The sequence below is a fragment of the Uranotaenia lowii genome, chromosome 3 (genome assembly GCF_029784155.1).
Source record: "Uranotaenia lowii strain MFRU-FL chromosome 3, ASM2978415v1, whole genome shotgun sequence".
NCBI classification, from domain to species: domain Eukaryota; kingdom Metazoa; phylum Arthropoda; class Insecta; order Diptera; family Culicidae; genus Uranotaenia; species Uranotaenia lowii.
In genome coordinates this window covers 312102686-312224596 of record NC_073693.1, presented here as the reverse complement: position 1 = coordinate 312224596, position 121911 = coordinate 312102686, and the positions used below count along the sequence as shown (strand labels likewise).

Sequence of the window (121911 nt, the reverse complement as noted above, 5' to 3'; positions counted from 1 at the left end):
GAGAGGCTTCCATACAAAATTTGTAGTTTTTCGAAACAATTTAAAGTCATGACATCCATTTTCTTGAGATTTTTTTTTTCCTTTGGGCGGTTTGTTTTTCGTCTCTATGGTCGAGGCGTCGCGAAAGGAAAGTAACCCAGGCATAGCATACTGATCAGTAGGAATATTTTGGCGCGTATTTCTCAACCTGTAGTTTGTTTTTCGTCTCCATGGGCGAGCAAACGTCGTCGCAAGAGGATAGTAACCAAAGCACACTGTTCATTGATTGCTGGAAAATTTAACAATAAGGCGCCTGTTTCTCAAACACGTGGGCGATATGCAACCTAGATGTGTTTTTTCTTGCTTATTTGATTTGTACACAGCACGTGGTAATAAATGACGCCTAGATGTGACACGGATTGGTATTTTATCAATCGAATCAAAACCAATTGAAAGATTTGCAAAAACACTTCCATATTTAGTTCGTGTTAATGAAGGTAGCATTCGACTTTTCATTCAAGGAACATTAGAACATGTTCAAACGATCAACTTTTTCTGTTAAAAAAAAATTAAAAATTAGGTTTTCTTCTAGAAATTGTTACTTCGGCCCAAATACACAACTGAAACGAATTTAGAAATGAAAATGGGAGCTTTTTATTTTAAATAATACTGAAAAAAACATCGTACTTTGTGCTTACATACCAATTCAAGTACGTACTTAACATGAAAAGTGTTTTTGTGTTACATGGCTGCATAAAAGAGACTTTTGATCCGCTTCGTTTTTGAAAAGCGAGACTTTAGAACTGATATTCAACTGGACGCAAAATTTTTTAGAGAAATTTGAAGTTTACCCTTAAGGTGTTAAAAACAATATTCCCTCCTGTCAACTTACACGGTGCGGCAAGGGCAAACGTCGAACTTTTTAGAAATTCATCTTCAAAAGGATTCAATATGTTGGAAAGACCAGAAGGCGTATTCCGAATGTTGAAACTGCAGCGGATATCGAAAATTCTTAAATGTCTTTGTAAATGAAGGTCATTCCCTTTGAACAGCATTCGTTAAAAGTGGAGTAACAAACATAAATTTATATTGCAGGAATACTGCAGATCTATCAGTACTTGATAGAACAAAAAACAGGAATTCGTATTAAATCCATTTTAAAGCCATTACTCTGACGCATCTGTTAATAAGCTTTGCATTGACACTTGCCCCAATATACAGGACAAATGTAAACTTAGAAATTTGTTTTTGCCTACATTTTTGAATATTTGACTTTCAAAGAGAAAATTAAAAAAACGCTGAGAACTTATTTAGTGATGCAACTGATATTTTTTTTAAATATTTATATGTTTATCTTAGAAAATTATATTTAAAAAAAAAATTTGCACTGTATTTAATACATAACTAATTTAATATATTTTTCATTACCATGATAAGTACTGTTTGGGTATCGAGCCGGTTAAATTTGCCTACCTTCTTCAAGCAGTGGGGGACAAAATTGAAAAGATGGGAGAGCTCCCATGTAAATTTAAGATTAAGAGCTTTTCAAAGAAGGAACCATATTTAAAAGGTTTTTTTTTGGGTACAGAGTACAAATTTCAGATCTTGAAAAACGAGTTTAGAGATCAAGTTTCAGTAAATAATATATACCATCTTTGAATAGCAATTCAGAACTGCAGCTGGAGCTCTCATTTCAAAGTTGTCGGTTCTGAAGTATGATGAGGTTTGATTAAAAAAAAATGCTCTCTAAAATCCAAATTTGAATAAATTTTTACAAATTACATTTATTTCCGGAAGGTGTAGCAAAGCACAACGGGTCAGCTAGTTACATATAAATATTCTTACAACTACAATTACAAAACTATAAACTTTACTAACATTTTTATAATTTTTTTGTCAAACCACTTGTTTTAATAAAATTTAATAATTTTTCTTCTGCTTCTTCAGTATACGCCAAAATATCTCCTATTGTTGATCCAATTTCACATTCCTTCCTTTCCAGTTCGTATATTCTGCAATCCATCAGAAGATGTTTCACAGTTTTCCTTTCTCCACAAACCTCACAATCCCCGCTACTTTTGTCAATAAGGAAGTGATGAGTTTCCCATGTGTGCCCAATTTTTAATCGTCGCAATGCCACTTCTTCTCGTCTAGATTTGGTAAAGTATTTCCAGTTTGTATTTCTTATCTCCCGTAATTTGTTTTGCGTTGTTCTAACCCATTCATCATTCCAAATTTCCCAGATTCTTCTTTGAATCTCTCTTAAGATATCTTGTTTAGGGGTAGACATAGGGCGGACATCGAGATTCAAACCATTTTTAGCTGCGAGATCGGCCTGTTCATTCCCTTAAATACCTCTGTGACTAGGGACCCAACACAATTCGATAAGTGGATTTTCCCTGACAATTTTTTTTATGATTTGGATCCACGGATGTCGAGAGTCACGTGATTCTAAGGCTAGCAAGACGCTAGCTGAATCAGTGAAGATGACATGCGGTAAGGTTGTTTTTTCTATCCTTTTAGATTCCAACATTATAGCGTACGCCTCAGCAGAAAAGATACTAAGGTAATTTGGGAGTGAAAATGATTGGGAGATAGTATTGTTGGGATGAAAAATTCCTGCAGAAACCGAAGAGTCGTTTTTAGAACCATCAGTAAAGCATTTTATGTGATCTTTAAACTTGTGATTGGAAAGATTCTGGAAATGTTGTTGTACTATGAAATTTGATAAGTTTTTCTTTCGAAATTCTAACATCTCCCAATTGATTCTCGCTGGTGACAAATTCCATTTTACGGGGTATTTCATACAGATTTGTGATGTTGGTAGAACCCAGTTTAATTTATTTTCAACGTCTTGTATTTTTGTCATTTTTGTCATTTTTGTCATTTTTGTCATTTTTGTCATTTTTGTCATTTATGTCATTTTTGTCATTTTTGTCATTTTTGTCATTTTTGTCATTTTTGTCATTTTTGTCATTTTTGTCATTTTTGTCATTTTTGTCATTTTTGTCATTTTTGTCATTTTTGTCATTTTTGTCATTTTTGTCATTTTTGTCATTTTTGTCATTTTTGTCAGTTTTGTCATTTTTGTCAGTTTTGTCATTTTTGTCATTTTTGTCATTTTTGTCATTTTTGTCATTTTTGTCATTTTTGTCATTTTTGTCATTTTTGTCATTTTTGTCATTTTTGTCATTTTTGTCATTTTTGTCATTTTTGTCATTTTTGTCATTTTTGTCATTTTTGTCATTTTTGTCATTTTTGTCATTTTTGCCATTTTTGTCATTTTTGTCATTTTTGTCATTTTTGTCATTTTTGTCATTTTTGTCATTTTTGTCATTTTTGTCATTTTTGTCATTTTTGTCATTTTTGTAATTTTTGTTATTTTGTCATTTTGGTCATTTCTGTCATTTTTGTCATTTTTTTCAATTTTGATTGAAATAAAAATGAAAATCTTAAAAAAAAATATCTAAATTCTTGCATTTTGTGTCTGAAATTCCTTATTTTGATTTTATATGGCTTTCGACCCTTTATTATTGAAATTTTCTTTGAAAATTCTTGATAAAATTTGTGAACCGCTGCGAATACTGTCATCAGAACGTTGAACTGAAAAATTAAAATGTAGAACAATTTTCTGAAAGGTTTCCGAGAACTATAAACTAAGGTTGCAAGAATTTTTTCAGCACGTATGTATACGGGCCTGATAAATCCTGGCAATTTTATTTAAAAACCTAGCAAAATCCGCGCATTTGATTCGAAATTATCGACCAAAAATCCTGGCAATATCTGGTTAAAGTTGTTGAAAATCCAGGAATTACTTCACAAAAATAAAAAACCAAATTTTTCATTGGAACTCATCAGTTTATTTAAAATCGCATTTTAGGCTTCTAAAAAAACTTTCAATATTATATTAAAAAAAAATGCTCGGAAAATTTAGATTTCGGCGCATAAATTAGAGAAATTGGCAACACAATTGTTTTTTTTGTTTGATTTTGGCAAATTAAGCGAATAAATCCGGGCAAAATCCAGCCTGTTTTCAATGAAACCCGGGCAACCGGGCCGGACCGAACTTTTCTCAAAAATAATATTGAATATCCGGTCTAACCCGGATAAAACCGAGCAATCTGGCATCCTTATATAAACTTAAACTCCAGAACTAAGAACTTAGAACTCAAAACTCCATAAACAATAAATCAAAACTCAGAAATCACTACTTGAGACTCAATAAATTGAACTCAAAATTTGAAACTTGATGTAAAGAGCTCTTTTCTTGTTATCTGCAAATAATTATCTTTTAAATCGGGGCTGAGAATATCCAACTTTGAAAACTTTTTACGGAAAACAAAATTGCATGCTCATAATTTGAGCTCTGAAACCGTGTGATGAAGCTCAGAACTCAAAATTTAAAACTCATAACATTAAAGCGGAAAATAAGATTTCGAAAAAAAATCAATGATTTATATGCGAGAAACAAAAACACCTCTTACTGGTTAGTAAAGAAGCCGAGAACGAACACTTGGAAAAAATTAAGCTGTTATGCTGTTGCAACTAACATTTCTGTATTTTATTTATGAACTAAATAATTTCACAAACTGTTTTTTCTTCTAAAATTTTATACAAAAAATTGCTTTTCTCAACAATCTCCTTCAAATCATCTCAAGAGTTCTTGAGTCAACAATTCTATCAGCTGGTCTCATTCCAGTAGTGGAGCAAAACAAAACTTTATCCTGAATCTGGTGCCAGTGGAATGGAAAGCGAAAAATTCCAGCTGGGCAAGATTGTGGCTTTTCAAGCATTTGCGGCTGGTTGCTTCCAGGCAGCTTCCTGGTTCCTAGCACTGTTGGAACTCCGCAAAGAAAAACCCGAAAGAAAACCGTAAGTTTCCTCTACACACCGGTGATGTTGTTGCTGTGCGGTTCAGGAGGATTTTATCAGGTGCTTCACAAGATGGGAAAAACCCGGGACTGGGGAATGGCAATTTTCTTCAACACCTGCCATGGCAATCGGCTTGAGAATATTAGCCTAGAATATGAGCCCTGTTTGCCAAAACAAACAAACGAACAAACAAATGAACAAATGGTGGGAATGGTTCCGGTTTATTTTATTTTTTGGGAAAAAGTTTTCCCTTCTGCTCATTTTTTTTCTTTGGCTTAGAGATTCTTGCGACTCGGTGATGGCAAGCTTTTAAATTTATCACTCCCGCTGGTTTGATCCGAAAAGTTTCAAATTCGCTGGAAAAATGTTGCCATGAACATTTGTCGAAAAAAGTTTGCTAAAAGATCTTCAAATGTTTACCGTTCATTCAATCTCATCGGAATTTTTACGTAAAAACATCTTAAAATCTTCTAATTCCATACCATGAAATGCTTCGCTGGCCCACTGTCTTACACTCCGCATGACTCTAGGCAATGCGGAAATACTTAAACAAGATGTTGGAAAAAGTTTTCGTTCTATGGTTTTACAGAAACCGACCAACTTCCTGTCACGGTAGCTGAAGAAAAGGCTCCCCACTTTTGGTGTTTGTTTTGCAGGTGTTTGTTTGAAAAGTTTCTACACTGTTGATTGCCATATATTGGGCGTTACAGTTTGGGGCCTACAGAAGCAATCTGCTTTTTTTTAATGTGTCTTAAAAATTTCAATTTTTCAACTGATACCATTGAAAAGCTTTAAACTTCCACACGCAACCTCGAGGAGATTGAAATCATTAGATATCTTCGTTCATTCATCCTTTAAATTTGAGAGAAACCGGTCTTCTTGAAAAAAAAAATCAATCTTTCCCAAACGGGATAATTAATCCGGGTCAACTTAAGATCGGGCGCAATAAAACCAACTCTCTTTTCAACAAAAAGTGGTCTTTAGTGTGAAAAAATTTTGTCCATCCGTAAATCAACGCCAGGTTTCTGAAAAAAGACTCACACCCTTCCGACAGGTGAATGAAATTCTCCGAGACACTCATAAATTTTGCTAATTGTCGACGAATTCTCTCCACGCTTGGCTGAAGCTATTTTTGTTTCGTTTTTTTTTCTACCCCTTCCACGAAACTGTAATTTGTATACTTTTTTTTCTTAACCGGTCGGCAAGCGATCAAATAAAAATTTAATTACATTTTGGGAAAAGGGTTATAAATCCGGCAATTATATCACAGTTATTTCCCGGGGCATGCCGATTCGGGGGTGCTAAAGTAAAATGACTTCATTAAACGACTCTTCTGGATTGGAAGGGAAAAGACTTCTGCAGACTGGCTCTTTCCATCAGATAAGGTGAGTGATTTCAGTTTTAGGTTTTATGGATTGTGCCGTAAAATTATATCAGCTCTCGATTGAGTGAGGCGATATACTGAAACTGACGATGTTCGTTGCAGATACTTTAATGTGATAGTTATACTTTTTGCAATTCGAGTTTTAGCGTCAACAATTCTGGCTGCTATCAAAAGAAAATTTTGCCTCTAGTATAAACAATTATTTTTCTTTACAGGTCTCTTTCGCGAGGTTTAGGGGTGAAGTTTATTTAAACCTGGTAAAAGTATGATTTTTTATGTTTTGGAAACACTGAAAACACTCCATTTGAAGTTTGTTATTAAAGCATCTCGCATCAGGCTATACACTGCCGGCCAAAAGTTCGGGATCACCCGCAAAAAAACATGCAAATTTTGATCGTTCATATCTCAGCCGTCTTAGGACATATTGCAAATCTTCTGATCTCATTTGAAAGATAATGAGCAATAGCTATTTCGGAGGTATTTTGCCCATAAATAATGTTTTAGTTTTGCACCTAAAACTTAACCTAAAATTAGAGCATTTTCAAAAAAACGCACTCAATATTCAAAGCCGATCATCTCGCGATAGGGTGGACCAAAATTCAAAATTTGAGTTGCATTAGAATCCTTAATCTATACTTCTCAAAACACAATCAAAAAATTTTGTGCAAAAATTTAAGAATGTACTTTTAATTAATAAAATAGACACTTAAGTTAGCGTTCAAAAGTTTGGGATCACCCCTCAGTATGGTGTATCGGCCAAAAACATGCAAATTTATCTCATTTATATCTTTCTCATCTAACATCGTATTGCAGATCTGAAGGCTGCATTTGAAAGCTTAGGAATTGTTGTTTTTTCATAAATTCATACAAAAATTATATTTTAAAGTGATAACCATAAACAATTTACTTGAAATTAATTGTTTTTTTGAAAATTCACACTTATGATTGTGAATTTTTTATGGTTATGGATTTAAAATATAATTTTTTAATGAATTTATGAAAAAATAACAATTCCTAAGCTTTCAAATGCACACTTCAGATCTGCAATACGATGTTAGATGAGTAAGATATTAATGAGATAAATTTGCATGTTTTTTGAAAAAATGATCCCAAACTTTTGGTCGATACAACATACTAGGCGTGATCCCAAACTTTTGGACGATAACTTAAGTGTCTATTTTATTAATTAATAGTACATTCTTAAATTTTTGCACAAATTTTTTTGATTGTGTTTTAAGAAAAATAGAATAAGGATTCTAGTGCAACTCAAATTTTGAATTTTGGTCCACCCTATCGCGAGATGATCGGCTTTGAATATTGAGTGCGTTTTTTTGAAAATGCTCTAACTTTAGGTTAAGTTTTAGGTGCAAAACTAAAACATTATTTCTGGGCAAAATAACTCCGAAATAGCTATTGCTCATTATCTTTCAAATGAGTTCAGAAGATTTGCAATATGTCCTAAGACGGCTGAGATATGCACGATCAAAATTTGCATGTTTTTTAGCGGGTGATCCCAAACTTTTGGCCGGCAGTGTATGCCTTGAAACGTTCATCAATTTTTTTTTTTTCGTATCCGATAGAAAATAAAAATAATGTAGTTGAATAATTGAAAACTCTAGTAAATCTTTGAATTTTTTAAGATGTATAAACAATTTCAGCTACCAACGGAAATGTTCAATAATTTTAAATCGTTCTTATCATTAAAGTTTTCCAGTGATGCTTTACATGTTCATAAAATAAATAGAATAAATTTTGAAAACTTTTATTCAGGTAACACTTTAATCTGTTTTTACGACAAAGGTTAAAAAATTGATCGATTTAAAATGAACTTTTTCCCCATACACTCAGGCAAATTCTTATTATAATTTTCATAAGATGCACCTTGTGAACCGCGTTTTAGAGTGTAGAATTGTTTCACATAAAAGTCTTACGAAATTCTGTCAGTTTTTTTAAGAACATTTTATGAAAAATAGGAGAAAAGGCCTCTCATTGGAGAAGGTGTTCATTTGAAAGTTCATTCGCTTCATAAGACATTCTTATGAATTTGAATGGTTTTTTTCATTTGGCGCCAGCTCTTGATACAATCTCATGGTAACTATAATAGTATTTTTCTGAGTGTAGATTAGATTGAATCGAAATCGAAAACGCTCACTGAAGAAGATGGTAAGTTGCTATCGAAATACCGGTATCTGAACCTTTCTTTTACCGTGGTTGAATTGAAAGGAATCTTTCGATTGCTTTGATTCAATAAATTCTCATTTGAAATAAAGTTTTCTGACTTTAATTTCGACCAATAAGGGAGGGTAGCTGTAAAAGACTTAAACCCTCTTTGAATAAACATTTAACAACATCACCAAGTGAGAAAATTTTGAAAACCTATGACAGAATTCTTAACTTGGGATTAATTTTCTACATTTTGGTTAAAGGTTTTGAATCAATATTGATACTCTTGAATAACTTTTCTCATAAAAAATTTGATAAGGATTTTAAATTTTGAGTGTAGAGTAGAATACATCACTAGCTTTTTCTGGATTCTAAAGGAGGAGTTTAACCCCCAACCTCCTCTTCCCCCTCTTCGTTCTTACGGCCATTTATTCAGGCATGTGGATAAATTTATTGAGACACAATCACTCGATGTGTTCACTTTCGATCTCAACTACATTTCAAGAGTTCATAAGGAAATAAGGAATATCTTCGAAAATTTGCAAAATCTTTTTACGCGAACTACCATCATGTCACCATCTAGCGTCCAGTTAAGCGGTTTTTCAACTTCAAACATGTGTAATAAAAAAACGACGGCAGATTTTTATTCGCTTTCTTTTCCAATACATCTCAAAACTGATCTTATTTCAATAAAAAAATTAGTGGAATGCGAAAAATGCACGCCTTTCAAAATAATTAACTAAACTTTGGGGTGTCCAACTGGCCCTATCACCGCCCACTCGACTTTTTTGGATATCGATAATATTTTCTTAAGGAAAAAACTTTCTTACAACCCGGAAATTGTTCTTTCTAGTATTTTCCATGTAACAAGCTGTCAAAACCGTATTTTGGATCTGGAGAGAATACATTTCGTGAAATTTTTCCCGCAAATTTAGTACAAATTTTAACAAAGTGCATTGACTGACAAAATGATGATTCCCGGCAAACAGACTCAAATAACCAGTTACTTTCAGCGATAAAACATCATTTTCTAACATAATCCAACTAAATGCTTCATACAATTTACACATTTCACACAATACATGCGTTGAAAACAAAAAAATTCTGCGTAACCGGTCATTAGGAACCCAAACTTTTTTTATACACCAATTACCGCCCATCACTAAACGCTTCAAAAAACAACAATTATTGAAAAAATCGAATATTTTCCGATGCAAATCTATTCTACGAAAATAAAACTATCATTTCAAGTCGATTTTAGGTCAAATAGGCAATAACTAGTGAACGAAAACCCTTTTTACCCTAAGAGTACAGTAATGCCTAGTTCGCTAACAGGCGTCGAATTCAACAATTTGACCGGAAACCAAGAACCAAACATTTTATTTCTGGCTGTAGTTAGCATAATTAAGTGATGTTTTTTCAGTGAAATGGTCGAACAATGATGCCGACACAGAACACAGGTCTTATTTGTGTCTGGGCGGTGAATGGTGACTTGATGGTAAAAAGTTCGAAGGAAATTTTTTCTCTACCAGTGTGGAGAAATATTGGAATAACGGCTGAAAATTTAGTGAAAATGCAGAAATCGTGTGCAAAACGGGGGTTCGGCTAGAAATGTAATAAATTTGAAACATTTTAATGAAAATTTATTTCCAATGTGCCATTCGAACAACTCCAAGCAGCGATGCCACATTAAAATCGGTATTTTCAAGGCCGAAAAAATCTGTATTCGGTATGAAAATTTTAAAAATCAATATTAATACCGATTTTTTTTAACTTTTAAAGCCATTTCTATTGAAATAATATTTAAAAAAAATGTTTTATTGCTGATATCGCGATTTAAAACATGATATTTCCTGTTAAAAAAACAGTCCACTGAGACTTTATTGTGTTACTCACTCTAAACTTTTTTATCGATTAGCATTTTCATACTTACATACACAGGGGAACAGAATTTTTGGTGCTGATTTTGAACCAGATTATTATTCTACATAATGGACCCAAATCTTGCCTGGATGTTCTTGTTTCAGAAATGCAACGTTGATGAAAAAATAATTCCTACAATTTTTTAAAATTGGATAATTGGCTATTTCTCACATCATTCAAGAAAGGTTTTGAGTATTTGATATTATAGATCATAAATCATTTAACAACTTTGTTGAAGACTGCGAAACGATTTGACTAATTGATTTTTTTAAATATCAAAAATTTACTTCTGATTAAAATTTCTTCAAAACTTCGTCAATATTCTCGTTTTTTGTGGTGTAGAAAAAAAATAACGATATAAAAACTTCCATAACTATTTCCTTTGAAATCAAAATTACTCGTGGTCTCCGGGATTGTTGAGTGAAACTTTTTATTTTCAAAATATTTGTAATGTTTTAGAACTTTGCTAAAACAGCACACAAATTTTAAAACATTTTTTATCAGTTTTCAAAAGTTATATAAAAACAACGGAGTTTTTTTTAAATTTTGTGCACCTATGCTATTTATCAAGAGCGTACACTTTTCCTAAATTCCTAATTTTATTTATCCCATGTTATCTGATAATCGAAATTCGATCTCAAGAGAGTTGACAAAGAAGACAATGATACTTTCGATTTTTCGAATACTCTGAGACTTGCTAGTTAAATAGGCACTAGAGTTCTATTGAAATTTAAAAAAAAAGCAAAACGAAAGTTAGAGTTATAGTACAAAAAAAACTGTCAGAACGAAATTTTCAAAAATCGAATATACCGATTCTTGGATAAAAATTTGCCTAAAAATCGTTATGAATATCAAAAAATCGGTAGGTGTGGCATCTAGGACTCCAAGCATGATTTCAACAGACCTACGTCTCTAAGTTTGAAGAGTGACACGTACGCAACCGGGTTGCCTGTGCAGCATGCGACGAAGTCAAAGAAAATCAGGGCTTGCTAAGATGATTTTTTTGTTGTAATTCCTAATATTCGAGCTGCTGGTAGAGGATATGAAAATAAAAAAAAATATAAGGAGATAAAACCGCAAGTTGGCAGAAAGTGTAGTAGGTTTAGATAATGTGATACATGTGATATGATTCTACAGTAGGGAGTCCCAAAATTGCATAATGTCTGGCAATCTGGGTACTCATCCTCCAAATGGTAGATCAGGATGTAGAGAACGAACTTTTTAATGGGGTCGACTGAAAAAAAATCGTGTTTAAAGGTTCCGCCAACGCGATCTTTAAAAAAAGACCATTTTCAAAATATTAAATTTTAAATAAATTCTGGGCTCAAAAATTTTCACAAAGTTTATATATTTTATACATTTTTTTAATTTTGTTTAAATCAAATACAAATCGTTCAAAATGAAAAATGAATAAAATTTTTACTAAAATGGAAAATAAGCAAGCTATTTTCATGAACAAAATTTTGAATATTTTTGATACCAATGCCATCAAAAGATGCGAATTTTTGTGCACTCAAACTTTGTTCAATAAAGCATGTTGTTTGTATCATCGTGTAAAGAGCTATTCGCGATTTAATCGTTTATAAAAATCACAATTTAGGATATTTTTCATTTAACTTATCAAATTTGTCTTAATAAATACCTACTTTAAAATCAAAATACTAGCAAAAAAGACTTGGATGGTTTAAGTTAATCACCAAAAGGCCTTATGCCAAATTTGAGCGGAATCGAACAACAGGAAGAGGTTGCACTGAATCTCAAATGTGAAAGGGATTCTGAGCCAGAGTGTTCTAAAGAAGCATAAAAAACTGGTTTTTCTTCAAATATTTTTTCTTCTTAACCATTCGATTGCTTAGTTATGTGAATTTTATTAAAATTTCAATAAAGACTAACATTTCACCTGCAAACTGCAACTCGATTGGATTTAAAACGAAAAAGTTATGGCTGTTCAAAGATTGTATTCTGGTGGCAAATTGTCGTTTAACACACAATGAGTACATTTTACTCATTGCGTTTTACAGGACAATTTGCGACCAAAATTCAATCTTTGATCAGCCATAACTTTTTTGTTTTCAGTCCAATCGAGTTGCAGTCTTCAAGTGAAATGTTAGTCTTTGTTGAAATTATAATGAAATCTACTTAATTAGGCAATCGAATGGTAAAGAAAAAATTATTTGAAGATAACCCAGTTTTTATGCTTCTTTAGAACACTATGTCTCAGAATCCCTTTCACACTTGAGATTCAGTGCAACGTTTTCATGTTGTCCGATTCCGCACAAATTTGGCATAGACCTTCTGATAATTAACTTAAACCATCCAAGTCTTTTTTGCTAGTATTTTAATTTTAAAGTAGGTATTTATTAAGACAAATTTGATAAATAAATTAAAAAATAATCCTAAATTGTGATTTTTATCAAGGATTAAACCGTGAATAGCTCTCCACTCGATAATGAAAACAACATGTTTTGTTGAGTTAGGTGTAAGTGCACAAAAATTCGCATCTTTTGATAACATAAGTATCAAATATATTTATGCTTGGTACACATTTTGTTCAGTTGAATGCAAAATTTTTGGTCAAAAAAACCTCTAAACATGATTTTTTCAGTCGACCCCATACAAAAGTTTGTTCTCCACGTCCTGATCTACCATTTGGAGAGTGCGTACCCAGATTCCCAGAAGTTATGCAATTTTGGGACACCCTATTCTACAGCCGTAAAGAGCGAGAGAGAGTAGGCGGGGTGATAGATGATGGCTTTCGTGATAATTATAATTTTTTGCGATTCAAATAAGCAATGAAATTTGAAGTCAACAAATCAGGTATTATGATTGCAAATCTCCTCGTGTACAGCTTGAGCTTGAAGAAGAGAGAGCTTCCAAATCTTGGAGTTGGTTGTGAAAAATATGGTGTTTATTGCGGCCTACCTATAATCAGTGGGAAAATTGTATGCCAATATTTGATAACTTCTGTTGAGTCATCAGAGTAACTCAATAAGTGTTGACATTTGATCTACGTTTTTTTTTTCTCACAACACATTTGAAATATACGTGAAATCTGCTTCCTTCGCGAGCTCTATTTCAGCTTACTGAATTTCACGTAGATTCCACGTGATTTTCACGTTGAAATAAGTCCGTGTACATTTTCACGTAGTGTTCATGTGAAAAGTTCTTTCAGTGTAGTTCTAAGTCCTGAATACTGGATTCTCAGTACAACGTTTGTGTCATAAATTCTGAGGCTTTTGTCTGGGGTTAAAGTTTTGATTGTTGAGTTTTGAAATCAACGTCATTTGCTATAGTTTGTGAGCTCTGAATTTAATGTTTTGGGTTCTGCTTCTGAGAACCTAAGTTGACAAGTTTTGATTTTCATGTGTAGATTTTGATTTCAGAATAATAATTTGTCATCTTGAAGATTAGTATTTCAAGTGTCAGGTTTTGGTCTGAGAATTCAGTAGAGTTCAGTTTGGAGTCAGTAATTCAGATAGGCAGGGAGTTAAAAAATGGAAAATTGGTAGACAATCCAGAAAGTTATTTTGTTATTGAGTTAGCAATAAGTAACCACGTTGAAGTTTTCCCATTTTCATGTAATGTCATCAAAATAACACTTGAGAAGCTTATTCTTTTATACTTCTTTATTTCAGCAAATTGTCTTAGATATAATAATCTTATATCGGCTCTTACAACAGATTTTTCCCTAGCGCTTTTCTGTTTGAAGATTTATCTTTGTTCTTCTTATATTTATAGTAGTTTAAGATTACCCATTCTTGTTTTTGCTTGAATTTTTTTTTCAGCAAATCAGATTTTGGTTTTGTTTGTTTCATTCTGCTAATACCCACCATGTGTGTGTGTCATTTTTGTTTTCCCATCTTTTTTTTAATGTTTGTCTTATCTTGAGTGTGATTTGTTTTTTTTTACTTCTTTTGTTCTTATATCCATAATTAGTGCATCGGATAAGAAATGTTGAGTTCATTTTACTTTTTTATCTGTTTCTTAAGTTTGTCTTATCAAAAAATATACATCGACATTTGGATGTTGCTAAGATGAGTTTTCTTCTTTCCTTTCTTTTTCGGATTTGCATCTTTTTTTTTTTTGTCAAATGCTGATACTAATCGCGCTTTGTAAATACCACAGATTTGAAATTCAGGATTTAGACTGGGCCAAATGATAAACAGTTATGCTGATAGTGTTTGGTTTTTTGTTGTTTGAGCAAAATTTAAAAATAAATTTTTGATTGTTTTTACACAGTAGGAAATGTACATTATTTTATTGTTTTTTTAAAGACTGCCTTTATTTATATCAACCTAAATGACAAGATTCTGTAACGGATGAAAATGTTGTGTTCTAGCAGAATTTTCTCTTAAAAGTAAGCGTGTGCAAATTTTGCATTATCGGTTCTGATTTGTGAGTGAAATATTACACAGTTTTTGCAAAGAATTCATATATTTTTTGTGTTTTCTGAAGTAAATTTTTATCATTATGAATACAGCTTTTCGCAAGATTTTCGTTTGTGTATGTGGGTGGTTGCATTCTATGTACAAAAGTGCGTCTAAGATGTATGTTTTTTTTCGTATTTTAGTCTTTACTGTTTGTTTACTTTTACTCTAGAATTTATCATTTTATAAGGTCATAAAAAGAGTTCAATTTTTAAAAAGATTTTACCGTTTTTCTACATCTTTAAACTGAACGATTTTACTGCTCATTACTGTTCCATGAATTTAAAACAGATTTTGGTTTTTGCAATGTTCTTCCATTATTGGTTTGCAATAGCTCACATCCACTTATAAATACACTAAGTTTTTTTTATATTAGACTATTCTTGTGTTTATGTGGTTCATGAAAATTTGATCCTAGCTGAAATGATTTGGTTTACCGGGTTTTGTAGATTGTTTGATATCAGAGAAAAATATTTTTTTTCTTTAATGATTTTGCTATTTTCGGACCTATCTTTCCTTCAGGTGATGTTTCGGATGTCGCTGATAGAAAGTGTTAAATAAAAATTCAATTTGTTCAACTGGTAACTTTCTCTCTTTCCTCTAAAATTTCCTAACAACACATAATATCGTTACGGTACATTTTTTTTCATTTTCTTTTTGTTTGTCGAGAAAAATAGCTAATCCCAACGGTTGTCACTCCACGCTTACATTGCTATCTTTGCACAGTCACATGATTTGATTCGGGAAAAAAAATTGTAAATAATCGGCAATAAAATAACTTTCCATATTTTTGAGGACACTGCTGCTGCTGCACCGGAAGAAGCAGACCGCGTTAAGTGGGGATAACAATATTTAACTCACATTTCATAACACGTTAATTTTTTGCTCTAGGGTTAGGATTCGTCTAATATACTAACAGTTTGTAGAGGTTCTTTCTCAAATTATCGCTTCCTTTCCTTCTGTTACCATATTTGCTTCTGAATTCCGGACGAACACTTGACGATGTTTACTTTTTGTTTTACGAATAGCGAGGATTTACACGAGCAAAAACTCAAAGTCAGCCTTAAATTATTGCAAAAGCGGGCGGCGTTTTTATGTGATAATCAAAAATCTATTCCTAAGAATTGTTTAAAATTTCTTTCACTCTGTGGATAAGCAATAAACTTTTCAAGTCTTGTTCAGTATTTCCGAACCTTTAAGAAAAAAAATTACTTACCTTCATCATCCAGATTGGGTTTTGTAGTAAGTTGCTATCGAAATACTGGTATATGAACTTTTCATTTACCGTGGTTGAATTAAATGAAATTTTTGGATTGCTTTGATTCAGTTGAATCATTCAACCAAGTAGGCTCACAAACACAACAAAGTCGAAAATGTGGATTTTCAAGTTTAAGTTTCAAGCTTGGAATTTTGTTTTGAAATAATTGATTTGTTAAATCACGAATATAATTGATAACCATGTTTTTCGAATGAAATTTTCCAAAAGTTTTTTTACATGTTCATCCCTTTATTAAAATTCTATTGAAGTCTCATCAACTTTTACATAAAAAAAGAATAAATTGAATCAAAGCAATCGAAAGATTCCTTCTAATTCAACGACGGTATAAGAAAATTTAAGATCTCGGTATTTCGATAGAAAATTACAATGTTTTCCAACATTTAGTCGCATTAAAATCCAACATAGCGTCTGGAATCTATTGCATTACTGCTGAGAAACTCGAAGTCTTTGGGATATTGCAACATTTAATCAAAGCTTTTTGAGGTTTCTACACGGTGAGATGTTTACTTTCTGTGAGCTAGTTTGCTTGCGCGATTTTCGTTGATTCTCGTCCCGAAATTAGTCCTGGTGCCATCCGAACCAACGTTTATTAGTTTGCGGAGTCGTGAAAAGTGAAGGATCTCCCGGCAAACGATCTTCCGTACCGAAAACACCCGGTTAAGTTTCCGTGCACCGACACCTGTGTTTATAACGGATTGTTTTTGTTTTGGTTGTGTGCTTTGCGTGGTTCTCAGAAGCGGTGAATTTTGGACCAGGTTAATCTATGCGCTTTCGTTATTTATTACAAATCAACGGAACACATATTGGTCGAAATAATGATTTAAAATTAATATAAAAGTACTAAGTCTAATTACAGGGTTCTTAAATCACTTAAAACTTTACTACGGAAACCGTCAAAGTCGTAGTGCTCAGAAAAGTGGTTGAATGTTTTCATAACACCGATGATAGCGCTATTGTTAGGTCCAATCGAATGGAAACATACAATCGAAGATCTTGGTTTCTTAGTCCACGGGGTCGCACACTTAGACCAGGCCCACCAATGGTTGCTAAACCTCGATTCGAGTACATTCAGCAACATATTTATCAACCTATCATCGCACCAACAGTTGCTAACTTGATTCGAGAAATTGCATTCGAGCAGTAGGTTGTTACAGGATGCGGTTATGTAGCAACCCGATAGCAACGCAGCCAGTAATCGCTATCAGAAAATAAACAAACACAAATACCAACCTGAATCGCAACAATGGGTGCTAAAGTAGATAAAAACGCTACCAATCAAAACATCTAAAATACCGACCGAAATAGCAACTTGCGGTGGGCTTGGTCTTAGAGGAATGGCTTCTAGAAGCGTGGGGCAGTCAATTCGCGATGTCAAGAGATTGGCGACGAAGGAAGCTCGTGTTGCGTTTCTGCGGCATCGATGTTCATAACTTGGCAAGTGAAACGGGTCTTGCCAAGGCAGGTGTCTAAGTAGTAGGGACACCAAACAGCTGATGCATATTCAAGGATAGAGCGAACAATACTGCAATACAAATTTTTCAGGCAATACACATCCTTGCAGTCCTTGGGCACTCGAAATAAGAATCAAAGACTTCTCGAGGCTCTGCCAACAACGTAGTTTGTGTGTGTCCTGAATTCCAGCTTCCAGTCTAGATCATTGATGTGTTCTACGCGTGCAAATGGCTCATCTCCGAGGAAGTTCTCAGCGGAAAAAGGCTGCCGCCTTCTTGAAACGCTGACGACTGCACATTTACTGCAATTCAAAGGCAGGCAAATTTATATCACACCAGTTTGCGAAGAGGTTAAAAAATATTTAGTAGGAAATCAATATCATCCTGGCCTTTGATGTTGTAAAATAGTTGTAGGTCGTCAGCAAAGCATAGCTTTGGGCGGTCGAGGAGTGAGCGTGCATCGTTGAAGTAGATTGAGAAGCTAATCGGCCCTAAATGGCTTCCCTGAGGCACACCAGAAAAAGCAGAGAATTGTCTGGAGAAAGAGTCCGCCGTCCTGACTGCACTATCCAAACGTTCGGGGGATGTCGACGCTGTATTATGGATGACTTGATCGACCTTCCGCTCAAAATACCGAATATCCCGATATTGTTTTGGACAAGCTAATATAACAGCTCGACTTTTTGTCTAAAAAAGTCGATGATATGGCTTTGAAGCAATGCCATCACTGAACGGACATCAAAAGCATATCCGTCACCAAATAACAAGCGTCGTCGTGATAATGATGGACTATCGCTAGTCTCTTCGACAATGACTGGAACTTAGTCTATTAATCTTAGTGATGTTTCAGTCCCGTTTGATGTTCCTCCACCTCCGGCATCTAAGTTGTGGCTGTACCTAGCCGGACTTCAACCGCAAATTACCGATGAAAACGTCTACAAAATAGTTTCTCGTTGTTTGGATACAACTTCACTGGTGAAATGGTTGCTCCCGAAAGGAGTAGATGGCTCCACTAGAAGATTTGTTTCTAATAAAATCAGATTTGATACACGTTGAGCACAACGACCTGGCCTACGAGGATACAGTTCCGTGAACTCGTGGATCAGCCAAAAAATTTCAACCGTCAGCCTCAGACTCCTGCCCCATTGGTACAAACTACAACTCTTCCAGTCAACTGTTGAAGCTACCAAACCGATAGTTTTTGACACGGGTCGGTCCACAACTTAACCAGTATCCTTAAAGTCGACGCTTGAAGGTTTGAAGGTTGATGTCACATGGTTCCCATTCCAACTGACAACGACGATGAGACCCCACCTCTCTGCACAATTATTTCTTGACGGTTTTTCTGCTATTGGAGGATCATCCAACGCTTCTGAGGTATCTCCACTGGGACGCACCGAACTTGGTACTTGGGTGGGAGGCCTCAAAGCCTCTCGACTCAGTCACGCTGTTTCCTGCCAGCGCACATAGGAGTACTCTATGGAAAAGTTGGCCGAAACCTGTTTTTCTCTTTAATGATTAAAAATCTTTTTTTCGTTGTTTTCAAGTATACACAAGTTATTTTCAACCAAAATTTCAAATTTCTTAATTTTGGTCTTTTTGGGTCACTTGCTGCACCCTTATCAAAACCAAACCAGCCGATCAATTATCAGAAATGATTAAAAATACCATTTTTTAAACAAACAAATCAAACGCAATAAAAAACGTTTGTATAACACAAAGAAAACGCACGGCATGCTCGCTATCTGAAACAAAATTTGGGACAAAAAACGTTCAAATTTTTAGATTTTAAAATTGAAAATAGCTCGAGTTCGCAAGTATGCGCACGATTTTTCTTTTAGACATGTTTAAGGAAGTTAGAAGCATTCGTGTGTTATGTGAAATGTTTCCCGGTGGAGCCCAGAAGATGAACTTCAACACTTATTTGTAAAAAACAATGTAGGTTTGTTAAAAAACATTGCTCTATTTTGTTTTGCTTCTCTACTACATGTGTTTATCAAGAAATGAACGCAATATCAACCACAATTCATTGGTCATATTAAAACTGAAGATTTGTAGAAGAAATTTTGTTATTAGTCACATTATTCTGCGTGTTACGCAGTCTGTAATTGTACGTGTTTACACCAAATTTTGTAAGCCAAAATTCATAATTTTGATACATTAATGTTTCGAGTTATGTCATTACGAACTCACTATACCGATGGTTTAAAATCGACAATACTCATATACAACAACTATCTAACAGTCAAAAAACGTTAAAAAAATATTTTTTCTCAAATTTTAATTTCGAGGTTTTGGCCAGGATTTGGGGTAAAATACGCCTGTGTGCAGCGTCAACTATCGTCCCGGCCTTTCGTTCGTGACGACGTGACGAAGGGGTCCTCCAACCTACTCATCAAGGTAAGTTTTCATTTTCCCCCAGAACATTCTCGTTGTGTGATGAATTTTCACCTAACCGCTGATCCTACGAAGACTACCAACACATCTCGTCTACAAGTGAAGTGCCCTCACCGCTTCTCGGGTTTCGACACCAGGACTCATCTACCTGAGCCCTTGGGTGACTTTGGAGCCCTTCGTCATCAGTCCTGGTCCTGAGTTCGTTGGAGGTGATGGGGTTCTCCAGATTATCTGTTACGACGAGAACATTTTTCGACAGATGCATCCAGCTAAACACTCCTAACCTCGCAAATTCGGCGTTTTCTACTGGTCCCCTGGCACCAGGACGCAGTGAAGTAGGAACTACAGAGACCCCGGATCTCTTCGACTCAGTTGCGCTGTTTCCTGCTAGCGTCAACAATCTTCCGGGTCCTGGGTTCGTCTGTGGCGAAAGGGGTTTCCAGCTTGCACTATCAGCGATCTTCGTTCCGGTACTGCATTTGAATCGGCCAGCTCTATCAGCATTTTCTACCAGAACATCGGTGGTGTCAATTCCTGCCTAATCGATTATCTGCTCGTTACTCGTACTTCTGCTACAATATCATTGCCTTTACCGAGACATGGCTTAATGACCGTACCCTCTCCAGTCAGATTGTTGGCCCAGTTTATGCAGTGTTTCGATGCGGTTACTGGTGGTGGAGTGTTAATTGCCATTAGATCTGTACTCCCAGCTTTGCTCAACAAAAACGTTTCCTGGGACGATCTGGAGCTTCATTGGACCCGCATTGTTCTCGGTAATTGGAAACTCTATCTATGCGTAGTATACGTGTCTTCTGATCGTTCTGGGGATCTAGTTTTTACAGCATTTTCTACCAGAACATCGCTGGTGTCAATTTCTGCCTGATCGATCATCTGCTTGCTACTTAGTGCTCCTGCTACGATATGATTGCCTATACCGACACATAGCTTAATGACCGTACCCTCTCCAGATAATGTATTGTATCGTTGCGGTCGTAGTCCCTTTTACAGCGAAAAATCTACTGCTGGTGGAGTGTTACTCGCCGTTGAATCTGAACTCCCAGCTTTGCTTATCGAAGACGTTTCTTGGAACGATCTGGAGCGTCTTTGGCGACTGCAACATATCCGGTTTCAGGAGAAGATTGACGCTACCCTCAGATGGCTAGAAGCTGGATTCCAATCCGAAATAACATGTGTGGACCACATTACAACGCAACGAATAATACTAAAACAAATTAAAGAATTCCAGGACTCTCTTCTGCTGTTGTTCTTTGATTTCGCAAAAACATTCGACGAGGAGTCCCTGAGGAACTTCCGATGGGGTATGTGCTAGCATGTTTGTCTTTAAGATTGAACTGTAAGGAATGTTCTTCGAGCATTCAGGGGTCCAGAGTCCTTTTTTCTGAGACATTAGTGCATCCAATTAGTGCTCCAAGTTCCACTTTTGCCCCTGTCATCCCAAGGTGTCTTCAAAGCAAAGACTCAATGTCGTGCATGGGGTCGAAATTTGATTCCACCGTATTAACAGTGAGCAAGTGCGACATGGAAGATGAAGTTAATCCTAAAGTTCAGTCGTATTCTGTTCCTGAACAGCGTTTCCGCGAACGTAGGGTAAACACCATGTTTCTGAAATTGGCTGATACGGTTATCTCGAGAATCTGGTCTTTCACTAAAGACTTAGTAGCAGCGGGTTGATATTCAAGCTTTTCGTTCTGTTTACCATTTTGCAGTGCGTTTGAAGTAGTCCAACTTTACTTCCTGTATTTATCTGAAACTGGGTTCCAAAATTTAGGTGATCTGGTTGACCGTGCATTAAAGTGATTTGATATCATTGGTGTCCAAGAGAGATTTTCAATTCTGCTTTTCGTGAAACTGATCGTAGGTATATATGTAAAAAATGAGAAATCGTTAAAAGTAGCCGGTCTGTTTATCAAGCCTTCACCTTGCAGAATTCCTGAGGTTACCTTTCAGACCCACTCCTTATTTTTATTTATTTGGTGTTCCGTCTCACGTCATAACCTGATTAACATATTTCTCACTCAATTCACTCGGTTCATGGCAACCGTTCTCCAACTTCTCGAGCATCCCACATTCGCCAGATCACGCTCCACTTGGTCTAACCACCTCGCTCGTTGCGCCTCTACTCGTCGTGTTCCTACCGGATTGGCATCGAACACCTGTTTTGGAGGACAGTCTTCCGGCATTACTGTGACATGTCCTGCCTAGCGTATCCGCCCAGCCTTCACCATCTCCTGGATACTGGGTTCGCCGTAGAGTCGCGCGAGCTCGTGATTCATCATTCGCCTCTACAGTCCGTTCTCCTGCACGTCGTCAAAGGTGGTTCATAACGCTCGTCACTTAAATACTCCGAGTGTGCGCAGGTCCTCCTCGACCAATATCCACGTCTCGTGCCCGTAGAGGACAATCGGTTTAATGAGCGTTGTATACAGGTTACATTTTGTGCGGGGGCTAAGTTTTCTCGACCGCAGTTGCTTGTGGAGTCCATAGTAGGCATGACTTCCGCTGATAATTCGCCTCCGGATCTCACGGCTGATGACATTGTCTGCGGTCACCAGTGAGCCGAGATGGACAAAGTCTTCGACTATCTCCAGCTCGTCGCCGTCGATCGTGACCTTGTTATTACTGGACAAGCTGGCTCGGTTTATCTTCAATCCAATCCTTCCTGCTTTGCGTTTCAGTTTGTGTTATATCTCTTCAACCGCTGCAAATGATCTGGCGACTATGTCAATTTCGTCGGCAAAGCAGATAAGTTGACTGAATCTGTTGAAAATCGTGCCCCGCATTTCGTCCACCACTCGTCGAATAACACCTTCTAGCGCCACGTTGAACATCATGCAGGATAGACCATCACCTTGTCGAAGCCCCTTGCGATTTTCGAATGAACTCGACAATTCACCCGAAATCCGCACACAGCACTGCGTTCCATCCATCGTCGCCTTGATCAGTCTTATGAGCTTCCCGGAAGATTCGTTCTCGTTCAAGGTTCTCCATAACTTGCTTCGATCGATCGTGTCGTATGAGGCTTTGAAGTCGATGAGTGCGCAGGGACTTGGTATTCACGGCATTTTTGGAGGATTTGCCGAAGTATGAAGATCTGGTCCGTCGTGAATCGTCTCTCCATGAAGCCACCCTGATGACTTCTGAAGAATCTGTTTGCTTGTGGCGCTTGGCAGCCGAGTAGGATTCGTAACAACACTTTGTAGGCGGCATCGAGGACAGTGATCGCTCGGTAGTTCTCACAGTCCAATTTGTCGCCCTTCTTGTAGATGGGGCATATTACCCCCTCCTTCCACTTCTCCGGTAGCTGTTCTGTGTCCCAGATCCGCACCATCCACCGGTTTAGGCACCGGTTGTTCGGGCACATTTTGATAAGTTCAGCTGCGATGCCTTCCTCATCGTTGGGAGTGGATCCTCTTCGTCGTTGGCTACGCCGGCGATATAGCTTCCCCCACCGTTTTGATCTCCTTCATGTGCGCCGTTCAGGTGTTCATCGAAGGGCTGCTTCCACCTTTTTATAACCTCACGATTGTCCGTCAGGATGTCTCCGTCCTTATCCCGGCACATTTCGGCTTGCGGCACGAAGCCTTTGCGGGGTGCGTTAAGTTTGTGATAGAACTTTCGTGTTTCTTGAGCACGATGCAGCTGCTCCAGCTCCTCGAGCTCCTCCTCCTCCAGGTGGCGCTTTTTCTCCCAGAAAATTTGGACTCGCTATTTTTTCCGCTGTCAGTGGTTTTCCACGTTCCGACGGGTGCCTCATTGCACTACTGCGCGGCGATTTCTTCACTCCTCGTCGATGACGTTCTTCGCAGCGCTGTTGATGGCTGTCCCAACAGTCCTCAAGAGGGGCTTCGTCCAGCTCGCCCTCTACCGGCAGCGCAGCTTCGGGCGATTGCGCGTAGTCTACTGCGACCTCAGGTTGCTTCAGTCATGCGATATTTAAACGAGGCGGGCGTCTATTTCGTATGTTGTTCACTACGGAGAGTTTTGAGTGCATCTTCACATCAGAGGCACTACTATGAGTAGAAAATTGTTTGGCTGAATACTTTGAAACTCTTAGATTTACCCCAAATAAGATTTTGTTGAGGAGAAGAAAATAGCCGACTCAGCCATGAAAAAATTAACGAACAGATTAACCAACTCCACATGTTAGGAATTCGGTAAAATAACAACCGAAATCGGTAATTTCCGATTACTGTGTACATTTATAACATTACACTCATCCGAAAAGAAAACGTTAAATCCACCTGGATTTTCACGTAGCCACTCATTACGTGAATTTTTGCTTGAGTTACATGAAGCACTTAGAAGGTAATAAAAAAACACTTGATTCTTACGTGAAATTCACATAGCTGAATGCTGTCAAAACAAAGACACATTCGATTTACGTGAAAATCCAATGATCCGCCAAGTACAGAGGGATTTGGTACATTCTATGTGATGTTCACGTAACTCTGGAGTGGTTTTTTCACGTAAAATCTATGTGAAGGGAAACAATTCTCAATATGGCGTGGATCCAAGTGCTGAGGGAACTTTTTAGGAGATGGAGAAACTGTTTTATTTGTAAGTAGTGAATATTTTTAAATATTTTTGTTGTTTTTTAAATGTTTTGCTATTCCAACAGAATCTGGAACTCGAACAGCTGGTCAGTCAAGTAACTGCAATGGAGGCGCAACTGTTCTGGACAGTCGTCGTAAAGTGAAATTAATTGTGAAGTGAAGTGGAATATTTATAAATAGTATTAGTGTAAATGAAAAGCTATCGTGTTATGTGATTTCATCGGCTAAATAAAATTCCTTTTCGAAATCAAATTCTTCTTATTTCAAGTGGGCGAAACAAAACACAAAACGTTAACCTACGTTAATAATATGTTCTTGAAATCTACGTGAATCCCCATGTAGCGAACAAATCCCCCCACGTACGCTTCAGATGGATTTCACTTACAACTCATATGAAAATTACGTGAATTCTACTTGCTACGCAAGCTCTGTTTGCTACCTGAAATTCACGTAGGTTCCACATGATTTTCAGGGTGGCAAAAATCTATGTACATTTTCACGTAGCGCTAATGTGAATAGTTTTTTCGGTGTACCATTCAAATCTTTTTTTTAGTTTTCAAGTCATAAATCTGAGACTCAACAATTCCTTGGAAAAAAAATCAATTTAATCTCAATTGAATTCGCTTCAACCAAACTGTTTCGATATCTGTAATCAACAATCAACAACTGCACTTCAACCCGACATCCGGTGAATACCTATCAGAGCTCAAAAACTCTAGCAATAATGAATTGGTTGCCCGGCTCAAATGTTTTCGCGCCGCCGCCGCCGCCTGTTGATCGGTGGGTGTCTCACTCGATTATTGAAAATTTCCATAAATTCATAGTCCATTTATAATTGGTTTGCACTTTCGCCGAAATTGGACACGTCTAATTACAGTTCCATAAATGGCCATTCGATTTAATCGATGCACACACGCAGCGCAGCGACCGCGCCGTGGCGTACTGAATGAATGTGGGAGGTTTATTTATGAACGGCACGAGATGCACTCTTGAAAGTTATGTGCCGATATGGGTCGGTCAGTCAGAAGGCAGTTGATGGGTCGCCCATTTTCCGGTTGTGATAATGTGGTGTCCGGATTGTCGTCGTAAATGCAAACCATTAACAGGTACCGCACACATCCCTTAACGGTTGGAAATCGATCTGATTTAGTGTTTTTTTTACTTTCGAATTTTTTCCGATATGAAAGACACACCCTTTTGGAGTTGGTAAAGGTTATTGCATCATTTCACGAAACATTAAATTAATCATCGAAAATGAATAAATACCGCAAATTGAGGAACCCACTCTTTTCGGTGAGGGAAACGATTTTCACGCACCAGTTCGGCAATTTCGATTTAATTAAAAAATAAGTGATGCTTATCAACGGAAAACGCCACCCGCTTCACACATACTCGTACGCGCACAAATATATCGAATGTATAATACATGCATTTAAGTTTTTCTTGTTTTAATTTAATTTACCACGTTCGCTTTCGCCCCCGGGTTGTTTGTATTAAATCAATATTTTTCCCATCACCATCATATCAAAAATAGTCTTTTTGGTTGCTTAACGTTTTCTTTCCCACCATTTAGTAGCGTTTCAAATTTTCTCCTGCTTTATCTCATTCTGTCCCTTCAGGTTGGAATTTATTTTCCCTTCAACTCTATTGGCTACAAACTGAATACATCTCACACTAAGGTGTGTCAACTTTACACTGTTTTCGAATTTCAAAACGCTTGCTTGAAGCATAGAAAGTTTTCTGTTTGGAAAAAAATGTTTAATTTTTTTTATCTGAAAAATAAATGTAGAATTTTGTTCGGAGGAAATTGATTTTCAGTTTTTTTTTACAATGCGGTCTTTTCATGCTGAAATTGCAATTTATCAAGCTAATTGGAAAACTCTCTGACTACAACTTTTCTCCAAACCGCAAAGCAATTGGAATTTAAAAAAAACTGTTGCGACGAAAACAGAGAAGATTTTATCCATCGAAAGAATCTAGCAACACTGTCAAAAAACTAGTACAATGCCAGAGGTGCCAGGTGTTCGGATAAATCAGGATTTGTCCTGATTTTCGAAATGCCATCCTGATTTTTAAAATCGGCCTGATTAGTCCTGATTTTTAGAAAAAGGTTTTTCAATGTACTGAATTGTCCTGATTCTCAAAAAATATCTTAACTGTAATCGAATTTACAGTTAAATTAACAGGATATCGAACGAATCTATAACAGAATAGTTAAACAGATAATATTGTTCGGTTCAGATGATATTGAAATGGTGATGCCGGCAACACAAGATTCTGCTCGCCTCAGTATATAAATTAAGGCGTTTCAGTATCAGTATTTCGCCTTTATGCATGCAATTTAAACAGAGCTTGTGGTGTCCTGAAAACCCTGTTGTTTTCCTCATGCTGTCCCGATTTTTGACAAAACGACATGGCATCCCGGCACAATGGTATCATTTTTCTGACGATAATGTTATTGACTTTAGAGCAGAGGCGCCAGGTGTCCCCTGATGAATCAGAATTTGTCCTGATTTTTGAAAGACCGTCTTGATTTTTAAAATTGTCCTGATTTGTCCTGATTGCTTGAAAAAACTTTTTCAATATACTAAATTGTCCTTATTTTCAAAAAATATCCTAAATGCTATTAAATTTATAGTTAATTTATCAGGATATCGCACTATTCTGTAAAACAATAGTTAAACCGATATTAATCTTCGGTTCAGATTATATTGAAATGGTGATTTTTTAGTACCAGTATTTCGCCTTTATGTATGCAATTTAAGCAGAATTTGTGCTTCTCATATTGTCCTGATTTTTGACAAAACGACTTGGAATCTCTGCTTTAGAGGCTTGATATGTTAAAACACACTGATTTTTTTTTTATGTCTTTTGCATACGATTTCATATGGTAAATAAAAATTTTCAGTCACGAGATGCATTGGATTTGGAAAAAATAACTTAAAAAACTGTTTTTAACCAGTGCTTCAGGAGCAGAGGTGCCAAGCGTTCTGGTTTTCAAGGATTTGTCCTGATTTCGAGAGACCGCCCTGATTTTTAAAAATGGTTTTCAAAATGACCTGAATTGCACTGGTTCTCAAAAAAGGATCAAAACTACCAAATTCGTAGATGATTGATCAGAACATCGAATAAATTTGTTATAAAATAAACGGAGTATCAGATTAAAAGTGCAGACCAGTCAAAGAGCTGCTCAATTCTGTTACATAAAATAAAGCGTTTACAGTAAACAGTGAATTTGCCTTTATTTATGCAATTTAAGCAGATTATTTCCATCATTCAAAAAGTGTCTTTAGAAATTCTGATTTTTTTCTTCTCGGTGTCCTGATTTTTGACAAGTCCACCTGGCACCCCTAATCTGGAGACCCCACTCTAGAGGCGCCATGTGCCCTGATAAATCAAGATTTGACCTTTTTTTCGAAAGACTGTCGTGAATTTTTATATTGTCCTTATTTGTCCTGATTTTTTTTTAAAAAAAGCTCTTTAAATGAAGTGAATTGAACACATTTTCAAAAAATATCTAAACTAAGATTGCCAGATTGCCCGGTTTCATCCGGTTTTGCCCGGATATTTAATATAAAATTTTGGAAAATTTCTGTTCGGCCCGGTTTTCCGGATTTCATTGAAAATCTTGCTCGGAATTATTCTCATTCTAATTGTCGAATTAAACGTAAAAAAAAACAAATTGTTTTGAATTTTTCTTTATTTATGCGGCCAAAACGAAACCTCTTGAACAAGTTTCAAAAAAATAGTCATGAAAGGTGTTTGAGAGCCTAAAAATAAAACCTGCTGATAAATTTTGAAAAACATATTTTTTCCCCCTTTTTTCCTTAATTTTTGATGAGTATTTCCTATGTGTTGACCAAATTTGTCCGGATGTTGCCAGGATTTTAGTCGACAATTTTGAAATCAAATGCCCGGATTTTTCTAGGTTTTTTGATAAAATAGCCAGGATTGTCTGGCCAGGATACGTTCTTCAAAAAATTTTGGAATCTTGATCTAAACTGTAATTTTATATGTAATAAAATTATCGGAATATCGAAGAAATCTGTACTAAAATAGTTAAACCGCTAATAATGTTCAGTTCAGACGATATCGAGATGATGTTTTTCCTTATAAACTGCAGGCCGATTCAGGCGAGGCGAGCAGAATCTAGCGCCTCAGTGCAAAAATTAATACGTCTTGAGTATCTGTTTTTCACCTTTATTAATGCAATTTAAGCACGATTTGAGTTGCCCTGAAAATCCTGATTTTTTCATCATGCTGCTCTTGACAAATCAACCTGGCATCGCTGCTCTACACAATGATAGATAAACATTCTTTTTCTAAAAATTGAAAATTTAACGAAAACCAGTTTGTCTGAACATCTTTATACTCTAAAGTAAGCAATTTTTATAAAAAACATTTTTAAAATATTTTTGATCAGTTTTCGGATTTTTAACAGTGTTGCTAGATTATTTTATAAGAAGAAACGTTCTTGTTTGGGAAGTTGAAACTTTTTTCATTCTAATCTAATCACTTCGCGATCTTGAGCGGAGTTAAAGCCAGGGTACTTTTTTATAGACTGCAAGTATCGAAAATGAATTTTGATAGCTTGGAAAGAAAATATTGAGAAAAAAACCAAAGAAAATAATATTTTAAATTTTAGCACAAAATTTTTACACGAAAAATTAGAAAAAAAAATCACACGTTGATTTTTGCCTAATACGATTATTTCATATTACAAGTAGTCGTTTTGGAATTCGAAAACAGTGTGTATTCGACACATCCTACTCTCTCACGACTGAAATAAAACTCACAAAAATAAACCGCAAAAATGCACTTTAAATTTCGCAAGGCGTCAAAATCAATCAACCGATTGGGACGCGCCGGGTTATTTTGCAATTAACCCAAACATACGCAAGTATGTGTATGTGTGCCGCTTTTATCTACCTGCCTGTCTGTGTATGTCTGTCTATGTGCGCGCGTCTGTGCCATTTTTAAGAGGTTCGTGTGAATGATTTAATCGAATCCGGAACAAACAGACTACGGAATGAGGGGACACACCAAATGCAATTAAAGCTTAATCAACACGGGTTTCGGACAGCCTGGGATTTCGAATGTTCTCTTGTCTCGCTCACATCGCTCTCTCTCGCTCTTTCATTTGTTTGCCTTTGACCCAGCAAGCAGCAAGCAACCCGCAGTGCCGTTTGGATTTGTGTGATTTTTTTTTTCAACATCATTTCACTACCGGTGGCAATGTTTTTTTTTTTAATTTTTTCCCTCCATTTTTAGTTTTGTTCATACCCGGGTCAGTCCCCCCACCTGCTCAGTTGTTTATATCACCGGATTCAATCACCTTCAAAAGGTGCGCCTCAGGATCGATAGGGTTACCAGGAGGGATACCACCGACAGGGTGACGCTCCAGTGGTGCTGCCGGGCCAGGGTGGGCCCAGAGTTGGAATTACCACCCCGGTGGGTCACGCTCAGGTCCCGGATCTCGGTATCTAGAAAGGGAAGATAGAGGATAGAAAAAGAGTTTTAAAATAAGGAGATTTAAAAGTAAAAGAAAAATAGCATGAAAACTTATGGAGGGTTATTTTCAGATGATGAAGGTGATTTCGTTTGAGATCTCATGAAACTGGAATGTTTAATTTGAAATTAAATATATCATATGTCTTAAAATTTTGTGATACAAAATAAAAAAATCAATCCCCAAACCTATTATTTGAATGTTATTTGAATAGTCTAAAATTAACGTATGTATTAAAAACAGATTTTTTTTCGTATGGTGAAACTTAGAAAGATAAACGAGTTCTGTAAATTACTACAGAAGGTAGTCACATAGGTTAACTTGCAAAAAAAATTGCGCAAACAGGCAAATTTTTCCCATGACCCACGATTCCCCACTTTCCCCTATTCATGATAAGGTGATTTTTTTTATGTATTCAAAATAGAAATTCATAATTTGGTAGAAGAAAGAGTTCACGCAAAAAAAAACCTCAGGGCTGAACTTCAAAAATTTTCATTTCAATACTAATACATGTCAAATTTTTCAATCACAGATTCTTGATCATCAAACTTTTCTTCGACAAAATTGAAGGTTTTCTCAACATTGACGAATTATGGCAGCTCAACTAAGTCCTTACTTTTTTATCTAACCAGTTATTTATTTGATGCAACACAACATCTATGGTATTTTTTTTTATTTAAAAAATACATTGCCGGGAACAAGCAATAGTAACGTAAAAATTAAGTTTTGCTAAGATTTTTTTGCTCGTTATATAATGATATTGAAGTCAATCTAATAAGACAAAAAAGAAATTGTTTAACACTATTCTTTTGTTTTTTTTTACAAAAAAAAAAAAATTAAACAAATTTTGATTTTCGGATGCTTTCGGACTTTCGGATGTTAAAATTAAGCAGTCTTTGATACATCATTTATAAACAATCATCATATAACAAAGATTTTCGTGGATTGAAACGGCTGCGACAATCAATTGTGGTAAAGTACGAGACATTTTTAAAATTTTCAAAATTAATAATAAAAAATAATTCATTTTTAATCTCACAATTGACTAACGAAGCAGTATACCACTTATTTAGTTTGGTAAAAAAAATCAAAGATTTTCAACATTCTTATTTTTGGTTTGAAAAGATTCTTACATTGGATTGAGATGTTAGTTTGCACAGGGGAGATGGAAAATTGATTTTATAAATAAAATTTTGGGTCAGGGTTCGGCGGAAGGGTCTTCCATATCAACTGTTTGATGTTTTTACGATATTGACGTTTTTATATATGGATTTAGATGAAAATTTCCACATAGTAGTTTCCAGGGACGCTCTATTGCTTTCTGGAGTCAAATTTTGGAGTCAGCAAAAGGGGTCGTCAATATTATCTTTTCATTATTTATACTATTTTGCCTTGATGGTGCCTCAGATTGTAATGAAAATTTGCACGTGGGATATTTACAGCATGTGTGACTGATTTCAGATGTCAAGTTTTGACAAGGGCTCGGGAAAAGGGGTCGGCAAAGAGGTCGTCAATAATTTTTTAGCAATAAAAAAGGTGATATAGCATCACATCAAGATAAAACTTCTAACCCGAAAGTTTTACTGGACGAGAAATCGATTTCTGATTTCATACTTTCTATCAGACGAAAAAAAGGGTTATTCACATTAATGTTTGTATGTTATAGGAATAATTTCGTTATCATGCATCCGAAAAAGACAAAAATTCGTACACGGATGATCTTTTTGACGGTCAATCAATTTCTTATTTAGTATTTTGTATGCTAGACATGCAAGTCGGTCGCTCATAAATACTGCTAAAAACGAAACGGATTTTCGTACGAGATCAGCTAGTACAGGGGTGAGCAACTCGCGGCCCGCGGGCCGCATTCGGCCCTCGAGACATGTTTGTGCGGCCCGCGAAACAAGTTTCAAATTATTTTTTTTTCTGTTTTTGTTAATTATCATAAAGTAGTAACAACTAAGCAAAAAAAAATGCAAAAGTAAACAAAGAAAAAAAAAACAAAAACTCCAGTTGCATCTGCCCCATTGTTATTCAGATAGTAGACTTTTTTGTAGGATTTAAGCTATTCATTGAGCTCTTATGAAGGCATGGATGCAATATTATTTATTGGAAAAAACGTAATATTAGTTAAGTCTTTCAAGCAAAGTTAAAGTTGTATGAAAAAGTGAAATATTTTTGTTCTTGATTATTGACGGAAAAAAGGAAAGTTTTATAATGACGACTGGGTGAACGGTTATAGATTTCTTAGCGACTTATAGAAATTCTGATTTCTTGACTACAATTATATCTGTAATTATGTGATTCAACCAAAAAAGTTTGTTACAATTACACAGGAGGGCTGCATTTTGGTGCCTATGATTCAATAACTGATTTTATAAGATTTTGATGTCCTGAATTCAAAACATGTAACATATATTGTCTATCACTTGCGTCTGGAAGTTTTTAAATTGATCAGTTATAAGTATAATCGATGTCTGATAAATGACATACCAATAAACTTCCATAAAAATCAAATGCTAACTTTCAGTAATTTACTACCCTTAATTTAATCAAGGATTCAGATAATGCCCAGATATTCTTGTTTCCAAGATATAATGCTTTCAAAAATTTTATTCTACTTACAATTTATAGAACGAATATGAGACGGAATACTTTGTAAATAAATAAAATAATTACAATTAATAGAAATTCAAAAAAAATAGATAAAACTTCTTCTCACATCACTAAATAAAGTCATTGAATATTGGATATTAAAATTTTAATTCATTCAACAACATAATTTTTCTCTCTCGAGGGATTTTAAGCGTCTTTATGGCTTATTCATCCGGAAGTTAGTTGAAGACTGCAAATTGATTAGACTTACAGTTTTGAAAATATAAAAGATTGAATTTGGTTTAATTTTTCTATAAGACTTCTTCAAAATTCCTTTTTTGCAGGATTGAAAAAAAAAAACAAAATAAAAACTTCCATAACTTTTTTCTCAGGTCTAAATTACTCGCGGTCTCTGAGAAAGTTGATCATTGAGTACATTAGTATTTGTATTTTAAAGTTTTGTCAAAAGAGTACGCAAATTAAATAACTAATTTTTTAACCTAGTTTTAAAAGTTATCTCAAAATCTAGTGCTGACAAAAAAAATTGATATTTGGACTCAGCAACTCCGAATAAGTAAAAATCAGTTTTGAGATTCCTTACACCTCGGAAAATGAGATTTTGTTGTCTGGTGTAATGCTATTTTCAGAAATTCCATGGGCAAATCAAGCCAAACATTCACTAAATTAAATTGATTAAATTGAACCAAAAAATTTCTAGAATCAAAAATGTAAACTGTAACATTGATAAATCTGGTTTAAAATCTGTGAAATTATGAATTTTCCATGGATTTGAAACCATGCTCACCATCTCAATGCAATGATTTCATACGGAACTTCCAATTATAAAAAAAAACCGTTGATAGAAAAAGGAGGCTTAAGGAAAAATATTAAATAAATTGTAAAGAAAAATTGTTCGAAAATGGGCACCGAAAAAAATCGCTATGGTCAAGCTCCATGAACTTTTTCAATGGAAGTGATGACAAAAAATACCTTCGCATCGGTTCGAATAAAAAACGGTTTTTTTTTTCAAAAAACGGTTCAGATCTTTTTAAGAACCTTCGAAAGACTTTCGAAAATTTTCGTTTTTAACAAGTTCGTCGCCACGCTCATTTTGACAGTTTTACTAGCTAGCTCCTAAAATTTTTCGGAACGAGGAAGTAAAGAGGAGAACTCCAAAATTTGAAACGTGTTGCTAAACTGAGCGGGTATAGCGAATAGCGTTTTTTTTAATAAATGAAAGGAAAGCAAATGATGTAAAAATAGAATCTTCGCTACACATTTCAAATTTTTAAAAACATTCAAATTATGGAAAAATGATCCGGTTTTAGTGATGCAACTAAAAAATACGTTAAATTCAGCAAATTATTATTAACTAAATTTTATTTTTAATGCGGCCCGCCCAAAGAATTTCATATTAAAAGTGGCCCGTTGCTTCAAAAGGTTGCTCACCCCTGAGCTAGTATATGAATAAAAATTTGTTTGACAAGTTATTTTGAGATTCAGTTTTCATTGACGTAATTAAATTCATGTTTCTTATAAATTAATTCTAAACTCTTCTTAAAACTAAGTTTAAGGATTAGAAGTTTTTCATTTTCATGATAATTTAATTTTTAAGAGTAAATAGTAAAGGATTTTTATGTCCGATTCAATTAAGTTGTCACCTAACAATCTTAATTTTTTCCCTCAATTAAATGATTCTAACTTAAGGTTGCCAGAACTTTTCCAGCACGTATCCAGACCGGACAATTCCGAGCAATTTTATATAAAATCCTGTAAAATCCGGGCATTTCATATGAAAATTGATGACCTAAAATCTGGACAAAATCCAGGCAAACTTTGTTGAAACCCAAAAACTACTCAACAAAAATAAAAAAAAAAAACCATAAAGGCTTTTAAATAACGTCTCATAATTACTTTTATAAAAATTGCTCAAAAAATTTAGTTTTGGGAGCATTAATAAAAATATATTACTACAGTATTTCATTTTTTCAATTGATTTGCCAAAGTTTTACAATGAAATCCGGGGTCTATTCCCAAATTTTGGATTAAATATTCGGACACAGCTGGATAAAAACGGGCAATCTGGTAACCTTATTCTAACTTCATTAAATAAAAAAATAAAATATAATGAACATCGAAAATACAATGCATTTTGAATTAACCGCCATTAATGATTGCTATTGAATTCTACCGATTTTTTGGCCAGTTTTAAAATATGTTGTTAAGACGTTTTGACCTGCTATGGCCTTTACTCTTGTTCAGGACAAAATATTTTATTTTTCTATCAACAAACAGTCTAAATTTTCGATTTCAGCTACAAAACATAATTTGAAACTATTAAATAGAAATAGACCAAGAAAAATGATTATGATCACATGGGAGAACTATTCCCTTCATTCCGATAGACATCGACACTCAACCAGTATAATATTCATACGCCAGGTTGGTCTCCTGTAGTAGAATGTTAATACATGGGCCCCGGAGAAACGCAAGATGTGGGTTCAAGTCTCACCGGGAGACAAGGCGAATTTTTTTGCATGTTTTTCAACATCGTTTTTCTCTTATCTAGTCCCTGAAATGTCATCTAAGTTGGATTCATTTCTCTACAAAAAAAATAATTTAAAACTTTCGACGTTTCGACCCTCATAATAAAAACTTTTTATATTCATAATTCTGAACATGTTGTTTTATTGATATAACAAGTTTTTTCTATGAACTTAAAAATGAGCTTTGTTAGTTTCGTAATTTGATAACTAGGAGAAAATGAATATTAGAAAATAATTCATTTCTGACAATGATCACTTGAATTTCAATTACATTTATATAATCTTGATACCATTATCTTCTAATCAAAATAAAAATCAAACATTTTTTTCTAATCGAGAATTAACGCTTCAAATCGTTATTTTTTATCAGTCTTTCCATCAAAAATGATGAAAATGAAATTCTATCAAAATGATCTGAAATTAAACATTATCAAAAATTCATTATTGAACAATTTTATTGATTGAATAATAAAAAAACAATGCTTAAAATAAAAATGGAATTCCAAGTGTTGTGGTTGATTTTGAAAGTACAAATTAAATGCTTATTCAGATAACAAAAATCATGATCGATTTAAAAAGATGATTTTTAGTTGATGGGTGTCACTTAATTTTTTCACGTTAAATTTTAAAATTAGATCCTGAAAAGTATAAAAGGTACAAACAAAAATTTAGATTTAAAAAACAAAAACATATTTGTTATAGAAAAAAATCAAAAATACGAGAAGTAGGAATAAAAAAAAATATTTAAACATCATTATAAATATAAATTGTGAAAATGAAAAATAAAAGTTTTTTAACATTTGAGAAACAAAGTTTTCAAAAAGCTTAGAATTCAATTTATAACTTAAAGGAACAGCATTTTTTGATGTCTTTTTAATAACTTATTTGAATGAATTTTGAGTCATGAACTCAAATCATTTCTGAGATTTTGTCTTACACTTCCTGTTCAGTTGATATAGCGTTTACAAGTTTAAAATAAATCAGATTTGAGTGAAATTAATCCTTCATCCATTAAATTGAAGAATGATAATAATTTGGATATTCTCATATCAGAGATTTATTAGGTTAGATTAACAAATTTGTTAAAAATGGAAGAACGATTTGACTTTTGTTATAATTTTTTTTTTCTAAAATTCACTTAGCTTGAAATGTTTCATTAAAAATCATGAATATTCGTATTCTACAGAATGGGTTTCTCTTTCACTAAAGACAAAGACAAGGTAAGGAATAATGCTCTTGGAACATAAAAATTTATAAATAAAATTACCCTCATAAAAACCATATGCCATTTAAATATTGTTCAAAGTAATTGTTCAAAGTAATCCAGAAGATAATTTTTGTACATTTTTTCGCAGCAGTCAAAATAACTGCGGTCTTCGGAGAAGATGATTATTGAATTAAAACCTTTGCAGTATACAGTGAAGACAAAATTGTGCTGAAATTTCAAAATTGATTTTTACTTATTTTCAAAATTTATTTTAACGATAAAGCCTGATAGAAAAAATCTAACCTAATATTTGGACTTGGGGCACTCAAATTGATACCCCTAATTTAATTTATCATAACCCCTATGAATGTGAATTTGAGCATTAAGAAGAATAAGAAACACAAAATAAAATTGTAGCTGAAGTTGGTTTTTGAAAATATTTCAATTCAGCATTACATTTGTAAAGACATAATCGATTATTACTATGATCAAAGTGTTTCGTTATGTTACGTTTAAGATTTCTTGCGTAAAGTTTTCAATATCGAGAATAGTTAAATCCTGTCACATGGCTACAAGTTTGTTCATGTGTTAAATAAGTATTTGATGAATGAATACTTAAGTTAAAATTCAAGCTAAAAAATTCTGTTTTTGTTTTGGTACACTTTAAAAAAAAACAAGCATCTTAAAGACGAGGAAGGATTTTGTGGAGTAAAAATTTGAGTCTTAAAAGAAAGTTTTGTGGAAGTGCAACAAAAATTGACAGGTTCTCTATAGTGTCCAGAAATGAAATTAATATTTTCCGACATGTTTGCAAAAACGTATTTCGAATACCTTTCGGAACCAATTAATTTCTCGGTACTACGGTAAATTCATTTCATCATCTGAATATTTTACACGGAAAAAAATTCCATGGGAGGGGGCCTTGTAATGATAATTCAACCCATAGTAGGAAAAAAGTGGAGAAATATAAATTCAATTTGAGAAAAGATAAATGCGAGTCCGACAAAAATATCTCAAGGGTTGCAAGCGGATCGCAGGCCGCGTAATGCTCATTACTGGTCTCCATTACTTTTGATTCAGATTTTTTGTTTGTTTGTGTCAATTTTGAAATAACAGAGACGAACAGGGCGGTCTTAAAGTTCCTTCGTCTTCTGACTACATTATCGTCACTCTAAATTTAATGTTAATCGTTTATGTTGTTTAAATAGCGGTTTTTTTTTCAAAGTCATCATTGCTTTAACTTATAGTCAAAAACCTCTGATGATTCTAATGAGAATAAGACAAATAATACAATAATTATCGATACAAAAATGGACAGCGTCAATTTAAAAAAAAACATCATCCAAGTTTTTTGAAAATATGATCAAACTTTTATATATTTAGGTTATGATATCTGGGTTGAAAGCTATCAACTTATAAAACCAAGTTTTGGAACCGGAAATCTACATCCGAATTTTCAAACTAAATATGAAATTCAAAAGAAAAAAGTTTCAGATCCTAATCGTTTTCCATATTTTTTATTTTGCGTTTTACATTTGAACCTGGTATTTTAAAATTATATAATTTTTCTGAATTCTACAGAAATATTAATTTTTAAAATGGAAGGCAAAAACTTTTCATGGATCTTTGATATAAATCAATGTTTGAATACGAAATGTACAAATTTCAAGCTGATTCCGGTTGAAAGTTCCAATATAAGTTCATAATCTGATTGGTGCAAAGTTGGCTTTCAGTTGAATCATATGAATATTTTTCATTTTTATTTTATCCACAGCAGCTCAAATTACCAAAAAAATTTTTTTTGCAGACAGCTTAGAAAAAAAAAACCTTGATGTTGGTTTTTGATGGCCATGAAATGAAATGTCACAATTAATTAAAAACAGGTAAATATTGATGATTTTCTGCTGTTTTGTCTCTGATCAAAGTCAAAATAACCTCATTTCCCTCATATTAAAAAAAAAAACCTTCGATCCAAACTTACCTGTGTTTGAAGTGGTGAAAAGAAAGCTTTCCGAGAAATCGCTCCACCCATACCGGTTTCTGTGGGATGTGTTTTGGGGTTTTATGTTTGCGGATTTTTTGTTTGTTTCGAATTTGAAGGGGGTTGTATGTTATCCCCGTTTGGTGTTTTCCATTTACAATGTGGGAGTTGACAGTCGGATGAGCGTTGATTAAAAATCACGTTGATACAGTTGGTCGCCGCGGCGTATGTTTGTGTGTCGTTTGGATGAAAATAAAAACATTTTTTTCCGTTTTCGTTTTCGTCGAATGTGTTGAGCCCGATAAAAGTCCCATCGTTAGCAGATCCATCGCCACGGTGGTTTATCCCGGGTGACAAAATCCGGCAGAATAGGCAGCGCGGGTTTTTAATTGCATTCCATGGAAAATGGCATTCGAGCGCAGATGGTTTTTTGAGATATTAAAGAGAAGAAAGTAATACATAGAAATAGATTAGTATGGTTAGTAGTTTTTAAAAATGAAGATATGCAAAGAAAACACTCATACGTCATTCGCCTATTAAAAATTATTTTTAAATTATGTTACATTCTCTCATTTTTTAAAATAGATTTCAAATTTCTTGTTCAAGGACGAACAAATTGTTTGTCTGTGAGGTCATCAAAACAACTATATTAATTAGCAATAGCTAATTGTTACTTTTTACTTCTCATTTTCTTTAACCGGGAAATTACTTATTTGTCAATGAGTAAAATGATACTTCTACCCCGTACCCAATTTTAATAGTCTGGCTCCACCGTGTAATGATGTCAACATTTTTACCGCGTTAATCATCATCACCTGTCATCAGCAATCATTGATCCATTTTTGTCAATTGCGAATTGGCCACAAAGCATGTGGAGAACCATAAAAATCATGTTTTGGTTCTGCAAAATGAAGCAGCAGAATTCATCAGCTAGATGAATGTATTTTAACGAAATTATAAATTCAGCAAAGGCCGTTTGGAAATGAGCATCGATGTTAATTTTAAAATCATAAATTCTTCCGAAGCAAAATTGAGGGATTAAAAGATACACATGATCTTTTCAATCATCTTCAAAGATTATCAAACAAACTGAGTTATTCATTTTTTAGATTTATCGATTATCCATTTTTTGTGGCTAAAAGTTCAACTCCGTCCTTCCTTCCGATGACCGACCAATGACCAATGATTCTTTCCGAATGAAACACACCAAAGTGGCTCACTCACGTATCAATGAACTCGTGTATGTACATATGTGTGTGTGTGTGTGTGTATCTGTTCTGTTCTACCTTCAACGTCCTTCAAAGCTCATGTGCACGTACGTCCTCTATAGTGTGTTCGACATGTGACAATGCTAATGTGGTTTTCTCCTGTGTTCCCGTTTTTCACAACATCTCTGCGTTGTCTGAGTCTCGAACCTCGACCATCATGTGGGAAATCCCATACAAGGCATTAGGGTTATGGCGAAAGGATGCCATCGACTGGGATCAGCCCCGAGTTCGTTATAGGATTCATCCTGTAGCAGCAGAAGCAGCAGACGACGAAGGCCGGGAGATGTTCCGTTCAGTGTGTGGCTTTGAACTCTGGATGCTGGCCACACACACCGGATGATCGGATGAACGAACGATTCCAATTGAATCGAATCGAATCGAACGTCATACATCATTATCGGATGTGCTGCCATCTGTCGCTTTTGCGGCATTTGCGGAAAGGACAAGGATTGGCAAGAATGGAGAACGGCAGAATGCTTTATGATGGCCTTGCACTTTTTCTTGTCTGAACGAATCGGCCTGGTTTTTTTCGGGTGGCTCCAGAGAGTGGTAAAAAAAGAGCAGACATTCCCATCAGTGAACGGAATGGATGAATCGGCTATCCTTTGCTGGTTTTGAAATATGGGATCAGAAGAACGTGCTTGATTGAATAAATGTGAAACTTTTCAGTAGCACTTTTGAACCGACTGGTTACCAACTGTTTCTAGCCTGGTGCCGTTTTTAATGAAAAGGTTCCACACATCACATTCACCGATGATGACTTTTATTAGTGACAAATTATTAAGGTAATCTATCTGGGTATAGGAATATTTTGACAATTTTGACAATTTTGACAATTTTGACAATTTTGACAATTTTGACAATTTTGACAATTTTGACAATTTTGACAATTTTGAAAATTTTGAAAATTTTGACAATTTTGACTGTTTTGACAATTTTGACAATTTTGACAATTTTGACAATTTTGACAATTTTGACAATTTTGACAATTTTGACAATTTTGACAATTTTGACAATTTTGACAATTTTGACAATTTTGACAATTTTGACAATTTTGACAATTTTGACAATTTTGACAAGTTTGACAATTTTGACAATTTTGACAATTTTGACAATTTTGATAATTTTGACAATTTTGACAATTTTGACAGTTTTGACAATTTTGACAATTTTGACAATTTTGACAATTTTGACAATTTCGACAATTTTGACAATTTTGACAATTTTGACAATTTTGACAATTTTGACAATTTTGACAATTTTGACAATTTTGACAATTTTGACAATTTTGACAATTTTGACAATTTTGACAATTTTGACAATTTTGACAATTTTGACAATTTTGACAATTTTGACAATTTTGACAATTTTGACAATTTTGACAATTTTGACAATTTTGACAATTTTGACAATTTTGACAATTTTGACAATTTTTGACAATTTTGACAATTTTGACAATTTTGACAATTTTGACAATTTTGACAATTTTGACAATTTTGACAATTTTGACAATTTTGACAATTTTGACAATTTTGACAATTTTGACAATTTTGACAATTTTGACAATTTTGACAATTTTGACAATTTTGACAATTTTGACAATTTTGACAATTTTGACAATTTTGACAATTTTGACAATTTTGACAATTTTGACAATTTTGACAATTTTGACAATTTTGACAATTTTTGACAATTTTTGACAATTTTGACAATTTTGACAATTTTGACAATTTTGACAATTTTGACAATTTTGACAATTTTGACAATTTTGACAATTTTGACAATTTTGACAATTTTGACAATTTTGACAATTTTGACAATTTGGACAATTTTGACAATTTTGACAATTTTGACCCTTTTGACAATTTTGACAATTTTGACAATTTTGACAATTTTGACAATTTTGACAATTTTGACAATTTTGACAATTTTGACAATTTTGACAATTTTGACAATTTTGACAATTTTGACAATTTTGACAATTTTGACTTGACAATTTGGACAATTTTGACAATTTAGACAATTTTGACAATTTTGACAATTTGACAATTTTGACAATTTGGCATATTTGATCATTTTGACAATTTTGACAAGTTTGACAATTTTGACAAGTTTGACAATTTTGACAATTTTGACAATTTTGACAATTTTGACAATTTTGACAATTTTGACAAATTTGCTTGTTGAAATGATTATTTGATTTGGAAGATTTTTCAATACTCAAACTTGTTTATATAAAAGTTTAATTGTTATGCACCTGTTGTATGAATTGCCTCTTGTTTAAAAAAAATCCATCATCTGGGCTTCTGAATGCAGTTTTGAAAACAATTGCATTCTGAGTTTAATTTTGTTATAAATTAAGCTTGCCAGAGTGCCCTGTTCTATCCGGACTTGCCCGGATTTTTCATTTTTTCGGTACGTATGAGTGCGGGAAATAATCTGGAAACCTTATTATAAAGGCACTGATTGTTATCAAAATCGGTATAATTGCCTTAGAACTAAACCTCAATTTTGTCTCAAAGGACATTTAATTTTGTTTGTTTAGAATCATACTCAGGATAGTGCTCAAGCAAAGAGAAATGATAAAATGTCCTGAAATTTTAACAGGTTTTTCTTTTATTTACTTACTTACCAAAAAAAATTGAAATAATTTATTCATCCTAATCAGTTTAATCATTCAATGAAAAATGCCTTAGAAAAGGCAAAAATGGTCAAAAGAATAACCTTTTAAAAACGACCAAATGTTTACAGTTTAAACATAATTCAACTGGTGTATTTGAAAAAAATCACAATTTTCTTTCCGAGTATATTTATCAAACCTTATTACAGTTTCCAACCCCGTATTTCCCGACAAAAATTCCCCGGAATAAAAAAAATCGAGAGTTCTCGAATCCCTTGATACGCTTAAAACACCCGGGAATATCCGAGTTCAATTAAAAGTGTTAAATTGAATTTGAAATTAAATTGAAAGGATTGAGCCGGGAAAATGATAGTTTGACTTTGATATATGACATAGTATTAAACATTTCTTTATGAAACTACGAAATTGAAATCAATTGATGAATAACCTAAAGTCAAGTTAACAAATGTATATCGATGATGAAATGTTTTCTCAATTATTTTAAACTTTTGCAGCAAGAAGAAGCCCGAAACGTTACGTAAAGATAAATAAATAGTTGTTTTACTCACCGAGAAAAATCAATAAGTGATAATATACAAGAATCATTCAAGTTTGTCAGTTAAAGTACCGTAAACTGGGGGAACTTTGATCCCTGTCTATTCATTTTTGAATATTTAGGAAGGGGTTGCTTTTTCGTAATGTCTAAAATGTTTAAAACACTATCTGAGGTTAGAAGTATAAAACATGATCACTGATAGTAGTAAATTCAAACTACATTGGTGGTTATAATTAAATGTTTGTTACAAAATCAGATTTCGAGTTTCGGGGTAACTTTGATCACTTTAGTTTTTACGTGCCTTAACAACTTTTAAATTATTGTCATGGTGCCATTTAGCACAGAAGGCATTAATATTAATAACAGTAATTTTTGTTAGAAATAAACTGATTTTTTCAACGTTTTTTTTTTCAATAACATTATAATCAAAAGATGGACAATGTTGCTGCATACATCCAGGGGTAAAAATTATAAAAAATTTCAATTTTTTTTGGCCTCAAAAACAAATGAAATTTTGCCTTCATGCAATTCTTTAGGTCTTCGTATTGTTTCTTTATTCTTTTTTTCTTCAAATTGAACCCTTTGATAGGGTTTGAGCCATTTTTACTAAACAGGCTTTCTCATAAAAAATCACCGTTTTTTTTCAATATCCCAAAATTTTCACCAAATGACCATGGCTTAAACATCAAATAAATAAAAAAAGCTTAAACTTTCACATTAAACAATTCATTTGCTCCTAAATGCTTAATTTTATCAGGAGAGCTGTTTGTTTGTGAGCTTTTGAAGATCTAGATATTTTAAGATTTTAAAATTACATTTTAAATAAGATCAACAATTATCTGATAACAACCAATTAAAGCTTATTTGTTACTCAACGCTTTAAAACGAAGTAAACAGTTTTCAGGTATTTTAGCTTTTTACTTAGTTTATGATAACACCAGTTTACAGCATTTTTGAACTCAGTAAACTGAAGGTCATTTCTAATGTGAAATCATACGCTGAATCCGAAAATGAAATTCAAAAAAAATCTCAGTAGAACCGTTTTTGAGTTATGCTCCAAATATGAAATTTCGGAAAAATTAAAAAAGTTCTTGTACTTAGATTGAAATATCTCGGACGACATAACAGTAATTAGAAAACTCTCTTTTGCATATTGAAGGTGAATAAATTTCTATCGATCATCTGAACACTGTTTTTGTGTTTGACCAACGGTATTGTTGATATTAGTGACTTTATGAGAAAAGTAATTATAAAAAACGCATTTTATAAGAGTAAATTTTTTTTCAACGAAAGTTTTAGACTCGATGGTAGCATCTAAAAAATCTGATTTTCTTTTGCGCTTGAATGTCAATTTAAAACAAAGATTTCAAATGGTTATTTATCAAAATCGGTTGAAAATTGAAGAAGTTATGGCTACTTTACCATGATAGTTTTTTTTGTAGTTTTTCATAATTTAACGAACCGCAGTACACTTATCATAGTATAGGAAGAATTAAACATGATAAATCTCACTCGCTCCAAGTCAAGATTATTTATAAGCTTACCAAAAGGTCACATGCCAAGTTTCAGGAAGATCTGACCATAGGGAGGGGTCGCTTGAGTCTCAAACGTGAATAAAATTTTGAGGTATTTTGCCCGGAAGGAACGAAAAATACTGGTTTTTCATCACTTACTTCTTTCATCACTAGCTAATGTACTTTTTTCCTAGCGTATTTCAAAATCTGTTATTTTTTGTTTTCTTTTTTTTATTCCAGAACAATTTTTTATACGCACCAGCAAATTTTTTTCTGAAATAAGGCCCACCTGTTAAAAACGTTGACCACCCATGGTTTAGATTGTCCATATTTATCTTTCGGAGCTATCCAAATTCTTCAATATTAAAACTAGAGTCCATTTGAATGCTGTTCATATAATAAGGTTGCCAGAATTTTTTCCATTCCCATCCGGGCCTACCAATTCCGGGCATTTTTTCAAGAAAACCTGGCAAAATCCGGGCATGGATTTCAATTCTTCAAATCCAAAAACCGGGCAAAAACCGGGCAAAATTCAGGTGTTATTATATATAAAAGCAAAGAAAAAATGCAAAAAAATGAAACTAATATTTTATTAATGCAATTGCAGACTTCCAAAAACTTTTTGGAAAACTTAAATATTTGAAGGTTTATAAAAGTAAATCAGCGAAATTATTTGAAACAACTGTTGAAAATTTTCATCCGTTAATCGATTTTGCTGAAACTTACTCAAAAACTTTGATTTTTTTTTTGGTTTTTTTGTGAAAATTGTGAAAAAATCCGGGCAATATCCGGACTTTTTTCACGATATCCGGGCAACCGGGCCGGACCGGACTTTCTCGAAATTTTACATCAAATATCCGGGCAAACCCGGATAAAACCGGGCAATCTGGCAAGCTTATCATATAATGATATCTAGTCAGCAAAAACCGAACTTAGGCTTTAAGAAAATTAACAATAAAAAACAATCATTTTTTTATGGTTAATTTTCTTAAAGCCTAAGTTGAGACAAATATTTCACCCGAAGACTGTAACTCGATTGGATTTTAAACAGAAAAGTTATTGCCGTTCAAAAATTGTATTTTGGTCGAAAATTCTCGTATGAAACGCAATGCGTAAAAAGTACTCATTGCGTGTTGGACAAAATTTGCGGCCTTTGAACTGCAATTACTTTTTTACTTAAAGTCCAATCGTGATGCAGTCTTCGGGTGAAATATTTGTCTTAAATTAGGCTTTATAAAAATTATCCATAAAAACAATAGGCTAGTGATGAAAAAAGTTATTGATGAATAACCAGTATTTTTTGTTTCTCCCGGGAGAAAACCTTAAAATTTTATTCACGTTTGAGACTAAAGCAACCCCTCCCTTTGGTCAGATCTTCCTGAAACTTGGCATGTGACCTTCTGGTAAGCTAATAAATAATTTTGACTTGGAGCGAGTGAGATTTTTTTTTTTTTTTTTAATTTTAATCATGCTGAGAACACAAAAGTTTATTATTTACTGCGAGGAAATGTATGCTATAATTAAACAATATTACGATAAGGATCTCAATGGAAGAAAATTTCCTTTAAAGAGATCCATTTCTTTTTTTTTTTAATAATGTTAACTAATCAAATATTATGCTACATTTACTTAAGTTTACTTATTAATAGTTAAAAGTACGACAAAAGAAAACTACGATGCTACAAAAACAAACAAAATTTGATTTAAAAAAACTGGTTGTTGATCGACTTTTTTAACGATTTAATTTTTCTTTTAATAACTGTACTACTTTGACTTTAAACATGGAACGGTTGTTGATGGTCTTTATTTCAGTAGGTAAAGCGTTGTATATTGTAGGTCCTATAAAAGAAATTCTTTTTTGCCCTAAAGATGTCATGGATCGGCATCGTTGCAAGTAATTATTTTGACGGGTATTGTGGGTTCTTAATCCCGTAGTAAAATTAAGGTTTTGGTTATTGCTACTCGAGTGTATATTATCATGAACATATATAACGGTTTGCAAATTACAGAGTTCGGTTATTGGAAGAATGTTGTGCGTTCCCAGAGAGTATAGTTGTTGGGTAGGAAAAAACAGGGGTAGTCTGAAGATGTTTTTCAAACATCTATTCTGTAGGGTCTGAAGTTTTTGAAGATGTGACAAGGAGGCTCTTCCCCATATCAAAATAAGATAGTTTAGATGAGACTGAATAAATGCATAGTAAAACTTTAAAAGAACATGTTGGGGTACTAAGTTTCTTAATTTCCACAAAACACCGCAAAGAGGAGAATTTTTTTTTACTAGGTTCTCTGTGTGACAACTCCAAGAAAGATTTATCATGTTTCATTCTACCTATACTATGATAAGTGTACTGCGGTTCGTTAAATTATGAAAAACTACAAAAAATACTATTATGGTGAAGTAGCCATAACTTCTTCAATTTTCAACTAATTTTGATAAGCAACCACTTGAAATCTTTGTTTTAAATTGAAATTCAAGCGCAAAAGAAAATCAGATTTTTAAATGCTACCATCGAGTCTAAAACTTTCGTTGAAACAAAATTTACTCTTAAAAAATGCTTTTTTTATAATTTCTTTTCTCATAATGTCACTAATATCAACAATACCGTTGGTCAAACGCAAAAACATTGTTCAGATGATCGATAGAAAATTTATTCACCCTCAATATGCTAAAGAGGGATTTCTAATTACTGTTATGTCGTCCGAGATATTTTAATCTGAGTACAAGAACTTTTTTATTTTTTCCGAAATTTCATATTTTGAGCATAACTCAAAAACGGTTCCACTGAGATTTTTTTTTGATTTCATTTTCGGATTCAGCGCCCGATTTTACATTAAAAATGTTAGTCAAGTTCACGATTTTTTTTTTAATTTTGTAAACTAGTGTAATTATCTGCAAAAATTGCATGTTGGTCAAAGTTCCCCCAGTTTACGCTACTTTAATTCTAAGTCTTGAGTTTCAAAATTGTTAAAAGAATTTTTAAGGCATGGAGAAGTTGAAAATGTTTTACAATACTACTTCCCAAAATTAAAAAATGACATATTTTGAAGGTTTCGTGCAGTAGAGTATTAAAATCTTAATTTTAAAATTCTCTCTAGATCACAAAATACCTGGAAAAAGTTACGTCAGTTTTTAGATTCCCGGGAAGACTATCAATAAAACTATGAAAATTTTACGCTATTATGCACATTATATGAATATGCAAATATGCATCAGAATATGAATATCTGAATATGAAATTTTTCTCATCGGTTTTTGCTGACTAGATATCATTCTATGAACAGCATTCAAATGGACTCTAGTTTTAATATTGAAGAATTTGGATAGCTCCGAAAGATAAATATGGACGATCTAAACCATGGGTGGCCAACGTTTTTAACAGGTGGGCCTTATTTCAGAAAAAAATTTGCTGGTGCGTAAAAAAAATTGTTCTTGAATAAAAAAGAGAAAACAAAAAATAACAGAGTTTGAAATACGCTAGAAAAAAAGTACATTTGCTTAGGGAATATCAAGTATATATGTAGAGAGTCTCGTGTATATTTTTACAAATTCTACTCCATATCATATTGAATGATAGTAGAAATGGTACGCAATACGAAATTAATTGCCTCTCCCAAATTATGTGTGTACATTAGTCTAGTTCACTTTTCTGCTTTTTTCGCTGAAAACAATGAGATTTACAGGGATTGATCCTCTTTCATTTTCGAGCACTGTAACTAAATTTGAGCTTATTTGAGTAAGTCTACAACGTGCGCTTGGAGATTTAGTGAAAAAAGTCTTTTTTTTAAGTTTCGTAAATGTGTTCCGGTAAGCTATTGTTTATTGAAAACTTTGAGTTTGTAATGCACGTTGATTGGTATTACAAGCAATTTTAAGGATCAGATTTCAAATTTCATGTTTTGGAAATGGACTTTTTTAGTGTCTAAACAAGGAACAGTAACAAATACCAAAAATTAAAGCTGTTTTGTATTTATGCCAAGCCTCTTCCTGTAGATTCCCTTTTCCCTCTACATTCCCTATGCTCTGATTTTTTTTTTTCATAGAAAACAAACTTTGAATGTTTTTAATTGATTTTGCTCGATCGATTCAAATGTCCTATGATTATGGTGAGTCCTTTTTAATTTATGTTTATTCTCTCTTTGTTTGTAGAATAATCTCGAAAAAATCATCTCAAACACACGCTCATTCTCATTCAAAGTCTTCAGAATCCAGGTTGGCAATTACCTCGATTGTACCCGGGCCTCGTACTGCTGATCCGGTTCCAGCCCCCGCAGCAGGTAGCTCATGCCCTGAGTGTAGTGATGCGAGTAGGGAAAGGCCGGCAGCACCACATCTCGCCAGTCCGTCCGGGACCACTTGTGATGCATGTTGTGACCCCCGTAGCTTCCGCTTCCCATCCCGACGATGCCACTTCCGCCTCCGCCTCCACCATTGAACGAGTACGCATCCATGGCAGGGATCTTCCGGTCGTATTCCAGCATCTGTACGGTTGTTCAGTCATGCAATTCCCCCCGGAGGGACAAGAATGATGCAATAAAAATCCAGACAAATCCGAGTTTGCATGTGTGATGTCCAGCAAATACCGTCCCGACCACATCCGGTCCAGTCCGAATAGAGACGTTTCCGGAAGAAGGGAAGACGATGATGACGACGACAACGACGACGACGACGATGATGATCATTCGATTTGACCGGCCACAAAAGTGCAGCAGACGACCAGCACCGGTGATGGTATCGGGAAATTAGAAAAGGGAGAAAACAGAGAGGAAGAATGAAATTAATTTTGTGTTATTATGATAGGTCATGTTTGATCTTCAGGGAATGATAAGCGTTAAGGATGCATATTTTGAATACCTTTACAGTTCTTCTCAACTTAATGATGGTAAGTATTTTATCTGAATATTTTTTTCAACATATTTATCTAGTAAATATGAAAAACTGTAGCTTTTATTGCAATTGTCTAAGAACGATTGTTTCTGTAACGTTAATGTTTTTTATTAGAGGCATTAATTTTTTTTAAGTATCTGCCACGAAACTTTCATGTATTCATTTTAAATTTGAACTGACCTCAGGGACGAATTTTTTTTTCCACGATGCCAACAATCCCACAATTGATTTTGATTTTTTTGGAGACTTAGTAAAAATACAAAATAATTTTTATCATCAAACTTATCTACTTTTCTTAATTCTATATCTCAACTTTTTTTTTATAAATGGTTTAGAAAAATGAAATTTAGCTATACTGTCAGAATTTTTTCTGCAACAACAACAAAATTTGTAGCTTATTTCACAAGTTTTTTTTTTTAATCCTGAAGTTTAAAAGGAACTTCTTAATTGAAGTTAATTTGAACATATGACAATCAAATCTTTATGCAGTTTTGAGCAAAGCTGTTAAATAATATAAAATATAACTTTGTGACTAACACAAAAAACTCAATTAGGGGCCGTTCAAAAATTACGTAACGCAATTTTAGATCATTTTCAACTCCACCTCCCCCCACGTAACACAATCGTTTAAGATTTTCTATCAAGAATCCATTGACCGTAACAAACTGCTATACCCCCTCCCATGGCCGTAGGAACGGGGAGGGGGGGGGGGTTGGCGATTAAACCCCCCCATGAGGATCCAGAACAGCAAGCGAGGTGTTCCACTCTACGCTCAAAATTTAAAATTCAGAACCAAATTATGATTATACAGTAAGGTTAATGAAGAGTAACAATCTAGACAAAAACTAATGCCATAACCTCAAAAATCCATCCCAAGTCCAAAATTCTGCTACACTTTTTCAAAATTTTCTCACTTGTTCTTCGAAGTTCAGGTCTGAATACAAAATTTTGAATTAAATTAAACCCATTTTGGAGGTTCTGATTCTATATTACCCATTACCAGAATTGTATTCCTATTTTAGTATTTCGGATTTTGTATCCAGTTTAGAATTCTTGATTTTCAGTTCGCATAATTAGAAATTAGAAAAGAAAAGCTTCTTTGAAATCCTAGTTCAAATTTGATTTTGCATTTTATATCAAAATCAAATCATGTCTTTTGAGATCACATGCATTTTCAATATTTTGATAATAGTTTTCCGAATAGAGAGAAATTTTGTGTCATATTCAAATTCGAAGTTCTTTAACTTAAATCTTACATAAATTTAAAAAATTTCAAGCTCTGAAATGACAATCCATATTTTAATTCTGATTCACAATACAGATTAAAAATAAATAATTCAAACAGTAATTACAAATGAACTACAGAATTTAAAATATACAATTCATGAATAAGGGCTCTAAACATGGCTCATAAAATTCTGATCTGGAATAAGATTCGGAAAACGTTTTTTTTTTGTACATTTTTGAAATTGTATGGAAATCCGGATACAGATTCAAAGCGCAATTTTTGAATTTTTGGTTCAGAACAGAGATTAAGAATGCAGATTTAAAATTCAAAAAAAAGATTGTACTTGTAAATAAATTTTACAATCAATATAAATTGTAGAGAAATTCAAGAAATCATGAACTTAGCACAATGCGGACCAAATACGAGATATCTCGTTTTTTTTTGCTAGCCAAAAGTGTGCTACATTTCAAAGTATAACTCGAATGGACTGAATTTGACTGTTAATCTTTATTCGACAAAATTGAACACAACATTGGCCGTGACTTAAAAATGCTAGATTTTAAAAATTTAGTCCAGGGGTTTCTGAGATGTAGAATGCCAAATTTCATTAACATTGTTAACACATTAAGGACACCAAAATTCGGCTTTTTATGTTTCAGGAATCAATAAATTATGAAATTCAAAATACTGCTAATTTTATATAGATATTTGAGTCACGGGAAAAGTTGTGTTAAATTTTGTAGAATGAGGTTTCATTATAAAATTCATAACGTTTGAATTATGCCATATAAAGCAGCATATTAGCGGCAAGCGAAAAAAACGAGATATCTTGTATTTGGTTCGCAATGTGTTAGTATTAGGTACAGCTTTTTAAAGCCAAATTTAGTAATGAAATCATTAATTTGGTTCAAGTTTGCCTCAAAAACTTTTTATCCGAAAATCTGATGATTTTCATCATTTTTTATGAAAATTTTATTTATTTTCATCGAAGGATAAAATCTTTGAATTTGCAAAATAGTTTGGAAGGTTGGGTTTGTTTGGTTTAAGTATTGAATAAGTGTTTTACGCCCTTGTTTTATGTTCAAATCAACTAAGTTTGATCTACCAGACTCTTAAACAAATTCAAAAATTTTAACTATAGATGAAAGCAAATAATTAGTTCACTTTTGACGTTTATTATCAATTTTCTAAAGTTACGACTTAATACGAAAACTTTTAATGTCAAAGTACTTAAAAAAAGAATAATCATATAGTGTCAAACATAATTTTTTTTTTTGTATTCGTGAGATTTTGGACAAAAAATTTAAGATAAAAATCAGTCACCAAAACCCCTCCCATGAGTCTGTTCTTCCTACGGCCCTGCCCCCTCCCCTCTTAGCGCGTTACGTAATAATTGAATGGTCCCTTATGTAAGGTTTTAGGAAATCGCCGTGTAACAAGACGGAAAAATAAGAAAACAACTGTTTTTTAACCCTTATCCGCTCTTAGTGTCAATATGACACTATTGGAAGTTTGACAGCTTTTAACTTTATTGAGGTGCATAAAAAATATTCGGGGACCCTCAATGAGTTTTTGAAATCATCTATTTGCATTATTTCTTTTTTATTGACGCACCCAGGAAGGCCAGAAAAAAAACTTCCTAATCAGACCATGAGGGTCAATTTGACATTCCTAGCCCAAAACCGCTACATTTCTCGTGTTTCTAAAAAACCGAAAAAACATGATTAATTCGAAAGAAAGACTGTCGATCAGCTTCATTTCAGCTACATCAGCTAAATTATATTTAGTGTTCAAGAAAGCTAAATTTAGAAGCTATTCGTTACACCTAAGGATCTTTTTTGTTTTTAAAATTTTTTAAGATTATAACCACAAAAAAAAATGTAAAAAGGTGGATTAATCCGTACTGTCAAAATTGCTTAGGCCTTCCAGGTAAATTTTGAAAAGAGGATTTAAAAGATGACGTTATTTGGCACATTTCCGCATCTTTAGATTGTCAAAATACAGACCTTTTGACGAATTTTCAAAATTAGCTGTTCTTCCAATTTTTTGTCAATTTGCAATCTCTCAGATTTTCTTGCAATTTAATTCAACTTTGCACTGGATTTTTAGTATATTCACGCAAGATTTCCGTTATAAATATTTATTCATCAGAAAAGAAATTTCATACCAATTCATAATAATTCTAATTTTACATTGGCACAGCAATACTTTTCTCAAATATGATACTTCAGCTGGAAGGACCTCGAAATTAAGATGAAAAATACAACTATCCTGAATAAAATTTATCATATTATTGAGAATAATAACAATTAACAGTTAACATGCCAACATGTGGTAAATTTGTTTTTATGTATGGTATCACTTAAATGAAATTGTTAGATTTGTACAATGAATTTAAAACGGATTTCAATTCAATCTTTGATGGCCATCTCTTCATTGGGTATATAAAAAACAGAGTCTTTGATTTCGATATTGATTAAGTTGATTCAATCCCGCATGATTCAAAACCAACGAAAACTTAAATGCAGTTCATCCATTTTACATGGCACAAAATTCACATATTTCAAAAGTGCAAAGAACTTTGGATTGGAGTTTTACTGCTTTAAAGGCGTTCTTCTTGTTTCTTGTATCATGTCTCCTACTGAATGACATAAAAATTGATGAGGGCCAGTATCTCAGACTATATGCCCTATTTGGAGCGTTAAATTCTAATTGGCAATTTTTTTCCTATCAGCTCTCGTTTTTAAGATGACTTTCCAGTATAGGCAAAAAATTATTTAAGATGTACATATGTGCATTTTTTTATTTTTGTATATTACGTAAATGATGTTGTTTTTTGTAAAGGAATTCAATACAAATGGATCATTAGTTATTCCTTTAAGCATAAGTCAAATTGATTTGCGGTCATCAGCAAAGTTGTTAAATAGATTGAAGTCTTTAATATTGAAAACTTATCTACTTTTATAAGTGCAGCCAGAAGAAGATATAATATGATCCACACACTACGAAAAAAATCTGTAAAATCACATCACATGTAATGTAAATAGAAAGAAGCATCATACATTACGGAATTTTCAGTCCTTGTTGGAAATTACATGTCATTAAAATTTTGCTACGTGTTAAATAAAAAATGATGTAAAATTTAGAAACGTGTCTAATAAAAATGATGTTCAATCTAAAATCGCTGAATATTGGAAGAAAAATTTCCAATAGGATTTTTTTTGTTTCATTTATTGTTATTTTGATTTAATAGTGGAATTTTCTCACTTCTGAGAAAATGAAATCTTTCTATAATTTTTCATTTTATTAAGTGTCAATTTTTTTTATCTCATAAATATTTTTTGTTAGAAGTAACATTCTTACATTTATTTTCTTCCCTGAAGTACCGTATCCAAAATTTAGTAACGTCGCTTCTAAAACTCAAATCCTGCTTCTTGAAGATCTCCAGGAACCAGCAAGATCGATTAACTTAATCGCGGAAAACTGTTTTAATAAAATACTCTTGTGCACGACTTGACACAACACTATGTTGACTTTTGTGTGTGCCTGTTTTCGACAGTCTGTATTTTTACATGACATCATCGCGTTCAGTGTATTGCAATATTAATAAAATTCGAACTCAATGTCCTATAACATTCCATGTCGTATAATTTTAAGAAATTTCTATTTCAGTGCTGTTAAGAATTTTATGTGTCCAGAAAAATGTTGGAAAATTACATCACATATGATGTTACGAAAAAGAAGCATCACATATGATGGAATTTTTAGTGCCAGTTGAATATTACACGTCTGTAAACTTCAACAGACGTGTAAATATGAAAGACATGTAGAATATGTAAGACGTGTAATATTGAATTCGCACAGAAAATTCCGTCACACATGATGCTTCTTTTTATTTACATCATATGTAAAGTAAATTTACATCAAATAATCGCGTTCCATGTCATGTAATGTTTGTGTCATTAGAATTCAGTGCTGTTAAGGATTCAACTTTTTTTATTTTGTAAATTTATATTAATAAATCGCGTTCCATATCATGTAATGATAAAGGTTTTCGATTTCAGTGTTGTTAAGGATTCAGATTTTCTTTCTGTGCAGGGCCGTAAGAAGAACCGACTTTTTGGGGGTTTTGGTGACTTAATTGTTCCTATAACAGTTGAGGTTGAACTTTGCATGCATGAAGAAAAGAAATACAATTTTTATGTTCTATCTTAAAGTTGCCAGAGTTTTTTGCCACGCGTCTGGACCGGCAATACCAGGCATTTATATTCAAAACCTGGCAAAATCCGGGCATGATATTTTAAAATTTTCAAGAAAAAATTTGAACAATATCCGGAAGGATTTGGTCAAGGCCAGAACAAATTTAAAATTCTTCTTTTAAAATTAATTAAAAACTGAAATCGAATTTTTTATTTCAATACTGAACCTGAATTTTGAACTTTCAACCTGCGTTCATAAATTGAATATCGAGTAAGAGGACAATTTTTGAATCTGACTTCAATATTATAGTTCCAATAAATAATGAATCAAAAAGCGAAATTTGCATAAGAGCCTTCAACCAAAAAGCTCTAATTTGAATACTGATTTTATTTTCATCAATAAATATCTTTCTTCAATTATTCATTCGTAATTCAACTAATGAATCTGAATAAAAATAATGAGTATCGAAAATAGAACTTGAAACTTATTCAAGTTTGAAATGAAAAACCAATATTCAAGACAGAATTTTGTTATAACCAATCGTAACAAGACTACTAGTTATTTCAAAATTTCTCCCATAACCTCGTCAACGTTCAGGCGAATCAATAAAAATCATGAAGAAAAATACTTGAAAAACTGTTTTCTAAATTCATGATTAAAAATAATGACTCAGTTTACATTTTCGTTTCATGATGCTAATAAAGTGGAGAAAATTTCGACAAAATCATTTTGGGATTGGATATTCGTGACTTTATTTTTATCATCAAGTGAAAAATTTGCTGTAAATCTGTAGGAGGAATGTGAACCTGGTAAAGATTTCGAAGGTTTAGCTTTAATCCTGAGCAAGGTTGCCGAAATCACAGAAAATTCTGTAAATTCAAAAAATTTCAACAAATTTTTATCACAGAATATGTATCACAGAACACAGAATTTTGAAATATTCACAAATTTCATTTTAAATTAAGAATTTTTACTTTGAATAAGAAAAGTATGAAAAATTGGTAATGGTCATTGATTTTTTCAACAAAAATGTAAAGAAGGCCCAATTTGTCATGAATTTTCAATGCAATTCAAAAACATAGAATCACAAATTTTTTGGCTAAAATCACAGGAAGTCACAATTTTTTTTCAAAAACATAGATATTCTTCCGGCAACCTTTGTCCTGAGTCGAGATGGTTACTCTTGAATCAACTAAGTTGTTCTTAAAAATTTGATAACAAAAATTACATTTTGAGTTTAGAGATGGACATTTTTCTTGGCTGTTTTGTACCCTAATGGGGGGATCGAAATCCCATACCTCCTCCCCTCATTCCAATGGCCATGATATGATCCATTGATTTTTTTTTTTAATTTCGGAATTGAATAAATTCAATTAAAATTTAACAGGAAACTTAATTAAAATTACTATTTAAGTACGAATCTTTCATAAAAACCTTAATTTATACCTCCAATAAATATTTTTTTTTATGAAATTAAAGTTCATATATCGTGCCCAAACAAATAATTTCTCAATATGTAAGATTATTATAAAGTCTGGTGGAGTTTGAAGAAATCAAATCTTTTCAAGAAAAGGCATTTGGTTTTTAGTAAGTGAATTTTCCTAAAAATATTTTTTTCAATTCATTTCAAATTTTTTGTTTGACTCCGTCCTCCACCAGAAGTTTTGGTGATATGTCGATCTTTATACAAAACTTGTCACTCTAATATTCGTTATGAATCTACTTGGTTGAAAAAAAATACGGGATCAAAGCAACCGAAGTATTTTTTTGAATTTAACCAAAGTATAAAAAGAGTTCAGATACCGGTATATGGATCAAAAATTTCCATTAAAAACTTTCATTGGTTTCTATCGAGATTTTTAACTTTTTATATCGTGGTTGACTTTAAATGAATCTTTCGATTCCTTCGATTATTTAAGCGAACATTATAACCATTTAAAGCAAAATCAGACAAAGACAGTTTTTTCTTGTTATTCAAATATCACGGCTTTAAAAACCGAACACTTTCTTAAAAAATTAATTCGAAAATACTTTAGAATTTCCAGTATCATTGGAAGATTTTTCTGAGCTACTGATTTTAAAATTTTGGACCATTTTACAACTTTACAAGACCACAGAATGTGAAGACATCAGCTCTAAAAATTGCAACAGTTAAAATTTGGTTTAGAAACCTATTAAAATATTTATTAAAAATTTAAAAAAGCGTTCATTACGTCGTATTTAACAAAATATATACAAAGTGTTTTATAACAAAAAAATCAAAAACTGACATTAACTAGTCGCAACTTGTTTCCATTAAGATTATTTGTAGCCTGGATAACATATTGTATATGTGATATACAAATTTTAAATTTGTTTTAATAACTTTTGCAGCAGTTGTCTGTGAATTCTTAAGATGTTTCATACTTTTTTTATATCTTGAAGATTTTTATAACTGTTCATTCGAAATGATCATTCAATCTTGCATAATCATTCCAATACGATTATTGCATTTATCGTGTATGGCAACATTGCACCAATACCCGATAACTGCAATAATCGTATTATTTTCCTCCTTTTTTTTCAATTTAATGGCACTAATATGTTCAAATTGAAAATCTTCTTAAGGTTAATAATTTCTACTGCATTCTGTAGTCCGAAAAAAAAATGCAGAAAAGGGACGGTCTCAAATAACGGTTAATGGTACAATTCACACAACATTTTGGACTGTCCATGTTAATCTACCCAAATCTGCCAAATCGAAACGATTTGTTACATTCTCATGATCACATGATATTGAGAGAGAGCTTTTATAGAGGTCACGATTGAATATAGGGGAAAACTGTACAAGACGCACCAGTTAAGAATAATCGCTTTTTCCAGCAATACCCATAATCTATGAACCAAATAAAAAGTTCACAACGATTCAAGGATCAGATTTACGGCTTATCAAAAAGAAATAATATGATATAAACACGATTTTGGTTATATTTTTTCAAAAATCCTAAACAGCCAGAAAACAAGCCGCGGGGTAGAACGCCAAAAGTAGTGGACAGAACGCACCATATGGAAAGTGTGGTGCGAAATGGAACAATGATTATACGGAATATTATAATTGACACATTAAATTTTTAATTAATTATTCATCGTATTTTTGTAAACTAACAATACTTTGGCAAAAAAACATTTATTATGTTTGCCGAAAATTGCCGAATTTGCCGAAAATTTTACTTTTGAAAATTCACTTTTTAAAATCCTTCTAGGTAAACGCCTTCAAGTAGGCAACGAAATTCAATTTCTTGGCTAATATCGCGGCAAACATGGCGGCAGATAATTGATTCGAGTCGAATATTGGTGCACCTTTTTAACTCAAACAAGGACGAACTTTGCATAATTATGCATTCTTATCGTAATTTGGGAGTTAGCAAATACAAAGACTGACATTATGTTCTGATATTCGGTTTTTCTTTAAAGTTAACAGCATTCAAAATTTGAGCGTAAAACACGTGGTCTTGCGGGCATTCTGCACCAATTTTGATTGATGGAAAGTTAGGTAATTATAGTAAAATATCAATAGTCATTCGAAAGTGCATACCAGTGTTATTACGAAAAGCTGCAGTTTGATCAGATAGCGCAGACTGATTTACCATAAAACCTTATATGTTAACCTTAAAAAATAACAAGTTTTAAGCAGAATCCATTAATCCTTCTGTTTCTTAGGAATGAAGTCGGTTCTTTAACTTTTTCACCTAAAAAATGATGAAAAAGCTCGTTTGCTACTATAAAAATGAAGAAAAACGCCATTCGAAACCAGAGGTTTGTGTATTTTTGAGAAAGAATGGCATGGGCCATTTTACCTCGCTGGTGCGTCTTGTACAGTTTTCCCCTAACGTCTCGAATTTATTCCGAACCTGCTCCAAAATTTTTGGCTCTGAGAAATGATTCGAATAATGTACATTAGACGATTTGGGGTCATTTTCGAATTCCCTTAAGCCCTGGGGTATAAAAAGCTTCGTGTTAGTAAAAAACTCATCCATGATTTTTTGCAGAGTTTTTAAGTAACGTTTACATGAGTATATTTGAACTTTTAGGTTTGTATGGAAAAGTTGAATATTTTGTACTGAAAAACCAACATCATTTTTGTTTCTTCTTTAGAACCGGGCTAGCTGAAGGTTTTTTTGCCAATTTAAAGATGTCCTGAAGTAAAATTTTCCGCTGAACATCTTTGTTAAAAACCGTAACTTTGTATTTTATTAGACAAAAAAGTTATTAGCTGTTTAACGTGGGTATGTCTTTTCGCATCGATAAACAATAAATTCAATTGACATCTCTGCCGGGTGTCTAGCAAGGTATTGCATGACTACTTTTTATGCAATATTTTGCGAGGCTCTAGCAGTAACGTCAATTGAATTTATTATTTATCAATGCGAAAAGACATATCTATGTTAAACAGCTAATAACTTTTTTGCCAATTGAGAAACGAAGTTACGGTCTTCAACAAAATCGTTCAGCGGAAAATTTCCTTTAGGAATTTTATAAATTTGCATAAAAACCATCAGCTGCCTCGGTTGTATAGACGAAACAAAAATGATGTTGATTTTTCAGTACAAAATATTTAATTTTCCCAAACAAACCTTAAAGCTAAAATTTACTCATGAAAAAGTTACTTAAAAATTCTGCAAAAAATCATGGATGAGTTTTTTACCAACACGAAGCTTTTTAGACCCCAGGGTTTGGAGAATTCAAAAATGACCCCAATTCGACCTCCCAGCATTTCACCATCTCTTCTCAAATATAACTTTCGAAAACCAAGAAATAGGAAATAAATAGGATGCAATGATTTAATCGGAGATAAGATAATAAAAACTCACATTCGTTCCCATGTAGGTGTGATGGGTCTTCCGGTTGATGGCATCCATATAGAGACCCTCGTGTCCTGCCAGTACATCTCCATCCACCAATCGGTAGTAAAGTTTGTACTCCTCAATGGGCGAGTGTGAATCCACGATCCAGGAAATGTTGTACCGATCCTTCCATTGGCTATTGGGCATGGATCGAAACACAGCAGCTTTCGGTTTCCCAGTCAAGGTAACCGTTTTTCTCGTCTTGCCCAGCTGATTGTCCGCTATGCAGCTGTAATTTCCGAAATCCTGCGGATGAACCTTCCGGATGATGAGGGTATGACGTGCCCCTCGATTTTCGATCACGTGCCGCTCCGTCTGATCGATCTGCATCGTGTCCTTGTGCCACAGTACCTTCAGTTGGTTTTTAAGGTTTCGGAGCAAAAAGAAACAAGAAAACGAGAAGCGAAAAAAATAACGATTTCCACGGGTCAGACACTCGTACCACTACTATTTGCAGGCTGATCGAGGTGCATATGGAGATTTTTTAAAATGCTGCTACCACACTAGTTTGAGCTGTTGTATTTTGCATACTTACTTCCGGTTGTGATTCTCCGTGAACGATGCACACGAGCATCGCTTCCTGACCTTCGCCGGAATAAACGATGGGGTTTTCCACGCTGATCTCCGGAGGATCTGAAAGAATAATACCAAAAGGAGAACTGTTTAAGGTTGTCGATCAACGTATCTGTTTTGTCGTCTCACAGTTCTAACTACAATTTTTTTTTTGTGTGTAGTTTCATTAACTGTCAAAATCAACATGGTTGAGCGAGAGTCCAAGGAATCCAACTATTTTTCTTGCTTTAACCCTGATCTGTCCCTGAAATTTTTAACCCTTTACAGTCCCTGGAGTGACAATTTGACACTCCTGACAAAAACCAATATATCTCTTTTGTTTTCCAACCAATTTTCATAGCTTTCGAAAAACCTTTTGAAGCAGACAAATTCAAGCAAAAATAACTGTTTTAATATGCTCTCCTGATCGGGATTATATCAGGATATGTAGTGAAAATCCACTAAATACAACTTGTTTCATGTTTTAAGATTTTTCACGTAATCAGCAGCATACTATTATAGGTTTGACAAAGATAGCTTAACAAGTGTGAGCAGTTGATTAGAAAGAATGCAATCATGTTAGTGTGAACATCGACGATTATTCGAACACCCCTCATTATGCATAAAAATATATCGAATATTTCTTCCGAATCGCCTGTCACATTAGACTGAGTCGATTTGGGGTCATTTTGGAATTCCTCAAACCCTGGGGTTTAAAAAGCTTCGTCTTATTCCAAAACTCATGCATGATTTTTTCCAAAATTTTTAAGTAACGTTTACATGAGTAAATTTGAACTTTTAGGTTTGTATGGGAAAATTGAATATTTTGTACTGAAAAATCAACATCACTTTTGTTTCGTCTGTGGAACCGAGCCAGCTGAAGGTTTTTATGCCAATTTATAAAATTCCTCAAGGAAATTTTCCGCTGAACAACTTTGTCGAAGACCGTAACTTCGTATCTTATTAGGAAAAAAAGTTATTACCTGTTTAACCGGGGTATGTCTTTTCGCACTGATAAACAATAAACTCAATTGACATCTCTGCAGGGTGCCTAGCAGGGTATTGCATGAATACTTTCCATGCAACACTTCGCGATGCTCAAGCAGTGATGTCAATTGAATTTATTCTAAATCAATGCGAAAAGACATACCCCTGTTAAACAGTTAATAACTTTTTTCCTAATAAGATACGAAGTTACGGTCTTCGACAAAGTTGTTCAGCGGAAAATTTCCTTGAGGAATTTTATAAATTGGCACAAAAACCTTCAGCTGGCTCGGTTCCACAGACGAAACAAAAGTGATGTTGATTTTTCAGTACAAAATATTCAATTTTCCCATACAAACCTAAAAGTTCAAATTTACTCATGTAAACGTTACTTAAAAATTTTGCAAAAAATCGTGGATGAGTTTTGGACCATGACGAAGCTTTATAGACCCCAGGGTTTGAGGAATTCCAAAATGACCCCAAATCGACTCAGTCTACTGTCACATTAGTTAATACAGTTTAAGAAGTTCGTGCTCAATCGCCTTTTGCGCAAAGCTCGGCAGAATCTCAATTTAGGTCAATCGAGCAACCATAGATTTCCTCTGGTAACCTGAAGTGGTTCTTTCACAATGGCAATCCTCCTAAGATTTTAACTAAATTGTTTGCATGCGAAATGCCGAGTTTTGAGAAAATCTCTGGTTGCTCCTGTGGAAAAGTTGACGTGAGTCAAGTTTTCCAAAGTCCAATCTAAAAGTTTGAAAACGCTATCGAATTTTAACATTAATCCCTTGATTCTATTAACGTAAAACGGGGTAACTTTGATCAACATGATTTTTTTTTCCAAATAATCATCAATAACTAAGTCTAAAGTTAAATTATCTCAAAATATTTTTCAACCTTTCAAAACCTATCAGTTGAGTTTTAAATTTGGAAAAAACTTGGTTTGTTTTTGAAAATTTCAAATGCAAGTATTAATGTAATTTCATAATCTTGTAATATCTATTTTTTCGAAGGTTTGCAAACAAACAACCTTACTGAGGAAATCAATGCGTTTAGAAGCAGAACGTTGCTTATTGTGAGAGCGCAACTTTTTTCTTAGTTAATGTATAGTTCTGGTCAAGTTTATGTAGTATTTTTAGGTATTTTTTTTATATTTAGTATATGTAGTATTTTTGGGTAATTCTTTTATATTTAAAAAACAGGGACATTTTCCAAGAGTAAGCCAATCTAGGAAAAAAGGCTAGAGACCCTATCAAATGGTGAAGTTTGAAGGAAAAAATTTAATAGAAATAGTCCAAGGGCATAGGGTGTTGAATAAAGTAAAATTTCATTTTTTTTTCGTAGTTAAAATTTCATAAGTACTTTTAAAAAATTTAGCCTTTTGATTTATTCAGCATTATTGTCCATCTTTCGATTTAAATTGTTGTTCGTTCTTTAGTAGAAACTGAGAGAGGGATCAAAGCAAGTAATTTTAGTGCATCAGGGGAAAGTATTCATGAGAAATTGAAACACTAGTCTTTTCACATTGAGGGCTGCGATGTTTTTTTTTTTTTTGGACCTCAAATAAATCTTACGAAGGTGTTTTGTATCCTTTATGATCAGGAAAACTCGTTAAAACCGTCAAAATAGAGACACATCTATGTTCCTCCAAATCATCATATTTTAAGCAGAGATGAAATCGATTTTGGAACCATTCTTTAAGAAGTCTAATAAATTTCTGCAACCATGTTTTACGTTCAAAGGAGTTCGGTACTGGTTTTAAAAATATGAAACATGCCACATTCCCCTTAACATAAAAAAATCGAAAAATATAAAAAAAGTAATCAATCTTAGCCCGTTTTACGATACGACAAGTTTTATTCGAATAGATGTAAACCGCCGCTATTCGCAAAACTGTCCCATATGTTAATACAACGAACCGAGAAAAACGGTTTTAAAGATTTTTATAAACTTTTGAAATTAATTTTTACGGCCTTATCGGTGAATGTTATGTTCTCATAGTGAGAACATTCCAAGAGTTGAAAATTATAGATGGATAGAAGAAGATTAGAAGAAAATTATAGGTGTTGAAATGAGCGGGTAGAAATTTTAAAGAAGCATTTTCACCACATACTTAACTTTTGTTCAATCACGAATCAACTATTTTGAAATGATAGAATCGGACAGGGTTGAGTCTAACACAACACAATAGTTGATCTTGCGTGGTTCGCACCGCGAAACTTGCAGTGCGAACGAACAAAAGGAAAGCATGTGGTCGCTCTGAAAAGCTCCAAAAGTATCCAATTTGTTAATGTTTCACGTGACTTCTTATGAACTTCATTGAAATAGCGTCACAGAAAATCGTCAAAGAATTTTAGGTTCAAATCACAGAAATCAAGATTTTTTTTCTATAAAACACAGATTTTTTTTTCGGCAACCTTGGGTTGGACACTACAGGAGTAAATTTGATGATTAAATGAACTCTGATTTGTCTCAGATGTTGTAGCAACTCGTTAAAAAAAACTAAACAGCACAATTTCAAGAACATTTTGTGGAATATCCTATAACTGTTCAGGATTTTGAGGAAAATCTCCAGTTTGCTGTTTATTTCCTTAAAATAACTTCACGTCGATTTATATCTTCTTTTTTTTAGCAAGAGTATTAAATATGAGTTTTTATTTAAATTTCTCTAGAATTTCCTTTAAATTTTCATATTTTTCCATCCGGCGCACAGTGGGGCAGGACCTATGAAAGCTTGGACAAAACCCCATTTTGTAAATTTCAAAAATTCATCACTTAATTTAGGCTTTTCAGAATCTGGACATTACACCGATCACAAATCTGTCAAACAAAACTTAAAATTCGTTGTTTCATACAATCATCTACGTAGGTGAAGTTGGGGTTTGATGTTGTTGCATATTATCGCAAAAAAAAAAATATTTTCATTACTCCACTTCAATTTTATTTCTTGAAGAAATAAAAAATCATTAACATGGATGTGTTCAGAATAATATGAAATTTATTTATTTTAGGTTGAAGAGTTGAAAAAGAAATCGTAATTTTTATTACGAGCATAAACGTATAACGTTAAAAAGTTACGTTATTTTCATCATATTGGGACATCTGGATAACATGTTACCCAACGTTACCCCACTCTCATTTCTACTCGAACATTTAAATGGAAGTCTAAGCTATCCAACATAACAAAAATTAGTTGCCACTTTTTGCCTATTCAAAAGTTATTCACGTTTTGGTGAAACATGTTTTTGGACAATTTTCGTACATGTGGAATTGCTTTTGATAATGACCCATTCCAAGCACCCCTGAACTGGAGAACCGATTTTTATTTTTTATTATACAAAAATAAATTACATAGCGTTAGAAAGGTTATTTCTTGAGTGTCATTTTCCATTAAAAGATTTTCAGCTACCTTTTTTTAGAATTGAGTATGTTAACGTTGAAATTTAAAAATTTGAGTATGAAATTAAATTGATTTTTTCAAATATTCTTTATTTATAACAAAACTTTGTCAAAAATCTAGCTATGTCAAAAAAAAATACTGCAAAATGATGGTAGAAAAGCCACCTTTAAACATAATATAAGATAAATAACAGTTACTGCAAGTTTACACTCTAGAATCGTTGATAAAGGTATCTATTTTTAAGCGTTGTGACGTCACGAAAATTCTACTGTTTTAAAATTTATGATTTACTGAAATTTCACATATTGTCGAAAATTGAAGGTTTTTTCAAACTTTTTGAGTGGAATTTAATGCAATTTTTAGATTGAAAATCGGTTTAGCAGGTTGTGAGTTGCACCCGGGTAAAGAATGTGTAGTGACGTCACGAAAATTTATTTACTTTATTTCGAAAACGTTCAAGACTTTTTACTTCAACACTATGATATTATTTCTTCAATACAAGTTCAACACAACAATGTGCTACAATAAACGAATTCTATTATCAAGTTTTTAAAGAAACTAATGTTTTTTTTTTGCATTAACCTAGTTGTTTTTCAACATTTCTAATAAAACATATAAAACAGCGCTTAAAAACGCTTTATTCAAGAATAAACATCAAACATCAAACAAATGAAATCCTCATCGATTTTGTAAAAGAATATTTGTGAATCATAAAGCAGGTAGTTATCTGTGATTTGAATAAAAATCTTGCAAAAGATCAAGTTCTTCATGTATCTATGTTAGAATGAAAAACACCGCTAGTAGCGTCTATTTCTTTCTGACATTATGTTTAAGCAAAATAAGTTCCATGAAATAAATGTAATGAGTTTCAAAAAATCTTTGAACATGGTAAACTTAAAAGATTAACTTTTTTATTAAAAAAATCATAAGATTTTCATAGAAAGTTAATTAATAAAATTAATTATATTATTTTAATTAAAAAAAACTGCCTTTATTGAAATTTCCACCTCAAAGAATGTCACTAGAAAATCCAAATCGAACCCCATGTTCACATTAAATCTCACAAAAGAGACTTTGTACTGAATTACAAAATTAAATAAATTCAAATATGTACTAGCACAAGGTCTCATGCAAAAATTGGGTTAGATTATTCTAAGGGAAGGGGTTGCGCAACGCACCTGAAGTTTGTATGGAGTTATGTAGATTTTGATCGGCATGATAAAAAAACCCGTTTTTCGTCAATAATTTGGGTCTTTATCAACCCATTTTTCTTTTAATTTGAGTATTTTAAAGCTTTAATTATGACAATATTTCATCTGAGGAACGCGTTTCGATTAGAGTTATCATAAAACAGCTATAACGTTCAAAATTAGCGTCGATTAACGATGATTCAGGTATTTTTTGTATTTGACCCATCAGAAGCTAATTTTTGAAACTCAAAAACCTTTTTAACTACACCATTGTTGAAATGGGATCTTGAGATAAACTATTTGTCATAATGAAAGTTTTGTGAATGACTATAATTCAAACAAATCAGCCGATAGGGACTTCAGAAATTGGTGCATAACTTGGTTTTAATGTCCTTCCAAACCCAATTTCTCATAATTCCATACAAATTTTAGGCTCATTGTGCCCTCTATTTCCGTGGGCCAATCCCCAAATTTGGCACTGGACTTTGTGTTAGGCCTAGGATCTATTTAAGCTTGCAACTTATAAGATTTTCATTAGATGGCTGATTTAGGCACTCTAGTGTCGATTAACTATCTTTGAAAAGATCGAAGGCTTTGAAATTATGATTTATTTTTCCTTTCCTTTGCAATTAAAGATTAAAAAGATTCAGAAACACATTTCAACGCTTTTACGAATACATATTTCCTTGTTTTAGTTTTGTCCTAAATAATATTCACATGATCGCACAAAAAAAACTTCGAATAAAATTGATGTGAGCAGTGTTGCAAACTTTATCTGCTTATATGAGCCTTTGAGATTTAATTCCTTTTATTTTTTGGGAATAAATGGATCGATTTCATTACCAAATGACATTATTTATAAAGTTTTTAGGCATTTTAAGTAAATTTAGCATTCATTTTAAGATTATACTTTGATTTATTTCATGTAGCTAACCATAAAATTTCGTGACGTCACAACGCTTTGCAAAACCCTGCTTTAAAAAAATGGTGCGTTGTGACGTCACGAAACTGAACCGCTCTAAAATAAATTGAAATCAAAATTTGAAAAAATCAAAAACAGCGATTTGTTGGTTGTAATAAATCAATACTTTCCTGAAATTTTCATAAAATTTGATCAAATAGAAGAGCAGAAAATTGCGGCGTTGTAAAAAAACTGAAAAGTGGGAAAAGAGGCGCGTTGTGACGTCACGATTCCTTTTGCTTATATTTTGTTTACTATTTCTTCTATACAAATACTTTTGGTTTAAAATTGTAGAAAATTAAATTTTGACCTTATAATGTACGATTTTCAACAATGTGCGATATGACCTGTAAAACTTACATACAATATACCAAAAAATTGTTTTGCAAACGTTGTGACGTCACGCTGGAATGGGTCTAATGGTTTTTGCTAAAACTTGAACTCAACGAATTTGAAAACTTTAAATTTAATTTTTATTTTCAAAATTTATTTTCCTTTTTGTTTTATAATACTATTTCGGTTTTTTTTTAAATAATATTGATCTACAGACAAGCAGATAAGAATTCTTTGGAATATGAATTTTCTATTACCTTCTCAAATCCTTTTCGGTCAGATGTTTAGTACCTATCTGTTAACTAACTTAATTTTTTTTATAAATTGTAGCAATCTTAAAGTTTTACTCAAAAATAAATTATAAATTATTTACACACTGAATGTTTAGGTATTAAAGAAAAACAATGCAACTTTATTTTTCGCTGTCATATTGAGTTACAGCCTATTTGATCCATTAGCTACTTATATAAGGTACCAATATGAGTTTATGGCTTTATTATCTGAACTTATACATATGTTCTGTTACCACACACACATGACACTTAGAACATCATTTCGTTCATATTTTTCATATTTAATTTGTATGGAAGCATTCGTTTCATAGATGGAATGAGTTTTTAGCCATCATAATAAACGATTTGTAGTACCCCGATATCCTCAGAGGTCAAATACGGTTCAATTTGGATCAATTTGGTTCAATTTGCTTGATTTGTTGTTAGATCTTTTGTGGTTGCTTGGTAAGTTTTTTGAAATGTAGAAATTTGGTACCATTTCTATGAAATCTCCTTTTTCCAGAAAAGAGATTGGTCTCAATTAAAATAACATGCATTTCTTTCTTGACAAATTTGGGTCCATTTGCGTTATTTATTGAAGAGTTTTGTAGATATTCAGGTAACACTTGTATGGGGACCCCCCATTCTTGTGAGAGGAGGGATCTTAAGCATCATTTAACTTATTAACGGTCCTAAAAACCCTTACATGATCATTTTCACGCCAATCAACTGAGTAGCTTTCAAGTTGATAAGGGAAATCTGCTAAACAAAGTTATCTTGATCAAATTTCACAACATCTAGATGAAAAAAAATTACATCAAATTATAGGTTTTGATCAGATGAACAACTTTTCAGAAGACTTCAAATCAGTAGGATTTCATTTAAGGGGGGGGGGGGGGGGGGGGTAAGGTCTAACGGGTATAAAAAAACACCATTTTCACGATTTTTTTCTGGAGCTATCGTTCAAACAAATGTATTCAAATTTTTTGCATTATACAAAGCATTGTTTTTCGTAGAAAAATATTGAAAAATGAGCCGGTGACGGAGCATTTTCGAGGATGCCTTTTAGAAAACAGGATTTGCGGTGGACACTGTATCTCAGTACAGAATCATCTGAAGTCAAAAAATCAGAGCAAAATATTTTTAATAGATGTTTTTCTGGACCCCAACGTTTTAATTTACCTTAAAAATATTTTTATGAAATTTTTGTGGCTGTTTGGAGTAAAAACTACGATTTTTCACTTAAAAATCCGCCATTTTCACCTGTAAAACTCCCCAAAATAAAAAAAATAAAAAAAGAAAAACGTTGGGGTCTGGTATTTTATATATAGAAAATATGTTCCAAATTTGAAAAGAATCGGATAAGTAGTTTTCAAATGACGATGTCCACGGACTTTAAAAATGTGCTTTCGAGAAAAACGCGTTTGAAGTTTCTGCTCTTGCTTTCTTGCAATATTAGAAAGGAGGAGATAAAGGCCTATAACTTCTACAGTTTTGCTTCAATTGACTTGAAAGTTTGACACAACATTCTTGAAATGTTTTACAATAAGAAAATAAAAAAATAAAAAAATCGATTTTTTGGAAAATGTGAGACCCTACCCCCCCCCCCCCCCCCCCCCCTTAAAAAAGTTATGAGGTTTTGACCATCGGTTGGTCAGGTCTGCCCCACTGTGTGGCGGAAAAACATAAATGAAACTCCTGTATTTTTTTCTAAGAAGCTAAATCAGAGCCTAAAAATAAGTCAAAATCAGTACATGAAAATCAATTTATTTTGTGGACCTGAGTTTGTTTTCAAAAAAGGATGCATTAACCAAAATAAGGGTTCAGTTGTTTACTGCTTTTGTTATTCTGTCTTGGGTTTTTGCACATTTTAAAATAATTTTTATAGGAAAAGAAAATGAAAATAGGGCTCTAAGAAAACATTTTTGAGTTTCTTAAAGTTTGATTAAGAATTTCATCCGTCGTTTTGGTCACTGCAAAGTAAAGCATTCAATGTTTCCCTGAGTTTTGAACTGTAAATTTTTATCGAATAAATTTTAAATACTGTAATTCGTTTGTCAAAACTGTTGCCCCTTGAGTAGCAATAATAATTTATGTATCAGCGACGATTACGAAAAACAACAACTTCATAAGATTGTATATATTTTTTCAAAGAAGATTGTTTTAAACCCTGCAATTGGTAGATGTTGCTGTTAACTTTCCTGTCCAACAAAATCAGTGAAAGGAAGAAAGTTAACTTAACATTTTTTAAATGTAATTTTGTAAATCTTCATACTGCTTGGGCAAAAAGATTTTGATCATCCACCAAACAATCATTAAAATAACAGATTTTGAACTTGTTTTGTAACAGGAATTCAATTTGAAATCATTTAGATTGAAAAAAAAAATTAAACCCCGAATAATTGACCCGTGGTCCACGAACAAAAGACACGATTGTTCAAAACAAGCACTCCTTTTTCAAAAAAAAATGTTAATCAAGTCAATGAAATTTGCTCTTTAAGAAAAAATCTATATTTTCGTTTGCAGACAACAACAGGCCAAAGTGCCATGCAAATTTTTGCCTCCAGAACCCTTCGTCAGTCAGAAGTGGTACTGCAAAACGTCATTCAAAATTTTGCAGGTCCACGTTTGTCTCGCGTTCTTAACAGTCATAAAGGTGGCAGATAGAGAGAGAGCGAGTCGGAAAGTCACGTTCCCTCGATGCGGTTGAGGCCAGTCATAATTCATAAAAGTTCGTTTCCTCGTTTTTTTTGTAGTTTTTGCATGAGTTCCTTTCCATTTTAAAATTCATCGTCTCGTTTCAACTGGATTTACGCGCAAAATCACCATCGGATTATTAAAAACGTTTCCCCATTGATATTTTCTATATTTTCAAATTTAAAACCTTTTTTATGCTTAAAATATTTTAAAACAAATTAGTTAGATCATTCAGAAAAATGTTGTGGTTGATTCGATTTGCATATTTTTAACCGAATAAACACCAGCAAAGCCACAGTGTGCTAAAGGATTTCATAAATCAACCCTATCGCCCATTCACATCGCCAAACGCTGCCATGTTCGACTCATTTCGGGCGCGAGCATTTCACAGCTTTAATTCAATTTTCCCTTTGTCGATTTCGGCACCTTCCGGCTTCGGGGTTGGTCCTGAGGGCGGCAAAAATAAAGGCCGACAACCAAACGGACAACTGAAAAGTTGCAAACCAAAATCGTGATCCCCCCTTGGGGGAGGAAATGTTGAGGTTTCGCTGTTGCCGCTTTCCAGGCGTTTTTTTTTTTAATTCAACAGCGCATTCTAATGGCTACCTTTACCCTCGCAGATCACATAAATCATAGACTACATTACCCATCTACAGCTGAAACGCCGAAACCGTGGGAGTTCAATGTGTCAGGCTGGAAGGCCCCAGTTTTCCTGCACCCGGGAATTCAAAATTCAATTTTCGCCGACAACGATTTTCCACTTTTCAGTTGCCATGATTCAATGTCGATTACTTGCCCAGAAAGAATCGTGCCGGGGTAGGTGAATTATAAAAAAAAAATATCCTAGGCGAAAAATGAAAACTAGAGCGATCCATTTGTTGGACCAGCAACAGCAGCAGCCCCAATATGAATGGTGACTTCTCACGGAAGGGCCATAAAAATTACAATTATTTGTTGTTTCATTATAAATCTCGTTAGAAAACGGTTGTTAGCCGATTGGAAACACGGAGCGAGTTTTTTTTTCCCTTGGAGCTTTTCCATTAACATGCGTCAGGGAGTCTCGAGCATTTTTCATTAAATAATTTTAAATTGAAATTTAATCACCTTACCAGAAAATTTATTAAGAATTGTGTGATTTTTTTGAAACAATCCTATAAATCTAGATGAAGAATATTTTCTCTCAGGTTCACCTTCAATAGATTACAAATAAATATTAGGAGCACCCCCCAAATAAGCGATTGTCATCGTTTGGAAGTGCAACAAGAAACACGAATATTCAAATGTCGCCCGCCCTTCTCGAAGCACGCCAGGAACATTTTTCACGCTGCTGTCCTGGAGAGTGTTAGTTTGGTTAACAAGGAACCTAGGACGGTGACATCACTGTTGAGAGGGATTAAGCGTTTGATAAATTCTCAAGTAAACACTTCATTTTTTTTGGTGCACTTGAAAGGGCTGCGACTTGCAATTAAAGAGTCTTTGACCCGAAAGTTCAAGAAAACGAAGAAAATAATTTATTGCAAAGGTCAAAAAAATCCGGGAGACCAATCAATTGAAAATCAATAAATTGGAAGTGAAATACCAAAAGATAAATGATCTAGATTTAAACTAAATTTCTCTGTTAACTGAAGAAATAAAAAAAACAAAAAAACTACCAAAACTATCAAAATTCTCAAAATTGCTAAATTGTCAAAATTGTCAAAATTGTCAAAATTGTCAAAATTGTCAAAATTGTCAAAATTGTCAAAATTGTCAAAATTGTCAAAATTGTCAAAATTGTCAAAATTGTCAAAATTGTCAAAATTGTCAAAACTGTCAAAATTGTCAAAATTGTCAAAATTGTCAAAATTGTCAAAATTGTCAAAATTGTCAAAATTGTCAAAATTGTCAAAATTGTCAAAATTGTCAAAATTGTCAAAATTGTCAAAATTGTCAAAATTGTCAAAATTGTCAAAATTGTCAAAATTGTCAAAATTGTCAAAATTGTCAAAATTGTCAAAATTGTCAAAATTATCAAAATTCTCAAAATTGTCAACATTCTCAACATTCTCAAAATTGCCAAAATTGTCAAAATTGTCAAAATTGTCAAAATTTGCAAAATTGTCAAAATTGTCAAAATTGTCAAAATTGTCAAAATTGTCAAAATTGTCAAAATTGTCAAAATTGTCAAAATTGTCAAAATTGTCAAAATTGTCAAAATTGTCAAAATTGTAAAAAATGGCAAAATTGTCAAAATTGTCAAAAATGTCAAAATTGTCAAAATTGTCAAAATTGTCAAAATTGTCAAAATTGTCAAAATTGACAAAATTGTCAAAATTGTCAAAATTGTCAAAATTGTCAAAATTGTCAAAATTGTCAAAATTGTCAAAATTGTCAAAATTGTCAAAATTGTCAAAATTGTCAAAATTGTCAAAATTGTCAAAATTGTCAAAATTGTCTAAATTGTCAAAATTGTCAAAATTGTCAAAATTGTCAAAATTGTCAAAATTGTCAAATTTGTCAAAATTGTCAAAATTGTCAAAATTGTCAAAATTGTCAAAATTGTCAAAATTGTCAAAATTGTCAAAATTGTCAAAATTGTCAAAATTGTCAAAATTGTCAAAATTGTCAAAATTGTCAAAATTGTCAAAATTGTCAAAATTGTCAAAATTGTCAAAATTGTCAAAATTGTCAAAATTGTCAAAATTGTCAAAATTGTCAAAATTGTCAAAATTGTCAAAATTGTCAAAATTGTCAAAATTGTCAAAATTGTCAAAATTGTCAAAATCGTCAAAATTGTCAAAATTGTCAAAATTGTCAAAATTGTCAAAATTGTCAAAATTAACAAAATTGTCAAAATTGTCAAAATTGTCAAAATTGTCAAAATTGTCAAAATTGTCAAAATTGTCAAAATTGTCAAAATTGTCAAAATTGTCAAAATTGTCAAAATTGTCAAAATTGTCAAAATTGTCAAAATTGTCAAAATTGTCAAAATTGTCAAAATTGTCAAAATTGTCAAAATTGTCAAAATTGTCAAAATTGTCAAAATTGTCAAAATTGTCAAAATTGTCAAAATTGTCAAAATTGTCAAAATTGTCAAAATTGTCAAAATTGTCAAAATTGTCAAAATTGTCAAAATTGTCAAAATTGTCAAAATTGTCAAAATTGTCAAAATTGTCAAAATTGTCAAAATTGTCAAAATTGTCAAAATTGTCAAAATTGTCAAAATTGTCAAAATTGTCAAAATTGTAAAATTGTCAAAATTGTCAAAATTGTAAAAAATTGCCAAAATTGCCGAAATTGTCAAAATTGTCGAAATTGTCAAAATTGTCAAAATTGTCAAAATTGTCAAAATTGTCAAAATTATAAAAATTGTCAAAATTGTCAAAATTGTCAAAATTGTCAAAATTGTCAAAATTGTCAAAATTGTCAAAATTGTCAAAATTGTCAAAATTGTCAAAATTGTCAAAATTGTCAAAATTGTCAAAATTGTCAAAATTGTCAAAATTGTCAAAATTGTCAAAATTGTCAAAATTGTCAAAATTGTCAAAATTGTCAAAATTGTCAAAATTGTCAAAATTGTCAAAATTGTCAAAATTGTCAAAATTGTCAAAATTGTCAAAATTGTCAAAATTGTCAAAATTGTCAAAATTGTCAAAATTGTCAAAATTGTCAAAATTGTCAAAATTGTCAAAATTGTCAAAATTGTCAAAATTGTCAAAATTGTCAAAATTGTCAAAATTGTCAAAATTGTCAAAATTGTCAAAATTGTCAAAATTGTCAAAATTGTCAAAATTGTCAAAATTGTCAAAATTGTCAAAATTGTCAAAATTGTCAAAATTGTCAAAATTGTCAAAATTGTCAAAATTGTCAAAATTGTCAAAATTGTCAAAATTGTCAAAATTGTCAAAATTGTCAAAATTGTCAAAATTGTCAAAATTGTCAAAATTGTCAAAATTGGCAAAATTGTCAAAATTGTCAAAATTGTCAAAATTGTCAAAATTGTCAAAATTGTCAAAATTGTCAAAATTGTCAAAATTGTCAAAATTGTCAAAATTGTCAAAATTGTCAAAATTGTCGAAATTGTCAAAACTGTCAAAATTGTCAAAATTGTCAAAATTGTCAAAATTGTCAAAATTGTCAAAATTGTCAAAATTGTCAAAATTGTCAAAATTGTCAAAATTGTCAAAATTGTCAAAATTGTCAAAATTGTCAAAATTGTCAAAATTGTCAAAATTGTCAAAATTGTCAAAATTGTCAAAATTGTCAAAATTGTCAAAATTGTCAAAATTGTCAAAATTGTCAAAATTGTCAAAATTGTCAAAATTGTCAAAATTGTCAAAATTGTCAAAATTGTCAAAATTGTCAAAATTGTCAAAATTGTCAAAATTGTCAAAATTGTCAAAATTGTCAAAATTGTCAAAATTGTCAAAATTGTCAAAATTGTCAAAATTGTCAAAATTGTCAAAATTGTCAAAATTGTCAAAATTGTCAAAATTGTCAAAATTGTCAAAATTGTCAAAATTGTCAAAATTGTCAAAATTGTCAAAATTGTCAAAATTGTCAAAATTGTCAAAATTGTCAAAATTGTCAAAATTGTCAAAATTGTCAAAATTGTCAAAATTGTCAAAATTGTCAAAATTGTCAAAATAGTCAAAATTGTCAAAATTGTCAAAATTGTCAAAATTGTCAAAATTGTCAAAATTGTCAAAATTGTCAAAATTGTCAAAATTGTCAAAATTGTCAAAATTGTCAAAATTGTCAAAATTGTCAAAATTGTCAAAATTTTAAAATGATTTTTTTTTTAAATTGTTAACATCATTTTTAATTTAACTCTTAGAAAAATTTCGAATTGTGTCGAAATATTTAAAAAATGGCAACATATTTTGAAAGGTTTTTTTTTTTCATTTCAAAAACTGAAAAATTGTTTAGAATCGGTTGTAAAATTCAACTGAAAGCTGTTTCAAATGTAGCAAACATGTTTCATTTCTGTCTTAAATTTTTAACAAAAAATTTTCAAAATGGTTATAAAATTGGTCGATCATTTATTCTGAAACTGTCTCAAAATTTATCCAAATGGGGATCATTTTGTAAAATATTTTTTTAAATCTTTGTTTAATTTAAGATATTCAATCTTAAATTACCATAAGTTGTTTAAAAACTGTCCAAATTATCAAAATTTGAAGCTCCAAAAATTATTTCATAATTTCAAAATTGTCTCAAAAATTAGAAAAAAAATCCACTTAGAAGGTTTTGTGCTGATAATTTCTAAGTCTTGTCTTAAAATTAACACGAAATTGGGTCAAAATTGTTATAAGACGATCACGATTCTCAGAAAAACGCGTTTGATTTTAACACGATCGAAACTTTCTCAAATTGAAATTTATAGGGGAGAGTGGGGTATCGTGGGCCATGGGGAAACGTGAGCCACTTTTAATATCTCAGATGTGTGTTGAGATAAAAATCTCAAACCAACTGTCATCGCCGTCGCTTTGCGTGAGCATATATTCCTATATGTTGTTGACTGAAATACGCATCATTTGCTTCTTTTATTTATCAAGCTAAAACAAGTTAGAAAAATTTACTTACATTATTAAAAAAACACCAGCTAATTTCATCGATGGGGAACCTAAAGTGCATAGCAAAAATATGCTCATACGCTTATGATCTAAGTTTTGTCATGACCTTTCACGTGGAAAAGGAATTTTTGATGAAACATGAATAAATCACACAAACGCAACCAATTTGCAAGTCATAGCTTGTGGGGAATCGTGGGCCACACATCTTGAATCACCTATATTTTTATGTTTTATACACATTCAGAACTTAAAATACGTTTTACCTATCCGCTAAGTTTTCTTAAGCCAAATGAAGAGTTATGAAAAATATTTTGTCCATCCTATATAAGAAATTTTGCCAAAACGTTCGCGAGCCAGATTTTGGAATCTATGCGATCATACACAGCTCTCTTTTTAATTTCATCATCTGAAATTGCTTTTAAATAACGAAATGAATTAGGAAATAACAGTTTTGGGTCAACTCATAAACTTTGCATGTTATTTGGTCAATTTGGATTTGGTGGCCCAGGATTCCCCACCATTTTTCAAAATCCAAAAAATATTGCTTTTTTTCAAACAGTCAGAATTTGGCGAAAATAACTTATTAAAAATTTAAAAAAAATACCTTATGATACCTTGAAAATGTAGAAAACCAAACCATTTTTTATTTTTATTTTATCTTTTATAATAAAGAAGTTATGGAACAACGAAAAAAAGTGGCCCATGATTCCCCACTCTCCCATACATATAGTCTTGAAACTGTCTCAAAGTTGTCGTCCATCGTGAATTGTCATAATCGTGTAGAAAATCATTCGTTTTTTTTTAAATTTACTCCATAATGTTAAGAAATATTCAATTGCTTTGAACTGCTTTATAATTTGTCGTTAAGGTATTTGTCTCATAAAATATTCCAAACTTTTCGAAAGCTGTGTCAGGCTAACTTTATCATACTTATTTTTCTCTATGCTTGTTTTTTATTACACAACAAGTAAAAAATTTTAAAATGTCAGCTTGGCAAAAACCTGTAGTGTGATTTCTTTCAGATAGAAAATCAACTCACATTTGATCATTTGCCGTATAAAATCTGTTTAACATAGTTCAGCTCCGAAAAATGTTCATCAAATTCATCAATTATTTTCGGCGATTCTGCCAATCGCTTCCAGCTAATAAACTTTTCTAACGCAACCAATCCCCTGCAACGATCTCGAAAAATGGGGAACAATTCCCGAAGAAAAACTTTCAACATCGTTATAACCTCATCATATTTGTATGATCGGGAGAAAGTTCAACAAAGGGCCACTTATTCATACAAAGCTGAAGAAGGGGGCAAAAAAAATGTGAAAATCAAAATATGCACCTTCAATGAAAATGTACTGGGACGAGGGAAAGAAATAGAGCAACTTGACTCAGTGCAAAATGCTAGGCGACACCCAACAGAATCAACCCTTTTTCATACTTCTTCTTGCTACCCAGTCGCAGTACAATCACCGGGGCAAAACTTTATCGAAAGTGTATCTTTGTGGCCCAAACCTTGCCTGGGGCGCGGATTGGCCGGATGGAAAAACCAGTCAAATACAAGAGGAAGAAAAGGAGAAAAAAACTGCGAAACAAATTTCGCTTCATAATGGTGAAAAGTTTTGTTTGAAAGAATTTTTCGGTTATACGCCAAGTCACTGGGCTTATGTTCATAAATTGCATATTTTTCCCTTTGTAGCGGGGATAAAAAGCTGTTCTTGAAGGGAAGGATGGAAGGACGACAAAAAAATCTAACTATGATACATGGCAAAGTGGGCAAAGTTTGTCTATTCGATGGGGCAGCAACAAGAAGGAAAAAATAAATCGACTGAGAGCTGCAAAGTTGAATAAAGGAGAATAAATTGTTCTTGCGCTCTATAAATCGACTGCAACTCATTGATGCTTGCCGGAATACAGACGGGAAAAAAGTTTGAGCCAGTGACAAAACGGATTCGACAGTTTTGTTCAGTATGAGTTGCACGTTCTATTGTTTTTGTGCTCAATGAAAAAAAAAAAGTTCATAGAAGTTTTGATTACAGGAGACAGAGTTTTCACATGAAGTACATTTATAAAACTTTTGCTTCAAAAAATGTCTTGATGTGTTATGAATAAATTTCTAAATTGAGGTTATAACAAGATCTGGATTAATGGAAAATTACCACTTTGATGAAACCATTAAAATATGGTAATCCGCAAGCAACATCGACATATGCGTGCCTTTTTTAATCGACCAAAGCAGAAAACCGCGGCTCCTGTTTACTGGAGTAAATTCCAAGTCGTTCAAGAGGGCATGTTCAGTGGCTTTTCGTGCATATCAAACGGATGTTAGGTTACACATACACCTGGGTAATAAAAAACCACTTCCAACTACCGTGTCACGGAATCAGCTTTGGTTTTAATTTGCAAGGCTTTGCATTTAACTTCAAGCTAAGAGGTCAGACACATGTGCTTCTTAGAATACATTTACAAAAGGACGTAATTAGAATTCAAAGCTCTTGAGGAGCAAGGCGAATTTCACCTAAAAGTATGAAACAACTTGAACTCTATTTAGATTTCATAAGGGAAAAAAAAAATCAAAGTCAAACGAATAAACAACTCGTCTTGACTAATTAACTGCAAACGGTTTTTTATCGACCAAAACCTCAACCAACAACAGTAAAGAAAGTCTGAACCGAGCCGTTCACACCCTTGCATTCAGCTTAGCAGAGCCCTGTACTTATCACTTAATCAGGGCGGCCTGCTACAAGTGAACATGTTTTCCATTTCGAGCCCCCTAACAAGGCTCTCGCTTTTTTGTGTGCGGTGTTTCAAAAAAACAATTTCTTTCCTAACCACAAACACGAAGGCTTCTCGTAATTTGTGCCGTACGGATGAGGTCAAATATCTACCGCTACAAGTCTGTTTTCCCTCAGCTTAATGTATGCAGAAATCAGTTCTGTAACAAGATTTTGCTACCGACGACGACGACGACGACGTTAAATGCTTGGTTTACTTTTCAATTACTGTTGACCACGATAAGGTTCTCGATGATTTATTCGAATATAAAGCTGTAATTAAAAAAAAAGAAACTTCTACTAACTAATTGCGGTACTGTTTAGATTGATTTTTTTTCAGTGTTTATCAAAATAAGAGTGCTAAAACAATGCTTTTTCAAAAATATGAAAAACCCTCCCTTTTACAACTCTCTGGAGCCACTATAAGATTCTACCTAAACGCAATAACACCAGGTTAATTTTAGCCAATACATGATACGATTTTTTTTTTGAGAAATATTAGATTTCGGTATGAAGACGAGTCTTTTCAAAAGGCTGCCTCTAACTGTTCTTTATAAATCAGAATTGAGAAGAGATAAGGGAAACTCCTTTTTTTTGTTAATTTTTTTAAAGAATTTTACTCCGCAGGAGGCATGAGTCTTAAATAAGAGGAACTGCATCGGGGTGTTTTGAGAGAAGATTCATCAATTTATGGTATCCGATCTTGGGCCAAGGCCTTAAAATTACACAATTTTTGAGTTAAGATCTAGTTAAGGAATAAAATTAATACAGTTATTTCCGTTTAAAAAGAGGCCTTTTTTGACTTAGAATTACGTCTTACGGCATCACTATAGGGGGATAATCAGAATTTGAGAACGGAACTCTCTTCACGAAAAAAGCTTCTTCAACGAACACTACATCTAAAGGATTATGATGTCGTGGTCGGATTATATCACACGGACGGGCTATGCCACATGGTCGGAACATGTTGTATGGTCGGATTATGTTACATGGTCAAATTATGTCACACGAACGGATTATGTTGCATGGTCCGATTATGTCATATGGTCAGATTATGTCCCATGGTCAGATTATGTCACGTGGTCGAATTAAATTGTATGGTCGGATTTTGTTACACAGCTGAAATAAATTGCATGGTCAGATTTTATTGCGTGGTCAAATTATGTTCCAGAGTCGGATTATGCACCATGGTCAAATCACTGATAAGCTGATATAAATCCCCCTGCGTAGGAGAAAAATATTCATCGCCCAGAGCTTCTTGCGCCAACTAGCTCATCACTCCCTAAGCTTCGTTTCCCGATCATGTAATGATACCAATAGCTAAATTTCGATTTTTTTGGAAATCATCCAACTTTCATTTGACAATTTGCAAATATTTTTTATGAAGAGTTATGTAACTCAGTTATTTTCAATCAGAGTTTAAATGTATCGGATCAATTCCATTCTAATTGAAGAAGAGTGTATGATCTTTTGAAAATTTTATCCAAAGGGGAAATTTGAAGAAATTTCAGATCATCTAAAAAGTATATTCTCTAACGTGGCCGTAGGAACGGGGGGGGAGGGGTTTGCAAGCGAGAGATTTTACTCTACACTCAAAATTTTTAATTTAGAACGAACCAAATTTTGATAACAGAGTAAGGTTAACGAACAGTCACAATCTAGAAAAACTAATGCCAATACCTAAAAACCCACATCCGAATCCAAAATTCTGCTAAACTTTTTCAAAGTTTTCTCACTTTAACATTGAAATTCAAGTCTGAATATTGAATTTCGAATTCGGAGGTTCTGATTCCATAATTCCCATAACCAAAAGTGTATTTATGGTAAAGTTTTTCGAATTTTGGATTCTGTACCCAGTTCAGGATTGATGATTTTTAGTTCGAATAATCATAAGAAATTAGAAATGAAAAGTTGCTTTGAAATCCTGGTGCATTTTCAATATTTTGATAATAGTTTTCTGAATATGAAAAAAAAATTGTTTTATATTATAATTCGAAATTCTTGAACATAGTTTTTACACAAAATTTAAAAAAAATTAAGCTTCAAATTGGCAATCCAAAATTTAAAAGTAAGATTCAGATCTTTGTAAAATTTATATTTTAATTCTGATTCACCATGCAGATTAAAAATAAATAATTTAAAAAGTAGATTTGGATTAAACCTGAACCAAAGAATTTAAATAATAAATTCATGAATAACGGCTCTATAACTTTGCTCATTAAATTCTAATCTGGAATAAGATTCGGAAATCGTATGGAAATTTGGGTACAAATTCAAAGCACAATTTTAGAATTCAGGTTTAGAATTCATATTCAGAATGCAGATTCAAAATAAAGAAAAAGATTTAGCTTGTAAATAAATTTTACAATCTACATAAATTGTTGAGCAATGCGAAAATCATGAACATAACATATTGCAGACCAAACGAAAAATATCGTTTTTTCACTTGCCAACAGTGTGCTACACTTCGAAGTTTAACTCGAATTGACTGAATTCAAGTGTTAAACTTTATTGGACAAAATTGAACACATCAATTGCCGTTACTTAAAAATGCTTAGTTTTTAAAACTTAGTTCAGGGGTTTCTGAGATACCGAATGCCGAATATCTGGTTTTCTCGTCTTTGCGGTTCTTACTTAATGTGTTAAAATTGCTTGTCAATTCAATTTCCAGATTTCAATTATTTATACAAATTTAGTTTGTAAATAGAATTCAGCTGAAAATCGCAAATAAGAGGTAGAATTTCAGTTTTTTTGTTATCCTCAAAACCCAAATATTTAAAAAAAAAATCATCTTACGAATTTTCATTATGGAACCGATTCTTTACGAAAATTTTTACTGTTAAAAAATATCTTCACCTAAAAATTTTGCAAAGAATTCAATATTTTTCCAGTGTATTGTTCAACATTATTAACATATTAAGGACACTAAAATTTGTCATTTTAAGTTTCAGGAACCAATGAACAAAATACTGTGTTATGTTACATTTTGTAGAATGAGATTTTGTTATAAGATTCATTTGAATTATGTTAATAAACTAGTGGCAAGCGAAAAAAACGAGAGATCTCGTATTTGGTCCGCAATGTATTGCAGTTTCATACTAAAATCTATGATTTGGTTCATTAAAATTTGATCCGAAAATCTGATGATTTTTAATCGCATATTTTTTTTTAATTTGATTTATTTTCATCAAAAGATAAAATCTTTGAATTTGTAAAATCGTTTGGAAGATTAAGCTTCTTTGATTTGAGTATAGAATAAGTTTTTTTAGAAATGAAAGACTCTCCTTAAAAAGTTTATTTTAAAACGAAATTAACTAAGTTTGATCTACCAGACTCTTGAACAAATTCAAAGATTTTAACCATCGATGAAAGTGAATTTAGCTCATCTTTTAGGTTTAGGACCAATTTTCTAAAATTACAATTAATACGAAAACTTTAAGTACTTAAAAATAAACAACCATATAGTTACAAACTTTATTTTTTTATTTTTTTTTGTTTTCGTGCATTATTGGGCAAAAAATCATTGATAAGAATCAGTCATCAAAACCCCCCCCCCCCATGAGTCGGTTCTTCCTACGGCCCTGTTCTCTAATAAAATGCCAAGACTAAATCGTTCACCAGGAGATCCTTTTTTAAAGAACTGTGATTTTTTCCTCAATAAGATAAAGAACATTTTCGCTTAGAAAGTGTTTAAATCTGTAACTTTTAATTCATTTGCTAAAATTAATTCTTAAAAACTGTTTAACTTTAATTCAATCATATTACGAAATTATGTTTTAAATTTTAATATCCTATTAATTGGAATAGTTTTTATTTTTTTTAAATATGAAGCATTAGTTTTCATATGTAGGCTCGTTTCAAATATTGTTCCTCAAATTTCAAAGCTCAATGAATCTAGTATATTTCAACCATCGGGACCTTTTTCACAAGGAAAAAACATAACAAAAATTGAACACCATAGCAACTTATACTTTTGCACGCAGAATAATTGAACCTTTCTAAAAATGCTTGGTAGATAATGAAATTTCTATATATTTTCCTACGTGTCATTAGAACACGTGGAGTAATTTTTGAATGCTAGCGCTCCATCGCAACCAGTGTATTAATCACTTACTAAGCAGTTAAGACACGAACCTTTGGTTGATGGAAATGTGGTGCAGAGTTATGTATGTCAGTTTAACAGTGGTCAAATTATGTCAAACGGACGGGTTATGTTGCATGGTCTGATTGTATTGTATGGTCCAATTATGTCACATGGTCGGATTATGTCACATGGTCAGATTATGTCACAAGGACAGATTATGTTCCAGGATCGGGTTATGTCACCTGGTTGAATTATGTAACATGGTTGGATTATGTCACATAATAAATTTTTTTTCATTTTGACACTGTCACGTTTTGAAATTGTCGTATACAGATCATGGGTCGAAATATTTCAAACGACTTCAAATTTTATTCAAGCACTACACTGCCATTCCAAGCAAGACTATCCCATGTGACCTTTGGGTCATCTCCACTTTTTTGCTGGAAACGGTTTCTTTGAGTGTTAACGTTCGAATTAAAACACAAAAAAGTATACTTTGTTTTGAAGTTATACGAAATTTGTATCAAGGTGGTTGTCTCTATGTTGATAGTTCTATGTAAATTCTATGAAAAAATAAAAAAATTGAAAAAAAATCTGTTAAGATGAGTATAAACTGTTGAATTTATTGTTATTCACTAAAAGAACACTAAAATAGAGGGCGGAGTCGGAGCGAGAAGCCTTAAGTGTTTTATTCAGAGAAATTTTCACAAAACACTTTTCGGTAGGCACTTCTTACAGGAATCATGCTCAACTATACATTTTTATAAACAAAGTGGAGCGAATTTCTCAAATTGCGATTAAACTTGAGTTTTTGGGAAAAATATTAACTTTACGAGCTTTGAAAATGATAGAAAAATTGTAGCCGTGTGACAGTTTTGCGTAGAACTAGCATCGGTACGCGTTCTGATTCTACGCAAATGTGTCACACCGAGCATTTTTGGCTCTAATTTTTTGTTTTTTTTTTTTGTAAGAAATGTAATTTCTTTTGGCAGAAAACATTGTAAAATGATTAAGTTGAACTGTTCACTACGAAAAAACTGTTGGTAAATTTTTATTTTAAGAGAAAAATTGGAAATATATCTAATATTTCAATCACGTTTTTCTCGTTTGCACGTTTTTCCACATGAAACAATCTTGCTTGGAACGGCAGTACATTGCCAAAAGAAAATTATCGTTATTCAACGTTTACGACCGCATATTTGCCAAATTACTACCTCCTCTACTTTTGATTTTTAAGACAATAATGTAGTTATCTTTTGATGAAAATTGATGAAAATTTGAAGGTTTCGTAAGAAATTTTCAAAAGATTTTTGAAAGATTTTTGAAACTTTTTTGAGATATTTTGGAAACATTCGTAGTGCATTTTTAAGCAACTTCGGTTAAAGTAAATAAACTTGCCAATCAATTTTCAGACAAAAACAAACAACTTATGAAATTCGATTCAACTGTCAGACCGTTGTATTATTATTTTTAAATAATTTTGAGATCATACTTCATTTTCCAATAGTTTTTAAGCCATTTAGAATCAGTAAGACCAAGTTTTGTAACAATATGACGATTTTGAAATCATTTTAGCTCAATTTTTAATAACTATTTAGTTGGAATGCTTTGAAAACAACTTAAAACTTAATTCAGCATAATTTTGATACTTTTTCCTAACAATTTTGAATCAATTTGAAACCATTTTCAAAGCAGTTCCGAAGCATAAAAAAAATCAAACTTGATTGAATTTTTCAAACAGGATTGAAGTCTGATAAAGATGGACTTAAGAGAAATATAAAAAATACTGATTGAGCAATTTAAAAATTGAAACAAAGTTTAACTGAACTGTTCAATGATCCATTAAATCAAATTAATCCAAAACATTTTAAAAAAAACTAGAGATATTTCTAAGAATGCTTTCAAAGTGTTGAAGATTGTTTTGGAGTAATTTTATGCATACGGCATGACAGTTTTCAAATAATTGTCATTCATTTTGAGAAAGATTTAAAAACTTCAAATTCGAAATCTGAAATTTTCGATGTTGGTTGTTTTTGATTAAGAAAAATTTTATACAATTACTATACTAAAACCAAAAACATGTTATTTCATTCTTCACATAAAAGATTACTACCGAATAATGACCCAACGATAAATTGAAATCTTATTGTTAAACGCTTGAAATATTTAGGGATCAACCTATATGAAATTCTTTCTTGGAGTCGTCACACAAAATATCTAGAATAAAATTCTCCTTTTTGTGACATCCTATGGAAATTGAGTAATTCTGTGTCACAACATGTTTTATTGAAATTTCACTTTACGTTTTTTCACTCTCATTTTAACTATCTTATTATGATACGGGGAAGAGCCTCCTTGTCATATTTCCAAATACTTCAAACTCCCCTGAATAGATGCTTGAAAAATATTATAGACTCCCTTTGCTCTTCCTTAGCCAACAGTTCTACTACTTAAGATCTCATAAAATTCTTCTATCAAACGAGCTTTGTGATTTACAAACTTTTATATGTATAAGTCTATGACAATTTACACACCAATTACAGTAATCAAAACATTAATTTTAAAACTGGATTGCGTACTCATAACACTCGCAAGTCAGATTTTCTACAACGAAGTGGATCCCTGATTTCCTTAGGTCAAAGAAGAATCTCATTTATTGGTGTAACAAAGTACAACGCTTTTCCTAATGAAATAAAACAACCAACAACCGTTCCACGTTTAAAATCAAAGTAATACAGCTATTAAAAGAGAAATTCAATCGTTAAAAACTGCCGATCAGATACCAGTTTTCTTCTTTTCTTATGACATAATGTGCTACAAAAAAAAAATAATAAAAAATAACTTAAAACAAACCTAGGACCAAATTCAAATAAACAAGAACAAAATTTAAGTATATCTAAAAATAATAAAAGGGCAAATTATAGAAACTTTATGAAGAATTAAATGAAACAATAAAACCAAATTTGAGATTTATTAATCCATGTAGTATTTAATTTATTATTATCATTACTTTTCCCCGCACTATAATAAAACATTTGAGTTCTCAGCATGATTAAATTTTTGCTCGCGTTTTATTTTGTTATTCCTCGTTGCTGCCAGACGTGCTGAGAACAGAAGCGTCCATTACCAGGGGGCACAAATGATCCTTTTAGTTTGAAGGAGTGTAGTGGTCCGCTAAAAAAAAATATAAATATTAAAAATTAACTCATAACAAACATAGGACAAAATTGAAATAAATAAGAATAACAATTTATAATGATAAAAAGGCAAATAATAGAAACTTAATATAGATGATTGAATGAAACTAAAATGAAATAATAAAAATAAAATTTGAGATTAATTTTACCGGATAAGTGAGGAATAAATCAAGAAAGAAAACATATTTCAAACACATTTGAGAAAACTTTCAGATAAGTTTCAGAATAAAATTGATAAATTTGCTTCAATTTTAAATTGAGTTGTATTCACATTTCAACAAAATTTCAAACAAACGGGGAATGAACAGAACAAATAATCATAGTTTTAATGTTCAACTGCCACTAATTTAAAAATTAATCGTTGATTGAGGAAGAATTCCAAAAAAAACTCGAGATTAGTTCATGACACATTAAATCAAATTTAAGATAATTTTAAAAAAGTATAAAATAAATGAAAGAAAATTTTTATACAAAATTGAAACAAAGCTTTATTTTTTTTTAATTTTGAAGTAAATTTTTTCAAAAGAAGACTGGGCAAATATGTAAGAAATTTTGATTTGAAATGTGCAAAACACAGTTCAAAAGATCTTGACGAGACGAGGAAAAATCACTTTGGGGCTAAAAATATCTACCGTAGGAAAGCAAAAATTATAATACAAAGAAATTTTGGTCAATTTAAAATAAGTTTAAATTTCTAGAACGGCAATTTGGTTTTTGGACGGATGAGCAATATACGATCCAAAATATTTTTACGAGGCGAGAAATTTACTATCTTGTCAAAAAACTCTACCATGGGAGAAAATGTTATGAAAGAAAAAATTGTCGCTCACAAATTATTTTTACCCGTATTCGAATAAGAGAAAAAAAAATTTCAACATTTCTATGTATAGTAAAGATTTTTTTTTTTAATTTTTGATGATTGAAGTGTAAATTTTGGCCTTTAAAAAAACACAAATAAATGAAAAAATGAATTCACTTTATGCATAATACGTTTTTAAGCCAACGAATACTGCTTCTTTGTGTGATTAAAGAGAATTTAAAAGCGATCGATTGTAAATTACGACTGGCAAATGAGTGAAATCAAGTCACAAAAAAAAGAAAATTTTAAACTTAACCAGGAAACTTTTATGTTTTTTCTAACAAAAAAAGTTTTGATTTTCTTTGAAAATGACGAGACAATTCTGAAACATCAAATTTTATAGAAATCCATTAAAACCCAGCTAGGTAACAGCGCAAATTAATAAATTCACGTCACAACATTTTATGTTTGTAAATTTTTTTAGCAGAAATTTGCTGTGAAAGATGTCTTTGATCTCCAAACGGTCGGATTTTAACAAATCGTTTATCCCTTGGATTGTTTTTTGACACGTTCATAATAAAAAAAAACAAATTTACTATAAAAAAAATATTTTGTTTGTTAAGTATTCAAATATAGAATGTTGGAAACAGTTGTTATTGAAACAAACAGTTCCTCAATATGATGAAATGAAAATGTGAATCAAAATGAGGAAAAAGTTGGAAAAAAATAATCATTTATCAAATTGGAATAACATAATAGGTATCACTTTTAAAAGTGTAAACAAAGCATGAAGCTTTCAAAAAATGGTTCAGAATAACTTGAAATTTCGTTCACAACAAGATATGATACAAATTTATTGTTACCTCGTCAGATTTTGGCAACACCTCCGAATATTTTGTGTTGCCAAAATCGAATGTTGCTAAAATCGAGCTGATTTTTTTCTCATTTTTTTTTTAAATTATTTATACAAAAAATTATTAAAATTATCATTTAACTAATTTCAAGTCAGTTGTTTATATATTTTAAAAATTCCTTTTTTTTCATGTTTTTGATACATCAAGCGTTTTTTTTGTTTTGCTGATAATAGGTTTTTTTTGTTATATATGTTTTTTTTAATTGTCCATAACTTTTAAGATATTTTTCGTTATTTTTACTTTTAAGTTTGAATTTGTTTTTCAAATTAATAATATTTTATCCTATAAAATGTTGTTCTTCAAAACTGTTCGATTTAAGCACATGTTCCATTATCGGATGTTGCCAAAATCGAATGCTGCCAAAATCGAATGTTTCCAAAAACGAACGGGATCTGTATTTAAAAAGTTGCTTATAAATTTGTAAAAACAGAGCGATAGATTGAATTCTTCGAATATAGCAGGTAAAATGTAGAAAATTTAAAACAGGATAGAAACATTTGTAATATAAAAAATATTTGAAACGAATATGAACAAATTTCAGATAAAAATACGAAAGTTCTTAAAAAAAAACAAATTTTACCAAAATTTTTGAACTTTTTTGACCCACATTAACCTCATCTTCAAAGTGAAACATATTTTGAACAAATTAAAGTCAGTTTTGATTTGAATTTGCAACAATCAAGCGACACACTCAGTTAAATTTTAAATAACAATATAAAATCAACTTGAAGTAAGATTTAAAAAAAAAATTTAACAATCTTGGGCCTAGGACATAAAACAAGTAAATTTTCTCATGTTTGTATTTCTTTGAGTTGTTTGTTTTGTTTGTTTTGTTTGTTTTGTTTGTTTTGTTTGTTTTGTTTGTTTTGTTTGTTTTGTTTGTTTTGTTTGTTTTGTTTGTTTTGTTTGTTTTGTTTGTTTTGTTTGTTTTGTTTGTTTTGTTTGTTTTGTTTGTTTTGTTTGTTTTGTTTGTTTTGTTTGTTTTGTTTGTTTTGTTTGTTTTGTTTGTTTTGTTTGTTTTGTTTGTTTTGTTTGTTTTGTTTGTTTTGTTTGTTTTGTTTGTTTTGTTTGTTTTGTTTGTTTTGTTTGTTTTGTTTGTTTTGTTTGTTTTGTTTGTTTTGTTTGTTTTGTTTGTTTTGTTTGTTTTGTTTGTTTTGTTTGTTTTGTTTGTTTTGTTTGTTTTGTTTGTTTTGTTTGTTTTGTTTGTTTTGTTTGTTTTGTTTGTTTTGTTTGTTTTGTTTGTTTTGTTTGTTTTGTTTGTTTTGTTTGTTTTGTTTGTTTTGTTTGTTTTGTTTGTTTTGTTTGTTTTGTTTGTTTTGTTTGTTTTGTTTGTTTTGTTTGTTTTGTTTGTTTTGTTTGTTTTGTTTGTTTTGTTTGTTCTTTAATGTATTCGTCGAACTTGCCATGACTTCGTTGTTTTTTCTTGAATTGGTTAGAAGGAAAATTCTCGTATGTTTGGGTTTAAGATAAAGTGTAGGTAACTACAATTTCGCCCACATTTTTCTCCCTATTGTTTTTGACCACGGAGCCCAAAGCAAAGTTGTTTTCAAAATTTGACCTTGGAACTCTTTCTTTTATATTTGTTTGTCGATCTTATAGAAAAACGCCAAACAGCGGCCGAGTTTTATGTTTGCGTCTAGACAATTTCCCAAACAGGCATCGAAGACTGCTTACCCTTGATCAAAGAAATACCTTCAGGCCATTTGCAGAAATCTGGGTTGAGTAAAACAATAAACAAAAATATTTCGGATTCAGGCTGCTTGCTAGAGTAAACTTTTCTCAATTACCCCCATTTTTGCAGACGATAAATAAAATAAAGAGTTGAGACGGCAGAAAGAGAAAAAAAAGCTGAACGAATACTCACACAGCACGTGTAGGATGATCTGGCTGGTTGCCACCTGGCCGACGCCATTGTTGGCCGTGCAGATGTAGGTGCCGCCCTTGTGCCGGTCCATGTTCTCGATTACGTAAACCGACGAAGTGTACTGCTCCTCGCCTGATGATGTTGGCGTCGTCCAAACAAGTTGCCAGAAAAAAGTGAAGAGAAAAAACAGAAAAACGGGTTCCAGTTAAAAATCTGCACCACAAATAACCCCGAAAAAGCACCGTTTCCACCCCCTGAAGCTGGAAGAGGATATTTTTTTCTGCTTTGTTTGAGATAAACTTTTAAATCTGTCCAGCCCCTCCCCTTTAAAAGTGGTGAGGGTAGGAACCACTTTTTACTGCCCAAAGAGTTAGAGGCGAAGCTTACCATTCGGAAGGAGATTGTTTTTCCGAGTCCAGGTGATGTTTGGCATCGGATTACCGGTGGCCGAGCACTCCAACCTTACTGGGGAACCCTTCCGCACCTGCAAATGGCCGCCGGAGGTCACGTGCGTTATCTTCGGTGGGACTGTGAAAGTGAAACAGAAATTAAAACAGAAATGATGAGTGCCTCCTCGCTTTTGGGTTTTGGTTGGTTTGGTTTGGAGTAAAAGTTATTGCTTTCAGCAAACTTCGTTCAAGGTTGCTAATTTCTCGGAGGTACCAACTGGAAGCTGCTTAAGCATCAGTTTGATAACGTCCCGAGAATGATGATGATAAATTGCACGGTAATTAATCGTTCTTGTTTCTCAGAGTTCGAGCGGTTAGTTTTCGTGAAAGTTATCTTCCTAATATAAGGTAGGGGTGGTGTTTAATATGGAAAGACAAATTTTCTTGAACAATCATCAAAGATGTGTGTGCTATGTGCACACATTCAACGAAGAGCTTCCTGTTTCCTTGCTCGCTTTCTAGCTTTTAGAAATGTTTTGTTAAAAAAAGCTTCTGAAGAATTTATTTATCTTCCAAAAACATCATTAGGTTTTTCTTTTAAGTTATCTTTCACTTGATTAAAACAGAAAACAAAGTTTAAAAAAAAACTTCAGTACCATCAGGCCCTCCGGATTAGAGGGATTAAGCGCAAGCATTATCAATTTTGAGTTAAGTATATCAATTGATTGTTCAAATATCAATCTAGAGCTGATAGAAAACTCAAATTTTCAATTTTATTTTTAAACCCGTTTGATACAATTAAAGCTGCACGAATTCAAAAAAAATTTGCTCAAGAGGTTGAAAGTTTCTATATATTTGATATGGGCAAAAAAAAAATTTGTCTTTCAATAAATTAGATGCTTTTTTTCTTTAAATAAAATTTCAACGCTCAAATTAGAAAACTCTTTAGCAAATGCATTGTTTTAAAAAGTTTTCCATCGTGAAAATTATTTTCTAATTTTGTTACGACAGACTTCATTACACAAATTTGGCTCACTATTTTGAAGATTTTATGACATTTTTTTAAAATTTATGATTGAATACGAAAAATTGTGAATGTAAACGAAATTTTAAATGAATTATCAAAATGAGACGCCTCCCTCTCACTGGATGAAGGAAGGGGTTCTTCCAAAAAAAAAGACAAGTGTTTGGGTAGCTCAAAAACAGCAAATTGTATCACATTCAGCATGGAATTCGGATACGAAGAATATTTCCATGAATATTTGATAACCCTCCTTCCTTCCAGTGGGGAGTAAAGAAGGATGAGGGAGGCTCTCTTACAATTTTGTACCTAGTTCGAGAACTAATCAAGCAAATGGAACTAAAGGGAATGTGTTTTTATACGAAATATGTTTCGATAATTAAATAACACCTGACCTTTTTTCAGTGAACAGATTGGAGAGAGGGGGGCTTTCATACAGCTTTTAGTGCACATCTCGAAAACTTTTTGAGCAAATAGAGCCAAATTTGACAGGGAAGAGTATTTGAGTACAAGAAATGATTCTTTGAATATTTGAAACCCCACCATCTTTTCAGTTATCCAAACAGAAGGGAAACATTGTGCCTAGAAAGGCTCCTTGAGACTCCTTCTTTCTTCCATTGGTATATAGAGAAGGAAAAGAGGAGCTCCCATACATTATGAGGGAATTTGACTACAAAAAAAATATTATAATTAAGATACGAAAAATGATTCTTTTATAAATAGATCATGTTTGGCATAATAAAGTAATAAAATAAATTTAGAGATCAAGGTTCACGTTCGTAATGAGAATAAATCAGCTTTGTAATGCAATTCGAAACTCCAGTTGCAGCTATCATTTTAGAGCGGTTGTTTCGGAATTATCTTTTTATATGATTTGTAATGAAGCCTACAAAAAATATAAAATTAATATTTCTTTTATTTCATTGCGGTCTGTCTGTTTTTCTGTGTGTTCACTAAAGACTTGGAAACAGCTGGTCAAATCATCTAGAAATTTAACATGTGAGGGTTTTTGGTGCCGGAATTAAGAGAGTGGGGGCTTCCAAATAAAATTAAACTTTAATGTGAAACAACCTATACAAATTGAAAGTGATTTTCATGAAACCTGCCAAATTCACGCTCATTTTTATCACGGTTATTGTTTCGATTTCATCACGCTTTTTTTTTAAATTATTTAGAAACCACTTCCAGGACCTTAATTTTCATTCTAAAGCGTAGAAAGTCTTTCTTATGATATTTTTTGTATGGTTTATGTTATGGTATATAATAAATAAATAATATGAAAATGTCATTGCACTTCTTACCAAAGCTGTACAGCGTTTTAAATCTTCATTTGGATTTTGAAATCGAATGAAATTATCGCCCTAAGTATTTTAAAGTCAGTATATGCTAATGTTGTTTTTTGTGCTTAAACAGCCGCTCTTCAATACTAAACTTTTTTGGTTTTGCGAATCAATAAAAGATATGGGTGAATTCAAGCGTTTTTGAAAAGAGATAAGTATTATCCGATTTTTTTTAACATATTTATTTGAATGAGTGTCTTGCGTAATTCTGACTGGGCAGCCTTTAGTATTGTCTGAATGGATTTTTTTTTATCAAGATGATATTCTTCTAGATTTGCCTTGAAAATTTTCAAAAGAGACTCAAATTTAAAGTCTAAGTAGGACAAAGTTCAAAATTATTTTAAAAGTAATTAACTTTTCAGTAAATCAAAGGTGTGAAAACTAAAACATTGAAATATGAAATTTGCAGAAGATAATTTTACGTGCAGGTTTCTTTGAATTGTTTTTAAAAATCGACATGAGAGATAACAACTGTAAAATTTCCATAAAAAATAAATAATTCACTTTTATCGGATAAATACTATCAAACTAATATTTTGAATGTTCTGACTTCAACAAAAAATATTTAAATTCATTAAAAGAATAATAATTTCAACTGCAATCGATCCTTTGTGTTTATTAAACTTCGATAATTACATCTAAAGATTAAAATTGATTTCTGCAAAGCGTTTCCACTACTTAAAACAAAAAAAAAAATCTTTTAAGAAAATAAAAATACATTTTGTCACTTGAATTTTAAGCTTCTTCAAATTCATAGTTTCGCCATTTTAACGGGGCGTTTTCAGTTTCTTTAGAGCGTGAGCATATCATAAAACTATTGTACTTTGAACGAATTTGGTACACATCTAAGATTTAAACTAATGAGATGACGACTTTTTGTAAAAAAAAACCTGAGGAACATGGAGTATTGCACCAATTTTACAGCTTTCAGTTGATTATCTTTAAAATTTAAAAAATAAAATGATTTATTGTATCTGAAACTTTTCCATTTTTTTTATAATGGGGGCTCACATTCCAATTTATGCACTTGCAATTTTTTCTGCACAAATTTATGCATGGATTTTGAAAATAAATTGATCACAAAAATCCTTTTTTGATATTTCAAGATAATTGAAAGTTTTTTTTTTGCTGAAAAATGTTAAAACTAAGGCCGTGCCAAAAATCGAGGGCCAAAAATGTTTTCAATACTTAGAATTCTTACAATCCTTAATTATACAATCTTCAATCATTGTAAAAAATCTGAAATTTATTCCTTTACTGGAAAAACCAAAACTCATTTATTTGGAATAGTTCATAAAGAGTCATTTTTCGGATTGAAAAGTAAAAAAAAAATGTTATTTAAAGACAATTTAAAAAAAATCAATTTCAAATAAGGAGATTAAAAAACCAAAACTGAAAAATTCGGTTTTAAAATTTTTATTTGAGAATTGAAGCTCTTATTTCATTTGATTTTTTTTTTAAATCATAATACAGGTCGGACTCGATTATCCGGAGTTCGATTATCCGGAATTTTAGACTCGATTTTCCGGAATTTTAAAATAATTTTTTTTTTATTTTCATTTTGATTTTTTAAATAATTTAGTACTATAATTCACAAAATAATATTTTTATCAGCTTTGGACGGAGTTAGGGGGTTCAGGGACTAGTATAGTAGTTGTACTTCATATTAAAACTCGGTTAACCACAGTGTATTGTTCAAGATCAAACTCATTAACTCTATAATACATAATATAAATATGTGGTCAAGCAAGTACGTAGCTAGGAACAGGAGGGGTAAGAATAAGAGTTGTCAATGTGTTTAACTCTCTACATCCCATGGTAGCACAAGTGATCCAAAACATTTGCGTCTTTATCAAGTTTGTAAATCTACTATGATGCAGTCAATAATTGTATAAACTTCCTTGTGTACTCATTGTGCTTGTCTATAAGCCTTCTTGAAATTTAGATATAGTTACTATTGATAAACAATCTAGCAACTATTGAAACAATCAAAAACTTTTTTCAACGAGTTTCAACTTTTGAGGCCATGGGAAACAACTTTTGTTCAAGCTCTTTCCTTACAAAAGCTTTTTTGTTGTTCAAATATTTAAACAAAATTCGTGGGAAGTAACGGGTTAATTATTTATTATCTAGTTTAATTAATTATCGATTGTCTTCGGTTGAAAATGAGTGGATTTTGAAATGTATTTTAGTTTATTTACAAAGTATGATCAAATGTACAAACATGAAAGTAGTAAGAAATAGAGGGACTTAAGCTAGGGTGTTATTTCAGTATGTTCCTCTTTTGATATTCTTTTTTGTTACATTCTCATTTTGGTTAAATAAAATTAATATTTCTTGTCAGGAAACTTCTCGTTTATTTTAGCTTAAAAACAAATTCATTCATTGAATAACGAAGCATGAGAACAAAAATCACTTCCGAGATGTGTCAGTTCAAGGTAAAGTGAAACTAGTAATTGTTTAATATTACATATTGGTTTTTTTTCTTATCACGACTTTACCCCTTTTTCCTATAAAAATGATTTCTGGCTATACGCCACTGCATTTTTCAAAAATAATGCACAAAAAAATTACAATTTAACGTCCTCAGACTGAAAAAAAAAAACATTTTATTATGATTCGATTATCCGGAAGATTCGATTATCCGGAGTGAAAAAAAAAAAATCGATACTCCGGATAATCGAGTCCGACCTGTATTTTTGAAAAGTCAGGTTATATACAGTGACCGAAACAAGAATATTACCAACATGTGCTTTGCTTGTTAAATCATGAAAGATTGACAATCGTCAACATTTTTAGCTACGGTTTGTTTTAATTGTACAACGGATAACTCAAACTCAAGTATAAATTCACTTTTTTTTCGATGGGACAATTGGCGTTGAGGACCAAAAATATGAAAAATGGAGCAAAAAAAAACCGCCTATGTTTTTCTACTAAATCGAGATAAGATCTTTAAATTTAATATGTTTAAGTGTGTGATATTATTTCTTTGAACTATTTGAATTTATAACTGCATTTTAAGACGATTTCAAGTATTTCAACAGGTTTTAAAGGGTTTTTAAGAGTTAATCCCAGGAATTCACGAATTTAAAATTTGAGCAATAATACTTTGTCAAACTGGTAGAACTCTTCATATACATACCTTCCATTAAAAAAAGTTGAATTAAACCAATTTTCCAGCTTTTAGTAGTAGATGGCAGCACCATCATGCTGTTGATCGCAATTGAGGCCCATTTTCAATTCAGGTATTTATTTTATTCTGGTCATGACATAAGTTCTTTGTACCAGGTGGAAAGCTTAGACATTCTAAGATTACTAAATCAAATAATAAGAATTCAAACAAGCTAACTAAAAAGGGAATTTTTGGATTGGTAATCTCAATAATTATGAAATTTCGGATGAAGTTCGATGGATCAGATGGCTATCAGTTTTATTAAAATTGTCTCGGAAATTGAGATGAGCAAAAACTCTGGCGGTACTAAATTCTTGAGCTGGTGAGGTTATGCACATTCAGAAAGGCTTTCTTTAACGTGAACTCCAACAAAACTGTTTTGGAAAGACACGTCAAAATGATAAAGATGGGCCTAATTAAAATCATCAAACCGATACTGAGCCTTAATTTGGTTTGACATCAAGAAAGTCCTGCCATCTAAGACTTGAAACAAGAATAAAGGTATTTCGGATACCGGCCTGTTTTTTCTGATTCGAATTCACCCCAGAACATTTTTTTCATCATGTTAATGCAGATATTAAGTAATTTGATAAGTTCAAATGACAAGTTCATGAGTACTTGAGGGGAAAACCCCCCGTTAAAAACTCTGGAATACATGATATCGCTCCATAAGGCAGTTATTTCTTTATTCAAAATAAATTTTCAGAAATAACTTAAATTTTGGAGAAAAACATCGGTGGTTCTTCTCTTTTCTCATCCTTTTCTCACATTTTAAGCACTCATCACAAATTTTCCATCAAAAAAAAAAGTAATATTTATGTTTGACTTATCCGTTATACAATTCAAAGCAATTTGTGGAAGAAATTTTTGACGCATGTCAATCTTTCATGTTTTAACAAGAAAAGCACATATGTAGTGGCAGGACCGTAGGAAAGACCTTCTCATAGGGAACTAGTTTATAATCTTTATTCGCTCAAGAATATGGGAGATTTAGGTCACTTGATTATGGCAAAAATATTTTTTTAAAGAAATCTTTAAATTTATTAAAAAAAAATTCTATGCTCCAATCAAGTAAGATAAATTAACCTACTTCTCGGAAAAATTTAATGATTTTTTCCATCGATGAAAATTGTAAATCAATTTTTTTTAAATGAAAAAGATCTCGATCCAAATTTAAAATTTTAGTTCAAAATTTGGCTCTTGAAAAAATTGCATTATTTTAAAAAGTTACTCTATCCGTCAAGAAAATATAGTATTTCCTTAAGATTTTAATGTTTTTTTTATCAGTGAATACTGTTTATTAAAAAATGAATAAATGAATAATATTTTAAAATAATTTAAATAAAAAATCAGTTTTTTCACCAAACAAAACTATCGAATAAACTCAAATATATTTTTGATTTTCAGTAGCATTTGGTAAACAAACTAACTGGGAATCAAAATTTGAAATTTCGAATTTGATTTACCCGTCTATCTTGTTAACGATCTATTACTGTTTGAATTCTTTAACGAAATAGTCCGAAAAATTTTGATAATTAAACTCATTTCTAAGCCGAATCTGAATCTAAATTTCCAATAGTAATTTCGAATTCGAATTTTTAACCTGAATTCAAAATTTAAACATTGAATCTCATTGCAAAATTCAATACGATTTTGGAAATGTACAAAGTAAAAATTGCAGATCATAATTTTTAAACATGATCCAAGAAGTGAAATTCTTTTAAGGGCTTTCAATCACGAATCTTAGATTCAATTTTTTTTTTTGGTTTGAATCTTAATCCAATTTTTCCTTTTATAATTCTTAATCTGAATTTTAAATCCAAATAAAAAAAACAATTTCGAATGATCAATCTGATTTTAAGTTTTGAATTCTGGATCACCAGTTATTAGCTCTTGAAAATTGATTTTCGCATCTGAAAGGTGAACAAAGAGTCAGAATGGTTTTTAATTTCCTTTTTCATATTCGGAAAACTATGATCTAAATATTGAAAATGCATTTGAGTTTCGAGTTTTTAGTTCGGTTTTTTAATCCCTTAAACCCCTCCCCTCATTCCTACGTGAATGTGTAGTGGTATTATTCTTTTTCGGCCACTGTAAGTTATATAATTTGATACAAATTAGCATTTTTTCCAAATTGGTGCATTTATTGAAACAATTTAAGACGATAATAATTTTTTTCTTTTTCTATATGTCACGTCCTGTGACCTTTAACCTTCACGAGGTCAACGACCTTTTAACTTGGAGGTGATACCAGACTTGACCTTATCTGGTCAGGAGGAACAGCTAAAGAAACGACTGTTTGCTAGGACTTCAAATATACAACTGAACTTTATTAGGACCACAGTTCAAAATATTCGTCTCATTCAATGAAAGCTGAAAGGAACGAAAGCTCAATGTAGCGCATCTCGCTTTTCAATCGCAGTGAAGCTTTTCCATACTCAAAGCTATTCGAGTTCATTTATGCTGTCAGTCATTTCTGTCTGAATGAACACTGGAGAGAAACGTCAATCAAATGAGTGTAACTGACAGAAAGCTCTTTCATTATTCAGTGACTGAGCTACACTGAAATATTCATATTCATTTGAAAGGTGAAAGTCCAGCAGTGAAGTCATAATGGAAAGTGAAGGTGCGTCAAGTTCGAGTGTTAGGAAACGACCAACGTTTGCCGAACTGTGCGGAAAGTATGTGCGGCGTGAAGGAGCTTTGGCATATTGTTTGCTAGAAAAAGAAAGGCGGTGCAGTTATGTGCAAACAAAATACGACTGCTAAAATATGATCCGCCACTTCCGTTCCCAACATTTTGAATCTGCTTGTGCTGCTGGATTCTTTTCGGGAGAAGTTCCTGTGAAGCAGAAACGATCTGTGCAAAAACGTTTGGTGGCTATTGACCGGCAGATAGTGGTCTCCTCATGCATAAAATTAATTTCATTTTATAACCTTCCATTGAGATTTGTGAAATGGGAAGGATTTAGAGAAATTTTTGATCCAATATCCGAAGCGCTTGAAATCACCCTTAATGAGGCTAAGGTAAAGGATCATATTAATTTGTGCGCAAACCGGATCCGGGATCGTATCAAGGACGAGATGCGTGGGAAATTAATTTCACTTCAAGTGGACTCAACATGCAGATTGAATCGACACATTTTGGGAATCCATTCAACATACCACAGCGAAAAATTTGGAATGGTGACCAGAACGATTGGTAAGTATACCAATGTTTACCTTAGAAGTTTATTTAGATATAATGTTTTAGCTCTATAGCAGTTCAATTTATATTGCGTAGGTAGTAGCGTAGTAGGTACTATATAAACATTTTGAACGTAGATTAATTTTAAGTTTAACAACTTTCAGGAATGGTTGAAGTACGAGAACGCCAAACAGCCAGCTTTTTGAGGGACGTGATTTTGGGAACTTTGACTGACTACAACGTGTCATTGGATCAAATATTTTCCGTCACAGTCGACAACGGTGCCAACATGGTTGCAGCGGTCAAAAATATTCAGTCAGATTATGAGCTAGCGCACATTGAAAAATTGATTGAACCGGAGGAGAATGGAGACATGTTATTGAGTCATTTGATGGAGGAACTAGTAAATGAGTTGAGAAATGAAGTCAATTTGATACGATGTGCAGTTCACACTCTCCAGCTCGCCATTCTGGGATTGGTGAATAAATCTAATGAGTGCGTAAGAATGATCACCGAAAAAGCTAAAAAATTTAAGAATATTAAATACAAAGCATCATTCGACGCTAGTTCTAAATCGTACCCACCGGTTTGGGGCTCAACGCGCTGGGGTGGCATCTATGTCATGATGAAAAAATTTATTGATCAAAAACAATTTTTCATCGAACTCGGGCAGCAGTTTCCGGAAGTTGGTAAGAAATTAAATTGTATATTCGAGAAAATTTCATATTTAATTTTAAACACAATTTATTTCAGAAATTTCTTATGAACAATGGGAGTTTATGAGAAGCTATGAAGAAGCATTCAAGCCACTTTACGAATGCACTACAAAAATGCAGAAAGCGCATATATCGCTTTCTGAATTCTATCTGCAATGGTTGATGGCCATCAAAGACGTGAAATCATGTCAGAACAACCGTTTCGCTGATGATATTTACAAAGCACTCAACGATCGGCTGCTTAAACTGCGCCAATCTAACGCATTCAAAATGGCGTTATATATGGACCCGCGGTTCAATTTTCGAGGATCAGGTCTTTTCAATAGAAGGGATAAGGAAGAAATTCAAGTGAGTTTGATTTTTATTTTAATAATTATAGCCTTAATTTTTTTAGTTTTCCAGGAATTGGTTTTAAACACTTGGAAGAGGCTACAGCGTATACAAAATCCTAGTGGGAACGTAGATAGTCAAGCTGCCATTCCTTCTGAAAGGGATGAATTTGATGATTTTATGACTGACCTCTTTGGTGGAGCTATTGAGCACGAGAGAGAAAATGTTGGTAATAGTTTTCTTCAACAGCTGAAAGCCATTGATGTGGAGCCAAGGCAGAATCATCGATATGATGTCTACAGCCATTGGGTAGCTTGGAAGCAAACCCACCCAGAACTCTACGCAATTGCCATGGTGGTTTACGCTACTCCATCAAACCAAGTGAGCGTCGAACGAGCTTTTAGTGCGTTAGCTTTGGTGCTTTCTCCCCATCGCTCTAACCTTGGAGGAGGTGTACTACAAAATATTTTGGTGGCGAAACTCAATAAAGAATTGCTCCAGGAAGAAATCCCAAACCTTTACGATTGGAAAAATCAGGAGTAGATGAGTTTCTGTAAAATAATTTAATTCGTTTTGATTAATTTTTAAAGATTTGTAAATACGTTTTTTTTAATTTGGCTAGATTTAAGTTTTTGAAAAACACTTTTTTTCATGAAATATCCGTTAAGTTATTTTTTAAAATTTAAACTCAGCTTTTGTTTTGAATTCTAAGCCACGTGAAATAAATAAATAATCTACTATTATTTGCTTGTTTTTATTTATTTGCAATCGTAAAGACAACATTTCATTAATTTCAATAATTAAGATTGCTGAACAATTTGTTGTGAAGTTCAAATTTTGAATTATGAGATGTCCATTAATCGATTCAGTATTAGTGATAAATTTCTGATTCAGAATACTATTTCTTTAAATTAAAAAAGCTTTTTATGATAATTACTTCCATAATATCCATTGATCAAACTACAAAATAAGAAGCTTAAATCAGTTCAATATCAGAGAATATCGTCAAATTAATTATCAGACCCAAAAAAAATCAAGACAAATATTTAAAAATTTGACAAAATCTATTTCTTTTTTGATTTCTTGTGCAAGGGAACCATGCCATCTGCCCCAAGAAAGAAACGAAATTGACAAAGAACGAGATCTCATATGTTTAACTTATTTAGCACTGGACAGAAATTATGGTCAAGAAATCACCGAAATTTGCAAAGTGAAAAGGAAAAATTAAACCACAGGAAACCCCGTAAGAAACAATTGCTGTAACTCTTGTTCATATCTTCTTCTATGGTTCAAGAAGTTTTTGCCTATTTTATATATAATCCTACTTTTCGTATCAGATTTATCACTCAACACAAAATCTCTGACTGGACTGACATACACATTTGATTCGCATGGAATACGATAATTATGAATTTTTTCCTAAATCAATAGAAAATATTTAAAAGCTTACCTTAAACAAAATTGTTCAAAACTTCTATTAAGAGAATGATCCAAAATGTTAGTTTGAATTAAGGCATTTTCCAACGGAACCTAAAAAGACATAACCCTAAATTAAGAATAATTCCAATGAGCTTTATGTTTTTGAAACGAAGTATGGATATTTTTCCAGCAGCCATTTCTGTAATATTTCTTGAACCATTCAACCTCGCTAAATTATCGTCCAGATTGTCCACCGGATTGTCATTTGAGTTGTTCTCCGAGTTGTAAGTTGAGAGGATAGTATTTCAACAAATACCGAATATTTACATTTTTCCGAAACTTTTAAATAGAACTTGTCTTTTCGCATGTCTTAACAACTTGTAGTTTGTTTTTTTCCTATCAGTTATTTGATTGCTTTGATTGAAAATAACTCTTTGGGAGTAATCAACTTGTTTGAGCCAATATATTTACAAATATTTCTAATTGTATTACCGCATTTTCCACAACCGATCGACTGAATCAGAAACACTTCATATCATACATATGTTACTTTTTTATAAGAAAAAAAATGAAGTATTATACGGTTCTAATTTTAATGACGCACATCCTCAGAAAATCATCCGATCTCAGATTGTTTGTCTTTTTTTAATTTAAAATGATGATTTTAAAACATTGACATATGCCTGCAGTATTGTATGCCGTTTTAGTTACTTCAATCATTTCAAACCTTCCCATATTAATTTCTCCCTTCAAACGAAACCATTCATCACAGGACCGGCAAAAAAAATCATGAACAAAAACAACAATCATTTTCCTTTGAATATGATTGGGGCGCCTTTCAAATGAATCTGAAAGGAATAAGACACGAGTTGAATAGAGGGAAAAGCTTTTTTGCAATGAACGATTAAAATATGAAAGCTTTTTTCAAGCTTTGACTTTGAAAGACAGCATGCTGTCAGTAACGTGAAGATTGAGCCTCGACTGTGAATAATTTTGACACTGATTAGGACTTAGGTAGTAAACTTGGGGCTACTTGCAATAATTCAATTCTCTCTTCTCACTATAAAAGTGGTACTTAATAAATGCCTTCATGACAAACTTTGAAAAAATATTTTAAAAAAGAGTGGGGAAACTCGCATGACTCTGAAAATCTCAGCCGTGTGTTGAGATAAAAAAAAAACTCAATCCAACTGTCATCGTCGTCGCTATATTTCTAAATTTTGTTGAATTATGCTTTTTTTAATTCAAGTGGCTAAACAATAAAATTACATAACTAAACAAGGACTCGCAAATTTCATCAGTGGGAAAGTTAAAGTACATAACAAAATATACTCATATGCTTATTATCTGAGTTTTATCTTGCTCTTTCATATGGAAAAGGAATTTTTCATTTTCGATTTTTATAAGGAAAAAATAACTTTATTCTTGGTATCTCCCATCGGCCAGCATACATTTTTCAGACATGATACTGACCAGATTTACCAACTTGTACTTCATCTAATTTGTATTTTAGGAGTCTAAATATATCGTTCTTTTGCGCTGCTACTTTTCGGTCCAATACTTCTCTTTTTAAAAAAAATGAGGGCAATTAGTTGGATGCAGCTATTTCGAAATCAACTAATTTGATTATTTGTGAGCCACTTTTTTGAGCGTTTTAAATGGAATTTCTGCTGGCAAAATTTGACAATAACGAAGTAAAACCATCATGAGATTGAACTCGAAGTATAATTGGTTAGTATAGATCGTAGGTTGCGAAGAGTATTCACAAGATTACAGGTTTTAGGGTTTTAAAAACAGCGAAAACCAAAGTTTTCGGTTTGAAAATCGTTGTTGGTTCCCACAGTAGCAGAATCTTGGCAAATCATTTTTTTTTTTCAAATCAACCAGCAAATACCTACTTTCATATGCTAGGGACAGTGCCACGAGCAGACGTGTTAAAGGAATCAAACGCTGGAATTTGTTCGAAACAGGGTTAGTCTTGAGTTTTATCGTCCATCAGAAATCATCTGTCTCATAAGCTCGGTACCGGCTTTACAGCTTACGAGCTCTGGAACTGGCAAAAATTGTTATTACAGGTTAGGTTAGGAAATTTTTTTTTGACTTTTCAGCGAACTACCCTTAGTTTTTCGCTAATTGAAAATTTAAAAATGCTGGTATGAGACATTGCTTCCTTGATGACCCTTAACCGTAGTTGCCGACCATGTGCTTCATCCCAATCTTGATTTGAACTTTGTGGACATTTTTGACAGTGTTTGCATACTTTTCCACCACTCACACACAGTAATTCTTTAAACTTTCAACGTTTTTGTCAGCTATCAATTTGATAATGATGGATTTTGAAGGAAACTGTGTCATTTTTTTTTCTCTCTTGCATCGTAAATATCTCAAAAACGCGTAAATTTCTAATTTTGAGAAAAAAAAATGTCAGAAAGTACTTTTAACAAGCAACAATGCTGTCAAAGTTTTGAATGTCCGATTACTAGAAATGGAGCTATTAGCAAAAGAAAGTGTTCTATTTCTAAAAGAACTAAGCTGCAGCCCACGATTCCTCACCATTTTACAAAATATTAAATAAAAACTTTTTTTTTAACAGTCGGAACTCAGAATACACTATTTATTTAATTTTTTTAAAAAATAACTCAATGATACGTAAGAAATGTAAAAAACCATTTGTCTTTTCCATTTTGTCTTTCACATTGAAGAAGATATGTAGTAAATAAAGAAAAGCGACCCTTAATACCCCACTCTCCCCTATGTTTTTCGTTATGTATTAATTTTTTTCTCTTAAATCTGCCATCAAAATTGCAATGCCTTTCACTTTGTTTAGTAAAATGAATTTTTCTGTTGTGGTTGAACGAACTCGGTTCATTTGTCCCCGTCAGCAGATATGGGATACAAAAGAATTTTAAATGAATGATTTCTTTCCTCTTTTTTACGCTGAATTGTAGCCTTTATCTTTTACCAGTTGGCAGGCAGTATCATTGGTTGCAAAAAAATCCGTCAAAATGGTTCGGCGAACCTTCACCGCCCCTTTGAAGGAGTAGTCAGCAAAAAGTTTTCCACCCGCCTCAGAAAACCATCAATTAGAGAGAATAATTAAATTAAGCATTGTGCAATTTATATTCCAAGTTCGGGTGGCCACTCTCAATGTCTGCTCAAGGCTGCAACAGCAGAGTTTGGCATGTCGAGTGTGGGCGGCGACCTCGAAGATAAGTCCATCCACCCACTCACCCAATCGCCAAGTACCAGCCAATGCCCTCCGGGAGGAACACTTTCGAAATATGGACGAAAAAATACAAGCGCGGCGAACAACGCAAATGGGACCCCTTAAGCTGAAAAATCGCTAACCGTCATTTCTCTCGATTTTGTTTGCTGCTGCTGTTTTTATCCCGGAAAGCAGATATCCCAACGGAGGAATTCTTGGGTTGTTGCTTCGAGAAAGAGAAAAAAAAACGGTCGACTTTTCGGAAGTAATTAATTTCGAATTAAAGACCGAATTTTTCAGCTAACTCATTTGCTTTGGCCGCGCAAAGTGTTGGATGTTTGCGGGGTTTTTGCTTTCAAGGACCGGAAAAATCACGATTCATTATTTGCAAAAGCCGATGAGTTCCCGGACTGGCTGGCTGGCTGCGTTTGGGTCATATCGGGTGAGCAGAACAATTTATAAAGAATAAATCTAGCGGCAAAGGATTTTGCCACTTTGCCCAAGTAGGACTGCTGTGAATGGAGCGAAAAACAAATGGAAGACGACGACCGAGTTCTGGAGTGTAATTGATCTAGGGATTTGTTGGATAGGATGCCTTAAGGGAAGAGAGCAAAAAAGTAGATTGATTGATTTCTTTATAAAATGGAATTGTTGCGCGAGATGAGGATGGGGATCGAGATCAGTAAAAATAAAATGAAATAATAAATTTAATTATTTAAATTTGTTATTTTTTTTATATTGATTAGAATTTTTAGTATCTCTTCCGGCCAAAACAACACTGCAAATGGGAAACGGAGAAAATATTTGATACATGGTTTTCGGGTTAACCAGGATGATTTAGGATAAGGTTGCCAGAATTTTTTCCACTCCAATCCGGGCCTAGCAATTCCGGACATTTTTTCAAAAAACCTGGCAAAATCCGGGCATGGATTTCAATTTTTCAAATCCAATAACCGGGCAAAAACCGGGCCAAATTTAGGTGTTAATATATCAAAAAGCACAAAAAAATGCACAAAAAAATTAAATTAATATTTTTTTAACGGAACACTTAAATATTTAAGTTTTATAAAAGTAAATCAGCGAAATTATTTGAAACAAACGTTGAAAAATTCCATACCGTTAATCGATTTTGCTGAAACTTACTAAAAATCTTTGATTTTTCATGGTTTCTTTGTGAATATTGTGAAAAAATCCGGGCAATATCCGGACTTTTTTCACGATATCCGGGCAACCGGGCCGGACCGGACTTTCTCGAAATTTTGCATCAAATATCCGGGCAAACCCGGATAAAACCGGGCAATCTGGCAAGCTTAGTTTAGGATCAAATCATATTCGCACATTAAATCATTTAACTTTCTGAATAGTTGATGTTCGCTAATAATATATTGCATCTTGAGCATTTTAAAAAGTATCTTTCCTAAGCGTCAATTCGGTGAATGATTATTAGTTTTATTAAGAATTAAGAAATTCAAATTTGCCGTTGGATTTAACCGAAAACATTGAACTCATAAAATAACTTCGTAAAACAGAAGTAGACTTCAAAACAAATTTTCATCAAATCGTTTTCGCACAATTTTATACACCAATATGATACACAACTTGCTTACGCTAAATTCGTCAAATGAATCACCGTTTTTCCAATCCACACGCTCGACTTGTTTTGATTACAAAATCTGTAGATTTTATTCATCTGACAGCATAACGCTTGTTCATTTGTAACCATCATCATGTATTCACCACATTCTTCTATGATATTTGGCTAAGACTTATTTTTTTTAACTGGTTAGAATATTGAGATTGATAAAAAATGATTTTTCGTTCGAAAACATAATGTAAAAAATAAAAAACGACAAAGAATCTATAAAACCAAAAAACTCCAATAAAAAATAAACGCTATGAAAAGAATCCGCATGTTCTATTTTGCAACACTCATCATTAAGAACATTGATTTTCAAAGTTGTCCCTACCGCCCCCTGAAGGTCGTCAGAGAGCAAAATTTTCGTCGAAGAAATATTTTGACATATTTTGCATCAAAAGGATAGTTTTCTGAAAAATTAAAAAATCAAAATCAGTCAAGTTTGTCGGTTAAAGTACTTAGTTTTTTCTAACGATCCTATTCCCGTGATCCCTAGAAAAGAATCGGGGAAAGAATCGTTAGGACACTCTAATTGCATCCGTCGATCATCTGATGTTAGATTTTAACCCTTCGTTTCATAAAGTAACAAATTTGCAACAATTAATGTATGGAAAAAGTTAAAAATCGTATTTTATTTTAATTTTTTTTCTTTATGTACTCATCATTTTCAACTGTTCAAAATGATTTTTAAAGAAAAATAAAAAATCATAAAATGAAGGGTTGAACGTCTTTGAGTGCATTCGTGAGTTTTAGTTTGATGTTAATTTTGTACGAACGATCAACATTGAAGTGAGAAGGGTGCCCCACATGAAATTCGATCACAGTGAAATCGCTGTTAAAAATTCTTTTCAAACTTCCAGACCTTGTTTATAAGCTTTTTGTAGTGTTTTGATATATTTACTTCATTCTAGTTTTAAAGCGTATTCGTAAAATAGAAGATTTGGTCTAACTCCACGAAAAAGATTATGCGCAAAATCTTTAAGCAACTTCTTCCATCCAGAAACCTACTTTTTTCCCCCGAAATTATTCTCTTCGAGATGCTCACTAAGTGCCTGCTTCAAAATAACACAGTAATTTACATTGGGTCTAAGTTTTGGTGCGTTATTGGAATTTAAACTGCTTGATACAAACGTAACTTCATTGGCTTTACTTCAGTTCAGAGCATTCTTTTTAGAGTGGAACGAATTCAGATATGTTTATAATGCTACAGAAGACCATCCTATAATTTAGTTTGAACTTTTAACTGACCAATGGATGCAAATCCGGCTGCAAAAAGTTCAAGAAGCAGTTTTCACAGTAAATTGGGTTTTTGTTGAAAATTAACATTATTATCGGACCATTTTGTATTTATTTCAAATTCAAAGGTGCCATCTGAAATTTGCAAATTTGATGACAACAGAGACGACTCCAAAGTAATATTATCGGAAATGGGAAAATCGGTTCAGTAGTTTTGCAGCTGGAGCCAAAGCTATAAACCGTTTTTTTTTTTTCAAATTGTCATTTTTATCAAGGAAGTGTGCTAAATTGACTGTAGAATGCTAGCTACACGAATTAAATGCTGGTAAGCCTTAAATGCATAGTGTTGTTTCAAAACAACGCCAATCAAAATCGAAATGTTTCGTAAACGCGTGGATATATTTAAGTGATGTATTGTTAAAAAATGTTTAAAAAATTAAAAAAAAACCCGCCCGTGGTAATTTTGATTCTAAATTTTAATGTATGTGTGAGATATCGAACAGTATGCGGGAAAATTACATTAACCGAATCTATCAATGAATCACAAAAACCTTACTGCATCCAATTCACATGATTTAAATTGAATTTGCGAAATCCTATTGAAATGAACTAAGAATTTCAAAAATTATTTTTGAATATAAATGGGCCACGACTTTTATTATACTCAAAATAACGAACCCAAACCTGTTCAGTAGGGTGTCCCAAAATAACATAACTTCAGGGAATCTTGGGACTCACCTTTCAATTGGTAGATTAGGATGCGGAGAACAAACTTTTGTATGGGGCCGACTAAAAAAAATCATATTTAGAGTTTCCGCCAATGCGATCTTTGAAAAAAAAGCACTTTCAAAATATTTGTTTTTAAATAAATTCTGGTTCCAAAAATTTTTAATAAAATTCATATATTTTATCACATTTTCGTAGGTGATGGAAAGAGTTAGAGAAACATGGGGTATCAAAGAACGAAAGAACATAAGCCGTAAATATCATGAATTTTTCGAAAAAGATGCAACGGCTCACCGGCAGGACTTGAAACTAAAAAGTGATGGCTCTTCACTCATTTTGTGTCAAACGACAATTTGACACAAAAGTACAATCTTTGAAGAGCCATAACTTTTTTGTTTTAAGTCCAATCGAGTTGCAGTGAAATGTTAGTCTTAATTGAAATTTTGATAGAATCAACATAATCAAGCATTAGATTGGTAAAGAAAAAAATGTTAGATGAAAAACCAGTTTTGTATGCTTCTTCAGAACACTATGTCTCAGAATCCCTTTCACACTTTAGATTCAGTGCAACCCCTTCCTGTTATCCAATTCTACTCAAATTTAGCATATGGCCTTCTGATGATTCCTTTAAACCACCCAAGTCATTTTTTTTTCAAGTATTTTGATTTTGAAGTAGGTATTTATTAAGACAAATTTGATAAATTAAATTTAAAAAAATATTCTGAATTGTGATTTTTATTAAGGATAAAACCGTGAATAGCTCTTCACACGATGATACAAAAAACATGAGTTGGTCAGTTGAAAAATTTTTGAAACAAAAAAAAATCTTGAAAATTTCTTACTTATTTTCAATTTTGATACAAATTTGGTTCACTTTTCATTATTAACGTGTAGTATTTAGCTCAAAAAAACATTTAAAAAATGTAAAATAAATAATTTTGTGAAAATTTTTGTACCCAGAATTTATTTCAAATCAAATATTTTGAAAGTGGTTATTTTTCAAAGATGTCGTTGGCGGAATCTCTAAACATGATGTTTTTAGTCGGCTCCATACAAAAGTTTGTTCTCCAACTTCTAATTTACCATTTGAAGGGGGAGCACCTAGATTTCCAGACTTTATACAATTTTGGGACACCCTACTGTACAGTTGTGTTATCCGAATAAAAATGTTATTATTTCACTGAACCAATAATTGCTATTCTCATTCAAAAAAAAAAAAAGTCATGCATTAAACTTGGTATGGCGTCGCTACGAAGTTTTCTGAGCAAAGTAAAGAGATTCCACCTTAAACTATGCTCCCTCGTTAATCTTATTTTATTGATTCTCAGAATTGCGTAGTTACGTTTTATCACAAGACTCAAAGTTGCAGCTCGATTCTGAGCTATTTTCCTACGTTTCGTTGAAACAGTTGATTTTTTTTCAGAAGTTTGCGCAAAATAAATTTTCACTGTGGACTTTGATGGACTCTGTTTTTTTTTTTAAATTTCAAAATTCAAACATCTTTTTGCCTACCGTGAGTGTGGTGCACTAAGAAACATAACTCAAATGCAATAAATTTTATCTTTATTTTTTTTTATGAAATTGAACATAACACTTTCAATTACTTCAAAATACTAAATTTGTAGAGTTTGGTTCAGGGGTTTCCCATATATGGAAAGCCAATGTTCTGAGTGACACAGCTGTGATTTCTTCGCACTGCTTAGATTTCTAAATAAAAAACAAAATATAAGTTGAAAACTCTACACTTTTGCAAATTTTCAAGCAAAAATATCAAATGGATGATTACTACAGCGTTTGCAAAGTGATAAAATTTGTTGTGGGGCACCCTTTTTAACATAATTTCATCATTGACATCTTTTCATCTTCAAATCATTCCTTTTAGATGGTCTTGAGCGTTTTAAAACCATTCAGTTGATTCATAAGGGCATCCCGAGAAACCAAACGTCACATATTCACTTAAGTGTGACATATTGAGTGAAGAAGAGAAACAACTGCACAATTCCCTTGAACGAACTATATGTACTCATTAACCCTCATCCGCAATAGATTTCATTACCCTAATCAGCACTAGGAGTGTCAATTTGACACCACAAGCTCAAATCGTTATAACTTTTGGCGTGTTGAACCGATTTGAACAAAACTTACATTAAAAGAAACCTTGTAATGTCAGTAAAATATGTTTAGAACATTATATACAGCTAAAGTTACAAGTTTTCTCGTTATACAGCATGAAAGAAAAAAAATTCGAAAAAACATGCCTCACGAAAACTGTTGTAGTTCATATATTACACGTCCAAAAAATATTTGCCTTATGCATATGAAAGCTGAATGCCTACATCATGAAGACAAGAAAAAAATTTTTAAATATTTTTTTTTTATGAAATGGTCACAAAAAGTTCAAAAAAGTGGTCTAAAAAACCTATTTTTCATTCGATTGCTAGTAAATACTGTTTGAGCGATGGTAGAGTTTTAGAAAAAAATATGACATCAAACTTTATTAAAATTCTAACATTTTGCTGTATTTAGAATTTTGATGCAACAAAAATTGAAATTACTGGAATTTTTCAAAGTTCACTACTTTGCGAAATTTTTTTACAAATTGAAATTTCATCTCTTTTTGTGGTCCACCGTCAGGTTGTACCCGGATTTTCAGTGCTTTCACTTTGTTTGGACCAATCAAAAGTATATTCATTGGAAAGCAAATTTAATCTACATTCTAGTGAGATGCAAAAATTGACGCTGTGATATTTCACAAAAATTTGAAAATTTTAAACGTAAAATCATTCCTGAATTTTTAGAACTACAAGCAGCGCGTCCAGCAAAACGTGAGTAGGTCTGGGGGTGGTGATTTGGGGAGAGAGCGAAGCCGACAAACGAAATAATGATGCCTAAATTGTCAGGTTTGAGATCTGACATGAGGCATCATGGCGAAACCATGAACAAAATAAATAATCAAACGAAGGTTTTATGAAGGGTGGAATTGAAATAGCGAGAGAATTTTAAACTCGCTTAAAGATTTTTTGATAGTCAATTAAAAAGGACACTGGAAGCTGGAAAGAAGGTCATTAAAATTTGTTTTGGAACTTAAATGTATCAATAAAAACATAAATTTTGAGCCTTGTTGAGCCTTCTTCAGATCAATGATTTGACTGAGTTAGCTTTTTCGTACTTGTTTTAAGGATCTTTTGGTTGCTTGGTATATTATAAAAATAGCTATTTTTGGCAAACTTAGGACAAATATATTTTGAACCAGATGTTTTCGGTCAAATTGGACAACTGATTTTAAATTGAAAGATAATTTTACCCAAAAATAAGAAGCATTAGCAGTAGCAGTTTAAATTTTTTCTAGGATTTCCTATTAGGTAATGTTAGCTTGCCAGATTGCCCGATTTTAACCGGGTTGGCCCGTATATTCAATGCAGAATTTGGCAAAAGTTCGGTCCGGCCCGGTTGCCTAGATTTCATTGAAAAAGCCTGGATTTGCCCGGATTTATTTACTTTATTTGCCAAATTGAACAAAATTAATATCAAATTGTGTTGTTTTTTTTATTTATTTAAGCATCCAAAACGAAATTTTTTAACCAAGTTCTATAAAAATTATCATGAAAGGTTTAATAACGGCCTAAAATACAATTTGAAATCTGCTGAGAGCTTTACATGAAATTTTTTTTTTAAAGTTTTTTTTCTTGTTTTTTGTTGCGTTATTCTTAAGTTTTGAACAAATTTGCGCGGATATTTCCCGGATTTCGGTTAACAAGTTTGAAATAAAATGCCATAATTTTGTTAGGTTTTTTGATTAAATAGCCCGGAATTGTCCGACCCGGATGGGTGCTGAAAAAATTTTGGCAACATGTAATAGTGGATGAATTTAAATGTAGTATGAATGCATGCGTAAAACCATATCAGAGTATATAAAACAAGATCCTTAAGACGAGGGAAATGTATAAAGTTTGTAAAATCAATATCCAAAAGATTAAATAGAGTCAAGGAACGGCAATTGTAAAAAGTCATCAATCAGGCATCACGAGCCAAGGACCATTTTCGTCTAATTTCATCAACAGATTTTAAATTTTGTTTAAGGCTTCCAAAAATTTTAAATGATAATTTTTAAGAAACTTGCTCAAGAAATTTCGTTACGCATTAACAAAATATTTACTTCAACAACTTTTTGCCCCAATAAAACCGGGTCATCTGGAATATTTAGTCATGACTTAATAGTTATGGGTCAAGAGTTTATTCATAAGTCAATTGGCCAGTGTCTAAAATCATGAGTCAGCTTTGAGATTGTTACAATTCCTATACAAATTTTATACCCGGCTAAGTGCTAGAATCTCAATCTATATTGCCCTCGATGTTTAAAAATGATCGAAACGAAATATTCTCCCAAAAAATTTTCAAAACTGTTGTTTTTGCTTGTTTTTTAAAGTTGATTTGATTCAAAAATATGAGAATAGAATAATTTTTGTTAAATTTGAATTGCCTTTTATAAAAATCACAGCAAATCAGCTTGAAAAATTGGACTAGAGCAAATGGACAAAAAAACCATTTAATAGTTATTCGGTTCAACAGTTCAATTAATAATAAATTGATCAAAGAAGACAATAAAATGATCAAGCGTAATTTTTGGAAACAACATTTTCTTTCGTTTGATTCGAAGTGCCCGTTCTCATGAATACAAATTTGAAAACTGAGCCCAGAGAATTATCAATATTCACCGTTCAATAATAAAGCATTCTGCTCACGATCACAATTCTCCACTTGATCAACAAGCACAGAATGATGTCTCAGCTTGAAGAAAAAAAAACTCCACAGCAATCAACCAAATGACAATCCGAGAAAGATAGCGAGCAAACATACAGCAGCTCGGCACGGCACAAGACAAGATAGATGAGTATGCTAAAGAATTCACACCTCATCCAACTTTTTGGCCACGTCTCTCCGGAAAACTGTAGGGAAAAAGTCACGAATTCATTTGTTCCCGCACCACCACCAAAATCGTCGTTTTTCCTAGAAAATCTCACTCCACCATGTAGGGCGGCGTTTGAAAATTCCATTTTTCGCTTTCGGAAGTCACATAAAAAATACAGCAGATGGAAAACGGGAAAAAGGAAAAACCCGAAACGAACCAAAAAATTTGGAACAGATAAAACTAGACTCAGCCTCGCAGCGGGCAGAAGAGCCGTATCACATCGTTATAATTCAGCTCTCAAAAAGTCGGTTACTTTTGCGGCGGCGGCGGACGCCTGAAGCTAGGCTAAGCTTAGGCGGTCGGAGTCCGGACACAATTTTTCCACATAATTTTTCCTTGAATTCCGATTTGCGAGACCAGGTTCCGTCCCCTGGAGGCAAACCCGAAAAACAACGGATCCGAAAAATGGTGCCCGGCTGTTAAAGATGCGGGGGCGTTTTCCATAATAGAGTTGGGTTTTCGGACATATGCATTTCGCTTCAGGGTTTCGGGCAAATTGTTAGAAATGCAACGAGAAACTATAAGAGTGACAATTCAAAAACTAACTGTGGATCGAGTTGGAAACCGGGAGAAGCGTTTAAGGATCATTTGAATGAGAAAACGGTTAGGAGGTTTTCAAAATCATGATTCCGAAAAGACAAAACTTTGCCTGAAATTTTCTAAATATAGTTTTATTTCTAGTTCTAGTTCTAGTTCTACTTCTTGTTTTAGTTATAGTTCTAGTTCTAGTTCTAGTTCTAGTTCTAGTTCTAGTTCTAGTTCTAGTTCTAGTTCTAGTTCTAGTTCTAGTTCTAGTTCTAGTTCTAGTTCTAGTTCTAGTTCTAGTTCTAGTTCTAGTTCTAGTTCTAGTTCTAGTTCTAGTTCTAGTTCTAGTTCTAGTTCTAGTTCTAGTTCTAGTTCTAGTTCTAGTTCTAGTTCTAGTTCTAGTTCTAGTTCTAGTTCTAGTTCTAGTTCTAGTTCTAGTTCTAGTTCTAGTTCTAGTTCTAGTTCTAGTTCTAGTTCTAGTTCTAGTTCTAGTTCTAGTTCTAGTTCTAGTTCTAGTTCTAGTTCTAGTTCTAGTTCTAGTTCTAGTTCTAGTTCTAGTTCTAGTTCTAGTTCTAGTTCTAGTTCTAGTTCTAGTTCTAGTTCTAGTTCTAGTTCTAGTTCTAGTTCTAGTTCTAGTTCTAGTTCTAGTTCTAGTTCTAGTTCTAGTTCTAGTTCTAGTTCTAGTTCTAGTTCTAGTTCTAGTTCTAGTTCTAGTTCTAGTTCTAGTTCTAGTTCTAGTTCTAGTTCTAGTTCTAGTTCTAGTTCTAGTTCTAGTTCTAGTTCTAGTTCTAGTTCTAGTTCTAGTTCTAGTTCTAGTTCTAGTTCTAGTTCTAGTTCTAGTTCTAGTTCTAGTTCTAGTTCTAGTTCTAGTTCTAGTTCTAGTTCTAGTTCTAGTTCTAGTTCTAGTTCTAGTTCTAGTTCTAGTTCTAGTTCTAGTTCTAGTTCTAGTTCTAGTTCTAGTTCTAGTTCTAGTTCTAGTTCTAGTTCTAGTTCTAGTTCTAGTTCTAGTTCTAGTTCTAGTTCTAGTTCTAGTTCTAGTTCTAGTTCTAGTTCTAGTTCTAGTTCTAGTTCTAGTTCTAGTTCTAGTTCTAGTTCTAGTTCTAGTTCTAGTTCTAGTTCTAGTTCTAGTTCTAGTTCTAGTTCTAGTTCTAGTTCTAGTTCTAGTTCTAGTTCTAGTTCTAGTTCTAGTTCTAGTTCTAGTTCTAGTTCTAGTTCTAGTTCTAGTTCTAGTTCTAGTTCTAGTTCTAGTTCTAGTTCTAGTTCTAGTTCTAGTTCTAGTTCTAGTTCTAGTTCTAGTTCTAGTTCTAGTTCTAGTTCTAGTTCTAGTTCTAGTTCTAGTTCTAGTTCTAGTTCTAGTTCTAGTTCTAGTTCTAGTTCTAGTTCTAGTTCTAGTTCTAGTTCTAGTTCTAGTTCTAGTTCTAGTTCTAGTTCTAGTTCTAGTTCTAGTTCTAGTTCTAGTTCTAGTTCTAGTTCTAGTTCTAGTTCTAGTTCTAGTTCTAGTTCTAGTTCTAGTTCTAGTTCTAGTTCTAGTTCTAGTTCTAGTTCTAGTTCTAGTTCTAGTTCTAGTTCTAGTTCTAGTTCTAGTTCTAGTTCTAGTTCTAGTTCTAGTTCTAGTTCTAGTTCTAGTTCTAGTTCTAGTTCTAGTTCTAGTTCTAGTTCTAGTTCTAGTTCTAGTTCTAGTTCTAGTTCTAGTTCTAGTTCTAGTTCTAGTTCTAGTTCTAGTTCTAGTTCTAGTTCTAGTTCTAGTTCTAGTTCTAGTTCTAGTTCTAGTTCTAGTTCTAGTTCTAGTTCTAGTTCTAGTTCTAGTTCTAGTTCTAGTTCTAGTTCTAGTTCTAGTTCTAGTTCTAGTTCTAGTTCTAGTTCTAGTTCTAGTTCTAGTTCTAGTTCTAGTTCTAGTTCTAGTTCTAGTTCTAGTTCTAGTTCTAGTTCTAGTTCTAGTTCTAGTTCTAGTTCTAGTTCTAGTTCTAGTTCTAGTTCTAGTTCTAGTTCTAGTTCTAGTTCTAGTTCTAGTTCTAGTTCTAGTTCTAGTTCTAGTTCTAGTTCTAGTTCTAGTTCTAGTTCTAGTTCTAGTTCTAGTTCTAGTTCTAGTTCTAGTTCTAGTTCTAGTTCTAGTTCTAGTTCTAGTTCTAGTTCTAGTTCTAGTTCTAGTTCTAGTTCTAGTTCTAGTTCTAGTTCTAGTTCTAGTTCTAGTTCTAGTTCTAGTTCTAGTTCTAGTTCTAGTTCTAGTTCTAGTTCTAGTTCTAGTTCTAGTTCTAGTTCTAGTTCTAGTTCTAGTTCTAGTTCTAGTTCTAGTTCTAGTTCTAGTTCTAGTTCTAGTTCTAGTTCTAGTTCTAGTTCTAGTTCTAGTTCTAGTTCTAGTTCTAGTTCTAGTTCTAGTTCTAGTTCTAGTTCTAGTTCTAGTTCTAGTTCTAGTTCTAGTTCTAGTTCTAGTTCTAGTTCTAGTTCTAGTTCTAGTTCTAGTTCTAGTTCTAGTTCTAGTTCTAGTTCTAGTTCTAGTTCTAGTTCTAGTTCTAGTTCTAGTTCTAGTTCTAGTTCTAGTTCTAGTTCTAGTTCTAGTTCTAGTTCTAGTTCTAGTTCTAGTTCTAGTTCTAGTTCTAGTTCTAGTTCTAGTTCTAGTTCTAGTTCTAGTTCTAGTTCTAGTTCTAGTTCTAGTTCTAGTTCTAGTTCTAGTTCTAGTTCTAGTTCTAGTTCTAGTTCTAGTTCTAGTTCTAGTTCTAGTTCTAGTTCTAGTTCTAGTTCTAGTTCTAGTTCTAGTTCTAGTTCTAGTTCTAGTTCTAGTTCTAGTTCTAGTTCTAGTTCTAGTTCTAGTTCTAGTTCTAGTTCTAGTTCTAGTTCTAGTTCTAGTTCTAGTTCTAGTTCTAGTTCTAGTTCTAGTTCTAGTTCTAGTTCTAGTTCTAGTTCTAGTTCTAGTTCTAGTTCTAGTTCTAGTTCTAGTTCTAGTTCTAGTTCTAGTTCTAGTTCTAGTTCTAGTTCTAGTTCTAGTTCTAGTTCTAGTTCTAGTTCTAGTTCTAGTTCTAGTTCTAGTTCTAGTTCTAGTTCTAGTTCTAGTTCTAGTTCTAGTTCTAGTTCTAGTTCTAGTTCTAGTTCTAGTTCTAGTTCTAGTTCTAGTTCTAGTTCTAGTTCTAGTTCTAGTTCTAGTTCTAGTTCTAGTTCTAGTTCTAGTTCTAGTTCTAGTTTCTAGTTCTAGTTCTAGTTCTAGTTCTAGTTCTAGTTCTAGTTCTAGTTCTAGTTCTAGTTCTAGTTCTAGTTCTAGTTCTAGTTCTAGTTCTAGTTCTAGTTCAGTTCTAGTTCTAGTTCTAGTTCTAGTTCTAGTTCTAGTTCTAGTTCTAGTTCTAGTTCTAGTTCTAGTTCTAGTTCTAGTTCTAGTTCTAGTTCTAGTTCTAGTTCTAGTTCTAGTTCTAGTTCTAGTTCTAGTTCTAGTTCTAGTTCTAGTTCTAGTTCTAGTTCTAGTTCTAGTTCTAGTTCTAGTTCTAGTTCTAGTTCTAGTTCTAGTTCTAGTTCTAGTTCTAGTTCTAGTTCTAGTTCTAGTTCTAGTTCTAGTTCTAGTTCTAGTTCTAGTTCTAGTTCTAGTTCTAGTTCTAGTTCTAGTTCTAGTTCTAGTTCTAGTTCTAGTTCTAGTTCTAGTTCTAGTTCTAGTTCTAGTTCTAGTTCTAGTTCTAGTTCTAGTTCTAGTTCTAGTTTCTAGTTCTAGTTCTAGTTCTAGTTCTAGTTCTAGTTCTAGTTCTAGTTCTAGTTCTAGTTCTAGTTCTAGTTCTAGTTCTAGTTCTAGCTCTAGTTCTAGTCCTAGGTTTAGTTCTAGTTTCTAGTTCTAGTTCTAGTTCTAGTGCTAGTTCTAGTTTTAGTTCTGTTCTAGTGTTCCAGTTTAAGTTCTAGTTTTTGTTCTTGTTCTTGTTCTAGTTGTAGTTCAAATTCTAGTTCTAGTTCTAGTTCTAGTACCAGTTCTAGTTCTTGTTTCCTAGTTCTATTCTTGTTTTAGTTCTAGTTCTAGTAGTTCTAGTTCTAGTTCTAGTGTAGTTCTAGTTCTAGTTTAGTTCTAGTTCTAGTCTAGTTCTAGTTCTAGTTCTAGTTCTAGTTCTAGTTCGTCTAGTTCTAGTTCTAGTTCTAGTCTAGTTCTAGTTCTAGTTCTAGTTCTAGTTCTAGTTCTAGTTCTAGTTCTAGTTCTAGTTCTAGTTCTAGTTCTAGTTCTAGTTCTAGTTCTAGTTCTAGTTCTAGTTCTAGTTCTAGTTCTAGTTCTAGTTCTAGTTCTAGTTCTAGTTCTAGTTCTAGTTCTAGTTCTAGTTCTAGTTCTAGTTCTAGTTCTAGTTCCTAGTTCTAGTTCTAGTTCTAGTTCTTAGTTCTAGTTCTTAGTTCTAGTTTAGTTCTAGTTTTAGTTTAGTGTTCTAGTTCTAGTTCTAGTTCTAGTTCTAGTTCTAGTTCTAGTTCTAGTTCTAGTTCTAGTTCTAGTTCTAGTTCTAGTTCTATCGTTCTAGTTCTAGTTCTAGTTCTAGTTCTAGTTCTAGTTCTAGTTCTAGTTCTAGTTCTAGTTCTAGTTCTAGTTCTAGTTCTAGTTCTAGTTCTAGTTCTAGTTCTAGTTCTAGTTCTAGTTCTAGTTCTAGTTCTAGTTCTAGTTCTATTTCTAGTTCTAGTTCTATTTCTAGTTCTAAGTTCTAGTTCATGATCTTGTTCTAGTTCTAGTTCTAGCTCTAGTTTTAATTCTAGTCCAGTTCTAGTTCCTGTTCTAGTTCGGAGTTCTAGTTCTTGTTCTTGTTCTTGTTCTAGTTCGAGTTCTAGTTCTTGTTCTTGTTCTAGTTCTAGTTCTAGTTCTAGTTCTAGTTCTAGTTCTAGTTCTAGTTCTAGTTCTAGTTCTAGTTCTAGTTCTAGTTCTAGTTCTGGTTCTAGTTCTAGTTCTAGTTCTAGTTCTAGTTCTAGTCTAGTTCTAGTTCTAGTTCTAGTTCTAGTTCTAGTTCTAGTTCTAGTTCTAGTTCTAGTTCTAGTTCTAGTTCTAGTTCTAGTTCTAGTTCTAGTTCTAGTTCTAGTTCTAGTTCTAGTTCTAGTTCTAGTTCTAGTTCTAGTTCTAGTTCTAGTTCTAGTTCTAGTTCTAGTTCTAGTTCTAGTTCTAGTTCTAGTTCTAGTTCTAGTTCTAGTTCTAGTTCTAGTTCTAGTTCTAGTTCTAGTTCTAGTTCTAGTTCTAGTTCTAGTTCTAGTTCTAGTTCTAGTTCTAGTTCTAGTTCTAGTTCTAGTTCTAGTTCTAGTGCTAGTTCTAGTTCTAGTTCTAGTTTTAGTTCTAGTTTTAGTTTAGTTCTAGTTCTAGTTCTAGTTCTAGTTCTAGTTCTAGTTCTAGTTCTAGTTCTAGTTCTAGTTCTAGTTCTAGTTCTAGTTCTAGTTCTAGTTCTAGTTCTAGTTCTAGTTCTAGTTCTAGTTCTAGTTCTAGTTCTAGTTCTAGTTCTAGTTCTAGTTCTAGTTTCTAGTTCTAGTTCTAGTTCTAGTTCTAGTTCTAGTTCTAGTTCTATTTCTAGTTCTAGTTCTATTTCTAGTTCTAGTTCTAGTTCATGATCTTGTTCTAGTTCTAGTTCTAGCTCTAGTTTTAATTCTATCCAGTTCTAGTTCCTGTTCTAGTTCGAGTTCTAGTTCTTGTTCTTGTTCTTGTTCTAGTTCGAGTTCTAGTTCTTGTTCTTGTTCTAGTTCTAGTTCTAGTTCTAGTTCTAGTTCTAGTTCTAGTTCTAGTTCTAGTTCTAGTTCTAGTTCTAGTTCTAGTTCTAGTTCTGGTTCTAGTTCTAGTTCTAGTTCTAGTTCTAGTTCTAGTTCTAGTTCTAGTTCTAGTTCTAGTTCTAGTTCTAGTTCTAGTTCTAGTTCTAGTTCTAGTTCTAGTTCTAGTTCTAGTTCTAGTTCTAGTTCTAGTTCTAGTTCTAGTTCTAGTTCTTGTTCTAGTTCTAGTTCTAGTTCTAGTTCTAGTTCTAGTTCTAGTTCTAGTTCTAGTTCTAGTTCTAGTTCTAGTTCTAGTTCAATTTCTAGTTCTAGTTCTAGTTCTAGTTCTAGTTCTAGTTCTAGTTCTAGTTCTAGTTCTAGTTCTAGTTCTAGTTCTAGTTTTAGTTGTAGTTCTAGTTGTAGTTCTAGTTCTATTTCTAGTTCTAGTTCTAGTTCCAGTTCTAGTTCGAGTTCTAGTTCTAGTTCTAGTTCTAGTTCGAGTTTCAGTTCTAGTTCTAGTTCTAGTTCTAGTTCGAGTTCTAGTCTTAGTTCTAGTTCTAGTTCTAGTTATAGGTGTGCTGAAAATCTTTTCTCTTCTCTTATCTCTTTGATATAAAGTTCAAATTTTGCCACGAATCAATGTTTCCAGAATATGTCAACTATCTCCAGCTAAAACCGACTAACGAGATAATACTTCGTCGGATTATAAAAGTGATATATTTTCGATGGCAAACTTTTTGGCAGCTCGTTTTTCATGCAATCAACCATGTGGAAACATTCAAAGCACTGCCGCCGATGTTTGGTGCGTGATTTTCGCCATAAGTATCAACGTTAAATCCCCCCCAATTCCTTCTCTTGTTGCTGGTGCCAAAAAACCGTGGGGGCAAACTTTAGAAATCACAATTAAACAATCACAATCGAGACTCCTGCTGGAATCGGATGGAGGGCATGAGGATTTGACTGAGAGAGTTTTCATTCGAAGCTAGCTGCCAACAGCACCGGAAGCCATTAACAGTTTTCCGGATGAAGAGAAGACACATTCTAATCAGCCCAATGGCAGGCTCACAAAATCACTTTCAGCTGAATTAAGCCTTAGGTATTTCCACCCAATCAGAAAATTCCATGATTTATAAGAATGGGCTTTTCAGGCAGACAGCAGTATCCATTTTTTCAAGTCAAGGAATTAAATAGGTTTGTGTATATTTTAACGAAGACGATCGTTTGGATTAAAATTCTAACAAAGTTTTGAACATAAAGGAAAAAAATAAACCTAAAATTTCAGCATTGTTACTAAAACATTCTTTGAGGCTTTGTTTCCCTGCTAATCTGAATTTTTGTTGCCTGGAAAATCCCTTATCTATTTTCTTCCTGGCAAGTTAGATTGAATCTCAAAAAGCTTTCGTTATGTTTATGAAGTTTTTTTTTCTTTTCACTTCCAGTATGGTATCCATAGTTGCTAAGAAAGAGCATTTGCACCCACGCTCGATGTAGCTGCACACTTCATACCAGCTAGTTAAAAGCCAGCTTAAGCAAACACCTTAAAAGTAGTGGAAGGCAGAATGGATTTATGCATCAGCTATCTTAATCGCATCTTTCTTGAGTTCTTCGTTGCTTTTAATGCTCTTAGCTATTGAGATGAGTATGTTCGGAATATCCATTAGTTTTTATTTCTAATCAGACTAAAATAAGCAAAAAACGCTTTCAAGCTTTAATAACCTATTCTTGGTGAATTTCATAAGTCTAAATGTGGAAAATTCTTGATAAATATAAAGCTCAGAACAAAAATGCAAACGGAAAGACATTTTTGTTGTATTTGTCTTTATAATAATTTTTGACTTTTTTGCCATTTTTGTAGTTTTTGTTAATTTTGAAATTTTGTAAATTTTTAAAATTTTTGTATTTGTTGTAATTTTTGTAATTTTTGTTATTTTTGTAATTTTTGTCATTTTTGTAATTTTTGTAATTATTGTAATTTTTGTAATTTTTGTAATTTTTGTTATTTTTGTTATTTTTGTAATTTTTGTAATTTTTGTAATTTTTGTAATTTTTGTAATTTTTGTAATTTTTGTAATTTTTGTAATTTTTGTAATTTTTGTAATTTTTGTAATTTTTATAATTTTTGTAATTTTTGTAATTTTTGTAATTTTTGTAATTTTTGTAATTTTTGTAATTTTTGTAATTTTTGTAATTTTTGTAATTTTTGTAATTTTTGTAGTTTTTGTAATTTTTGTAATTTTTGTAATTTTTGTAATTTTTGTAATTTTTGTAATTTTTGTAATTTTTGTAATTTTTGTAATTTTTGTAATTTTTGTAATTTTTGTAATTTTTGTAATTTTTGTAATTTTTGTAATTTTTGTATTTTTTGTAATTTTTGTCATTTTTGTAATTTTAGTAATTTTTGTAATTTTTGTTATTTTTGTAATTTTTGTAATTTTTGTAATTTTTGTAATTTTTGTAATTTTCGTAATTTTTTGTCATTTTTTGTCATTTTTTGTCATTTTTGTCATTTTTGTCATTTTTGTCATTTTTGTCATTTTTGTCATTTTTGTCATTTTTGTCATTTTTGTCATTTTTGTCATTTTTGTCATTTTTTGTCATTTTTTGTCATTTTTTGTCATTTTTTGTCATTTTTTGTCATTTTTTGTCATTTTTTGTCATTTTTTGTCATTTTTTGTCATTTTTTGTCATTTTTGGTCATTTTTTGTCATTTTTTTGTCATTTTTTGTCATTTTTTGTCATTTTTTGTCATTTTTTGTCATTTTTTGTCATTTTTGTCATTTTTGTCATTTTTGTCATTTTTTGTCATTTTTTGTCATTTTAGTCATTTTTGTCATTTTTGTCATTTTTGTCATTTTTGTCATTTTTGTCATTTTTGTCATTTTTGTCATTTTTGTCATTTTTGTCATTTTTGTCATTTTGTCATTTTTGTCATTTTTGTCATTTTTGTCATTTTTGTCATTTTTGTCACTTTTGTCACTTTTGTCATTTTTGTCATTTTTGTCATTTTTGTCATTTTTGTCATTTTTGTCATTTTTGTCATTTTTGTCATTTTTGTCATTTTTGTCATTTTTGTCATTTTTGTAATTTTTGTAATTTTTGTAATTTTTGTAATTTTTGTAATTTTTGTAATTTTTGTAATTTTTGTTATTTTTGTAATTTTTGTAATTTTTGTAATTTTTGTTATTTTTGTCATTTTTGTCATTTTTGTCATTTTTGTCATTTTTGTCATTTCTGTCATTTTTGTCATTTTTGTCATTTTTGTCATTTTTGTCATTTTTGTCATTTTTGTCATTTTTGTCATTTTTGTCATTTTTGTCATTTTTGTCATTTTTGTCATTTTTGTCATTTTTGTCATTTTTGTCATT

At 32.5% G+C, this 121911-nt stretch overlaps 2 protein-coding genes across 2 annotated transcripts; one reads left to right on the top strand and one right to left on the bottom strand.

Annotated features, from left to right (window-relative positions):
- Window positions 1-25011: 25011 nt before the first annotated feature.
- On the bottom strand, window positions 25012-93674 carry LOC129753736 (neural cell adhesion molecule 2-like). Its single transcript, XM_055749580.1, has 8 exons — window positions 93671-93674; window positions 89399-89539; window positions 89012-89143; window positions 59977-60074; window positions 59409-59792; window positions 48468-48724; window positions 38288-38346; window positions 25012-29932 (listed from the first exon to the last, which is right to left on the bottom strand). The coding sequence occupies exons 1-8, from the start codon at window positions 93672-93674 to the stop codon at window positions 29787-29789; spliced, it is 1221 nt and encodes a 406-aa protein (XP_055605555.1). The 3' UTR covers window positions 25012-29786.
- Window positions 93675-114557: 20883 nt separating this feature from the next.
- On the top strand, window positions 114558-115664 carry LOC129754442 (uncharacterized protein DDB_G0271670-like; the record flags this gene model as incomplete). The annotated part of the gene is made up of 1 exon (XM_055750520.1): window positions 114558-115664. A coding segment is annotated over one exon (1107 nt), but the record flags the coding sequence as incomplete, so codon positions are not given.
- Between the last annotated feature and the right edge of the window lie 6247 nt (window positions 115665-121911).

Excerpts from the sequence above, each read along its gene's own strand:
- LOC129753736 (XM_055749580.1), bottom strand. Across the intron at positions 89,144-89,398 it reads AAACAATCTCCTTCCGAATG|GCGAGGAGCAGTACACTTCG; the intron begins GTAAGCTTCGCC and ends CAACATCATCAG. Across the intron at positions 59,793-59,976 it reads ACGGAGAATCACAACCGGAA|GTACTGTGGCACAAGGACAC; the intron begins GTAAGTATGCAA and ends AACCAACTGAAG.